Here is a 144,179-nt window from a genome sequence, read left to right on the forward strand (position 1 = left end):
AAACAGAAGGTAAGTTTGTTACTTCACAGGACTGTGAAGATACCACGGATACATGTAAAGAAATTGGCAGGTGATAGGCACTCAACAATGGGCAAATATTATTGCTCTGAAAATTCCTATAATGCAGAAGCAGCTAGTGGTAAAAGGCTTGCAGAATAGCATTTGATGGTGTGAATACCATCATGGTGTGGGATACACACATTTAGGAGCAGGCACGTGCAAAAATGTCAGAATGGCCTGACTTCTAATAGGAAAAAATCTCGTGACATCACGATGGTAAACCATGTATGCATACATGGCCTATGTTTACCTGTATGTATAACATAATATGGGTATATAATTGATTTCTTTGAAGTCTAGAAAATTCCTGACTAAACAGCTATGTCTGTTACTTCATTTTAAGATTCCTTCCAGCTCTAAAATTCTGTGAATTTTACTTAGCATCCTTTTTCTACCTTGAATGTTGATTACCTTAGGAAAAAAATGCAATCACAGCCAGCCATCAGCTCATGCCAATAACTATATACAATTTGCAATTTGTATGCTATTCCTGAACAAGAGTTCAGGTATTCAGAGAAAAGGCCTTTCTCTCTACTGCCTGCTTCTACCAATTTTTAAACAGGGACCTTCCTGAGTAAAGCAGGTCCTATCAAGTTGCTGTCATCTTCTCCCTTAGAATTTGGGGGAAAAGGTGTGAGGGAATGGTGGAGCAGGTGAAAGGAGGGCTGCTGTAAACTGCTGTGACCGTTGCTGGGTCTGTTGTAGGTGGCTCAATAAACACTTAGAGAATTCAATTAACTTGTTCTTCCTTTATCCCATTTAGCCTGTCTTACCCACTTATTTCCAGATTAACAGTGGATGACAGTGGTAAGCAGTAGTAAAAATTAAAACCTCAACAGCTTATCGAAAGACCCCTTCATCCTGTGCTTTTATATTCTTAGTGCTAGTGTATGACATGAGCCAATAACAGGGCTTCTGGCCCATAGATCCCTTCTGATACAGCTCCTTTTGTTTCCATTCTCTTCCCTACTAATATTGGTGCTCTGACTGACAAGACAAAGGACTGTATTCTGTTGAGAAGATCTAAAATCTGAGTAATTCCTACTAAAATCTGTATCCTGTAAAGAAATAACACACTTTTTAAAAGCGCTCTTGGGACATTTAAAAATTGAAAGACAATAACCGCCCCCCCAACACATATACTCTTAACATTCTGTTTTTGATGCCATAAAATGAAAAGAATCAGAAAACAAAACAACTCACACCAAAAAATTCTCATTATCTAGAAAAAAAAAGCAAAGAAAAAAATCCTTTTATACAACTTTTGGATTAAAGAAGGTATCAAAACTGAAACTTAAGAACATTTAGAAAATAACAGTAATGACGACATTAATGCAGCCAAATGATTCACCTTAAGCAGTGCTCACACTTAAGTCCATGTCTTAATCTCTTCTTAATAATTAAGAAGTAAAAATACATAAGTTACATGCTAACTCAACGAGTTAGAAAAAAAACAACAAAATAAACCAAGGAAAGCAAAATGTGGAAAACTTATTAAAGTGGAAATCAACTAATTAGAAAGAAGAAAATTACAGAATAAAGACATCCAAGCAGTTTGGGGAAAATAAAAAAATACACAATTAAGAAAGTAGGTAAACAGCTACCTTTATCAAGAAAATAAGGGAGAAACTTTGGGAGGCCGAGGCGGGCGGATCATGAGGTTAGGAGATCGAAACCATCCTGGCTAATACGGTGAAACCCCATCTCTACTAAAAATACAAAAAAATTAGCTGGGCCTGGTGGCGGGCGCCTGTAGGCCCAGCTACTCGGGACGCTGAGGCAGGAGAATGGCGTGAACCCGGGAGACGGAGCTTGCAGTGAGAGAGATCGTGCCACTGTACTCCAGCCTGGGCGACACAGCAAGACTCAGTCTCAAAAAAAAAAAAAAAATGAAAATAAGAGAGAAAGCATAATACAAACTAAGGGGCAACATCCACATGCACAGAAGACGAAGAGTTAAACTTTCTTCAACTAGGCAAATAAATTTGAAAACTTGGATTAAATGGATGGTTCCTGATCCAGATAGGATATAAAAACTACATGGATTAATTACCTAGATGATACCAACAAAGTTGTCAAAAAGCTGCTTGCCAAACATCCACTAAACCCAGATAATTTCACTGAAATTTTAAGAAACAGAAAATTCCAATGCTATTTAAACTGTTCTAGGGCATTGTAAAAGGAGAGAAGTTTCCAAATCCACAAGCATAAAATACTAAACTTCTCAAAGTGAACACGTGTATGCACGCACACACAAACTATAGACTACTGATTAATACAAGTGCAAATATCCTAATAAAATATGAAGTGCAGTCTAGCAATATATTAAAAAAATACATGGCCAAAAAGAATTTATTTAAAGAATGTAATGATAGTGCAAAATTACAAAATATATTAGTAAAATTCATCTTAAAGGATCAAAGGAAAAAAAATCGTATGATCATCTCCAGATGTTGAAAAGGCATGTGATAAAATTAAACATGCAGTCTTTAAAAAGTTTTAAAAATAGGGATTAGTTGATACTCCTTAATATGATTATATCTATCTCAACTCAATTCATTATAGCCAGTTATTGAACATTATTTTAGAAGTACTAGAGAATGCAATTAAGATACAAAGAGGAATGCAAACTGTAACAATGGTTACATTATCAGTGTTTGCTGATGACAGGACTGTGTAGTTGGAAAACACAAAATAATTAAGTGAAATACTATTACAAACAACAAAAAAATGGAATCAGGTAGCCGGGTAGAAAATTAACATAAATAATTAGCCTTTACATGCACTAAAATTAGGCAAAATTATAAACAGGATTTAATTAATAAAGGCAAAATGTAAAAATTTTAAAAAATAAACTCTTAAAAAATGTATGAGATCTCTGTAAAGTGTAAAATTCATCTGAAGGAAACAAAAAAAGACGAATGGGCATGATTTTTAGATAGTGCACCATGGTTTAGATAAAAAGCTTTAACATGATAATGATGTCAAATTCCCCTAAATTAATCTATAAAATTAAAACTGTCCAAAAAAAAAAAAGTACCCATGGATGTTTTGTGGAACTCAACAAATTGATTCTGTCATTCAAATGGAAATATAAATAAGAATATTTGAAACATTTAAAAATCAGTTATTAAAAAAATAAAGGATTGGTACAAAAAGAGAAAGGCAGATCAACAGAAGAAAATAGAGTCTAGAAACATACCCAAATAATATGGAAATGTACTATATAAGTTCCATTTCAAATTAGTAAGGAAAGGATCTATTATTTAATAAATAGCTTTGTGAAAACTAGGTAGTTATCTGGAAAAAAGATAGTGAAGCCCTAAATTCAGGAGAGATCAATGATTTAAATGTAAAAAAAAACAAATAACAGAAATGCTTGATCTTACTTTTAATATTCAAACTCTAATGATGTATTACTTCCCTTTGAGAAAAGGTACAGAAAATGTATGCATAGTATGTTACAATTTGCATTACTATATATGGTATTGATATGCCTATGTACATATATGGTTATTTCTAGAGAGATATACAAGAATCTGGTACTGATATGTGTCTCTTTCAAGTGAACTAAAAGATGGGTGTTGGGATAGAAGAGGAATTTACATTTCACTGTTTGAACCAGGAAGATGTATTAGTTAATTAAAATAATAAATTAAAAAACATATGCTAGAAAACCAAAACCCTTATACTTGATAGTATATTAGTACTAGGGCATAAAAGATTATTTGGTAACACAAATTCTGCCAGTAGAATATACTATAGGGGTCTAAAATGTATGTGAAAACAATTTAAAAAGAGAACTGATTGTGTTACTGCATCTTGTGAGATAAGTCAATTAAAAGGCAGTTTAATCAATTAAACTCTCTCATCTTGTGAGATACATCAATTGAAGGGCAGTCTCAAGCAAAATAATATTCAAGTCCTTAGAAAATTTTACCCTCGAGTACTGGTAAAAGCTACTACTTTACTATAAAGTAGTTAAGGAATGATCTCCTTCTAATCATTTTTATTCTAGATATATTGCATATTTTATGGCCTGAATTTGTATATGCACCAAAATTCAACAAATAAAGAACAACTTCGATTTAAAAAGTACCTCAAGGCAATAAAAAAAATCATTTTAATTTTTGATACATATTAAAACATCTTAGTTCCTCCTGACAGCATAACACAGACAAATACACAAGACTTCAAACATGCTTTAAAATGACATTCAGCAAAGTACTTAAAATTTAATAAATAGCAAATCACACACAAATACATTTTTCATAATCATTAAACTACTAAAACAGACAGCTAAAGAATAAATAAACGGCAATTGACAGTAAAAAAAATATGTTGGGTTTTGCGATTCACACTACTTAAAAAGGGGGGGATGATCTGAATGATTTCTTAATTTTCTTTTGAGAGTGTAGCATGATCCCCCCAGGAATAAAATATATAGAAAAAATCACTCTTACAACAATGTATTTTTTAAATACAACAAATAAATATGAAACCAGCAAAGCAATTTCAAGTTGTAATAAAAATGTCCCCTGCCCCCAGCCAAAAGCTATGGAAATATATAGTCGCTGTGGTAGCAAATAATAGCATTTAAAGTGATAGTGCTTGTGCACTAAGCTCATCTGAGACCTTGATATAATTTTAGTGCAAATCCCTAGGGTCCAATGCAAGCGCAACCCTGTATTAGGGGAACTTATCTTGTACAATTTTTGTACATGTTTTATAAAGTTCAAGATTTAATGCATAGTAGAATATCTTCATCCACTTAATTCTGTTGCTAAATAGAGATGAAAAAAGAAATGACTTGGGATTTTACCATTTGGTTTGTACCATGTTAGAGTATTAAAGTCAACATTAGAAAATCTTTATAAAAGAGTTTTGTTTTTGCCAGTAATTTATCTAACTCTGCCTAAATTTCACATCATTGTATGTTAAACGTAAGAGAAAAATTTTTAGACAGTTTGTTTCCCTTTGACAAGTTCATATGATAATGAAATCCAATAATAGACAAATGTCAAACAAATGAAAACGCAGGTGAGTATAAGGGTGTTTTTTTTGTACATTAACAACCTTAACATCTAGTATATTAAGTTACAAGATGTGTTGGCAAAAGCATAAACGTTTCAATTAAAATAAGGTATTATTTTGTACAAACAAACCATTTAACAAAGGATAGATAAAAATGACAATCAAATGAGTTTCAGCAGCCACATTTCTACAGTGAACCACAGTATCAGGATGAAAACAATCGGAAACAAATGAAAGGACATTATTGAACAATATGAATATGTAATGCATTTTTAGCTGCTAAAATAGTAAACTCTAAGTTCATAGAGTTACAAGTTGTTGAATTTAACCATGCAGGCTAACATATAATAATAAGAAATCACCCTGCATTTTTCCTTTTTAAACTAAAACTAGTTTAACTGTAAAGTTACAAAATAATAAATGGATATTGCTCCAACTTGTATACAATCTCCCTTACGTGATTCGTACCTAACAAAGTAACAAAGCCTCATCATCACTCGTTTCGTTTTTCAGTGTTACTTCTAAGCAAGTGTCTGGTATCTGGGCAGTGTGGACAATACCACAACGCTCACAGGGGCCATCTCGATTACTTGGCCTTACTCCAGGATTTGTTGCACTATATGGTTGTCTAAGCCCTTGTCCTTGATCTGAGGCAAGATCAAGAAGAGGTCTGGAGCAGTCATTCACATCAAAGTCTGAAGATCCATCAGAAATTGGAATCAGCATTTCAACATCATCATCATCTTCTCTTCTACTTACCCCATTATCAAGTTGTCTCAAAGGACTCTGGTTCTGACTTATGGAACTTGATCGTCCTAATGTAAAACGTACCCAACGTAGCCCCTGAGTCATACGACTGAGTGCACTTGTAAGCTGGTGACGTGCTGGACTCACACTTGGGGGTTCCACACTTGTCACATCCCTTCCATTATCTGCATGACCACCTCGGGTACTCTGAGTTGAGGAACTTGCACATGCTCCTACTGTCGCTTCTACTGCCGTTGTGGGAGGGACTTTTTGAGGCAAAGGAGCTGCAACCCCACCAGATGCTCCTGCCATATCTCTTCTCTCATTTTCTGTGTCTGTATCATCAGACTCCACGGAAAACAAACTTCTGTGAGTATGATTTCTCTCAGGTTCTCTACTGGTACTCTGACTAGGGACAACCTCATCTCCATCTGCTGAGACCAAAGCCAATGACCCAGAATGACGTGATCTTGCAAAATTAAAAATACGGTTCCAAATGTTGCTTGATCTGCCTGCCATAGGAAGCCTGACTGAAGTAAATCCAAGCTGAGATCGTACTGCTAGCCTCAGATTTTCCAAAACAGAAGCCTACAAAAATAAGAAAAGATCTTAAGGTAGTTAATAACAAGGTACCAAGATAAAAAAAAAACCACCCTTCTATTAAGAATGTGTTGTGGTTAAAAATTCTGTTACTCATTGTTGCTTTTGGGTCTAAGGAGGAAAAATTAAATTCTCTTACCTATGTGGGTTCATCCTACTACAGAATCTAATCTACTAATCTAACTTGAATCATTGTTTGTTTAAACTCTTCTTGATATTCTATTTTATATATGCAACTTAAAAATGATATTTAATGTCAATTGTAACAGTTGTTTCAAAATCTCACATCGTAATCCAACGTGAAAAGTGTACCAAAGCTAGAAAATAAAATTGATACTTCTGTAAACTAGGAACATAGGAGAATCTCTACATAATTGACGAAGTGACCAAAATGAGTTTGTGAAAACCAGGCCTTTTATCTTTTTTTTTTTTTAAAGAACAAATTAGACTTAATTTACAAGGCTGAACTTTTCCAAAACATGTGAAAATTGTATTTCACAGAGTTGGTTCTCAAGCATTTGCTGAATGGATACTGAGGATTTAATTATATTGTCACAAATAAAGGAATTATATTTGTAATACAGCACAGAAGACAACAAGAAACAACAAAAGAACCTGTTTATATCATTACTCAATGGTATCTAGACATTTAGATTTCTTCTCAATCTTTAAAGTTTTATTTTCTATAGTTTAGTATTAAGTATAAATTATATCATTCTTTGAAAACTAGTTAGCTGTAATTAGTGTATATGAAAGGCTGCCCAACTGAATAAAAAATCTATTTTTTCTAGATGAACGAGTTTAGAGTTTATTTTTAAAAGCATATAGCATTAGACAAGATAGTCTTTAAGCTCCATCTAGTGGTTATAAAAAGAAGTATTCAAACTTGAAACAGCTTTCAGCAACCTGGCATTTAGTATTTAAAAATTATACTTCCAGGAAACAATCTCAAGTTGATATACTCTCCTTCAGATGATGATACTGTCTCCTGCCAAAACTCACACCTCTTCCCTTTCCCCTCACAGAAGAAAGAAGGTATAAAATAAGGAAAATGTCCTCTTATGTTCTGTATCTCTTTGTGACTGGTATTGCATTTATTTATGCTTTCCATATAGGTCTTTCCATAGTGCCATGAACATAATTTATGATAAGTTAAGAAGCTACTATCATAGGAACATTTCATAGTCTAACATTAGTAAGGCACAGATTGTCAATAAGAAATTTGAATATCAGCACACATGGATTTGCTATACAGATGAGTAAGAGTTTTCACCAATTAAGAAGTACCTAACTATAAATTAAAAAAAAAAAAGAAAAAGTGGTTCACATTTCTAATGAACTTCTCCACAGATCTGCTCCTCAACAGTGAGCACGCAAGTTTTAAGCCTTCATGTTGAGCACTATGCTATTATGTCCAGCAATGAACAAAAGGCTCTTCTGTTATCCTTCTCTGTTGTGCTGCTATTAGCCATCAAGATCAACAATGCCTTCAACATACTTTATTGCTGACTTTAACATTTGGTTTGTCATACTGAGGTGAAACTCTCTACTTTGTTAAAAGTCAGTTTAATTAGGATTGGCAATCTAACATTATATTTTACGAGGGGATCTCATGAATGTTCTAGGAATAATTTCATATGCTTCTACAGTTTATGAAGGAGAAAGCATTCCTCAAAAAGCATTTCTACTTTGAGTGAGATGGTGAATTACATCATTACTTATTTTTTCCAAAAACTGCTATAAAAATTTGATAATTTGTTACCAAAAGCTTCAAACTTGAGAGTTTAATCTCATTAAATGAATAAAACCTAACTTACCACCCATAAAACATATTTTATTCTAAAATGTTGAAGTAGAATTCTCCCACGAGGGTAAATATAACCTGAGAAACTGGGGTAGTGTGAGGTAATAAAGAATTTAACCTCACCCAAAGCCTTTGTCCTTGGCTTTTGGTACATGATCTCCAAGCCCTTCCACTGTCATGTCTGAAAGCAGTGTCTTTGCCTGGCGGCCTTGGACCAGCCAGATGGTAAAACTGACTTAGAGTGGAAGCTCTGAACCACACCAACAGTGTGATGTAGGGTGAGCGCTTTGGGTCAATCAATCTCTGGATAAGGCTAGAAACTGGGATTGGCCACATGTGCAATTAATCCTGCCTATGTGCTAGTGCACCAGTACAAACTCTGGACACCGAGGCCTGGGTGAGCTTTCCTGGTTGGTAACACTCCATGCATATTGTCACATATCTGTGTTCACACAGTAATGCCCTCTTGCATCTATGAGGAAAGGACAACTGGAAGATCCATGTTTGGTACCCTTCTGAACTTTGTCCTATGCATCTTTTCCCTTGGTTAATCTGTGTCTGTATCCTCTCCCTGTAATAAACTGTAATCGCAAGTGAGCTGCTTTAAGTGAGTTTTCTGAGTGTTCCTAGTAAATTACCAAACCTGAAGGCGATTTGGGGAACTCCCTGAATTTGCAATTGGTGTCAGGAGTGAAGACAATCTTGTGTGAACTGTGTTCCCTCTAACTTTATGGGGCTTAGGGGTGGTGGGTGGTAGAGAATGAAGTAGGTGTGTAAAATTAACCGTGGTCTGATTCTTACCTAAAAAAAAAAAAAACTTTCCCCATAGCAGGGCTGATATAAAGAAGCCACAACTTAGGTTTTTCCTACTTTGCACACAGAATTCCAACCACTGGAACTTCTGAATGATTAACTTAGGAAATTACATATGGAGAAATGTTTTGAAACTACAAATTCTCACCAAAGATTTCCTAAAAGACTCCAATAAGGTGATAGACTGTAATCAGAAATCACATTTACCAAAAAGGAAATGGTATTCTATTTTGAAAATAATTATATTACTGGGAAAACAATGTTTACCAGTTTTAATTATAATACTGGAAACAACAATTTTTATAAATGTTTCTGAATCAATTTACAATTTAAATGAATAAATCCTTATGCCTAAAATGAACGCTGGCACATTTTTAAGCACTACGAGAAAAATTTTTTTAATTGCTGAGAAATTTAAAGAATTCAGAAACATATAATGAATTACTATATAAACAAAATGCTATAAATTGTTAAACACTGTAAAATCCAGCTTGAAGATGTTTTTCCTGAGGTAGAAATGTTAACTTCATTTTAATTACTTTTACTTATAAGTGGTTAATCTAGCATGTTATATTGCTAGCATATTAATTTTAGTGTTCATTCTTAAATCTTGTAGATGTTCAGGTCAAGTAAAAAATAACTTGCCAAGCTTAATACTTTTGAATTACAATGCACTAAATTATCCTAAACAGTAAAATGCTTAAGAATTGCACAACCAAATCAGTGGAATGAAAAATATACTTTTGTAGTTTGAAGTATTAAAATATAATGAAAACTATGACTTCAAATCTTCCATACATTTAAATCCTTGATTGCAAAAATTCTGACAGTCAAGGGTCTTTGCTTTATCATATATACAGGCACAGATTTCATTTTAAGAGGAAATGTAATAGAAATAACACATTGCAATATACCTGATTAGGTGAACAAACAGGAAAATCTTCAACTGGTGGAATTAAACCCTGAGCAATCAATTGTCCATAAGAGGGAGGAGCTTCTCTTCTTAACAATTCTGCTTCCACTCTTGACAACTGTGTTTCAAATGATCTTTGAGAGTAGATGAAAACAAAAAAGATTAAAAGGGGGAGTGAAGAAAAAGAACAATTTTCTATTATCAGTAATTAAAACAATCTGAATCTTGGCATATTTGATCATTTTAAAGCTTAGTCATTTGACAAACATTTACTGAATATATGTATTATCCCTATACTGGGAATACAAAGATGAAGCAGGCAGTCTGTCTTCATAGGGCTTTACGCTAGTAGAAGCCTGGATCACCGAGTTTTAATAAATGAAAATCCCTGTAAAAGGTAAAGGGAAAAATAATACAAGATTTTAAAACTCCTAAGAATATTGTATTTACTGAATACATGTTGAAGCCACCGCGCCCAGCTGGGATCTCTGACTCTTCATTGTGCTCTTTTGTTGCAATGTGGTAAAAAGTTTTCTGGCCATTTACACTTGGCCAAAGATGCAGTGGTCGGGTGCCGTGGCTCACACCTGTAATCAAAGCACTTTGGGAGGCCAAGGCGGGTGGATCACGAGGTCAGGAGTTTGGGACCAGCCTGGCCAACAGAGTGAAACCCCATCTCTACTAAAAATACAAAAAATTAGCCAGGCATGGTGGCGGGCGCCTGTAATCCCAGCTACTTGGGAGGCTGAGGCAGGAGAATCGCTTGAACCTGGGAGACAGAGTGCAGTGAGCCAAGATCGCACCACTGCACTCCAGCCCAGGTGACAGAGCAAGACTCCATCTCAAAACAAACAAACAACAAAAAAAAAAAAAAAAAAAAAAAAGGAAAAAAAGAAAAGATGCAGTAATGGTTATTACGATACTGTGCATCTGTGTGCCATCTATTAGCCATCTGTTATGTAAAAAGTTCTTTGTGAAATCTATTATTTGTAATTCTCCTGGGACTGAAGGTCATTGTCTCCACAGACATATCTGCCATTAACTTCTCCCAGGTCCCATTTATCCTGCATCATACTGAAAACTACTCACTTTGAAGGTCACCCTTTAACAGTTAACCATTTCTTACTAAACTGAGAACTCTGAAGTGCTGTTGTCACTTTACGACAGGACATTAGTCTTGTGTTCCAATCGTATCTCCTATTAGCCCTTCATAGGCATCCTAAGCTCCAGATAAACTGAACCATGTGCTTACTTTTTGAGCAATGCTGGACATTCCTACTTATATATTTTCCCAGGTTATTGCTTTAACAACACCTTTTCCCCTATCTATATTCTACTCATACATTTCAAGTGGCACCCCTCCAATTAAAGCCTTTCTGCCTCTCTCTCTCGTTAGATTAGGTATTTTTGACTTTATACCATTTTGTTTTATAGCTCTTTACAGTATTACACTTTTGTCATCTTATTCCATGCCCCAGTTCCTTCTTCCTAACTGTAAACTGCTTGTGATATTATGCCTTATTCATTTTCCTATTTACCTGTATGCTTTGAACATAGCATATAGCGTATCTGGAATTTTTGAATTAGTATTTAGAAAAATACAGGTTAAAACACTAAAACTGAGAGCTGCAGCTTACAATATTCCTATAAAACAGATTAATCTGAAAACAGGAGCTGGTAAATAGATGGGCTTTTTCTCACAACTCTAAATATTAGTTTGTAATGTGTCTGGCCTTTTGAGTCTTGCACTTTTCACACTAATTTTATACATCATCAACAATCTTTATCCATTTCTAAACTAATATAAAACAAAAATACGTTGCTAATCATCAAAGAACTTGTTTCAAACATTTGGGCCTGCTTTTATTGTGGAGAGCATAACCCTATAGTTCTGTCTGGATACTGACCTTCTTTCAAACATTCTCAGAGAATAAAGCTTACAAGTACATCCCAATGCTATGACGAGTAACAGGCCACAGATGAGGCTCCCTATGACGGCAGCAGTGATGACTCTTGTAGGCACGATTACTGGGCAATTTTCTTCATCGCTGCCATCACCACAGTCATCTTGAGAATCACACACCCAACTTTCAAACACGCAACGATTGTTTTTACAATGGAAATTTCCTGGTTGGCAAAAAAAGCAGTTTTTTTCATCTGAGCCATTTGGGCAATGATTCTGGTAGTTGCAGCGATCAGAACGAGGATAACAGACACCATTTCGGGAACATGGAAATTCTTCCTTCTGGCACATGGTACAGTTGATTTCATCCCGTCCATTTGGGCAATGCCAATACCCATCACAACGCTGCTGCTCAGTATAACACCCCCAGTTACCTCCACAGGGTATTTCCCATGGCAAACAGAACCCATCTACTTGGTAAGTAGCATTAAATCCCCTCGCAGCATTCACTTTATCAGCACAAAAATGTACCCTTATCTGTCCAGAAGAAGAAACAACAGTAAGAGGTGCATGAGAATCAAAAGCTGTCAACACACGCAAAAGCTTGTGTGGATTCTCCTCTAATCCATCATATATTTTGACATAATCACCATAACCAGTACCATCAAGTTTAAAGTCAGTGAAGCGTAAAATGACTTTACGGTGATCACCAGTGTCTATCAACCAGGTGCAATTGCTTCCAGGAGGATAAAAGTCTGGATAATTGGGAGAATTAAAAGTACCATAAAAATATTTTAGCCATTGCCCACATGTTGGCACATCACAGTCTATCTCATCTCCTAGGTCAAGGCAGTCAATGTTCCCATCACATTTTAAAGATTCGGGGAGGCAAGTGTAAACTTTGGTAAAACGGGATAAACACTGGAACTGGTTGTAAGCACAGGGTTGAAAAGCAGCAGCAGTTGGAGGATTAGCTTCTTTGGCACAGATCTCTTCATCGGAACTATCTCCACATTCATCCATGTTATTACATTTCCAGGCTTCTGGTATACACTTTCCATTACCACAACGAAACTGATCACAAGCACAATTTGGTTCCTCAGATTTCCCTGTGAAGATGTGAGTAGAAAGGAGATGGAAAGAGGAGAAAAATTATAATCTTTAAAAGACATAAAACAGCAAGCAATATTTTTACAATAAATGTTCATAAAGCCCAAGTGCTAGAAGTTTTAAAAAACAGGTTGGTTTTTTAATATTTTAATTTTATTTTTAAGTTCCAGGGTACATGTGCAGGATGTGCAGGTTTGTTACATGGGTAAACATGTGCCATGGTGGTTTGCTGCACCCATCAACCCATCACCTAGGTCTTAAGTCCAGGATGCATTAGGTCTTTTCCCTAATGCTCTCCCTCCCACCCCACCCTTCCTAGAAAGGCCACAATAAATGTGGGGCCTGTGTCCATGTGTTCTCATTGTTCAGGTCCCATTTATAAGTGAGAACATGCAGTGTTTGGTTTTCTGTTCCTGTGTTATTTTGCTGAGGATAATGGCTTCCAGCTTCATCCATCCATCCAGCTTCCAGCAAAGGACATGATCTCGTTCCTTTTTATGGCTGCATAGTATTCCATGGTGTATATGTACCAACATTTTCTTTACCCAGTCTATCATTGATGGGCATTTGGTTTGATTCCATGTCTTTGCTATTGTGAATAGTGCTGCAATCAACATATGTGTGTATGTATCTTTATAAATAGAATGATTTAACAGGTTGGGTTCTAATGACAAATTAGTACTGGCACACTTACTCAACAATTCAACTTGTTAAATGCTTATTATTATTCCATGAAGATCTTTGCATTTTGATCTAAAAGACAGGACTAATTCTGAATTATTCACATTTGTATGATCTGGTCATGCTTTTTAGACACAGTTTAAGAAAAGAAAAGATGTCTTTTTTTCTGAGACTATAAATTATGAAGGTGAAATTTGTTAGGTCTTTTCTTTGGAGGTATAAAAACAATGACAATTACCACAAAAATACATTCTGAAGTAACTTTCTGGATGAGTAAGCACTTGAGGGACAAAAGGCTATTCTTAGAATAAATGTATTTAAGATGTTTAAAAAGAAAATTAATCTTAGTATATGAAGTTAATCATTTTGTTAGAATTATACAAAACACCTTTTGGAGACCCAGCTTTAGGGCATCTGACTTTAGCTTCTAATCCTCAATCTCAGCTGCCTTGAGGGCCTACTCCGAATTAAATGAACATTATTTAGAAGATTAGCTCCGAAGTGACAGAACAGTTAATACCATAAAATTCAGTTCAATATCTTTCTTATTTAAAAACACACCTGAAAAATAGGCCAGTCTGAAACCCTTTCTAGAGATGTTGTCATCCGAATGAAACCTAATCCAGATGTGGTCTTGTGAAGAGATATATGGAGGTGGAATTGTGGAACCACAAGCTCTGTAACTTTCAATATTCTTGTATGTTTCTATTGTCAACCAGTCCAAATTGCACCTTCTGGATCCTTGAATATCAAAATCCTGAAAACTGAAAAAAAAAAAAAAAATCAGAAATGTCTATTAAAAAGTCAATTTTGGAAAAAAACATCGTATTACAATGTAACTGAGGATATTATTATAAGCCTCCATATACTGACCGATTCTCCTGGGTTTTCCAGGCATACAACCACATCATTAGCAAATAATAATACTAATTCTATGTTCCTCATATTTTTGTTTCTTCCCCAGATTGTAGAAAAATACTTCTTCACAAGTAATGCCAGTTTCCAAAATAATGTTAAAAAACAGGTGACAGTTGGCACCTTTTCTTTTTCTTCTCTGTGTGTATGGTTGGGAAAGACCACTTCTAACTCAGAACATCCTAAACTGTTCTGTGTTCCAACCAGAATCACCTCTCCCCAATCTGATGAATTGAAGTAAACACAGAGAAACTCAGCCTTCTCTTAGATTAATACTTGCTTAATGAAAAGTTTGCAGCTGACATTCTTAGGAGAGTAATTAGCACAAATCTGAGCAAGGTAAAAGACTGAAAAAGGAACACACGAAAAATGTTTTTGGTGAAAAGTCCCTGAGTTTGGGAATATCTTTTTACATAAATCACTTTATAGCCAAATACTATCTTGTAGTTAATAAAATGTGGGCATAAATATAGGCCAAAAACATCAAATAAATAAATGCACATAGAAAATTAGTCACTGCTTATGAAAAAAGAGAAACCAAAATATAGTTTTACAATATCTGAACATGCCTCACCAAAAAGTAAAGATCTGACTTTATATTCTTGCCTTTGCCTTAAACTAAGTGATAATAAAGTTAATTACCCAAGGATTATTATACCAGAATGTTTCTACTTCAAATATTCTGAATAACTAACAAAAGCTGATAGACAATTTGATTGTTTCCAGGTTTGCACTATTATGAACTATGCTTTAAAAACTCCTGGCCGGGCATGGTGGCTCACGCCTGTAATCCTAGCACTTTGGGACGCTGAGGTGGGCAGATCACGAAGTCAGGAGTTTGAGACCAGCCTGGCCATGGTGAAACTCCGTCTCTACTAAGAATACAAAAATTAGCCGGGCATGATGGTAAGTGCCTGTAATCCCAGCTACTCAGGAGGCTGAGGCAGGAGAATCTCTTGAACCTGGGAGACAGTGGTTGCAGTGAGCTGAGACTGTGCCACTGCACTCCAACCTGGGCGACAGAGCAAGACTCCATCTCGAACAAAACAAAACAAAACAAAACAAAACCCTTATACATGAACATATTTCTCTTACAAGAACAAGCATTTCTCTAGGACAAACTATTCTAGAACTAGTATTGCTAGGTCAGAAGAATAATTTCTCTTTAAATCTGACAGACACTGGCAAAACATTTTTACACGAATTTACAGTTCTACCAAGTATGTACCAAAGTACCATATACCCCACACGTTTAGCAAAATGACATATTCTATTTTTAAAAATGTTTTGCCAATTAGGTAGACAAAAGAGATTTATCACTTCTATTTAGCATGTCTTTATTTACTGAGATTGAAATGCTTTTCCAATTTATGGGTTATTTCAATTTTTTTTACTCCAAATTGCCTTGTTTTCCAAATTTCCTCCTTTATTCATTAATATTTCTTAAGAACTCTATACATTATAAATACGAGCTTATTCGGGGGCACGTATGTTACGTAAGACATGTCATATCCACCTATATCCACAGTCTTTCTCTCCAATGGTCAGTGTGGTCAGTCTTTTTCATTTTTAGTCACTGATGGGTGGCATCTCTTATTGTGGTTTTATGTACACTTCCCTGAAGACAAATTTGCTGAACATCTTTTCATGTGATTACTGGCCATTTTTATATCTTCTGTGAAGTATCTGTTCATGTCTTTTGCCCATTAAAAAAAAAAAGTTATAAAAATCCCTTTTATATTCTTGGCCAGGCATGGTGGCTCACGCCTGCAATCCTAGAACTTTGGGAGGCTGAGGTGGGCAGATCACTTGAGGTCAGGAGTTCGAGACCAGCCTGGCCAACCAAAATGGTGAAACCCCGTCTCTACTGAAAATACAAAAATTAGCTGGCTGTGGTGGCGCATGCTTGTAATCCCAGCTACTCGCGAGGCTGAGGCAGGAGAATTGCTTGAACCTGGGAGGCGGAGATTGTAGTGAGCTAAGATCGCACCACTGCACCCCAGCCTGGGCGAGAGAGCAAGACTCCACCTCAAAAAAAAAAAAAAAAAAAAGTGGATTCAAGTCCTTTGTTAGATATGTGTATTGCTAATATTTTCTTCCAGTCCATGGTATGTCTTTTCATTTTCTTAATGGAACCTTTTAATAAGCAGAAGTTTTAAATTTTAGTCTTGATGAAGTCTAATTTATTATTTTTGCTTTGTGTTTAGTGCATTTAGTGTCCTAAGATATCTTGGTGTTTCCAAAGATCTCAACGATGTTCAACTACTTTTTAAGTATTTCAGAGTTTTAGTTTTTACATTTATAACTGAGATTTACATAAATTTTTGTGTTTTCAAGTAGAAAATGAGATTCTTTTTTTTCTTACATTTATCTAGAACACAGAAGATACTAATTTTTGTTCTATCACACAGTTTAATTAGTCTGATGACCATGAACTTGAGGAGGTTTGGTTTTTCACTTTGTTTAAAGTGAGTTTGTTTCTGCTTTGCCCTTAGTCTTAGGGGAAATTCTTAGTTTAAGGACACTGTCTTTACTTGTAAAGTATGACACACAGAGTTTCATTAAAAATCTCTAGGTATTTATTTATGAAGCCCTATACTCGGTCTCCCCTGTGATGGACAGGATTCAAACTCCATGTGCTGCCTCTGCTGTGGGGTGCAGCAGCTGAAATCACTGTATAGTCTTTCCAGCCTTCCTGCTGTTACTTTCCAGCAGGTTCCTTGGAGTCTTCTTTAAGCACACACAATTCATGGGTCAGCTAAGGATTCAAGAATAATTTAAATGCAGTTACTTTCCAGTTTGTGGTTCTCTCCTTTCCAGGAGTTACCTTATTAATTAATTTCCAGTTACTGTCCCAGCCTCAACTGCATCCTGACACCTCAAGCTGACAAGAGTATGGTGATCTGCTTGAGTTCCAGTCACTCCACGTTGCACAGACTGGCAAGAATCTTCAGAGAACTGGTAGGAAACAAGCCTATCTCACGAAGTGTGGTTCCTTCTTTCAGGGGTGGAATACTCTCCTGTTTTTGCCAGTTTCTTATTACTCTCCAGAGCCTTCAAATAGTTGGTTTTAAAATATCTTATCCAAACTTAACAGCTCTTGTTTATGGGAGGTCTAGTCCCATTCAAACTATGGAATCCCTTAATAAACTTTTAGTCCACAAAACGTTTAAGATTCATGAGGGCAAAGGATGGGAGAGGTGGCTCACGCCGTAATCCCAGAACTTTGGGAGGCTGAGGTGGATCACCTGAAGTCAGAAGTTCGAGACCAACCTGGCCAACAGGGTGAAACCCTATCTCTACTAAAAATACAAAAATTAGTTGGGCGTGGTTTTTAATTTTAGTCTTGATGAAGTCTAATTTTTTATTTTTGCTTTATGTTTAGTGCATTTAGTGGTGTTTCCAAAGATCCCAAAGATGTTCCACTATTTTTTAAGTATTTCAGAGTTTTAGTTTTTATACACCTGTAATCCCAGCTACTCGGGAGGCTGAGGCAGGAGAACTGCTTAAACCCGGGAGGCAGAGGTTGCAGTGAGCCGAGATGGCGCCACTGCACTCCAGCCTGGGTGACAAAGTGAGACTCTGTCTCTCAAAAAAAAAAAAAAAAAAAAAAAAAAGATTCATGAAGGCAGAAACCTTGTTTAGAATAAGAAACAATAAATATCTGTTCATGTATACCCTATTTTAGTTTGCTAATTCATTTAGGATTTTTAAATAAGTAAAATTACTTTTTGGTTTTTTAAATGCTTCATAGTCTTCATAGTAATTTGTGTAATAAAAGCACTGTTGACACATTTGTCCTCTGTGCCTATTTAGAATACACTGAGTCAGGGAGAGTGTTTCAATTTTTGATGTTTTTTGGTTAATCAGTGGTTCTTAAACTTTTGATGATTTAAATTTTCTTAGAAATTGATTGTATGTTGATGGTAAAATTTATTACTACAAAGCTCTGTACACAGTACTTTCATACAGTTTAAAGACATTTTTTCCTATATGTGATCTTTAAGTTTGCTTTAAACTGCTTAAAACAAACATATAATTAGCAAATAAAAGTTTTCTCTTCCTTCCTATTTTCTTTATATCACTGATTTCTATCTGTTGCACTGTTGCACTGACTAAGAATTCTACTATAACCAGTAAAAGCACATATTTTCGTCTTGGTCCTTGGTGCTAAAATTAACTTTGCCATTAAATTTGCTTTTTAAAATTTTTAAAGACACCCTTTACCAGGTTAAGGAAATTCCTTTTCTATTCATTTAGTAACACTTGCTTATAAACTAGTTTTAGAGTCTTAATTTGAATGCTGATTCAATTTCTTCAATGGCTACTGATTTCATCGGTTTTCTAATTCTTCTTGAATCAATTTTAGTAATATAAATTTTCTAAAAAATAATCCAATTCATCTACTTGTATAAAAGTATTAACATATAACTGCTTATAATATTCTCTTATGACATTAAAAATTTTATGTTTATAATTATAGACACTTTTGCTCTTTTTATCTTCTCTTTTTCTTCAGTTTTGCTTTGAGTTTTATCTATTTTCCTGAGTTTTTCAGAAAGTCAGCTTTTTGTTTTATTGAATTTTATTGCTTATTTTCCTGCTCTTTACTTCTACTTTAAAATTTACCCTATAATTCTTTTCCTTAACTCTTGAGTTAAATGCTGAGCTTATTTATTTTCTAATTTTTAAATCAATGCATTAGAGTTGTAAACTTTTCTAAGTGTTCTTTCGATGTATTCTAACAGTTTTAATATGTATTACTTTCGCTACGGTTATTTAAAAAATATTTACTCCCACTGTGATTTCTTCTTTAATTCAGGAGTTATTTAGGAATATACTTCTAAACATACAGGTTTCATAATTTTTTTCCTTTATTTTAATTGCATTGTGGTAAGAAAACACAATCTGAATGATGTACAGTCTTTGAAATGTATTAAGAGTTCCTTTGTGATTTGAAACATAATCAATTTTTATAAATGTTCCACATCTCTTTGAAAAGAATGTGTATTCTTTGTTGAAATAAGTATTAAAGGTGTGTTAAAAATCTCCCACTGCAACTGTGGACTGGTCAAATTTGCTGGGCAATTCTCCACATTTTGCTTTGCATGTATTTTAGGCTATGTAATAAAGTACATGAAATTTACTGCTATTTTATTTTCCTGGTAGAATACCCCAACTGTTACTAGTATTTTGTGCCTTAAGCTCAATTACAATGGACCTTAATCTTCCTACACTAGCTTTCTCTTGATGAGTAGCTCCAAAACTAACCTTTTCTATCTCCTTGTTTTGTTTTTGTTTATTTTTGAGACAAGGTCTCATTCTTCCACCCAGGCTGGAGTGCAGTGGTGCATTCATGGCTCACTGCAGCCTCAACCTCCTGGGCTCAGGTGATCCTCCCACTTCAGCCTCCTGAGTAGCTGGGACCACAGGAAACATGCCATCACACCCAGCTAGTTTTTTGTATTTTTTGTAGAGACAGGGTTTCACCATGTTGCCCAGGCCAGTCTCGAATTCCTTAGCCTACCTTGGCCTTCCAAAATGCTAGGATTACAGGCACGAGCCACAGCGTCTGGCCCATCTTGTTTTTAGACATTCTGTATTAGTTTTGTTTTAGATGTGTTACAACCTTTCTACTTGGGAGAGAGTTCTCATTTTCCTCCTTTCCTTTTTTTTTTTTTTTTTTTTGAGAAAGGGTTTCACTCTGTTGCCTAGGCTGGAGCACAGTGGCACGATCTTGGCTCTGTAACCTCCACCTCCTGGGTTCAAGCAATTCTCATGCCTCAGCCTCCTGAGTAGCTAGGATTGTAGGCGCGTGCCACCATGCCCAGCTAATTTTTGTATTTTTAGTAGAGACGAGGTTTCGCTGTGTTGGCCAGGCTGGTCTCAAACTCCTGACCTCAAGTGATCTGCCTGCCTCAGCCTCCCAAAGTGCTGGGATTACAGGTGTGAGCCACCACATCTAGCCTCCTGTCTTTTTTTGAATATATTTTTAAAGTTCCTTTTCCTCTGTTAACTGCTCAATATTACTTCTATTTTTAATCAGTGGCTATCTTTTGATATTTTAATTGAAATGCTGAAACACACTTTTTTTTCTAACAAAGTCTAAGTAAGAGTATTCGGTGTTTCTCCTGTCCCCTCAAAAATCACAAATAGGGTAGAAACAATTTACAGCTTTATTTTCACTAACCTTTTACTAAAATTTAGCATTTCCTACACTTATAAACAACAAACCATGACAGTATTTATAGCACTGGCCACTCCACCACTATTCAAAATTAGAGATATTTTTATGTTACATTTTAGTTTTTACAGATATCTAAAAACACTATTTACACTTAAAATTTTTTCTTTGAAATTAACCACTTGATTTTGCTAATGTGTTAATAAATAAGCATATATTACATTACAAATATTAAAAAATATCTGATAGCTGTACTTTAACATAATTGGTTCCCTTTGTAACGCTATGTATTTTTTTTTAATGGATTTAAACACATTATTCTGGGAAAGAATACACAGGTTTTACCAAAATACTAGGTGTCCGTGGCATAAAGAAAGTTAAGAAATAATCCCTGACAGAATACATCATAAAATGCCTGGAGTAAATCTGAGTTCCAACTTAATTTTGTTTGGCTGTTTTTCTCGGCATTCAATTTTTTCACACATTCTGGAATTTTGGTTTACAGGTTTATTTTATGCAAGTTTTTTGGTTTTCTCTCTTTTTTTTAACCCTCTCTTATTCTATGTTCTCCTACTTGGGTCTACATTCCAGAACAAGTCTTAAATGATGGTTCAGAGTATTAAAGATCCTGTCACGGAGTCAGCAGGTGACATAGTTATTCATGTTTGTTAGGTTATGCCCTCTCAGCTCTCTAAGCTCTCAGCCCCATATAAATTCAGGCTGTGGTTGGTGGCAGATTTTTCAGCCTCCTGTCTGGAGCAAAATTGCCTGTCCTTAGTCCTTGGCTTCAAGCAGGTGCTGGTATTCAATCCTCCCTTCCCCACGGATAAGGTGGCCTTTGTTGATTATAGTGGGTTCCAAGGGAGAGGAATGAAGTAAAAATGCCTTTATTTCACCATCTTAAGCAAGTTTTATACGGATAGCTCTCAGTATTGTTTGTTTTTACTCCATAACTTTAGTTTCCCTCTTCTACCCAGATCTAAAAAAATCATGTTTCTAATTCTATTTTACTAAGAATTTAAAATTTTTATTTTAAATTCAGGAATGAATGCTGATTTTCTTTTTTACCAAGATGCTTTAAAGCATCTATGTACACTAGATAATCATATACTTTTTCTTTTGACTTGTTAACATGGTAAGTTAATATTTCCTAATACTGACTCATTTGTATGTCTAAGAGAGCTACATTTAATTATGCATATGATTCTTTTGAATCATTTAAGATTATGCAATGATAATCATATGTAAAACTTGTCTGTGTATATGCATGTGTGTCATCTTTTTAAAGTTATGATATTACCATGATAATGACTTCAGTAAAGAATCTGAACAATTACTAAAATCACCTTCTGATCTGTATACATCGAAATTCATTGCTCCCTTCTACAATTCAGGAAATTTTCCTTTAGCTGTAGGGCTCACTTCAATTTTATTCTGCATTTCAGTATTGTGCGTGGTTTTCAGTGTATCTTACTTCATGAAATCTCAAGGATGCAATACATTATCAAAACCAGATGGCAGTATTTCATGTAATCTCTTCTGTGCTGGTAAGATTTTCAAGTTTTACAAAACTGAGCTATAAGCTATAAGTTTAATTTTTAGGTTAAAAGGTGAAGGTCTCTATAAATTCTAGTTTTACGCTAAAAAACTCCCAATATGTGGTAAAAATGTTATTTTGTAAACATACTTAGTCATACTACAAGTAACAGAAAATAGGTCTATTATTTACATTTAAACACTGACACTGTTACAGAAAGATAACCTTAATGGTGCATTCTACCACTCAATCAGGCAAGAGAAAAACACTGCATGGAGGAGGAGAACAACAGCTTTTGTTATGTGCCAAGCTCCGGGGTTCCAGAAGAGGTAATGTAAGGTAGAGGAAAATAACAGGAAAACAAACTATGGCCCTTGTTTGTGGTTTCCACCAAAAAAAGGAGATAGATGACAGTTATGCTTCTCAAGAGAGATTGGTTTCCTCATTAGTTAATAAATACAAAAAAGGAAGATGAAAAAAGATGAGAAAGTAGGCTAAATGTATAAGTCTTATTTTAAAAACAGAAAATGAAGGAATTTGAGTTTATGATCTCCAAAGTCTCTTCTAAATCTAAAATTCTATGCCTCCTACCCATACAATGTTACACATGAAAACATGTTGAAGGTGCCTTTGTGCTACACTGTCTCTGTGATGGAAATGACGTTCTTATTTGTGTTTTGTTCCAACTGCAGTTCTTCATTCAGGCACACTATTTTTTTTTCCCCTGTAGGTAAATATTTTTTTCCTAATGGCCTTGATAGAATTTTCCTAAGCAAGCAATATCTAGTTCTACTAAATATATTCTTTACAATCTTATTCCCGTACTGTTTTTCTCTGCAAGTAATTTGCTAAATGTTTTAAAATTTAATCTTAACCTTCCTTATTTATATGTCACATTCATTCTTAGAATCTTAAACTTACAGCTATTTCCCCTAGGAATGCCTTTCATTTGTATTCTTAACAAATGTTCTTTTGTTTCAAAGTTATAAAAAAAGATTTTTCTAGATATAGTATTTCTCCATTATCAGTTTGTTTCAAGTTTTATACATACATACACATACACAGACATGCATGACAAATCGTGTTTTAACTCATTTAGGTAGAAGGCTCTACTAATGAGACAAAGGTTAAGAGCTAGATATCCAAGTGAATTAATGAGTTTTGTTTATTTGTTTGTTCCACTGCCAAAGGTTAGTCTTGACCCTAATAGGCTATTTTGCAAATGCCTATCTTTTGTTAAAAAGTAGCTTAGAAGAATATAGATGATTCAATGCAAATACATTACCACCCTTAGAAAATACTCAAAACACATACCAGATGGGCTGTTATTCTTACTCTTAAGATGACACCAATAGCTGTTCTTTATTACATCTCCTGAAAAGCCTTCTTTTTATATTACTGCATGTTAAGTAATAATAAATGAAAATGGAATTTATGTTTTGTAATAAATTATACAGCAATACAGAAAGGTAGAATTACCTTATAGTAATGATTTCACCTGGGTTTGCCCTTATGAACCAGCTACAGTTGATTTTTGCAGGATATTCAGAAGGCCAGCCTGGGCTTGTGATTATGCCACTTGGTGCTCGAATTTGCTGTGGAGTCTCTCCACAAGCTGGAAGATAGCCAAAGCAATCTTTGCTTATTATTATACATTTAAATGGTATTAGGTAAATCAGTGTTTATTTTTTAAAAACCAAAAAACTTTACACATCAAATAATATCCAATAAGATATGGTAGTATCAACTTTAAAAAGCTATTATTCTAATGAGATATTTCAGTTTTCTCCCTTTTAGATAAAGTCCCTTATTCCAATTAAATACAGTAGCCCCACTTATCGGACATTTTGCTTTCCACTGTTCAGTGACTTGGAGCCAACAGTGGTCTAAAAATATTAAATGGAAAATTCCGGAAACAAACAATTCTTAAGTTTTAAATTGTGTGCTGTTCTGAGTAGTGATGACATCTCTTGCTGTGCTGCTCTGTCCCTCCCGGGACATGAATCTTCCCTTTGTCCAGTGTATCCACGCTGTGTATGCTACCCACCCATTAGTTACTTAGTAGCCATCTCACTTATCAGATCAACTGTCACAGTATTGAAGTGCTTGTGTTCAAGTCACCCTTATTTTGCCATTATGAATAGCCTCAAAGCACAAAAGCAGTGATGCTGGTAATGCGGATATGTCAAAGAGAAGCTGTAAAGTACTTCCATTAAGTGAAAAGGTGAAAGTTCTCAACAATAGAAAAAAAAAATCGTATGCTGAGGTGTCTGAGCTCTAAGGTGAGAATGAATCTTATATCCATGAAATTATGAAGAAGGAAAAAGAAATTCGTGCTAGTTTTGCTGTAATACCTCAAACTGCAAAAGTTAATGGCCGCAGTGCCTAAGTGCTTAGTTAAAATGGAAAAGGCATTCAGTTGGACAGCAATCAGGTTTGGTACTCTGCAGTTTCAGGCATTCACTGGGGGTCTTGAAGGTATCCCTCATAGATAAGGAGGGACTACTGTACATGTTTTGGGCAGGCAAGGAAATTTCAAACTGGATCACTGAATAAGAGTTCAAGATTACTTACTGGCTTTGGCCATGGAGACTGATCTATCCATCCACCCATCTTTTTTCAAAACTCATCTTTCAAGTTTATTTTATCATAAACTACCTTTCCAATATTTGCTTAGCTACTTTGTTTAGATCCTTAGGAGCATAATGCTGCTTTTAGGGTACTCTAAGTAAGCCTAACAGTAAGATGCTGGATTGTAATTTTTGTTAAGAAGTTAGTGGATGATTGAATAAAGATAGTAAAACACTCGAAATTACTGCAAAGCAGTTCTTCAATTTATTCCATTAATACTTCCAAGCTATTTGTTACAGGGTTATGAATGATTCCTACATTATTTAAAAGTAAAATCTTGAAATAGTGCTTAAAATATCACCATGTGATTAGATATCTGCATATCACAGAGGAAAATCTTCATGCATATAGAATAAATTAAAACTAATACCAACACTTTCCTGGATTATTCTTGCATTATCTGGAACTCTCATTGCAATATAGTTAACATTATCCAGAATTCAGTTGATAATGTGACAATTTATTCTCTCTCAATTAAATACGTGATGTTTAAGCCTTTAGTAGAATTTTAAATCCTAGAACCTCTTATTTAATACAATTTCAACAAATTAGATTACTTGATTTTAAAGTAGCAGCAGATTAGAAGCAGAGAATTAGAAGTGGGGAGAGTAGCTGCCAGGGGTACATAAACAATTATCAGAAGTGATGAGTAAATTTTCAGAAAAACAAACACTACATACTAAACTCAAAAACCATGAGCTCATAATTTATATATTGCCTGTCTCTGAAAAGGTAAGACTGTTGTATTATATTATCATAATAAATTAATATTCATACTGATCTAAGAGTTGTTGAGTGAATAATGAATCAGTATAGGCAAAATGACTGGTATAAAACACAGCCTGCACTCCCATGCTTTTTAAGTTCTGCTGTAGTTTAAAAATCAGGTAACCCAAGAGATGGCCAAATATCACTATTACAATTGTAATTTGGAAAAATGAACTTTTTTTTTTTTTTTTTTTTTTGAGATAGAGTCTCACTCTGTCTCCAGGGTGGATGGAGTACAGTGGTGCAATCTCGGCTCACTACAACCTCTGCCTCCCAGGTTCAAGCAATTCTCTTGCCTCAGCCTCCCGAGAAAGTGGGACTACAGGCGCACACCACCAGCTAATTTTTGTATTTTTAGTAGAGAAGGGGTTTCACCAGGTTGGCCAGGATGGTCTCGATCTCTTGACCTTGTGATGTTACTGCCTCAGCCTCCCGAAGTGCTGGGATTACAGGCGTGAGCCACCGCGCTCAGCATTTTTTTTTTTTTAAGAGATGAGATCTCACTATGTTGCCCAGGCTGGAGTGCAGTGGCTATTCACAGGCACTAGCATAGAACACTACAGCCTTGAATTCTTGGGCTCAGGTGATCCTCTTGCCTCAGCTTCCTGAGTAGCTGGGACTACAAAGAGCATGCCACCATGCGTGGCAACTTTTTTTTTTTTTTCCCCATAACAGAGGTTATACTCTGTTCAATTTAGGTTAAGAATGCTAGGAAGTATACTATGTAATTTAAAGAATTTTATCTATAATGATTGAAATAAAGCAAGCTATATTACTTAAAGTCAATCCTTATTTCTATAGAATAACCTACTCCCTGAAGAAAACATGCAATAAAAGCTTTAAAAGTATATTCTACTGCAGAAAAGAAAGTTCATATCTAAAAATGGGTCTGCCCTGGAATTAGGGTGCACTGCCAAAGGGCATCTGTTTTGAATTGCTTTCAGAACAGATTCATGGCATACAGCATACAGATGTATCAAGGGCTTAGCATTCATCTCATTGCCAAGGCATAGTCAAAGCTTCTCTCTTTTTTTCTTTTTTTTTGCTGCTGTTTTGTTAGTAAACCTCCCTTACAAAAAAGTTTTAATTTTAATAAATGATGTTTTAGAAAAAGACTAAATGTATCCAAATGTAATTCTTTAAGAGTTTATTAATAATAAACTGCCAGTTTGCTTCCACTTTACTCTGAGTTGTCATTACAATAATTTAATAAAAAGATAGCTAAATTATTTGTAAGAACTTCTTTTTCTCCTGGCCAACATGGTGAAACCCCGTCTCTACTAAAAGTACAGAAATTAGCTGGGTGTAGTGGCACGCACCTGTAGTCCCAGCTACGCAGGAGGCTGAGGCAGGAGAATCGCTTGAATCTGAGAGGCGGAGGCTGCAGTAAGCTGAGATCGCGCCACTGCACTCCAGACTGGTGACAGAGCGAGACTTTTCATCATCTCCTAACACAGCATTCTGGAGTTGTAGTAAGCTAAAGGAAATCTTAAGTTCATGAAAATATAAACAAACATATAAATAAACAGCCAAAAACAATCATCACCGTTTCCCCAGAATATGGAAAATTGTTCATTTTTATTAAAAGATTCACCTACATTAAAGAGAATAATACAATTTTGAGTTAAATTACATTTAACTCAATTATAATGCTGTACTAGCATGTAAGTACTCAACTATTTATTAAATGGTTTAACAGTAGTGACATACAGCCAAAAAACAAGGTGGGATTAATCTAGGACAAAGAACTTTCCTAACCTTTGACTAAATCGATAGACTAATTATAGGGAAAACCTAGAAATAATTTTATTAGGTTTTGTTTTAGGAAAAAAATTTCAAGTACATGAGAAACCCATAGGTGGTGCTCTTATACCAATAACTGAAGATTCTAGTATGGTACTCAAAAATACATTTTGTGAATATTTTATTTTCATGCAACTGCCCAAGGATAAGACATACCACCCATAAATAAGAATGGCTATTATAAGATTCAATATTTATATTTCTAATTCAATATGTACTTTTATAACATTATTTTAAAATATTAATGATTCTTCCTAATCAAAAACAAAACCATAGTATCCTAAAGTTTCTTCCTGAATTGGTTATAAATATATATATTGATTTGGTTATGCACATTTCCAACATGACTGAATTTGGAATTTGGCTCCAGATCTAGCCAGTGGCTTTTTTTCAGCCTATTTTTGCATGTACAACACACTGAGTATGTAGACAAATATGCTGTAGCACAGCCATAATGTATTCCTTTCTATATCTAAGAAAGAATACATTTCAAAAGCCAAAAGAAACCATTAAAGCAATTTTTAACTCCCTTTTGGGTTAAGAGTTTGCCTATGTATACTGGCAGATTTGAAATCAGAAGACCTAGATGCTGTCTGTTCTATCTGCCACTTACTGGCTTTGCACAATATAAACTACTAAATTTTTGGGGGTGCTATTAATAATGTCCTCATGTGTTGAAATAAGGAGTTGCTATTTGATTACCTCTAAGGTCTATTTCAGCCCTCAATCATGCACCTCTTCCCACTATATTTCTGTTAGCTAATTGGGATACATTGATAAATTTTTCATTTTCTTCCTTTGCATTTTCTCTCTGACCCACTGAAATAGACTTTCAATTCTGACCTTATCTCCACAGAAACCATGATAGCAGGCAAAGGCCATCAGTGACCTCACCACTAAATCCAATGGACACTCATTCCCAAGGTATTTGATCTTTCTGGAGCACTTGACACCGACTACCCAGACTTGGAACTGTACTACCCAGACTTTGTGGACATCACCTCCTCTGATTCTCCTTCTAACTCTATTCTGTGTTAATTTTCTAGCACTAGATCCTCTGTCCTTGGCCAGCCAGCCAGCCAGTCCTTGATACTGGTTTCATGGTTAATTCCAAAGCCCTCTGCTCTTCTCATCTCAATGGAAGATTTCGTTGACTTTTACAATTTCAACTATGGTCATGAGTTTAAAATTTTTAACCCAGAGGCTTTGCATAGTCAAATGCCCACTGGACATTCTAACCTCAAATTCAATATGATCAGACCTGTGCATTTCCCAAATCCGTCTTCAGAATATCCTATATTCTGAATCTACATTGTCTTAGGCAGCATTTGGCTGATGGAATAGGTATTTAAGTAAAAAGAAATTGAAGAATACTACAGGTGTTTTCAAGAATTTTCAAGGACAGGAAATAAGTTAGGCCTCACAGAGATTAAAACTGGAAATTTCAGTCAGAAATTGAGCCTGCCTTCACCACTTCTTAGGGAACCAAGGCCTGTTTTATCTCTTACACATCTGCCCCAACCTTCCAAAGGACCTCCTCTGGGTCTTCCATTTTTTCATTATTTCAGTGCTTTATAAATGGCTTTCCCGTACCAACTTATCATTAATACTTCAGCTCCAGTACCTACTATAACCTGTAATTTCATTTTTCCTAGTTTATTATATTTATATTACTGTTACTCATTTTACATTATAGATTTGAGGTGGCTTATTATTATAATATAGATAAAATAGATAAAACTTAAGTCTCGGGCCAAGTGTGGTGACTCACACATGTAATCCCAGCACTTTGGGAGGCCAAAGCGGGTGGATAATGAGATCAGGAGTTCAAGACCAGCCTGGCCAATATGGTGAAACCCCATCTCTACTTAAAAAAAAAAAAAAAAAAAAAATTAGCCAGGCGTGGTGGTGTGCACCTGTAGTCCCAGCTACTCAGGAGGCTGAGGCAGGAGAATCGCTTGAACCCAGGAGGTGGAGGTTGCAGTGAGCTGAGATCGCGCCACTGACTCCAGCCTGGGCAACAGAGCGAGACTTTGACTAAAAAAAAATGACCAAAACAAAAACAACAACAAAAAAACTTAAGTCTCAATTTCCTCACTTGTAAATGGGGATTAAAATACTAGTACACAGGGTGTTCCAAGGATTACATACAATTATTTTGGTAAAAGACATAGCACATTGCTTGCATTACAGTAAACTGTCAGTAAACAATATTACATGATATGCCAAATCAGACTGGTTGGTAGTAATGCCTGGAATGATGTATTGAGATGGCTACTAAGGCTGTGTTCAGGCTAAGTGAGAAAGAGGACAGTGACTGAAAGAGGATGTGTAATTTTTAACTTAGTAAGTGCTGGGCACCATTATGCACTCGAAAGAATGAGAAATTATGTCATGATTAACTGGTTAACTACCACAGATAAAAGCCATGGGAAGGATAGGGTTGGGACACATACTCACAAAACTTTACTTTAGGAAATAAATCTTTGTTTGAAATCAAAATCTTTACATGGTTTGAACTTCATCTTTCTACATTTTGACTATCCTCCCAGTTTAAAATACATCAAACTTGACCTTCTTTTGCTTACATTCATTCTATTCATAACTTTTCTATTGCTTAAACATAGTTATTTCAGCTATGGTCTGTCTAATTCTTCCTTAAGAATTAGTTTATATGTAATTGGCAAATAAATAAATCTTGTCAGTACAACGCAAAATTGTGTAAGATCTTATTCCCAGCATGCTAATGATTTGAAATAACCAGAGGCAGAAGTTTTCAGAGTTTAAGAAAAAATATGAAAACCCTATAGAAGCTGCCTTTCTTTATTGCAAAATGTGGTTTTTTTTTTTTTTTTTTGGCTAAAATAACTGCTTGGTTTTTGTCTCTATTAAGCTATCTTGGGAAGCTGCAAAATGCAGATGGAAATGTGAAGACATCACACCACTATGAAAACAAAACAACTTAATTGATGAGGGATATCCCTAAAGTGTATTTTTAGTTTTGATTAAATTGGTCTCCATTAGAAGCAAATACCTTTAAGTGGGGGAGCATGAACCTATGCATATATGGCTGCAGAATATAGAGTGATTCTAATTGTAAATGTCCACAGGTATTTGACTGTGCTAGTATTTGGATTGATATTTTATTTGCTAGGGTTATACTTAAAAGGTATGTAGTTGTAAGTGATCTATGCCAACACTATTTTCTCAGAAGCCTTGTTAGTCTTTGTTCATTTTGCTTCCTTAATACATCTCTTAATAACTTGCATCAATGTTTTAAATTTACTATTTTAATTTTTTTATAAAGATGGGGTCTCCCTATGTTGCCCAGGCTGGTCTTGAACCCTTGAGCTCAAATAATCCACTGTCCTTGGCCTCCGAGTACTGGGATTACAGGTGTGTGCCACCAAGCCCAGCCAGTATCAACTTTTTGTTCTACAAAAATCATCTAATTTATGTTGGTCAGTTATCTTTAGATATAAACAAATATTCAAGTACTTTGGATAATGACGATCTACATCTCTACTTTTTATAAATTTTCTATAACCCAGAAATAGAAATCCCCAAAATAAAGAGGCTCAAAATGTTTATTCAAAAGATAGCAACTTTCAAACATGGATAGCATCTTCTTAGTAGGAACCTACAGGCTATCTGACTAGCCCCCACAAAAGCCTGTTTAATTTACAGTTGATGTAGTGTATAGGACATCTGAAATGAAAAAAAAAAAAGACAATGACATTATTATAATGCTAATGGTTAAGCTATATGAAAAGATTAACTGAATACATATTTTTAAAATTTATCATGTATGTTGTCAATTAAGAAAGGGAGAATTAACTTCAGAATGAATAGGCAGAGATTCTCTGATGGAGTTCGTAAGATTTTGGCATTAGTTTTCTCGTTTAAAATATAAAGATCTCACTGTATAGCTTAGAAAACAGGGCAAAGTTAACTGATGAAACACTGAAGACTTCTTCATGTTTATACTTATACTATTTTAATAATCCTACAGAAAAGCACAGGACTGTGGTTTTAAAACTAGATTAATGCATCATACTTATTATCTTTAAATCAATTATTTAAAAAATTGGCAGTGCTCAAACAGCCTCTATTAAGAAGACACACGAAAGAGGATCACTTCAAAATAATGTCAAGCTGTCTTACAATTTGAGATTTCATAGTTTCAAAACACCTAAAAAATTACAGAAAAAATACATAAGATATTTACAATTAGAGCTGAACTACTGTCAAAGTATAATTTCCTGCTCCACAGATGAAGAACTGGGTTTTTTAAAACTGACAAGAGTTGATACTTCATGACGAAAAGTAGTTGAGACTAAAAGTTATGTGAAATCTTTGTGACTTTGATTTTAATAAATCACAAAACTGAAATGCAAGTAAATGTCTGTTTATGTTTACTGACCACCTAACTTCATAAGACACATATGAAGGGCACAAAAGAAATAGAGAACTCATGCTTTCATGGAAATTATAGTTTTATAACAATGACATATACTTTTTAAGTGAATCCAAGAAGCATATAACAGTTAATATGACAGCATACCAGATAGTACAGTAGTACATGATATAATGCATAACAAGTAATTTTAGGCAAAGTATCACATGTTCAGTTAAACACATGGTGTTATTAAACAGAAACAAAGGCTGACCAAAAACCTATATTATACAAGTATAGAACAGAGAAGGTTATGCTTGACTATGAACAAAAGATTTCTTTCATCGAAGAGAAGTTGGTAGAGCCACAGAAAAGCATACTTTAAACTAGTTAAAAGAATTTAATGACCCAAATTCTATAGACAGCAGTCAAGCCAAGATAGACCTACTACAAAAGGAAGTGATGTGATCCAAGTATTTTGTAAAGGTTATTGAGGGAAGAGAAACCAGTGAGGCAAAGAGATCACCTAAAAGGCAATTATAAAAACTCATCTTTTTGTATAATTTTACCTTATGAAAGTTTCACGATAGAGCAAAATCATGCTCACTCTGTTCATAAGCAAAGGATAATAGCATATATAGGTAACAGTGGTTAGTGTCATTTGGCCATCTCATTTTTCAGAGTACTGTATAGAGTGTATTATAAAGAATATTAATTCCATTATGGCTGATGAGTACAAAAGCAATTCCAGGTGTTGAAAACTAGTAAGAAGGATTTGATTCCAATGGAAATAAATGTACTTAAAGAAACCCACCATCTCCAAAATAAAAATTTGGTAAGCAAATGGTGTCTGGATTGAATGGCCATATGGGATGAGAGTAAAAATTATTCTGAAAGTTAACAAGTGAATCATTCAATACATGGAAAATATTATGCTTATGCAAACAACTAAAGGCACCCAAACATGGAAAAACCAGAGTACGTAGTTAGACGATTAGCATGAAAATCAGGTACCTCCTGGCCTACTGTTAATTTAGGAAAATAATAGCAGTTTGAAAACTTAAAAGCCTAAGTATGACACATAGAGCTGAGGATGAGATTTCTGCTTCAAGTCAGAAATATATGGTTTCCACATCCAAGAACTGTAAGTATCATTAAAGTGAAGCATGTATGCAGGCCTTGGATCCACAGCTGATGATGTTATAAAATTACCTAACACTTATTGAACTCTTACTACCTGTCAGGTACTTTAATACTTATTATTATTATCCCTATTTAACAGAGAAGAAAAAAATGGAGGCACAGAGAAATTTGGTAATTTTTCTCAGGTCACAAAAAAACTGTAAGTCTCAGAGCTGGGATGGAACCCAGGCAAGAGGCTTCATAAAAGCTGTATTCTTAACCACTAAGGCAAACTGCTGCCCACTAACGAACTCCCTGTAACATATGGAAAAATTACCAGGGAGGTGGAAGGGAGCTGTTTCAATAGCATTTAAATAACAAAAGTGGTCTATTCTAGAAAAATGAACTATTGGTCCTACATTAACATGGATAGAAAGGGTAGATAATCTATAACACAGAGAAAATAAGTATAGTTAGTAGTTTTAAAGCTTCTAAAGATTGATTCCTTATTTGCTACACATTATCTAAGAACTACAGGCAGAACTGACCAGCTTCTTAGAATCTTTGGTATTAAAAATTGTATAAACAGCATTCTAGAACCTACTTTTAATGATAAGAGAACATATATACATATAGTTAATTATGGGTAAGATGCTTAGGGCAAGGAGTAGAATAGTAGCAATAAGGGGATGAAGTGGAGGCTGAGGGAGACATTTCAAAGGAAAGAGCAACAGACAGACACTTGAAGACACTTAATAATGGACAGTTTGGAAAGCATGCATGTTCAGCATAGAGTCTATGGGCCACTGAGAATATAAGCAAGTGACCAACTGTTGGAATCTGCAAGAAAAATAAGTTAGAGTACTACAGTTGCCCTTTGTTGGACTGCCATGTGTAACATAACTAAGCCCTGTAACCTGAACAGGAAACATACGCCCACAGCTAGGCAGAAATGACTTTGATTCAAAAGTCCTCTTCCTGTATCTTGACTGTGTTTGTTGCCTAAATAGTGTTCTGATTTCTCTGACCCTCCAGACTCTTTAAATGGGGTTTTCTGACTCCCTGGCACCTGAGCCAAGCTGCGTCATAATGTGAATGTCAGAACAGTCAACATTTTGAGGATGGACAGAGTTGGAAGGGGACAGAGATTGAACATGAGTAAGATTTCCTTAGAATTACTCCAAATTTCATTCTTTTTAAAAAAGAAGTTAGAAAACTGAACTTCTCCCTGTATGGGAATAATTACTAGCACTTGAACATAGGTTGAGTATCCCTAATCCAAAATGCTTGGGACAAAAAGTGTTTTGGATTTCAAAATTTGGAATATTTGCACATACAAACTGGTTGAACATCCCTAATCCAAAATCTGAAATGCTTCAATGAGTATTTCCTGTGAGCATCATGTCAGTGCTGTAAAAGATTCTGGAGCATTTCAAATTTCAGATTTTTAGATTAGGGATGCTCAATTTGTAGCAATATTTACTAGTCTAAGATGGGAAAGGTTTTAATTATGACTTGAAAGACAAGAATCAGGCAAGCAGAAAAAATGATATTAATCCATCACTCTCACTTAGGACTCTCATTACTCTGCGACTTAATATCAGAAACCACAAGTGCCATGGCAAGTAGGAAATCTTATATCCAGCTGTTTATAATTTAAATATTCTTCTGCATTAGTACTGATATTTAAGACTGAATACAGCAATATATTTATTCATATTATTCTAAGTGACATTCTTTAAGGACCAAAATATTTTACTTGGCTATCAGCTGTAATCAAGGCAGGTAATTTCTTGGTATCTCGAAGGTCACTAATGTTCAGAACAATCAAACTATAATCAAGGGTTATATGGCAGTAAAATAAAACAAAGTCAGAAGAGGCAAAAATATAAAGAGAGAAGGAGAAATTAAAAAAAAACAGGGTCATAGCACAGTATGAATGAAGATGAGGAGAGCAAAGAAACTGAATATACCCACCTAAAATGGAACTAGCCAGCTTCACCCTGAAATTTCTTAGTAAGAATAATTTAGCATTTTGCTAACAATGCATAATGTAAGACGAACAGAGAAGATTCATCCTTTTATGCCTTTTTTAAAGGGCTTATGGGGCAATTTTTTTTTCCTGCAAGGGTGTAAAAATTACTGACATGGTACCTACATTTTCCGATTTTAAGCACTACAGAAGACTAAAATGCTAAAGCAAGCTACTACTATTTCCCAAATGGGAAAAATTACTAATTTTTGAAGGTTACTGTGACTGGCTGGAAGCATCAAAAGGTAAGGCAGAAATCGTCACTTAGGCTAACAAACTGGCCTTGGAGCTCATGATTTTGTAAGTCTTCTCTATCAGCTTTGACACAGTTTTTAGTATACTCACATCTTTTATGAGTGTTCCAGTTACTGTATCTTTTGTCAAGGGTGGTACCCAGAAATAAACAATACCAGAGTACGTTTGCATGAAGAGTAAAGAAGAACTATCATCTGCTTGGTTCTGGATACTGTATTTCTATTACTGCAGTTTAATATCAAATCACCCCCTTACTTGTATCAGGCTATTAGTCAACTGATACCCAAGTACAGTTTGCTTATCCACCAAGTGACTGGCTTTTGTACAACAGTTTCACAGTACATCCAATTCAAATTCATGCCTTGGCAAAAATTACAGATAACCCACATGTTATCACACTTTGAAGAGTTATTCCCAAAGTTACAGACTGGAAAAGAAAATATCAAATGCTTGAACAGAGCTTGCCTTTTTACCTTCACTAGGTTTGGCTCGCTCAATGAAATGGATATATCCATCCAGATGAACTTCACTTCTACCATCTAAGCACTGCATACCCTGTCACAATACAAACTGTTCTGTCTATAGTTCTGGTACTCACACGTGCTGTTCTAATGCTGGGGTTATTGTTTATTATAACATACAATGAGTATTCCTTATCCAAAATCCTTGGGACCAGAAGTATTTTGATTTTTTTTTCAAATTCTGGAATATGTACAGACATATACTTACTAGTTGAGCATCCCAAAACCAAAAATCTGAAGTGTGAAATGGTCCAATGAGCATTTCCTTTGAGTATTATGCTGTTGTTCAAAATGTTTTGGATTTTGGAGCATTTCGATTTTTGGATTTTCAGATTTGGGATAGTCAACCTGTAATGTAACATAAAAATATAACATAATTATTTTGTTATAAATACATAATTGTTCAATAAATATTTGATATATAATAGAAAATAGGTTACAATGATATAATATAAACATGTTTCATATAAGACATTGGCCATAAGATTATAGAGTATATAATATAGAAATAATAATACCACCATTAGTTTCATTTCCAAAACTTAAAGGGAGTTCACTACTTTAAAACTTTAAGTGTCTCAGAAGTAAACTCTGAAGGTAGACAATGACTTTAAAAATTATTAGCATCCTATAGTAATGTTTTTTTTAATATATATCAAGAATGTACTCTGTCTCATATTCCCTACTCATTTTTTCTTTATATAAAGGATAGATTCTTTGGTTCACACTATGTTCTATTTTTATATTCTGAAATCCTAAAAACCCTAATGTATTAATAATCAACTAAAATGTAACAAGGCTTCTTTTTTTTCTTCATCTGAAACATGGATATACCACTGGTCAAAAGAACTAGTGAAATTCTTCTTAGTAACTTTAACAAGAGGTCCAGGTACCTAATTGAATAATTGCAAAATAATATTAAAATTACATAGGAAAGGTGCAAAGGACCACTTGACCTGCTGCTTTCTCATGTAACTTTTCTATATTTAAAAAATAATTGTAAACTTCTATCAGAGATAATTACAATTTAAGCTTTATTTTCTTTCAGATTCCTTATTTGGAAGATCTTAAACATTATAGGATAATAAAAACTTTATCAGACTAGATGTTCTTCCAGGAAAATTTCAAAATACCACGTTATAATATTTAAGCCCAAAGCTGTGGTTAAAAACAAAAGCCATTTTAATTTAGTACTCTCCATTATTACAAAATGTTAACTAATCTGAAAGCAAATTTATTGCAATTTAGAAAATATGTCCCTATTTTAAAGGCTACAACTAAATTATTAGTTGTAAAAGGCATACAGGATTAGCAATGTGCTAGGCCTTCGAATATTAGAATAGAAACTATAAAATGCAAATACATAAAAGCAAGAAAGGGTGATGATTTTGATAGAATAAAATTCTGACAGCATAAACAATACTTAAAAGCTGACTAAAGTCTATTTTATATACTCTGCTAATTCAGTTAATATGAATAAGGATTAAGAAAGAAACTTCCTAAGTAAATATTCTCTCTCTCAGCTCACAGAAATGTCAGATTTGCCTGACAAAAGATTCCAAGTCAAATGCAGAGTAAACTCAAAATCAAGCTAACCTCAGACAGAGACTTCAGCTATCATTAAAAGGTAGGAATATTTGGAAGTTGTATCATTGGTAATTGGAAATACCATGTTAATCTTCCTATGTAAAAAAAGCTTCTGCCTGAGAAGGCAGCAACCCTTAACATCTGTTCCTATTAGCAACGAGAAAATATTTTATAAACTTCAGGCTAGTTTTTGCCTAACTCTAAAGGAAAGCAAATTTCATTCTCTTATTCTTTGCGATGTTACAACTCCAGGCCATGAATCAAGAAGAAAAGAAAATGTCACTTTTAAAAAAAAAAAGTTTGACAGAAAATAAAAGGTTGAGACTTTAATGGAAACATAGTAAGAAAAAAAGTTAAGCAAGAAAAACATGATTGTACTGAAAGTAAATGCAGACAACTGTGTAAATTAGTACATCCTTTTTGGAAGGCAATCTGTCAAAAAGTTTCTAGAGTCATTAAATTATTTATGACCTGTGATACAGTAATTTCACTTTCAGAAATGTATGCTAAGGAAATATTCTTAGAAATAAAAAAGGCTAGATATATAGTTGACCCTTGAACAACATGGGTTTGAATTGTGTAAGTCCACTTATACATGGATTTTTTCAACAAATACATTGAAAAATTTTTTGGAGATTTGTGACAATTTGAAAAACCTTGCAGACAAATCACATAGACTGGAAATTTTGAAAAAAAATTAAGTATATCATGAATGCATATATATGTAAAATACTAGTCCATATTATCATTTACTACCATAAAAAATACACTAACCTATTATAAAGAGTTAGAATTTATCAAAACCTACCAAACACTTGCAGACCACACACAGCACCATTTACATTCAAGAGAAGTATAAAGATGAATAATAAATCATAACTGAATAAAATTAATTATAGGACATACAACTAATAATGCTGTAGCCACCTCCCATTGCTATTTTGGTGAGCTCAATTTGCAAGTATCTGCTTAAATTGCTGTGTGATGCTAATCATCTCCATGTGAGCAGTTGGTATCTCCAGTAAATTGTGTGTCACAGTATAATGTGATCTCTGGTGGTTCTCGCGTATTTTTCATTGTGTTTAGTTCAATACCATAAACCCCAAATAACACCATGGGATCCATACAAAGTGCCACTAGTGATGTTGCAAGTCCTCCCAAGAAGCAAAGAAAAGTCATGACATTACAAGAAAAAGCTGAATTGCTTGATATGTACTGTAGACTGAGGTCTGCAACTGCAGCTGCCCACCTTATCAGACAGATGACTCATCTGTAAATAGATAATGTAAACTTATGGTATCAATAAATACAGTAGCATACTGTAAATGGATTTTCTCTTATGATTTTCTTAATAACATTTTCTTTTCTCTAGCTAACTTTAAGAATACAGCATTTAAGCCTGGGCACGGTGGCTCACACCCGTAATACCAGCACTTTGGGAGGCCAAGGTGGGCAGATCACTTGCACTCACAAGTTCGAGACCAGCCTGGGCAACATGGCAAAACCCCGTCTCTACAAAAACAAAAATTGGCTGGGCATGTGGTGCGCACCTGTAGTCCTAGCTACTCGGGAGGCTGAGGTGGGACGATGGCTTGAGCCCAGGAGGTGGAGGCTGCAGTGGGCTGAGATCATGCTGCTGCACTCCAGCCTGGGTGACAAACTCAGACCCTGTCTCAAAAAAAAAAAAAAAAAAAAAAAAAAACAGTATTTAATACATATAACGTACATAAATTTAATTGAATGTTTATGTTGTTGTTAACATTTCCAGTCAACAGCATACTATTGAGTACTTAAACTTTTGGAGAATCAACAATTATATATGGCTTTTCTTCCACTATGCAGGGAATTGGTGCCCCTAACCACCATGTTGTTCAAGGGTCAACTTTATATGAATATGTCTCTTGAGCATGATCCAAATTAGGCAAAATCCATTGGAAACAACCCATTGTAATGAAGTCACGTGATGGAAATTTCATGCAGGCATTAAAATAATGAACATGAAGACTAAGGGAAAAATGTACATAGTGTTAGAAAGAGCAGGAGATAAAATTAGGGATAATTCAAATGCATATACAATTATTTTTAAGGTATGTACACAAAAGGACAAATAAAAAATTTAATATACTACTGTTAATTATTGTAGGAAGGTAGGGTTAATGGGCGATTTTCTTAATCTTTTTGCTTTTTTCTAAATGTTTAATGAAACTTGTGTAATAGAATTTGTGAAAACAAAAAACTTGATTTAGAAGTAATCAAGAATAAAGAGAGCATAAATTATTTCTAGAATATCCTGATTAAAGTCAATATCATAGATTACAGAGTAATTCAGTTTAAAGTAGATATATTTAAAAAAAATCAAATATATTTGTTTAATGTGTACAAGGGCCTTGTGGTAAATCAACGTGACGTAAGATACATTTCATTCTATGTAGCAGATGAGCAGTAATTTGGTAATTTTAAACATTTCAAAAAGAAACATAATTTAGACACTTTTTAAAAAAGCGATTAAAAGAGCCTTCCTACTCTCTCATGTATGCAATTAAATTACTTGGCAGTTTCTGTGGTATAATTCATAATGATTTTCATACATTATTAAATTTATAAAAATACCATTTGTCTTTTCTCCTTTCTCTAGTTTATATATGAAGAGAGATTTAAAATTCTGGACCAAGAAAAGTTCTAAATTAAAATAAGTACAAAAATTAGGATTTTATCCAATATTCTTTCCCATTATATAACAACTAGATACATACTTTTTGATAATTTAGCTACAATTTCTTATGCCAACCCTGTAGCATCAGAACGAGCAAAAAGGCAAAGATTTATCTTTCCTGGCAAGGATTTGAGGAGGAAGAAGATGGAAATAAACAGAATATTAAAAACAGAACAAATTATTCCAAGCACAAGAACCAAAAATATATTATTAATTAGAAATCAGTAATTCCCCCCAAAATTCATGAGTAAACAAAATGAAGCCCTTAATACTATGCCTAATAAGAAAAGTTAATATTAAGTCATTTACTACTCACCAGATATTATAACTAGGCTTTTTACAAATTCATATTCTAACTTAATATGTTCATTATTTGCCATAATGTGCCTTAGTACATTAAGACCATATTATAGGTACAGTTTGCAAATTTACTTCTGCTATTAAGTGATAAGTTCCTTGAGATAAGAATATTTTACTCACCACTTACTTCCACCCTCCTTGGCACAAGGTCCTATCAGGTGCTTGATACATGTTAAATGAATTGAATTCATTGCCAAAAGGGTGACTATACAGCCTGATTTGTCCAAAACAGTCCTGGTTTTGTCACTGGTGCAGCATAATTAAAAATAATGTATTATTTCGCTTTCAAAGTGTCCTGATTTGGAAAATAAATTACCTGATAACACTAGGTGCAGACAATTAAAATTCTTTCTAAAATCATCAATATACTTTCCAAAGTGCAAACGACAATCCAGCAGGGCACTGAGCACCGGCACATGGAGTAGCAGAGGTGAAAAGAGCAGGGGAAGAGCAGAAATAGATGGCAGCACAGAATACTGAAGCAAGTCACCATTTCTGTTGCTTGCTGATCTCAACAGAAAGCAAGTCCTGCATTTTGAGATTCTTCCAAAGGCTAGCTCTCCATTTAGACCAGCACTGAAGGGGCCCTACTTTCTACTGGGGATGCAAGGATGTCAGAGAGCTTATACTCTATTAAACATTACATCTGTAGCTCCGTACTGGCCACAGAAAAAATGCAATGGGGCCGGGCACAGTGGCTCATGCCTGTAATGCCAGCACTTTGGGAGGCCAAGGTGGGCGGATCACCTGAAGTCAGGAGTTTGAGACCAGCCTGGCCAACATAGTGAAACCACGTCTCTATTAAAAATACAAAAATTAGCTGGGCGTGGTGGCGCACACCTGTAGTCCCAGCTACTTGGGAGACTGGGGCAGGAGAATCGCTTGAACCCGGGAGGCAGAGGTCGTAGTGAACTGAGATCACACCACTGTACTCCAGCCTGGCCAACAGAGAGAGTGAGACTCCATCTCAAAAAAAAAAAAAAAAAAAACAGCAATGACTCTGTGTAGCCAGACATACCTTTGGAAACAGCATCCATTTATTTTTAATAATATAATTGGAATAGATTTCATGTATTATTCTTCTCATTCTATGTTAGAAAGATTTTGTAAGATGAGACTTTAGAAAAAAATAAGCCATGAATAAGGTTTTACTCACTTCTGAAACGGAGTATTTTATTGATGTATAAATATATTTAATTTAAACACACATTTTGTTATGGCCTGAAGTGTGTTCCCTCCGAAACTCATATTTTAAAGTCTAACCCTAGTACATCAGAACGTAACTGGATTTGGAGAGAGAGTCTTTACAGAGTTAAAGAGTTAAAGTTAAAATGAGGTCATATGTGTGGCCCTAATCCAATATGACTGGTGTCCTTATAAGAAGAGGAGATCAGGACAACACACACAGAGGGGAGACTATGTGAAGACAGTAAGAAGACACCCATTTATAAGCCAAAGAGAAAGAACTCAGAAGAAACTAACCCTGCTGACACCTGGATCTCAGAATTCTAGCCTTCAAAATAGTGAGAAAATAAATTTATGTTGTTTAAGTTACTTAGACTGGGACATTTTGTTATGGTAGTCCTAGAAAACTAATACATATTTCTAAATGTGTATCTGAAATTCAGAAGAAAAAAAAGATTAAAAAATGTAAAATATCTTTACTGCTGATTTCTTTTTTCAAATAGAAATTTATTTAAGGGTATTATCAATGTTCAAGAAGAGCCTAGTGGTCTAATCACAAGTAAACAGCTAAAAATAAGTATAACCTAACCCTTGATGAGTTGACATAAAATTCAGAATATAGTACTGTATCTGTCCAAATTTCCAAATTTTCATAACTTTTCATACTCTGTAATAATCTGCATAACTCAGCAAATCTGCATTTGCAAGTGATCAATGCACATTATAAAATCATACATGGTAAGAAAATTGATTCAGAGGGTAAGAAAGACCCAATTAGATTTTAATGTAACAGAGCACAAAATGCTCAATGATATGGTTTCAGACTCCACATTGCAACTAACCTTAAAGAAACTACCTCTTGTTGAGTTTTGGTGTAGTATCACAGAATATTCACAATTATCTGAAAAAGGCTATTAAAATATTCCTTTCTTTTCCAATTATACATCACTGTGAGGCTGCCCTGTCTCCTAGTATGTCAAACAAAGCATGCTGTTGCAAAAGACTGAATGCGGAAACAGATATGAGAATCTAGCTATCTTCTTTTAAGCCAATCATTACTTTATAAAATTATAAAACAATGCTGTTCTTATTGTTTTTTGTTTTGAAATATATATTTTTCATAAAACTATACTACATATTGATGTAAACATGCAATAGGTTACTGTTATTTTTAATTGAACTAATGAGTTTTAAAACAAATTCTCAGTTTTAATTTCTAATATAGTAAATATTGGTAGCTGTAGCCCATATAAATAAAAACTCTTTTAAGTCCTTGTTACAGACTGAATTGTGTCCCCCCTCAAGCCTGTATGTGGAAGCCCTAACTCCCAATGTGACTGTATTTGGAGACACAGCCTTTAAGGAGGTAACTGAGGTTAAATGAGGTCATAAGGATGGGGCCCTAATACCACAGGACTGATGTTCTTATTAGAAGAAGAGGCACAACAGACCTCTTGCTTTCTCTGAATATTCATAGAAAAAAGGCCATGTGATGACACAATGAGAAGGTGGCCATCTACAGGCCAGGAAAAGAGGTCTCACCAGGGACCAACCCTGCCAGCACTTTGATCTTGGACTTCCAGAACTGTGAGAAAAATTGATGTCTGTTATTTAAGCCATCCACAGTAGTATTTTGTTGCAGCAGCGCACGCAGACTAAAACAGGCCTCAGTAGTTTTTACAAGTTTATAATGGGTCCCGAGACCAAAACTTTTGAAAACTACTGAATTAAACAGTAACCATTTGGTTGTATAAATTGCTAGTAAACAAACATACTTTATAGTTACAACTTTGAAAAGTAATTATAATTCTCATTAACTATTCAAAATAGAAAAAGGTAGAAGGCCATCTTTAAAATAACTTTACTGTTATTTGATATATATAATTATATATCATTTGAGAATGTATTTTTAAAAAAGTGAAACCAACTATGAAAAAAAATTAATGCAGGCACTGAAGCACTTGCTTTGCGTTTTCAGGAAACTAGGCTTGTTGGGCTTGTTGATGTGTTTGACTAGGGCATACTAACCCTTAGAGTATTTGTTAAGTCTATTAACTTTCTGAATACAAAGTCAGACATAAAGCAAAAGAACAAGATTTGCTTCATGTGAGGAAAAAAGAACCAAACAAATTACAAGATGACACAAAGAAGTTAATCAGTGGATTGATAAATACACTAAGTACAGTTTTAACCACACAAAACATCGATATAGGGAAATAATAAATGAACAGTAAGAAAACCTATTTCAATATATGCAAAAATAAATATTTTATTTCTCCTAGTAACTGTGGTTGACGGCAAAAATGGTAACAGAGCTGTGGAAGTGGCCTAAGAATAAAAATTTTAGTAGTTATAAGTCTTTAAGTAATTATAAAGTTATAAAGTAATTATAAGTTATAAAAGCCTAGATGAGTATAAAAAATACATTAACCTCAATGATGAATTTCTGAATTTCATGGACACAAGTATATTGGGTTGCTTTTAACAGCAAATAAACTGTGCGCTCAAATACAATACTTTTATGTAGAGTAGTACTATAATCTAAAAATCAAGCAAAAAGCTTAATTTCTAAGGCTCTAATCCTAGGGATAACATTGAAAATCACATTTCAGTAAATTTCATTTCACATAACTTTGTATGGAAAGAAAATACTAATTCAACTCGAGCTAACTTTTCTCTAGGTTCAATGTTTGTATGAAAAAATAATTATGCAGTCCATTTGGAAAAGTATAATCAATCCATGGGCATGCAAGTATCAGTTTTATCTTATGAGAATTTCTCCATGTTCCAGTTACTTCATTCCTTATTACATGCTGCAAAAAGCAGTAATAATTTTTATAGCCAAATATCACTTCGTAAGATACCAGGTGGCTTTCAATATTTACCATATAAGTCATGCATGAAATTTAAACATTACAAAAAATGACTTACCAGTTGACACTCCTGAAATATGCACATTTTCAGAATGTTCTGCAAGAGCACCATTTCCTAAAATTAAACATAATGAATAAACTAATATCCAAGATAAAATTTATAAAATTTTTTCAGATCCTCCCTTTAAAAGAGAAACAACTACATAGAACTCCTTTTAATATTGAGAAGCAAAAGTTTCTTATAATAATCTTCAAGACAATACTAGGAAGCTCAAAATCATAATAGTAATGTGGAAAACAAACATTTTGGAAATCTCAACAATGTAGTGTTATATATAAAGGTCAAATAGATAGATCTGATCAACACCAGAAAGAATTTTCTATCAATTAATAATCAAAAGCGAAGTCAGTACTGCTACAAGAAAAAACAGAACACAGCTTGTTAAAAATAGCATTCCCCTAAAAGCGTGTCCAAATCAGCCACAAGTAGGCGTAATTTCTGTCAGGGCCACATATGTTGGTACTTTAAAAACAAAACAAAACAAAACAAAACAAAACAAAACAAAACAAAACTCTTGCATTATCTTGTAAATCTTCAAAAAAATCTTTCAAATTTTTCTCACCAACAATTCTAACAATCTTAAGTATCGGGAATATTTACTCCCTCAAATTAATGTAAGCAATGTCTCTTCAGATATTTGTCTCAAAATTTTGTATTTTATACATCATTAGTTCTAAAGGTTTCTCTCTTTACCCATTAGTTGGATCTGGCATCACAACAGCTCAGAAACCGAGCAGACAAAGAATTCTCCTTGGAGTCAGGTGGGGAAGGAAGCCAGTCAGAAAAAGCTTAGAAGGCAAAAGCAGAATTTTCTTTCATGGTTGAGAGTGGAGAAAATAGCAAATATTGTAATTAACAACTTTTTGTTTACAAGTATCACACTTCTATAATTGTCTGAATATTGTATTGCACCCCCCACCCCAATGCACTAAGCTGTAGGAGAACAGAATTTGTGTTTATTTGGCTCCCCACTGTAGGCACAGTTCCTGATACAGACGAGGTGCACAAATAGCTGAAACATGAATAAATGAGGGATGTACTGATGATTAAAATGAAATCATGCCCAATAAGCACTTGATATAGTGCCTGGCATATAGCATTGAACAGGTGTTGATTTTTGTAACTGTGTAAAGTATATTATTGTTACTAAAGAAAAAATAACAGTGATAAAACAATATTTTTGGTCCAACTACAGCTATACCCTTCAAAATGAAAACATACATTATATTTCCCTCAATTAAGAATGAAACAGTGGAAATGATGAGATAGGTGGGAAGGCCATATTAAGTATACAAATAAATGATTATATTCATTTTAAGTACCGTGCATTGATGCCAAAAAAGGCACAATTTCTTTTTCTCGTTTATTGTTAAATGTCACACATATAGAATTGAAATGACTAGAAAGACTACCCATTTCTTTACCACACACAACTTATAAAAACAGGCAGCAGAAACAAAACATGAAACTGATTCAATAAAACACCTAACAAGGTTTGCCAAAGGTCAGTATAAACTGCCTAAATCCTTGCTACTCACGAGTAGACTAGCAGTACTGGCCACCTTGGGAGTGTGCTAGAAATGCAGAGACTCAGGCTCATTCCAGATTATGGAATCTGAATTTATATGCACGCTTAGTGATCTATATGCACATTAAAGTTTGTGAAGCACTGGCAAGGTTTCGGCTTAAATCTACTTCTATGTTATACACTGCTACAAATCACAGCTACATAATTTGTGATACTAACATTTCCAGTATCCGTAAGATAGCAATATTATGCTCAGGAGAGTTTTAATATCAGATTTTACTTTTTTAAAAGAGACAGGGTCTCACTATGTTGCCCAGGCTGGACTAGAACTCCTGGGCTCAAGCAATCCTCCTACCTTAGCCTCCCGAGCAGCTGGGACTACAGGAGTGTACTATCACACCCAGTTTAGATATATTTTAAACATGAAATCTTTTTTCCAGTTTGGTAAACAGAGCAAAAACAGAAGGTAAAAAAGCAGCATAATGTAATATTGAAGATTGTGGATTCTGAGCTATATTGCCAGGATTCTAAAACCAGCTCCACTACTTACTTGCTGTGCAATTTAGGGCAAGTTACCCAATCTCTCTGTGCCTCAATTTCATGTTTTAAAATGGAGATAATACCTACCTTATAGGGCTTAGTGAAATTCTTTATAATAGTAAAAAAAAAATCTAAAACTATTATCAACATGCACAGGAATAAACTGATATAGCCTTAAAATAAAATATTCAATAAACAATTATATATGTACTAACTTGGATAGATACACATATTAAATTAAAAATGTTTCAGATGAGCAGTAAAGTATGATTTAATTTTAACTTTAAAATTATGTATGTATAGTTTATAATATGCAGATGTTAAACATGTCATATGTATGTCTATGCATTTATATAAACACTGATGAGCCTAAGGAGGAATACCTTTGGAACTGGAATTAGAGAGGAAGATTTGAATTGTATACTTTAGCATTGGCCAGATTTGTTACAAACAGGCATAGATTTCTTTAAAAATTTTATTTATATTACAAAAAGAAATAGGTGAACAGAATATATAGTTCATTCCCATCATTCTGGATAAACAGAAATCTGGTAAATATCATGCTAATTATAACATATTAAAATTTCATTAAAGTATTAATGATTTTAAAAACTGGTTAACACTTTAAAACAGAAAATATGCTACTGCTAATTAATTTCCCATACATTTACTCTAGCTTAAAAACAATCCTAGTTAGAAGTTAAAAGAAATCAATGATAATTTCTGTTAACATCAAAGTGATGTTTCTGCTTCTGAACATCACTTGAAGAAGTGGGCTACTTATGTGTACTCCCATTCTAAAAAATATTTTTACGAAGATGTCACTTTCAATTATTTCTAGGTTGCCAGTAGATAGCCCAAAGAAAATCGCTTTGTTAATACAAAGCAAATTATATCCTCCTTAATGCCCCTCTCCAAAACCCCAAGAAAATTTCATATATATGAATATGAACACCCACCACCAATCTTACTATGACTACAGTGTTCAAATGCAGCCATGTCAGATATTTTTCCAGACATCACCCTTTAGAGGTAGCAAATACTGAAAAAAAAAAGTCTGATAAAACATTACTTCTTTAACTACACATTAGCAGCTAATTATGTAATGAACCAGTTAAGTAGATAAACCCTAAAAAAGATTTTTCACGTACGAAAAAGTTTCATTATCACCTAAATCAGAAAATAGTTTGTTATGACAATTTTTTGGTCTCACTAAACACCAACAAGTAATCGACCATCCCCATTTATTGCTTTCTGTAGTTTTGACTACAATATGAGAGAGAATCAACTAAAATAGATGCTGCTTTAGGAAAGAAACTATACAACAGTGATATGGAGTTTGAGTTCTAGAGTCAGACTCCTGTAATAAAACCCCAGCTCTACTATTTATATAGTCATGAACTTCAAATGACTTCTAAGATTCAGTTTGCTCACTTATATAATGGGGATGTTATCATAAGAGAATATCTAAATTTATAGTCTCTGCATCCCTGTTGCTTTAACTTTCTGTCTTCTTTTATATATTTCTGTCCTTTTTATTTAAGAACTAAACTTCTTAAGAATAGCTAATAAATACACCTAAGATTTGATAGGTATGTACCAGCCAAATCCTAAGTGCCTTACAAGCGTTCACTCAGCTAATCCTTAAAACAACGGTTCATTTTACAAATGAGAAAACCAAAGCTTCTAGTAGTTTGGTAATTTTTTTTTCCCAAAGAGCTGGTAACTGCATGGATTGAACATTCAAATACACAGTCATTAAAAAGTCTGTATTCCGCACCTCTTAAAAAGATTTCAGGTACAATACTAATTCCCACAACATTAAAAAGTTTGTGTTCCTTACTTTTTTTAAAAAAGGATTCAGATATGAATATATTTCTTGCTTGTAAAAGAAATAATGCTTAGCTCTCAGAATTAAAATCTACCTGCCACAGCATTCCAATTTGTAAGAAAAACATTGGTTTAAAAGTTAAATGACTGGCAGCTACAAGAAATGAAAATGCTCAGCTTCCTACAATTTCTTTTCTACTGCTCAGTAAGAATAGTTATCAAACATAAACACATATATAAACATATAAACCAAAAAAGCAAAGATGGTTCTTATTTCATTGTACTTAAGGAAAAAGTTCATAATCCTAATAGGGCTTGCCAAGCTCTCCACAGTCCTATTCTTCCTAACTACTTCTAAATCTTTATCTCTTGTGACCCACTTTCCCATTCTATCTCTTCTTTCCAGTAATAATGGATGTCTTTTAGAAAAGCATCAACTGTCTCTCTTGCCTTTGGATTTTCATTAAACATTATTTCTTTAGGAAGGTATCTCTTGATTCTCCCATACTAGGTTAGGTCATCCTGTTATAGGCTCCTTTAGTATCTGACACTGTCACTTTTTGAAAATTTATCACATTTGTTTTATCTGTGTAATACCTATATTCCTTACTAGATCTTAATTTTGGGGTGGGGGGAGTATTCTGATAGGACACAGCAGGGTTTTGTTTTGCAACCCCAGTGACTAGCACAAAACATAACACATAGCAGGGAATACTTAGTCCATGTAAGTAAGAGGTATGCAGCGTCCCTGCTCCTGAAGAGTTGGTAATCTGTTGACAAAATAATTGAAAATATACAAAACAGAAGCAAACAAAATATAATTAGCAAGCTTCTTATTCAAGGGGAAAGCCTAGAGGCTTTTCTACTAAAAATAGGGATGAGGACAGGAGTGGCCACTATAGTTACTAATATTAGATAGTACAATTAGACAAGAATTGTTTAAAAAAAAAAGTAAAACTGTGTCCATGTGCAGATTATATCTACTTTGAAAACCCAAGATAGTCAATAGAAAAATAACTATAAAGAACAGGAAAATTTAGTAAAGTAGTAGGATACAAAATAAGCACACAGAAATCCAAAGCATTCGTAAATACAAATGATAGCCAGTTGGAAGACATGGCAGAAGACCCCATTTTCAGTTGCAACGAAAAATGATTAAAAGAAAAAATTCATGGAACTGCTGCTGGTTATAAAAGAGGAATTAGCAACAGATCAGCAATTCTGCTGTGAACAATTAAAAAAACAGAAAAATATGTAAAAAGAAAAAATTCAGACACTGGTCAACAGGCAATGTAAGACTGTGATCCCTGAGAAAAGGGAAACAAATTAAGGTGAGTCCAATTACTGCCCTTTCTGCCTGGAGACTTCCTGGACTCTGGCATATTGAGGGAGAACCCAAGCAAAGCAGGGAGATCTTGCTAAGCTGAGGAGACAGAGATGAGAGTTTAGAGGGGCTCAGGCAACAGAAACATTGAGAGTACCAGTATCAGTTTTTTAAGACAACAACACAAAAAACAAAAACCTCCAAAATTTGCATCATGGTCCTAGCCTTAGGCTGGATGTCAAGCTGCACATGTGTAAGGTGCATGTACCTATTCATGTAAGAATAGGCAAAGAACTACTGTTGAAAGCTTAAATAAACACTTCCATCCCACAAATCTGGAAGACGCTAAAGTTCTGACCAGCAGGAGAGAACTCCAAAGTGGAGAGACCTTGATAAACACATGGGTATTACCAGACCAGGAAGTCCACCCACACCTTAGGAGTAGGGCTAACTGCCAAGTAAAAGCTACTCTGTAATTATCCTAGCAAAGCTTTAAAACAAGCTTCAACTAGAACTCTCAAAAATTGCCAGTGGGAATATAAAATAGTACAACCACTTTGGAAAACAGTTCTTTCAAGATGAACATATAGATATATGACCTAACAATTCCACAACTAGGTAAGGGAAATGAAAACATATAAGAAAGACAAAAAAGAATTCCAAAAACATAGAGTAAAAGAAGTAACACAAAAGTATTCATTCTGTATGATTCTATTCTATTCTATAAAGTTCTAGAACAGGAAACAATAATCCATAGTGACAAAGAGATCAGTGGTTGCCTGATCTCTCTGGGTGTTATTTTGTCAGGCTGTGTACTGGCTTCCTCATCAGCCTGACAAAATAACTACAGCACTTCCAGGTACCACATCCAGGGGAAGAGACAGTATTAGTATCTCATCACTTGCAACCAAAAGCCTTGATATTCATTCTGTTTAGAACAGCTTAGGTCACATGCCCAACCCTGTCAAGGAAAACAAAATGGAATACGATGATAGGCATAAGCCTAGGAGTGAGGTGCTGAATTACATTTTGTGAAGCATTTAAGGGCATTGTTAAAAAGAGAAAAAGGATAACTGGATGGTAGGCAATCAACAAATAGCTACTATAGCATTTTCCCTTTCAAATAAAATCCAATGCCTTGTCTTTGCATTCAGGTTCTACATAGTATAGGCTCCAAATATACTGTTCAATTTTAATTTCCCATATTCCTTGTGCACCAAACACATTAGTCTTCTGCCCTGTTTAAAAAACAAAAACAAACACAACCACCACAACCCAAAACCACAAAAATCCTCTTCTCCCTGTATCTTCTAGAGAAATTTCAAGGCTCAATTAAATGTTAACTCAGCCATAAAGCTTCTGGAGATCACCTCAAGCAGAAGTAATTCTTTTAAACTCCTGTGGTCAACATTTTGCATCCTTTAATGAATGAATGGATTCAGCCATTGACTATCAATAACTGCTAACATTGGAAAAAAATGACAATGAGACATCACACATCATGGGCCTCCTAATGGAAGAACACAAAGAAAGAGAAACCTGAATTTGATCAAACCTCTATCTAAAGCAGCATTGACTAAGAGAACTTCCCACATGATGGAACTGTTCTATCAAGGCACTGCCCAATATGGTAGCCATTAGCCACATGTAGCTATTAAGCATTTAAAATGAGCCTAGTATACTTTAGCAACTAAGTTTTTTATTTTATTTAATTTTAATTAATTTAACCTTAAATTTAAAATAGCTCATGTGGCTGATGGCTACTGTATTAGGCTTCATAGCTCTAAATCCATTTACCAGTTTACTGAAAAAGCAAATGACAGAGGACCATTTTAAATCATATTACAGAAGAATATTCAACAAACTCCAGAATGAAAAACTCTAAATTGTTTCAACGAATATATATATTTTTAAAGTTGTGAAGAAAGTCCACAGATTGAAAAAGGCTTAAAGGAAGTACTGAACAATTACAAACTGTGGACCTCATTTAGATTCTGATTCATAAACAAACACTTAGGACATTAATGAGACGACTGTAAACACAAACCAGTTTGGTTTTATAAAACTGAGGAAAAATTAACAATCATTCCTAAGATAATGGCATGGCACTTATATTGATTTAAAAAGAAAGCATATTTGTTCTTTTAGAGATGCATTCTAAAATATTAGTGGACGAAATGATGTCTGGTATTTCTTCAAAATATGCAGAAGAATTTAACAGGCTAGCAAGGAGGCAGATTGGCTCTGGGTTAATAACTGCTGTTAGGGCCTAGGTTTTGGGTACATAGGGGGTCATTATCCTGTCCTATCTATTTTCACAAATATTTGAAATTATCCATAGGAAATTTTTTAAACAAAAAAATAAAACCCTCTGATAGCATATTATACAACACACAAAATATTCTGGATTCGAGATTTGTACAAATGACTTATGAATCTTAAGACATGTAGGTGAATTAAGATCAGGGTTAATATCATAAGCATTGTTTTATTCCCCTCAGTATCTTAATCTAGTATCACATATGCAAATTATGCAAAATAATATTTCCAATAATTATAGTTTTAAATTTCTTTCCTATTTAGTTTTATGGTAAGACAGCATTGTAAAGAATCTTATAGATAATTCATGTCAAATTATGTGAGAAGATAGAAAAAAATGAGGAAGGAGGGCTCAAAACCCAGGTCCTAGGATCCTCAAATCTGATATGCTGTAGCCTGATCATCACTTTTTATTTGTGAAGATATATATGCAAAAAACAAAGCCACGCAAATACATATTTCTTTTTTACTACCTGTAAGGCCAAACCCTAATATAGTTTGCCAAAAAGGCAGGCTTGATAGTGGAGGCCTCATTTTGCCTGTGTTACATGTCGGCAGGCCTAACATCTAGAATCAAAGTGTGCAGAGTGGTCACTTTCTCACTGAGTGAGAACATTTTCAGTGAATTTTGGCCCTCTGCTAAATAAGGTAAGGGTGGGGGCTCTATCCAAGAAGGCTGGTGTCCTCTTATAAGAAGAAGAGATACCAGAGATCTCTGTCCACACATGCTTTGTTTGGACACAGTAAGAGAAGAGGCCATGTGAGGACACAGTAAGGAGGACACTGCATGCTAGGAAAAGAGGCCATACCAGAAACCAACCCTGACAACACCTAAATCTCGGACTTCTAGCCTCCAGAACTGAGAGAAAATAAATTTCTGTTGTTTAAGCCACCCAGTCTGTGGTATTGTTATGGTAGTCCAAATAGACTCATATACCTACTTTCCCCATGTAGGTCTAGATGAAGATTTTTGGGAATCCCTCTCAAGTGTATGACAAATTCAGTACATTCTTCTAAGGAAAGGCTCCATAATGTCTAACAAATACTTATAATGAGATGTTTACTTTTGTAAAAAAGGTTATGAAATCCCTGAGAAATAAGATATTTTCCTGATTGATTTAATTACTGGTATCCTAAAAGTATTATTTCTGTAACTTTTTAATTGTGGCCATCCATTATGTATTTATATGAACTAGCCTTGAACCTATTTCCCACTTAAAATAATAGTAATAATTATTTATAACATTACTTTTAATGAAAAGATACATTATAATTTTTAAACCCCATTCTTTTGTTGTTGTTGAGGCAGAGTCTCGCTCTGTCGCTAGGCTGGAGTGCTGTGGCGCGACCTTAGCTCACTGCAACCTCCGACTCTCTGGTTAAAGCAATTCTCCTGCCTCGCCTCCCGAATAGCTGGGATTACAGGCACGTGCCATCACCCAGCTAATTTTTGTATTTTTAGTAGAGATGGGGTTTCACCATGTTGGCCAGGATGGTCTCGATCTCCTGACCTCATGATCTGCCCACCTCGGCCTCCCAAAGTCCTGGGATTACAGGCGTGAGCCACCGCGCCCGGCCAAACCATATTCTTAATGGACCTTTGGGAGTTCAGTGTTTTTATATGTTTAGACTTCCTGTAGTATTATGTTAGTAAGATTTTATGTTTGAAATGTCTTGGAAATAAGGATATAATGACAACGAACTACTATATTGTTTAAAGTACAAATACTAAACAAACACATGCTCCTAGTATTCAGAGAATGAATCAGATCCCTTAAAGAACATGCAGAGATCTTTATGCACCCTACTGCTGAGCATCTCAGTGAGTGTTCATACAGATGAAAATCATCTTCTCTATTCTAAAATTAGCTTGAGCTACTGATAAAAGAGCTCACAACATAAACTGGAAAAGGAATTTTAGGACTACTAAGTTCAAAGGTTCCTACCTATGACTGTGGTTCACAAGAATGAATATGAGTTTGAAAGAATTCAGAACTCCAGGAAAAAAAATTACACACCTATATTTCTTACAGTAACAGCTTTGAAAGATATTTTATATCACGAAGTTCATCTTTTTTCAAGTGCACAATGGGTGGTTTTTAGTATATTCAGGAAGTTGTACAACCATCTTTCAAATAAATGGAATCATACAGTATGAGGTCTTTTGTGTCTGGCTTTCACCTAGCCTTATGTTTTCATGATTCATCCTTGTACCACGACTCAGTACTTCATTTGTTTTTATGGCTGAATAATATTCCATTATCTGGATATATCACATTTTGTTTACATATTCACTAGGTGATAGACATTTAGGTAGTTTCTACTTTTTGTGAGCAGCATTGCTATGAATATTGGTATACAAGTTTTTATATAGACATATGTTTTCAATTCTCTTTAGTATATAGAGATAGTGGAACTGGTGGGTCATATGGTATCCCTATGTTTTCCTTTCTGAGGAACTGCCAAGCTGTATTACAAATGGCAATACCATTTTACATTCCCATCGGCAACATGTAAGGGTTCATTTCTCCACATCCTTGACATTTGTTATTGTGCATCTTTTTCATTTTAGCCATCCTATGGGTGTGAAGTGATATATCATTATGGTTTTGATCTGCACTTCCCTAATGAGTAACAATGTGGCTCTTTTCATGTGATTATCGGCCACGTATGCTATTCTTTGGAGAAATGTCCATTCAAATCCTTTGCCCATTTCTTAATTGGCTGGATTGTCTTTCTGTTATTGCTGAGTTAAGAGTTCTTTAGACATTGTAGATATTGATCCTTTGGTTAGATACATAATTTGCAAATATTTTCTCCCATTTTATAAGCTGACTTTTCACTTTGATAGTGTCCTTTGAAGCACAAGTGTTTTTAATTTTCAGGACAGTCTAATTTACCTATGTCTTCTTTTGATGCTTGTGCTTTGGTCACAACTTACACAGTTGATCCTTGAACAACAAAGGGGTTAGGGGTGCTAACCCTTCTGCACAGTCAAAAATCTGCATATAACTTTTGATTCCCCCAAAACATAACTTCTAGTAGCCTATTGCTGACTGGAGGCCTTACCAATAACATAAACAGTTGATTAACACATATTTTCTATGTTACATGTATTACAGACTGTATTCTTACAATAAAGTTAGCTAGAGAAAAGAACATGTCATTAAGAAAATCACAAGGAATAGAAAATGTATTTACTATTCATTAAGTGGAAGTGAATTACTGTTTTCATGGTGAGTAAGCAGAGAAGGAGGAGGAAGTGGTAGAGAAGGAGTTTGTCTTGCAGTCTCAAGAGTGGCAGAGGTAGAATGAAGTTAGGAAAAGTTTGTGAAAGACATATTTGCGTGTGTTTATAGAACACACACAAATATATATATATATATAAATACACACACACACACACACACACACACCCCGAAAGAAGCGTGCACAAAGACACTAAGTGCTGTTACTCAGGTATTTTATTCTCATTTAAGGAACTAAACTTTTATATACTTAAGTACAGGCTACCTCTTTTTATTGCACTTTGCTTTATGATACTTTGCAGATACAGTGTTGTTTTTCTGTTGCTGTTTTGTTTACCAAATTGGAGGTTTGTGGCATCCCTATATAGAGCAAGTCTATCAGTACCATTTTTCCAAGAGAATGAGGTCACTTTAGGTCTCTGTGTCACATTTTGGCAATTCTTGCAATATTTAAAACTTTTTCATTACTATTATATTTGTCATGGTGATCTGTGATCTGAGATCTTTGATGTTACGATTGTAATTGCTTTGAGGTGCCATAACATGAACTGTGCCAAACAGGGTAAACTTAACTGATGAATACTGTGTGTGTTCTGATTGTTCCATCAACAAGCTGTCTCTCCCTCTCCTCGGGCCTCCCTCTTCCCTGAGACACAACAATATTGAAATTAGGCCAATTAATAACCTTATAATGATCTCTAAGTGTTCAGGTAAAAGGAACACTCACACATTTCTCACTGTAAATCAAAAGCTATAAACGGGCTGGGCACAGTGGCTCACACCTGTAATCCCAGCACTTTGGGAGGCCAAGGTGGGTGGATCACCTGAGGTCAGGAGTTCAAGACCAGCCTTGACAACATGGTGAAACCCTGTTTCTACTAAAAACACAAAAATGAGCTGGGCGTGGTGGCGCATGCCTGTAATCCCAGCTACTCGGGAGGGAGAGGCAGTAGAATCACCTGAACCTGCGAGGCGGAGGTTGCAGTGAGCCAAGATCTCGCCACTGCACTCAAGCCTGGGCGACAGAGTGACACTCCATCTCAAAACAAAACTAAACAAAACAAAACAACAACAACAACAACAACAACAACAAAAATTAAGCTTAGCAAGGAAGGCCTTTATTAATTAAGGAAGGTCTAGCTGAAAGCTAAACAGTTAATCAAGTTGTGTATGCAAAAGAAAAAGTTTCTGAAAGAAATTAAAAGTGCAACTCCAGTGAAAACACAAATGATAAGAAAGCAAAACAACCTTATTGTTGATAGAGAGAAAGTTTTGATGGTCTGGAAAGAAGATCAAACCAACCACAACGTCACCTTAATCCAAAGCCTAACACAGAGCAAGGCACACAGAACACTTCAATTCTACGAAGGCTGACAGAGATGAGGAAGCTTCAAAAGAAAAGTTGGAATCTAGCAGAGGTTGGTTCATGATGTTTAAGGACAGAAGCACTCTACATAACATAAAAGTGCAAGGTGAGGCAGCAAGTACTGATGGAGACGCTGCTGCAAGTTATCTAGAAGATCTAGCTAAGATCACTAATGAAGGTGGCTACACGAGGCAACAGATTCTCAATGTAGATGAAACAGCCTTCTATTGGAAGAAGACGTCATCTAGGACTTTTCCTAGCAAAAGAGAAGATATCAATGCCTGGCTTCAAAGCTTCAAAGGACAAGCTGACTCTCCTGTTATAGGCTAATGCAGCTCATGACTTTAAGTTGAAACTAATGATTATTTACCATTCCAAAAATCCTAGGGCCCTTAGGAATTAAGCTAAATCTGCTCTGCTTGAACAAAGCCTGGGTGACAGCACATTGTAAACATCTGTTTACAGCATTGTTTACTGAATATTTTAAGCCCACTCTTGAGACCATCCGCTCAGAAAAAAAGATTCCTTCAAAATATTCCTGCTCATTGACAATTCACCAGGTCACCCAATAGCGCTGATGGAGATGTATAAGGAAATCCACATACTTCCATGCCTGCTAACACAACATCCACTCTGCTGCCCATGAATCAGGAGTAATTTCAGCTTTCAAGCCTATTATTTAGGAAACACATTTTGTAAGGCTATGGCTGCCACAGCAAGTCCTCTGATGGATCCAGGCAAAGTAAATTGAAACCTCTCAAAAGGATTCACCATTCTAGATGTCATTAAGAACATTCATGATTCCACTGGAGGTCAATGAACTGTGACCTAACAGGAGCTTGGATGAAGTTGATTCCAACCCTCATGTATGACCTTTGACGTGTTTCAAGGCTTCAGTGGAGGAAGAAACTGCAGATGTGGTGGAAATCACAACAGAACTAGAATTAGAAGTAGAGCCTGAATATGTGACTGAATTGCTGCAATCTCCAGAGAAAACTTTAATGGATGAGGAATTGTTTTTTAGGGATCAGCAAAGAAAGTGGTTTCTTCAGATGGAATCTATTCCTAGGGAAGATGCTGTGAACATTGTTGGAATGACAACAAAAGATTTAGAATATTACATAAACTTAGTTGATAAAGCAGCAGCAGGGTTTGAAAAGACTGACCCCTATTTTGAAAGTCATTCTACTGTGGGCAAAAGGCTATCAAACAGCATCACATGCTACAGAGAAAGCTTTTATGAAGGTAAGAGTTCACTGATGTGACAAACTTCATTGTTGTCTTATTTTAAGAAATTGCTACAGCTACTGCAACCTTCAACAACCACTACCCTGACAGTCAGCAGCCATGAACACTGAGGCAAGACCTTTAACCAGGAGAAGAATTATAACTTGCTAAAGGCTCAGATGATCATTAGAATTTTGAAGCAATAAAATATTTTTAACTTAAGGTATATATGTTTTTTTAGATATGTCATTGCATACTTAACAGACTACAGTATAGTATAAACATAACTTTTATATGCACTGGGAAACCCAAAAATACACGTGACTCACTTTACTGTGACATTCACTTTATTGTGGAGGTCTGGAACCAAACTATATCTCTGATGTATGCCTGTATATTACTTTTGCTTCTAATTTTTCTTCTTGATTTATTAAGCTTTATAGCTTATTACTAAACAGTGGGTAATTGGCTTGTAGATTACATTATAACATTTCTGCAAAATAACTAAGTGGCCTGCTTTACTCATATTATGTATCAAGCACAGTACCCAAATTGATAAATCCAGTGCGTGGTTCCCACAGTATAGGAGAAGAGTATATTGGACTAATAAAGGTAGTTTTTTCTTTCTTTCTTGTTTCCCAGTGGGCAAGATCTTTCACACTGTGGGGCTTGTGATTGGGGCTCAGAGGGGACAGTAAGAGACTAGTGATAAAAATGTTAGAAACCTTTGGTATCAACTCTATTTTATTAACAGTTGATGTAACTGGAGTACACAGAAAAGGGAAAGGCAGTTACCTTTATAAAATCAGCTTTGTTGAGGTATAATTTATATGCAAAAAATCCATCAACTTCAAGGGTTTGATAAGTGCTAACAAATATGTCCAGTCAGGCAACCAACACTACAATCCAGATACAGAACATTTCCATCACCCAAAAAAGCTCTCTGATGTTCTCTTGTAATCAATCCCATTCCCACACCTTTAAAGTTGGACAACCACTAATCACAGTCAACATTTAATAAGCATTACACATTGTACGAATTCACGATGTATTATTAAATCTTCCTTCTAAAGTTGTAAGAATAGATTCCATCGTCCCCACATTATGGATGCGAAAACGCACTCAGGTTTTCTCATACAATTAACTCAGACAATTCTATGTCTAGTAAGTGGCAGAGACAGACTCAAATCCAGATTTACCCAATTCCAACATTAAAATTTGAGTTTTCACCTAAAAATACTGAATTTCTGGGCTTCTTTTGAAAAAAAATTAATATCTGTGTACATCTATTTCTGCATACATACCTACTGAGCTGGATCTGTGGCTGACCTCTTTTAGAAGAAGCATGCCATTTTTAGGTGCCCAGTGCCCACTACCTTCCCCTGTCATTCTGAGACTGATCCCAGGCCCTCTTCATTCACTTGTGTTACCTTTCTAGTCTTTGTTGGCACTTGAACTTGTGACCCCTAGTGCTATTTTGTGAGACCAATTTTTAAAAATTAAAAACCAGAAAGTACACAAAACAGCCAAGTTACACATGTAGAAAAATATGTGGCAGATATATATGTTATATATAATCATAATTATATATTACATATTATATATTATATTATATATTATAACAATTATATTGATAATTCTTTATATATTATACATAAGTATTTATTATATATTAATATATTATATTTATAATTATTATATATTATATGATTATAATTTATAATATAAATATATCTACAATAATTAAATAATTATATTATTTAATTATATAATTATTCTATATTATATAATTAATTAAGTTAATAATATATAATAAATTAATATATAATATAACATAAATTATAATATAATATATAATGTATTATAGTATATTATTTATTATATTATATATAATATATAATTAATTAAATTAAATTAATTACATAATTATTATATAATTAATATGGGAACGGTGGCTCATGCCTGTAATCCCAGTACTTTGGGAGGCAGGCAGATCACCTGAGGTTAGGAGTTCGAGACCAGCCTGACCAACATGTAGAAACTCCGTCTCTATTAAAAATGAAAAATTAGCTGGGTGTGGTGGTGCATGCCTGTAATCCCAGCTACTCAGGAGGCTGAGGCAGGAGAATAATAATAATTATTATTATACATTATAATTATATATTATATAATAGATATAATTTATATATAATATAAATATATAAATACATCTATTATAATTACAAATATATTAATATATAATAATTATATATAATATATAAATATAATTGTTATAAGATATATATAGTATATTATAATATATAATAATATATATTATATAATTATTTGTATATATTTATGTATTATATATTAAATATATTATATAATCATATATTATATATTTATATATATATTTATATATGAATGACTGGTAGCACTGTTTACCCACTCCCAACTTAGGGAGAAGGGAGGGCAGAAATAATTAACTCTTGTTGCTGATACATTTCTATAATGTTTGAATTTTAAAAGTATATATTACTTCTGTAATTAACGTGTACTGAACATGTACTGGAATGCTAACTTCTGAAAAAAGACAACATAAAATTCTACAGCTATGCAGTTTCAAGCTTTTCCTTATAACATTATAATAAAAACATGATTACAGGTGATGTCTTTTTTCTTAATATTAATGTCAAAATAGTATAAGAACTATCATTTAATATAAATTTCCCTCTTCTATATCAACAGGTCACTTTAAAAAATGTTCTTACACATGAGACTCAATGATGAGAAGATAAGTATGTAGATACAATGTTGCTATTCTTGCTGACATCACTAATAGTACTATGTAGTCTATGCAGACTAACGCAAACAAATAGAAACGGTGTTGACTTTTGTAATAACGAAGATAAATAATTTTAATGTATTATACTGCAGCAAGAAAAGCCTTTAAAGGTAGAATTATAAAGAAAGCAAAATTTAAAAATCCGTGTTTTTAAAGTATATTTTTAATAACACTGAAAGAAATTACTGAATTGTTAAAATCAGTCAATAGTATTTGTAGATCTAAATTTTTCTTGACCTTAACGCTGTTTTCTTTTTTTGCGTCAAACACCCTAGTATTGTCTTTTTCCTATCTTTATTATGTATAAAAGATGAGAAAGCAAGTAGTTTGTTTCTACTTCTAGCACTACTTATGACCAGAGAACACAAAGTTACACATGGTATTTCACTGATAATAAAGGTGGTTCTCAGCTGGGTGCAGTGGCTCATGCCTGTAATCTCAGTACTTTGGGAGGCAGGTGGATCACCTGAGGTTAGGAGTTCGAGACCAGCCTGACCAACACGGAGAAACCCCGCCTCTACTAAAAATGCAAAATTAGCTGGGTGTGGTGGTGCATGCCTGTAATCCCAGCTACTCAGGAGGCTGAGGCAGGAGAATCGCTTGAATTCAGGAGGTGGAGGCTGTAGAGAGCTGAGACTGCGCCATTGCACTCCAGCCTGGACAACAAGAGCAAAACTCCGTCTCAAATAAATAAATAAATAAATAAATAAATAAATAAAGGTGAATCTCAAGTTTATCAGAGGCTTTATAATGAGTTTCAAGGACATACTAGGTCTAAGGTCACTCTGGATCCTAGAGTCATTCATTAGCCCACCTCTTTGCTTCAACTTCAGACCTTTCTTTCCTCTCTTTTGGTTCCCTTGTTTCCTCTTAAATATACATTCAAGTAATTCCTGTCCATTAAAAAACAAAAGCAAAACCACTACTTTCTTGCCAGTGCACCTCCTTCCTTACACTTTCCTATTTTGGTCTTTCTCAGCCAAAGTTTTTGAAAGAAGAATCTATACTGATTAACGGAGCTTCCTTACCTATCATTTGCTCCTGAACCCTCCTCAATCTAGCTTTTACCCCTAGCACATTTCTGAAGCTCAGGTGGAAATGGATACCAATGACCTACTTAGAAAACACTTTATCCTAAAAAACATCAACTCTGAATCCACTTTTTTTTTTTTTTGAGACGGAGTCTTGCTCTGTTGCCCAGGCTGGAGTGCAGTGGTGTGATCTCGGCTCACCGCAAGCTCAGCCTCCAAGGTTCATGCCATTCTCCTGCCTCAGCCTCCCCAGTAGCTGGGACTACAGGCGCCTGCCACCACACCCAGCTAATTTTTTGTATTTTTAGTAGAGACAGGGTTTCACTGTGTTACCCAGGATGGTCTCGATTCCCTGACCTCGTGATCCGCCCGCCTCGGCCTCGGAAAGTGTTGGGATTACAGGCGTGAGTCCCCGCGCCTGGCCTCCATTTCTTAAAGTTGGAGAAAACCATATAACTACAAAGAACAATATCACTGTAAATTCATGGTTTCAATTCATCTGGATATTCAATGCTGTTGAATAACCTTTAAATAATGGACTCAGCTCTATCTCCAATGCCCTTGAAAACTCTATCAGCCCTCCATTATTTGCTTCAAGCTTCCAACAAACTTCCTCAACCACTATTCTTAGTAAATCACCTCTCTTTCCAACGATTCAGGGACCTTTTGGCATATTATCCTCTTCCTTTCTAGAAAGTCTGTTCTCAGCATACATGTTTAAAGCTTCAAGTACTCTATGTTGATAGCTCCCAAATTTCAACCCCTAATCTGAACTTTCTCCTAAACTGCAAATTTTTATTTGACTCCCAGTAGTCACTGGGCACTTAAACTGTGCTAGTCACTGTAGTCAGTCCTTTTCATTACTAATTCTTATAGCACCCCTCTAAAATAGATACTATTCCAGTTTTACATGCAGAAAAAAAGACTCAAAGAAGTTAAGAGACTTGTTCAAGGTCACAAAACTGGCAAGTGATGCTGCCAGTATTTAGGCACATTTGTCTAGCTCAAAGCCCGTAATCGTGAAATAATAACAATAGCAGCTAACGTATGTACTATGTACCAAATGATGGTCTAAGGAATTTCCATGTTTCAGTACATTTCATAATCACCTTATGAGGGAGGTGTTAGTCCAATGTCTACAGTAAATACTGTCTTTTAACTTTCTACTGTACAGTTTTGCCTTAATGTCCTACGTATCTCAAACTAGGTAGGTGTGAGACTAAACTCTTATCTACCCTCAGTCTGCTCTTCCCCTTATATTCCTTACCTTGATGAATGACACCAGCATCTCCCAGTTGCCCAAGTAGGAACCTGGAAGTCATTTCAGTTTCTTCCTTATCGTTCCTTCCTTCCTTCCCTTCATGCACTATATATTAAGTTCTCAGTTCTTTCCAACCCTCCTGCTATTTCCTTATTCCATGTCTTTGATATTTCTTTCCTGTCTTACTGCATTAAATATAAGCTTCAAAGGGGCAGAACACAGAATAGTGCCTGGTTCATATTAGACAGTCAATGAATATTTGCTGAATGTATAAATAAATGAATTAGCTTGCAAACTGGTTTTCCTACTTTTGGTTTCACAACTCTTTGATCCTTTTTGCACTACTCTCTCATGAATCCTCTATCGTTCGTTGCAATGCTACCAGAGATCTTTTTTAAAGGTACATCTGACATTAATCTTCAGCTTATAAAACTGTAACTAGTTCAATTCCTTCTATGTGTTAAGAGTCTCTAAGGCTCACCATAATCTGGCTCTTCTCTCTCTCCATCCCTTAAATGTTGCTACTCCTTTTCTGCCTTTACCTTGTACTTACATATTCTGGATTTAGCACTACTAAAATACATACAGTTTCTGAAATTTTGCCATTGTTGAACATGATGTACCCTTTGCATGGAAAAGTTGAGTGCATTGCCACTGGTTACTCTCTAATTCCTTCAACCCAGTTCAGGAAATACATTTCTGTCTACCTTAGGATGAGTTAGGCGTCCTCCTTGATGCTCACATAGTACATTGTATTAGTATGTATTGAGTTATAAGCATATTACTACCACAATCCTCATCATATTTTGGGGTTAATATTTAAAAATAATTTCAACTTTTAGATACTGGGGGTATATGTGCAGGTTTGTTACATGGGTAGATTGTGTGATGCTGAGGTTTAGGGTATGGATCCTATCACCTAGATAGTGAGCATAGTATCCAGTAGGTAGTTTTTTAACCCACATCCCTCTCCCTCCTACCTCTAGTAGTCCCCAGTGTCTACTGTTCCCATCTTTATGTCCGTGAATGTTTAGCTCCCACTTAAACGTGAGAATATGTGATATTTGGTTTTCCGTTCCTGTGCTAATTCACTTACGATTATGGCCTCCAGCTGCATTCATGTTGCTGCAAAAGACATGATTTTGTTCTTTATGGCTGTGTAGTATTCCATATACATATGTACCACATTTTAACTGCTAGTCTTCCACACCAAATGTTGAGTACTTCAAGGCAAAGAAAGTCCTTCTCCCCTTCTTTCTTCTCTCCTTCCTTTTCTTTCTTATGCTCTTTCTCCCTGCCTTGCTATTCCCCAGCAACCATCTCCCAATTTATGACACAGTGAGATCTCAGTAAATGTTTGTTGTTTTAATGAATAAAAATTATCAGATTTTGGAATTAGGCATGAAACATCCTCTGCATAATTAACAATTTGGTTTCATATGATACTGTTAGGAGGGTAAGAGGAGAGAAGGAAAAGGATAAAGAATGTATAAAGAGAAAGCTAGGCATTCTTCTACGAGTGAACGAAGTCAGAAAGCCACCAAGTGGAAGATTTCAAACCCAACTATTCCCTTGAATTAGAGAGAAATTTATTATCACTGTCTTTCAAAATGTTTGGTAAATGACTATCAAATATTTTACATTTTGAGCAGCTTCAGTCTTTAGATTGTAAGGGACTTTGCTCTGCATTAGCTTTAGAACTTGTTAGGGAGGAGGATACCAAGAAAATGGCATGTTTTTTTATTTACCATTTTTGATCTTCAGTGACTCCTGGGTTCTTAACAGCTTATAGCCCATCAATCTAATAAATGTATAAATACGTGTTTTTGTTTTTTTTTTTTGGCCGGGTGTGGGGGCTCATGCCTGTAATCCCAGCACTTTGGGAGGCCGAGGCGGGCAGATCATCTGAGGTTGGGAGTTCGAGACCAGCCTGACCAACATGGGGAAACCCCTTCTCTACTAAAAATACAATTTTTTTCTCTCTCTCAGCAAATAGCTAACTTTTCACTTACTTCTACTGGTCATCTCAGAGCTTACCTACTCTTTCATGGAACCTTAAAGTACTATCTTCCAGTTAACCTGTCAGCTTGGCATTTTTCTACAGAAGTATCACATGTGAAGCAGAGAATTATCCTTTTTCACATAATTGATAAAAGTTATCCAATGTAAGAAAAAAAATGGCGCACAGGAGGCAGCACTAACTTGCAGCTCCCACTCAAGACAGACAGAGCAGTGTGTGGAGACCCACGTCATGAACTTTTCCTCCAAGAACTACCTCAGAAACATACCAAGAAAGCCTAGAGAATCCACAGATCCTTTGAATGAGGCTGCTTGCTGCTACAGGCTCTGTGAGACAGCCAAAAACTGTGAGTGCCCAAAGTGTGAGGGGGGAACGTTTGCCCCTAAATGCACATCCTCACTGGTCCAGATCATGGGAAAAGAACTTGACCTTAGCTGGAGATGAGATTAATTTAGAAAGCTGAGTGAAATACAGGGGTACAGGAGGCAGTGGGAAGAGCCCTGTGGGCACTCTAGGTCCACAGGGAAGCCATTTCTGACTTTGTCTCCCCAGGGGTCCTTGGGGAGGGCTGCCAGTGGAACTGGCAAAAGCCACAGGGAGAAGGAAACTTCCAATTGAACTTTGTAACAATTTCAACTGAATGTGAAGTTTACTGGACAGAATCCGGGGGAGGGGGCAAATGGGGAGTCTAGATATGCGCACGGAAGTCTTGGCACGGGCGGAGGCATGAAACCTGAAAGCCCTGCTTGCTTTCTCAGCAGGGAGGTTTGCAGACTGGGCCAAGTTCTCAGCCTTGCTCACTGGCTGCCTGGAAAACTTGGTGCTGTTGGAGAAGCATGGTGGGAGTGAAACCGGCCTTTCAGGCTGCATGGGAGCTGGGTAAGGCCTGTCATTGCCGGCTTTCCCCCACTTCCCTGGCGACCTGTATGATACAGCAGAGGCAGCCATAATCTTCCTGGGAACGTAACTCCATTGGCCTGAGAACTACACCCTCATTCTCCATAGCAGCTGCAGCAAGCCTTGCCCAAGGAGAGCTTGAGCTTGGCCACACCTAACCCTGCCCCCACCTGATGATCTTTTTCTACCTGCCTGGTAGCCAAAAACAAAGGAGGTAATCTCTTGGGAGCTCTATGGTCCCACCCACTGCCTGAGAAACCTTATCCAGGTGACCCTAGGGCAAGCTTGTATCCTCCCTACACTACCACAGCTGATGTTCTCTTGAAAGTGTCACCTCCTGGCTGGAGGCCAACAAACAAAAAACCAGTGCACTAAACAAAAATACAACCAAAGACCCTCACAGAGTCCACTTCACTCCCCTGTTAGGTTCACTGGAAAGATGCTGGTATCCATGGCTGAGAGACCTGAAGATGGATCACATCTCAAGACTTTTTGCAGACACTCCCCAGTACCAGGCCAGAGCCTGGTAGCTCTGCTGGGTGGCTAGACCCACAAGTGAAACAACAATCACTGCAGTTCAGCTCTCAGGAATACTACAGGAAAGGGAGAGAACACCACATCAAGGGAGCAATCTGTGGGAAAAACGACTCTGAGCAGCAGCCCTTGGGCCCCAGATCTTCCCTCTGACACAGTCTATCCAAATTAGAAAGAACCAGAAAAACAATTCTGGCACTACAACAAAACAAGGTTCTTTAACACCCCCAAAAGATCACACTAGCTCACTAGCAATGGATCCAAACCAAGAAGAACTCTCTGACTTGCCAGAAAAAGAATTCAGATGGTCGATTATTAAGCTACTCAAAGAGGCATCAGAGAAAGGTGAATACCAACTGTAAGGTATTTTTTAAATGTTGCAGGATATAGCCAGAAAAATCTCCAGAGAAATAGATAGCATAAATAAAAAACAATCACAACTTCTGGAGATGAAGGGCACACTTAGAGAAATGCAAAATACATTAGAAAATCTAAACAACAGAATAGAACAAGTAGAAGAAAAAACTTCAGAGCTTGAAGACAAGGCTTTCAAATTAATCTAATCTGATATAGACAAGGAAAAAAGAATTAAAAAAAAATGAACAAAGCCTCCAAGAAATTCGGGATTATGTTAAACAACTAAACCTAAGGATAATTGATGTTCCTGAGGAAGAATAGAAATCTGAAAGTTTGGAAAACATATCTGAGGGAATAATCAAGGAAAACTTCTCTGACTTTGCTAGAGATCTAGACGTTGAAATACAAAGCTCAAAGAACACTCAGGTGATTCGTCGTAAAAAGATCATCACCTAGGCACACAGTCATCAGGTTATCTAAAGTCAAGATGAAGGAAAATATCCTAACGGCTGTGAGGCAAAATCATCAGGTAACCTACAAAGTAAAACCTATCAGATTAACAGCAGATTTCTCAGCAGAAACCTTACAAGCTAGAAGGGACTGGGGTCCTATCTTTAGCCTCCTTAAACAAAACAACTATCAGCCAAGAATTCTGTATCCAGCAAAGCTAAGCTTCATAAATGAAAGAAAGATACAGCCTTTTTTGGATAAACAAATACTGAGAGAATTCGCCACACCAAGTGAACACTACAAGAACTGCTAAAAGGAGCTCTAAATCTTGAAACAAATCCTCGAAATATACCAAAATAAAACCTCCTTAAACCATAAATCTCAAAGGACCTATAAAACACAATGAAATAACACAATGAAACACAATGAAATAACACAATGAAAACAAACAAACAAGGTATTCAGGCAACACATAGCATGATGAAAAGAATAGTACCTCACATTTCAATACTAACATCGAAGGTAAATGGCCTAAATCCTCCACTTAGAAGACATAAAATGCCAGAATAGATAAGAATTTGCCAACCACTTATCTGCTGTCTGTAAGAGACTCATCTGACACATAAACACTCACAAAGATATTCCATGCAAATGGACACCAAAAGTGAGCATAAATGGCTATTCTTATATCAGACAAAACAAACTTGAAAGCAACAACAGTAAAAAAATAAATAAATAAATAAAAACACAAAGAGGGACATTATATAATGATAAAAGGACTAGTCCAAAGGAAAATATCACAATCCTAAATATATATGCACCTAATACTGGAGCTCTCAAATTTATAAAACAATTACTACTAGACCTAAGAAATGAGATAGACAGCAACACACTATTAGTGGCGGACTTCAATACTCTACTGACAGCACTAGATAGGTCATCAAGACAGAAAGTCAACAAAGAAACAATGGACTTCAACTATACCCTAAAAACAAATGGACTTAACAGATATTTACAGAATATTTCACCCAACAACTGTAGAATATACATTCTATTTATCAGCATATGAACAGTCTCCAAGATAGACCAAATGAAAGGCCATAAATGAGTCTCAATAAATTTAAGAAAATAAAAATTTTATCAAGTACTCTTTCAGACTACAGTGGAATAAAATTGGAAATCAACTCCAAAAGGAATCCTCAAAACCATGCAAACGGATGGAAATTAAATAACCTGCTCCTGAATGATAATTGGGTCAACAATGAAATCAAGATGGAAATTTCAAAATTATTTGAAGGGCACGAGAATAGTGACACAACCGATCAAAACCTCTGGGATACAGCAAAAGCAGTGCTATGAGGAAAATTCATAACATTAACCACCTACATCAAAAAGTCTGAAAGAGCACAAATAGACAATTTAAGGTCACATCTCGAGGAACTAAAGAAACAAGAACAAACCAAACCCAGCAGAAGAAAAGAAATAAAGATCAGAGCAGAACTAAATGAATTTGAAACAAATAAAAACAATACAAAATATATATAAAACAAAAAGCTGGTTCTTTGAAAAGATAAATAAAATTAACAGACCATTAGTGAGATTAAGCAAGAAGAGAGAAGATCCAAATAAGCTTAATTAGAAATGAAATGGGAGATATTACAACTGATATCACAGAAATACAAAAGATCATTCAAGGCTACTACAAACACCTTTATGCACACAAATGAGAAAACCTAGAGGAGATGAATAAATTCCTGAAAAATAGGAGGAAACAGAAACTCTGAACAGACCAATAACAAGCAGCAAGGCTGAAATAATTAAAAAATTGTTCACAAAAAAAGTCCAAGACCAGACGGATTCACAGCTGAATTCTATCACACATTCAAAGAAGAACTGGTACCAATCCCATTAACACTATTCCAAAGATAGAGAAAGAAGGAATCTTCCCTACATCATTCTATGAAGCCACCAGCATCACCCTAATAACAAAACCAGGGAAGGACATAACAAAGAAAACTACAGACCAATATCCCTGATGATCACAGATACAAAAACCCCCAACAAAATGCCAGCTAACCAAATCCCATAGCATATAAAAAGATAACCCACCATGATCAAGTGGGTTTCATAACAGAAATGCAGAAATAGTTTAACATACACAAGTCAATAAATGTAATACATCACATAAAAATTAAAAACAAAAATCACAATCATCTCAATAGACACAGAAAATGCATTTGACAAAATCCAGCATCCCTTTATAATTAAAACCCTCAGTGGAATCAACATAGAAGGTACATACATTAAGGCAATAAAAGCCATCTATGACAAACCCATAGCCAACATTATACTGAACGGGGAAAGTTGAAAGCATTTCCCCTGAGAACAGGAACAAGATTGCCCACTTTGACTACTTCTATTCAAGGATGCCCACTTTCACCACTTCCATTCAACATAGTACTGGAAGTCCTAGCCACAGCAGACAAGAGACAAAGGGCATCCAAATTAGTAAAAAGGAAGTCAAACTGTCAATGTTTGCCAATGATATAATCCTATACCCAGAAAACCCTAAAAATTCATCCCCAAAGCTCCTAGAACTGATAAATGAATTCAGGAAAGTTTCAGGATACAAATTTAATCTACACAAATCAGTAGCACCACTATACACCAACAGTAACCACGCTGATAATTAAATCAAGGACCCAACCCTTTTGCAACAGCTGAAAAAAAAAAAACACATAGGAATATACCTAATCAAGGAGGTGAAAGACCTCTACAAGGAAAACTACAAAACACTGCTGAAAGAAATCACAGACCACACAAACAAAAGGAAACACATCCCATGCTCATGGATAGGTAGAATCAATATTGTGAAAATGACCATACTGCCAAAAGCAGTCTACAAATTCAAAGCAATTCCCATCAAAATACCACCATCATTTTTCACAGAACTAGAAAAAATAATCCTAAAATTCATATGAAACCAAAAAAGAGCCCACATAGCCAAAGCTAGACTAAGCAAAAAGAACAAATCTAGAGGCATCACATGACCTGACTTCAAACTATACTGTGAGGCTACAGTCACCAAAACAGCATGGTACTGATATAAAAGTAGGCATGTAGGCCTAGCGCAGTGGTTCACTCCCGTAATCCCACCACTTTGGGAGGCCAAGGTGGGAGGATCACTTGAGGTCAGAAGTTCAAGACCAGCCTGGCCAACATGGTGAAACCCTGTCTCTACTAAATATACAAAAATTAGCCAGGCGTGGTGATGCACACCTGTGGTCCCAGCTACTCAGGAGGCTGAGGCAGGAGAATTGTTTGAACCCCAGAGGCGGAGGGTGCAGTGAATTGAGATCACACCACTACACTTCAGCTTGTGCGACAGAGGAAGACTTCATCAAAAACAAACAAACAAAAAAACAAAAACAAAGAAAAAGGCACATAGACCAATGGAACACAATAGAGAACCCAGAAATAAAGCCTAACACTTACAGTCAACTGATCTTTGACAAAGCAAACAAAAACACGCATGAAGTGGGGAAAGGACACCCTATTCAACAAATGGTGCTGGGATAATTGGGAGGTCACATGTAAAAGAATGAAACTGGATCCTCGTCTTTCACTTTACGCAAAAATCAACTCAACATGGATCAAGGACTTAAATCTAAGACCTGAAACCATAAAAATTCGAGAAGATAACATTTGAAAAACCCTTCTAGACACTGGCTTAGGCAAAGACTTCATGGCAAAGAACCCAAAAGCAAATGCCACAAAAACAAAAACAAATAGATGGGACTTAATTAAACTAAAAAGCTTCTGCAAAGCAAAAGAAATCATCAGCAGAGTAAACAGACAACCCACAGAGTGGGACAAAATCTTCCCTAACTATGCATCCAACAAAGGACTAATATCTAGAATCTACAAGGAACTCAGACCAGTAAGAAAAAAAAAACAAATAATCCTATTGAAAAGTCTGCTAAGGATATGAATAAACAATTCTTAAAAGAAGATATACAAATGGCTAATAAACATGAAAAAAATGCTCAACATCACTAATGATCAGGGAAATGCAAATCAAAACCACAATGCAGTACCACCTTACTCCTGCAAGAATGGCCATAATCAAGAAATCATAAAATAACAGATGTTGGCATGGAATGTGGTGAACAGGGAAAACTTTTACACTGCCAGTGGGAATGTAAACTAGTACAAGCACTATGGAAAACTGTGTGGAGATTTCTTAAAGAACTAAAAGTAGATCTACCATTTGATACAGCAATCCCACTACTAGGTATCTACCCAGAGGAAAAGAAGTCATGAAAAAGATACTTGCACATGCATATTTATAGCAGTACAATTCACAATTGCAAAAATGAGGAACCAGCGCAAAGTCCCATCAATCAACAAGTGGATAAAGAAAATGTGGTATACATACAACATGGAATACTACTCAGCCATAAAAAAGAATAAAATAATGGCATTTGCAGCAACCTGGATGGAACTGGAGACCATTATTCTATATGAAGTAACTCAGGAATGGAAAAATCAAACATTTAATGTTCTCATTCATAAATGGGAGCTAAGCTATGAGGGCTCAAAGGCATAAGAATGATACAATGGACTTTGGGGACTCGGGGAAAAGGGTGAGGGGGGTGAGCAATAAAAGACTACACATTGGGTAATTTGGCACAGTATACACTGCTTGGGACGGGTGCACCAAAATCCCAGAAATCACCACTAAACAACTTATTCATGTAACCAAACACCACCTGTTCCCCAAAAGCCTATTGAAATAAAAAATTTTTAATTAAAAAAAATAGTTTAGAGAGAAAAGGACCTCTTGGCCGGGCGCGGTGGCTCACGCTTGTAATCCCAGCACTTTGGGAGGCCGAGGCGGGCGGATCACGAGGTCAGGAGATCGAGACCACAGTGAAACCCCGTCTCTACTAAAAATACAAAAAATTAGCCGGGCGTGGTGGCGGACGCCTGTAGTCCCAGCTACTCGGAGAGGCTGAGGCAGGAGAATGGCGTGAACCCGGGAGGCGGAGCTTGCAGTGAGCCAAGATTGCGCCATTGCACTCCAGCCTGGGCGATAGAGCGAGACTCCGTCTCAAAAAACAAACAAACAAACAAACAAAAAAACAATATTGTACATGCCTATCCAAAAAAAAGGATATCTCTCCATTTAGTATCCTCCTTATGTTAGAGGAATTTTCTTCATGTAAGTTCTGCATAATTCTTATTAATCATACCATTTGATATTCAAAAAAAGTTTTTTAAGTTATCCAATGTAAATATATCTAGCTATACTATACAGGTATATTTCCCCAAATGAAAAAAAAGAAAAAATATTTAACTAGCATGTATCTGTTGCCTTACTATGTACTTTCCAAAATTTTAATTTACTTAGTTATTAGAACAAATATTTGAGGTAGATATTGTCTCCAGTTTACCAGTGAAGAAACTAAACTTCAGATATAGTAAATAACTTGCTCAAGGACACGACTAAGACATACAACTAATATCCAAACTTAGGTCTGTCTTATTATAAAGATCATGCATCAATTCCCTCACTATACCTTCCAAAATACATATGGGTCTCATTTGGGTTAATAATTTCATTATTTACAGAACAAACGTACCCTTTAATTTTGAAACAATTCCAGGAGTAACTGATATTCCCCCTTTTAAGGCCCAGGATGTTGAGACTAAAAAATTAACCTGTCAGGACTAAATTTCATAGTTACTGAAGAACAGAATCAAGTATCAAATATGAGGCTCTTCTACCACAAAGACCAGAAGATACAGATCCAGTCTTGATGGATGTCCCTCTGTCAATTGTGCTTAGATACAGCGGAAATAGGAGTAAGCACACAAGGGTGTGCTTACATTGACAAAGAAACCAAGGAATTAGGGCATTTAAAAGACAGGTTGGTAACAGTTGTGCAGAGCAACCTAGGAGGCAACACTAAAACCTACTATAGATAGTAATGATGGCATGATGATACAGCATAAAGTATATGAGGCTTGACATCAGAGAATCTTGAGATCAATTTGTCTTTGCTGTATTTTTCTTTTTGTGAAGTATGTTGAAGCAAATGCCACATATCATTTTACCTCCATATACATATCTCTCAAAATATGTTATCCACCTGTCTATAATGCTACTACTTAAAATTCATAATAAATCTTGATGACATTTAATATAGCCAGGCAATAATCAGATTTTCCTGATTGTCTCCTGTTTTTTCAGTTTGCTTATTTGAAGCAGGATCAAAACAGTCTCGAGATTTCATTTGGTTGTTGTGCTTAAGTTTCTCTTAGCCTAGAGTGATACTCCCTCATTTTCCATACCACTGACTAGTTAAAGAAGCCAGATCAGCTGTCCTGTAAAAGGCCCATATTTTGTGGTGTTGCTTCTTTCTGATGTCAGTTAACTTTGGTTCATCTAGCTCAAGGATCAAGAAGCCTTTTCTGTGAAAGGACAAGGTAGTAAATATTTTAGGCTCTATGGGCCATACGGTTTCTGTTGCAACTACTCAACTCTGTCACTGCAGCACAAAAGCAGCTACAGACAATATGTAAATGATTCAGAGTGGCTGTGTTTAAAAAACAAAACAAAACAACGTTATTTGAAAACAGTCATTAGGTAGAATTTGACTGAAAGGCCAGGTTTTGCCAAACCCTGCTACGGAAGCTTGATCTTAATTTGACACAGGCTCAACATTTTTGGCTGGAAAACTTCAGAGCTTATGCTGTATGTTTCATACGTATGACAGCAGAAGACATACACTATCTCCTTACCCTACTTTTCATAAGACTGAGATTAAGCAATAGGTCCAGGTAGGGCAGACTGATTCCTCCATTGCGAAGTTCTCACATGACCATATGTCTAATGCTTTCATCCACTGATGATCATAGCCTGAATAAATTATTTCATTGGGGATGGCAAAATGATATTCTAATCCTGTCATTACTTCCACATTCATTAACTAAAATTCTGCAAGGAAGTTTCCCTCAATAAATAAGGTTATGTGCTTAACCTATAACCAGAGTTCATACAGAGAAAAAGGATAAATGTTTAATTCTTTCTTCATAATTGCTTGTTATCAGAGTATGTATGGAGTTAGTGCCTATTTGTTTTTACTGTATCCAGTAATTCACTGGTGTTGTAGTGGTGTGTGTGTGTTTGTGTTCCTTATTACACATCTATTGTTACAAACCAAAGAGTTTTTATAAATTCAGTGCATTTCAACCAACTGCCTTCATTATATTCTTTTATCATGTTCAAGTTCTCTCATCTTTTGGTCACTGGGAGCCCCCTTTTTATTGGCTGTTGTGTCCTTGTGGCTGGAACTACTAGTCTTTGGTAGCTTCCTTGCTTTCTGATACAACAGAACATCCCTGGTTTCTCTTGTATTTTCTGCCCTAGAATGGAAATCAGTCATTCATCCAATGACCCTTGGATCATTTCAGTGAGGAATGGTATTTAGAGACCATAATTTAGAGGTTCTAGTTGTGCTCACTGCTATTGTGCAATTATCACAACATTTTACTGCAGAGGTCATAAGAGGGTATATAATCTCAAATTCTATGAGCAGAAGCGTAAAGTAGTATAATCTTTCTGGAAAACAAATCCTGGCTGTAACTGTGTGACTTTAAGAAAATTATTTTAATTCCACTGTGGCTCAATTTCCTATAAAACAGAGTTAAAATAGGGTCCATCTTATATTTTTGATGTAAAGATTAAATGAGTTCATATATATGTAAAGCATTTAGAGCAATGACTGCACATGGTAAGCATTCAATACAAATTAGGTATTATTTTTAATGAGAGCTTGGAAAACACTCCAACCTTTGACCTAGTAATTCTACTTTTATAAACTATAAATAATAAACATTCAAACAAAGATAAAGGCATGTTAATTACAGCATTATGTGAACAAAACTGCCAACAATTTAATGTTCAAAATTAGGAAACAGTTTATGAAAAAAAGTGATAAGGAAAAGAAGGCCATGATATGTCAAATAATACCAACAAACCCATCAGCAAAGATGAACATTTCTACTTATCAAGTATGAATGCTCATTTCATTAAACACTAATCACATTTTATTTTTATGTCTTTATTGAATATTTGATAAAATAGTTTCATTTTTATATATTTACTAAATTAATAGGTATTTATTTATATTTCTCTGACTGCTTTTGAAGATAATCTTTGTTCTAATTTTATTAACCATCCAAGTACTGTTTCTATAAATCGTCCTTTGTCCATCTACTGGAGATGGGAGAAAATTAACATTTAATGTAGAAAGTATTTGCATAAGTTATTTAATAACCTTATATCAAACCTTGAGGGTAGGTAGTATAAAATCCAATAATCTAGTTTCTTGCCATTTAGAAATCTCAATTAATAGCAAACCAAAAGTAATTCAGAAAGAATTAATGATCTGGTATATCTGGCTCATCTATCAGCACTACAAGCAGATGAGTTCTAGTAATAAATTTTAACAGGTAAATGTATAAGGAATTAATCAGCTTGCTTTTGAGCTGCATTTTGTTGATGGAGATCTCCAAGTACAACTATAAAAGAGCAATATAATGTAATGGTTAAGAGCACAAATTTTAGGTTATGCTATCTTGATTCAAATCCTAGATCTTCCATTTACTAATTATGTGACCTTGGCTAAGATACTTAACCTTTTTGTTCCTCAGCTTCCTTATCTGTAAAATGGAAATAGTATTGAAGCTGATGTATGTATATGTATTTATTTACACAGATTCATTTGCTTAACAAATGATAAGCAAATTAATGTACGTACTTTCCCAAATTTTAATTTACTTAGTTATTAGAACAAATATTTGAGGTAGATATTGTCTCCAGTTTACCAATGAAGAAACTAAACTTCAGATATAGTAAATAACTTGCTCAAGGACACAACTAGACATACAACTAATATCCAAACTTAGGTCTGTCTTACTATATTATATATTTGTTAATAATGATTTATATGTCATTATATATCATTATTAACAAATGATAAGCAAATGAATCTGTGTAAATAAATATATATACATACATACGTTCACAGAGTCTGAATATTTGTATCCCTCCCCAAATTCATATGGTTGAAATCCTAACTCCTAAGGTTATAGTATTAGGAGGTGGAGTCTTTGTACCTCATGAGGTGATTAGGTCATGAGGGCTCTGCCCTCAAGAATGGGATTAGTGTCCTTATAAAAGGGACCCCAGAGAACTAGCTAGCCTCTTTTGCCATGTGAGGGCACAGCAAAAAGACACTGTCTATGAATCAGAAAGTGAGCCCTTACCAGACACCAAATCTGCCAGTGCCTCGATGCTGGACTTCCCAGCCACCAGAACTGTGAGAAATTTCTATTCTTTATAAGCCACTCAGTCTACGGTATTTTGTTACAGTGCTCCAAATGGACTAAGACACATATATACAAACACATATACATAAACAAAAACACAATGATTAGAATGCTGCCTGGCTCATAGTAACTACTATGTAACTGTTTGCTATTGTTACAAGAATGAGTGTATACATCAGTCCCTGCTTGCCTCCTGCTACTTCATATAGCATAGCTTGCTATTCAAATACTATACTGTATTGTAACTACTTCAAAATATTTCTACTTTACAATTTTGGTGATCAAGTCATGATTTTTTTTTTTTTAAAAAGTGCTGTCGATGATACTCTAGATATGTAAAAGGTAACACAACAGGAAAAGAATATATATCACATACATCACAGAGGTTTCTAACCTCCTACAGCAATGCTTCTCAAACTTGAATATCAAATAAATCACAAGGGATCTTGTTAAAATGAAGATTCCAATTTGGTATCTGGCACAGGCCCTGAGATTCTGCATTTCTAACCAGCTACCAGACAGGACCAATGTAGCTGTTTCTACAGCAGCACTTTGAATAGCAAGGATCTAGAGGTCATAAATGAGCTTTTAGACATTCTAGAATCGCGCATTATGTACAAAATTTTCTGCGAATGTGCACAGGGGGATTACTTTCTGAGGAAAGGACCTACAATTCTTATATTCTCAGGTGTAGGGATGAGAGTAGGGGACAGGGCAGGGAGGGAGTATTCAGGGGAGATGAGAAAGACACAGATCAGCTCCACATAGCTAACTGAAAAAAACAAAACTATCGTTATGAAAAAAAATAAAATTAGGCTGGGTGCAGTGGCTCACACCTGAAATTCCAGCACTTTGGGAGGCCGAGGCGGGCAGATCACTTGAGGTCAGGAGTTTGAGGCCAGCCTTGCCAACATGGTGAAACCCTATCTCTATCAAAAAAATCCAAAAATTAGCTGGGCGTGGTGGCACACGCCTGTAGTCCCAGCTACTAGGGAGGTTGAAGCAGAAGAATCACTTGAACCTGGGAGGTCGAGGTTGCAGTGAGCCTAGATCCCACCACTGCACTCCAGCCTGGGTAACAGAGTGAGACTCTGTCAAAAAAAAAAAAAGTATTCATAAATAGACGTATTACAGACAAATTATAATTTAGAAGACTAAACTGAAGAATCTTTAAATTATAGAATAAAAAGATAAGGATATAAAAACCTAAGAGACAAAAAAAAAAAAGCTAGGTACTTCTATTAAGTGTAATATAATATTCACTTAATAGAAGGTCTAAAGAGATGAAACTTACAGGATAAAATGGATTTAAAAGACATATACAGATGTAGACATATATATGTGCACACATATCCATAATAAATATGTATGTGTGCATATATTCACACAACTAGACATATACACATATAAGTATTTTAGAATAGTATCGATATGCTCAGATAAAATGGTCCGCCAAATAGCAAATGGTAATAATGACTGTGAAAACTGTAAACTCACAGACACATACTTGTGAAAACTGTAAACTCCAAATAGAAAAAGGAAATTACAAGCTTCTAAGAGGACAACTCTTTGGTATGAGAACCAAAATGGTTAACTTAAAAGTTACAAAAGGATAAAATAACACACACAGAATTCCGAAAGAAAATATTGAAGCCTGGAATTCCATATCCAGCCAAACCATTACTCAAGTGTGAGGGCAAAATAAAAAAAACAGTTTTAGCTGTGTACCCATAAAAATATATACAACCCAGGCCGGGCACGGTGGCTCACACCTGTAATCCCAGCACTTTGGGAGGCCAAGGCTGGTGGATCAACGAGGTCAGGAGATCGAGACCATCCTGGCTAACATGGTGAAACCCCGTCTCTACTAAAAATACAAAAAAATTAGCCAGGTGTGGTGGTGGATGCCTGTAGTCCCAGCTACTTGGGAGGCTGAGGCAGGAGAATGGCATGAACTCGGGAGGCAGAGCTTGCAGTGAGCCAAGATTGCACCACTGCACTCCAGCCTGGGCGACAGAGTGAGACTCCATCTCAAAAAAAAAAAAAAAAAAAAAACACACACACACACACACACACACACACGCACACCCCATACATGTTTCTTGGTTGTGGGGGGAAGAACGGAAAGACAGAGGGGAAGAGAGGCTGGGGCGGGGAGAGAGAGGGAGAGGGGGAGAGGGGAGAGGGGGACAGGGGGAGATGGGAGGAGTGGGGGAGATGGGGGGAGAGGGAGAGGACACAGCAAAATAAAATTCAGCCTGATTAAAGACTTCAAGAAAAATGGCAGGTCATTGGCTTGTTGGCACTGTCATAGTGGGTGTGCTGAAGACCACTGGCCTTGTGGGATTGGCTATATGCAAGAGTCCATAAGAGAGGCTGAGAATATTGTACACAAAGATTGTTGATGTTCTTGAGCAAATCCCTGAAAATGCAGCACATAGAAAGTATACAGAAGAGATTACAAATGAGAAGCTGGCTATGGTTAAAGTAGAACCAGATGTTAATAAATTAGAAGACCAACCTCAAGGTGATCAAGTAAGAAGAGGTGATTCCTCAGGTTGAAAATTAACTAAGTCTGGTGAGGAAAATGATGCAGTGAAAAACCATGGGAGCCTTAGGGAAAGAGCCTCCTGCCAATCAGTGGAAATGGCCAATATAATTACTAAATGACTTTGGTGGGTTGATGGGAAACTGATTTAATATTGTGTTATATTAAGAGCGTGTCCATATTATTGACATTTTATAATCAAGAAAAGTGATATACAAAATATTTAGGAGACTTTTGAAAATTAGTGATTATGGTAATATGGTCTTGTGAATCAACTTGTGATTTGTAAAGTACTCACACAAATTATTTCAAAGATGTTATTTCTTTGAACAGAGAGGTTGTGGGAAGATCTGACAATTAGGAAAATTCCTACAACTCTTCAATGCAGAGGCCATAATCAAAAAGTAGAGTTTCCTTGGTAGTATCTTCAACACATCATTTAATTTTTTATTGTCCCAAAGAAGAAAAGGCCCTTAATTATTATTGTTTAAACAAAGTTATAGATCACTGTTTGAAGTAAATACTAAGAGTGAATATTTTCAAATATAGAATAGCACAAGCAGCTGGTGATAAAATGTGAAATTATGGGTAACCTCCTTGGCTGTAATCTTATGTATGTAAAGCAAAATTTAAATATATAATTATATACTGATTACAAAATCCATAATAAATGTCATTTTTTTTTGAAATTAAAAAAAAAGAAAAATGACAGGACAAAAAAAGCAGTAAGAGAGCAGGAAAATTAAAGGTGATTACAAATAAAAACAAAGATATCCACTCTTGCCACTTCCATTCAACACCATACTAGAGGTTTTGGCAAGGACAATTAGGTAAGGAAAAAAAGCCATTTAGATTGGAAGGTGTATTAGTCTGTTTTCATGCTGCTGATAAAAACACACCCGAGACTGGGAAGAAAAAGAGGTTTAATTGGATTTAGTACCACATGGCTGCGGAGACCTCAGAATCATGGCTGGAGGCAAAAGGCACTTCTTAGATGGCAGCAGCAAGAATAAATGAGGAAGAACCAAAAGTGGAAACCCCTGATAAACACATCAGATCTCAGGAGACTTCCTCACTATTACGAGAATAGCATGGGAAAGACTGGCCCCCATGATTTAATTACCTCCCCCGGGTCCCTCCCATAACACAGGGGAATTCTGGAAGATACAATTCAAGTTGAGATTTGGTGGGGATGCAGCCAAACCAAATCAGAAGGGAAGAAGTAAAACCATCTCTATTTGCATATGATAAAATTTTGTATATGAAAAATCCTAAGGTATTCACAGAAACAAAAATTTATTAGAGCTAATAAGTTCAACAAGCTCACAGGATACAAGAAAAAGTATATTCATATGCACCAACAATGATAATCTGAAAACTAAGAAAACAATTCCACTTACAATAGCATGAAAAGGAATAAAATAGTTTCAGAACAAAACATTATTGAAAGAGATTAAAATCTACATGAATGAAAAGACATATCCTATGTTTATCAATCAGAAGGACTAAGATTGGTAAGACAATTCTTGACAAATATGCTCTACAGATTCCATGCAATCCCTATCAAAATCCTAGCTACCTTCCCCTGTGCCTAGAAATTGATAAACTAATCCTAAAATTCAATGAAAATTCAAGAAATCCACAATAGCAAAAACAATCTTGAAAAATGAAAACAAATTGGAATACTCAAACTTTCTGATTTCAAAACTTACTACAAAGTGACACTAATGAAGACAGTGTGGTACTAGCATAGGGATAGACAATATAGGTCATAAAATACAGATCTGAGAGGTACACTCTCATGATTTCAGCCAGTTGATTTTCAACAAGGGTGCCAGGAAGATTAAATGGGAGAAAGACTCGTTTTTTCAACAAATAATGCTAGAACAAAGGAAGCCATGTGCAAAAGAATGAATTTGACCCCTACCTCACATCATATGCACAAAACAGGTCAAAAGGGATCAGAAGCCTATATATATAACAGCAAAATTATAAAACTCTTAGGGGAATTAAAAAACCACACCAGAGTAAACCCCTATGACCTTGGCTTAGCAAATGGATTCTCAGATATAATATCAAAGGCAGAAGTAACAAAAACTAGGTAAACTGGACTGTCTCAAAATTGAAAACACTTGTGCCTCAAAGAACACCATTAAGAAAGTAAAATAACATAACTACAGAACAGAATAAAATATTTGAAAATCATATATCAGATAACAGGGTTAATAACCACAATTTTTAAAGAACTCTTACAACTCAACAACAAAGACAGATATTCTAACCAATTAAGAAATGGGCAAAAGATTTGAATAGACATTTCTTCAGAGTATAAACACAAAAGGCCAATAAACATATGAGAAGAACCTCAACATCATTACCCATTAGGGAGATGAAAATCAAAACCACCATGACATACAACTTCACACCAATTAAAACAGCTGTAATGAAAAAGACAGACAATAAAGTGTTGGCAAGGATGTGGAGAGATTGGAACCCTCACATACTGCTAGTGGGAATGTAAAATAGTGCTGCCCTTTGGAAAAGAGTTTGGAGTTCCTCAAAAAGGTAAACATAGAATTACTATGTGAGTCAGTAATTCCACTCCTCTGTATATACCCAAGAGAACTGAAACTATGTGTCCACACAAAAACTTCCACACAAATATTCATAGCATTATTCATAACAGTCCCAAAGTGTAAATTACTCAAATGTCTGTCAACTGATGAACAGATACACAAAGTGGAATATCCATACAATGGAATTTTTGGTAATAAAGTACTGAGCCATGTTACAGTCATGCTATGACATGAATAAGCCATGAAAACATTATGCTAGATGAAAGAAGCCAGACACAAAAGACCAAATATTGTATGATTTAATTTATATGAATGCCCATAATAGGCAAATCTCCATAATGACAGAAAGTTGATTTGTAGTTTCCAGGGGCTAGAGAGTAGGAAGAATGGGTAGTGATTATTAATAGGTACAGAGTTTCCTTTTGGGTCAATGCAAATATTTTGGAATTAGATAGTGGTGACAGTTGTGTAACTTTGTGAATATGCTAAACACTGAATTGTACACTTTTAAAAGCTGAAGTTCATCATTTAAAATTGTTATTTTTAAAAAAGCATAATACACTACAACCACATGGTTTATCCTCAGAATGAAAGGCTAGTTATATATTTGAAAAAAGTCAATCAATGTAATCCACTATACTAACAGTCAAAAAAGAAAAATCACATAATGACATGAGTAGATACAGAAAAGGGATTTTTCAAAATACAACGTAATAATGTTCATAATAAAGATTCATAATAAAACTCTTAGCAAACTAGGAATACAAAAGAACATCCTTAACTTGGTAAAAAGGCATCTACAAAAACCTTACAGCTAACATACTTAATGGTGGAATCTGAAATACTTTCCACCCATGATGGAAAACAGGCAAGCACTCTCACCACTCCTACTCAGCATACTAAAAGTCTTAGCCAATGCAATAAGGCAAGAAAACAAATAAATTTTAAAAAGGTGTATAGTTGGGAAAGGCAAAAATAATACTGTCCATATTCACAGATGACATAATTATGCAGAAAATTTGACAGAAATCTACACAAATATTCCTAGAACTAATAAGTGCGTTTAGACACAAGGTCAACACAAGAATCAATCACATTTCATATACATGCAAAAAACAATTAAAAATCAAAATTTAAAAGCAATATTATTTCCTATAGCTCCCCCCAAAATGAAATATGTATAATCTAACAAAACATACAAAGGATCTGTGTGTTGAGAACTATGAAACACTAATGAAAGAAATCAAAGACCTAAATTAACAAAGCAACTCTGCATTCATGGATTAGAAAACTCAACATAGTAAAGATAACAATTCTTTCTGAAGTAATCTATAAATTTAACATAGTATCAATCAAAATCCCTGCAGGACATTTTGTAGATAAAAGCAAGCCAATTCTAAAATGTATATGGAAGAGAAAAGGAATTAGAATAGTTAACTTTTACAAAGAATAAAACTGAAAGGATTGCATATACTACCCAATTTTAAGACTTAGGATAAAGCTACAGTAATTGAGAAAGTGTAATAATGACAAAATGATACACACAGAACAATGAAACATAATATAATCCAGAAATAGACACATGCAAATATAGCCACTTGATCTTTGATAAACGTGCAAAGGCAGCTCAATGGGAAAGGATAATCTTTTCAACAAATAGTGTTGGAACAATTGGTGGTTATCCATATGCAAAAACTGAACCTCCTTTTTAAACCTCATATCTTTTAAAAAGATAAATTATAATGAAGTTTAGATCTAAATGTGTAACATAAAACTTTAAAACTTTTAGAAAAAAAGCAGAAGGAAACCTTTGTGATCTGGGATTAGGTAAAGAGCTTTTAGAAATGACACAAAAAACAACTCATAAAAAACTGATAAGTTGAACTTCATCAAATTTTAAAACTTTTCCTTTGCCAATGGCACTGTCCAGAGAATAAAAAGACAAGCTACAGATTCAGAGGGGGAAAAATATATAAGAACTCCCAAAACTCCACAACAAAAAAACCACCAACCCAATTAAAAATGAGTAATGAACTCAAGCATTTCACACAAGATGGCAAAGAAGTATATGAGAAGATGTTCAATATCATTAGCCATTAAAAAATACAAATGCGAACCAGACGAGCTACCACCATATCCCTTCTAGAATGACAAAAATAAAAATATTAACAATACCAAGTACTGACAAAGACGCAGAGCAACTGAAACACTCCCACACTGCTAGTCAGAATGCAAACTGATACAGTCGCTCTGGAAAACGGTTTCGTAGTTTCTGAAAAAGTTAAGCATGTATGTGTAACTTAGGACCCAGCAATTCTTCTCCTAAGTATTTATCCTAAAGCAGGGGTCTCTAACCCCCAGGCTGCAGACCAGTAATGGGCTGTGGCCTATTAGGAACTGGGCAGTACAGCAGGAAGTGAGTGGTGGGTGAGCAAGCACTACCACCTGATAAGGTCTGCCTATGTCCCCACCCAAAATCTCATCTTGAATTATAATCCCCATAATCTTTATAATCCCCACGTGTTAAGGGAGAGATCAGGTGGAGGTAACTGAATAATGGGGGTGGTTTCCCCCATGATGTTCTCGTAATTGTGAGTGAGTTCTCATGAGATCTGATGATTTATAATTGTTTGGTAGTTCCTCCTGTGTTCATTCTCCTTCCTGTCACTTTGTGAAGAAGGTGCCTTGCTTCCCTTTCGCCTTCCACCATAAGTTTCCTGAGGCCTCCCCAGCCATGCTGAACTGTGAGTCAACTAAAGCTCTTTCCTTTAATGACCCGGTCTCAGGCAGTTCTTTACAGCAGTGTGAAAACAGACTAATGCACCACCTGAGGTCCACCTCCTGGTGGCAGACCATGAACCCTATTGTGAACTGCACATGCAAGGGATCTAGGTTGGGAGTTCCTTATGAGAATCTAATGCCTGATGATCTGAGGTGGAACAGTTTCATTCCAAAACCATCCTCCCTCCCCACCAGGTCTGCAGAAAAATTTTCTTCCACAAAACCCGTCCCTGGTGTCAAAAAGGTTGGGGACCACTGCCCTAGAGAAACAAAAACTTATGTCCACACAGAAACCTGTACTAGATATTTGTAGAAGCTTTATTTATAATAGCCAAAAACTGAAAACAATGGAAATGTCCTTAAATAGGTGAACTGATAAACTGTGGTATATCCACACAATGGCAAGGAATAAAACTACTGATTGATGCAACAATGTGCGTGAATCTCCAAGATATTATGCTGAGTAAAAGCAGTCAGTCTCAAATGGTTATGTGTTGGACAATTCCATTTATATGACATTCTTAAAAAGACAAAACTATGGTTAGGAACATCTCAGTGGCTATCACAGACTATGGGTGAGGACATGGTTGCGACTATAAAGGAAGAGCAGGCAAGAGTTTTCCAGGGTGATGAACTGTTCCACATCCTGATTTTAGTGGTAGCTACATAAATGTGTACATGTGTTAACAGTCACATAACTTTGCACTAGAAAAAAAGAGGGTCAGTTTTACTGTATAATGTCTAAAACAAAATTTAAAAATAAACAACCAGCTAAAAAAATCAACAAAATAAAGAAATAGTGAAAGAAAATTACTAAAATGGAAAACAAGGAAAGCAGTACAGCCTGAAACCAAGAGCTGGTTCTTTGAGAAGAACGTCTAAAATAAAGAAATCTTTGATGAGTCAGTTCAAGAAAAGAATGACAGACAAGAGAGACAGATAGGTATTAGGAATGACTATGGTTATATAATCACAGATGTAGACAATATTTTAAAAATAATATTATTTATAACTTTAAAGCAAATATGGAAATACAGGTAAAATAATGTTCTAGAACATATAATTTAATATAAATTAGCAAAACTGACTCAGGGATGAAGGAATTGAAAATTAGAGTTATTTCCCCAAAGGCATCATGGACATATGCTTTTAGAGTAGAGTTTAAATAAACCTTTAAAAAACATAATTTCTATTTATCGTAGCTAGCCCCCTACTTAGATCAGGGAATAAAAGAATAAATAAAATAATAAAATAAATAAAGACCAGAGATAAATCACGTATTCTAATTCTCTCTAACCCACCCACATACAGCAATCAAATCAAACATTCAGATTCTTATTCTTACGTGGTAGAAAAAATAATGTGAAGTTGAATCGTATACAAATGTAATTTATGCAGTTTCTTAATACTCGTTTGTATTTTCCATATGGCTCCTAGCCCCTGTGTAGTAATCCACTCCAGCAGCACCGATAGTAATAGGTTCTCCTTAATCTCCCAACCTTTGTACCTGGGCAAATACTTTTATATACAAGTAATCATGTTAGTACACTACTAGGTCATAGTTTAGATAACACTGGAGCCATATTTTGGTTAACTTTATGTCTGCTACTTTTTGAGCAAATTAGTTTGGTCTTAAAGTGTCATCCACACAAACTGGATGTACCCTACCGACAGAATACAGGAATCCTACCCCCTGACTTGAGCTCAATCCTCATTTAGCATCTCCATTTTACCTCCCACACAGCTCCTGCCTTCAGATGTGAGTTCCACTTCTAATGGAATTGATCTATCTCCACTGAGGTCTCTTACTGGCTTACTTAGTCCTAAAGCCGACGCGTAAGAAGGGATCTACTTCTTACAGGCTCATCTGTATTATCTTGGTTAGTGAAATGAAGTTTAAACATACTAGGAATGAAAACATTTCTCCCCTCAGAATTTATTAGTACAAAATTGTTAATTTTTGCTTTCCTATTACAGTACCTAAATAGCTCATAAACAATCACTTCTCCTTTTCTAATCTTAAAAGGCAAAATAATAATAACTGGAACACTAGAATCTTTTATACTACTTCTAAACACTGAAATCAACAAAAAGAAGATCGTAAGTGCATCTAAAAGAACGGATTAACAGATATGAAAATCAAGCAGAAGAAGAGGGAGGTTAGGTTACAGGAAGGAAAAAAAGAGGTAGAGGGCAGAAGAAAGCTAAGACTGACTATAGACTGATGTCATAAATATAAATGCAAAGTATAAAAAATATCAGTAAATGTATTCTAGCAGATTAAAATACATCATTAGCAAGTTGTTATGCCCTATGAATGAATGCAAACATGATTCAACATTAGGAATCACATAAATGTAATTTACTCCATTTATAGATAAATGAATTCATTTATTCAACAAGTATTGTCTGGCATTATACTAAATATGTTTTACATATAACTCTGACCCTATGGTAACTGCAAAAATGTAAGACAATGCCACTATTCTCAAAAAATTTTTGTGTTGGAAAATATAGTTGTCATTTTACATATTTTTATTTAACATGTTATTTATGGTAATATGTAATAGGTTTCTTACTGTCATTTTAAATGAATTAATGTTTTAATAATTACTCAATTTTAATTCCTAATATTCTTAAAAACATATATAGCTCCTATATAAAAACCATTCTTTGGATTCCTCAATAACTGTGGAGTCCTGCGACCCGAAAGTTTGGAAACTGCGCTAAACAGAATTATTTTATGCTAATATACCATAATTTGTTCATCTATTCTATTGCTGATGGACATAGGGTTCTTTCCAGTCTGGGACTATAACCAATAAGGATGTTATGAATATTCTTGTATATGTCTTTTGGCACACATTATATACCTGTTGAGTTCATATCTAGGGACAGAATTGCTGGGCCACAGGACATGTTTACATACAGCTTTAATAGACACTGTTTTCCAAGTGGCTTTCAGCATTTAAAATGTGGTTAGTTGAACTGAGATGGGCTGTAAGTATAAAATTTACACTGGATTTTGAAGACTGAGCATGAAAACATAATGCACAGCTTCTCATTAATAATTACTTTCTAATGATTACATGTTGAAATGATAGTATTTTAGATATATTAGTTTTAAAATATTAACATTAATTTAACCTGTTTCTTTTTTTAATGTGGTTAATAGAAAATTCAAAACTACATATATGATTTACATTTGAGGCTCACATTATATAACTGAGATGCTTCTAAGAAGGGCACTTAGTTTTGAGGAACCAGGAAGACTCCCCAAAGGAGGCAGCAATGGGAAGAAAGCTGAAAGACAGCAGGAGTTAGCCTAGAGAAGAAAGTGGTGGCGGAAGAAATAAGGCAGGCAGAGGGAACAGCGTGTATAAAGGCTGGAAGTCACAAGTATGGCAGGAACATGGTGTGGGAGAGGGGGAAGGGCAGGGGTGAAGGGGAATGACCAAGATGAGGCAGAAAGATAAAAACTAGTCAGATTCCCTGCCCCTGAGTGATCATTCCTGCTTGCAGGGCACAGAGAAGGAATCCAGATCCACCAGTGCCCTGCTCCAAAGCCAACATCAGCTTCAGTGTGACTACAGCCCCAAGCCAACATCACCTCCAGTTACCAGCAGGAGGTCCTTGACACTCTGCCCAGCTGCGTTGTCTCCACCACTGTGGTGAACACCCACAGGAAGGCAGGCACCCTGGCACTGCTAACGCTCTGCCACAGGTGCTGCAAGTTGGTCCCCCCAATCCAGCGCAGTGGATTTCAAAGCCTTGAAGAAATAGAGAACAAAGTCGGGGCCCAATACAAGTCCCCCAGAGTTAAAAGCATGCAGTCCAGGAATCGGGAGCTGAGCACTGGCCCCCTAAAATCTTCCAGAAATGAAGCCAGTCACCTGAATCCACCTTACACCACACTCAAAGTTATCAAATAGGATAAAAGGGAAAAAAAAATCCAAAGATCAGAAACCTCAAAGATTGAGGGTAGCAGGCCCACAAGATGAGTAAGAACCAGCGCAAGAACCCTGAAAACTCAAAAAGCCAGAGTGCCTTTTTCCCTCCAAATGACATCACCTCTCCAGCAAGGTTCTGAACTGGATTAAGATGACTGAATGACAGAAATAGAAATCAGAATATGAATAGTAACAAAGATCATTGGGCTACAGGAGTACGTTGAAACCCCATCCAAAGAAGCTAAAAATCATGATAAAACAATGCAAGAGCTGACAGACAAAACAGCCACTACAGAAAAGAATGTAACAGACCTGACAGAGCTGAAAAACACACTTTAAGAATTTCATAATGTAATCACAAGTATTAATAGCAGAACAGACCAAGCAGAGGAAAGAATCTCAGAGCTTGAAGACTGGCATTCTGAAACAAGATAGTCAGACAAGAACAGAGAAAAAAGAATGAATAGGAACAAACAAAACCTCTGAGAAATAAGGGATTATGTAAAGAGATCAAATCCACAACTCATTGGTGTCTCTGAAAGAGATGGGGAAAATGGAACCAACTTGGAAAACATATTTCAGGATATCATCCATGAGAACTTCCCCAACCTAGCTAGAGAAGCCAACATTCAAATTCAGAAAATGCACAGAACTCAAGTAAGACATTTCAAAAGAAGATCATCCCCAAGACACATAATCATCAGATTCTCCAAGGTCAAAACGAAAGAAAAAATATTAAAGGTAGCTCGAGAGAAAAAGCAGGTCACCTACAAAGGGAAGTCCATCAGACTAACAGCACACCTCTCAGCAGGAACTCTGCAAGCCAGAAGAGACTGGGGGCCAATATTCAAAATTCTTAAAATTCCAACCCAGAATTTCATATCTTGCCTAAGCGTCATAAGCAAAGGAGAAGTAAGATCCTTTTCAGACATGCAAATGCTGAAGGAATTCGTTACCACCAGACCTGCTGTGCAAGAGGCTCCTGAATGAAGCACTAAACATGAGAAGGAAGGACCATTACCAGCCACTACAAAAACACACTGAAGTATACAGACCAATGACACTATAAAGCAACTGCATAAACAAGTCTGCAAAATAACCAGGAAACATCATGACGACAGGATCAAATCTACACATATCAATACTAAACTTGAATGTAAATGGGATAAATGCCCCAAGTAAAAGACACAGAATGGCAAGCTGGACAAAGAACCAAGATGCACGGGTATGGTATCTTCCAGAGACTCATCTCGCATCCAATGACACACATAGGTTTAAAATAAAGAGAGAAAAATCTACCAAGCAAATGGAAAAAAGAAAAAAGCAATCCTAGTTTCAGACAAAATGGACTTTAAAACACAGATCAAAAAAGACAAAGAAGAACATTACATAATGGTAATGGGTTCAATTCAACAGGAAGATCTATTTTAAATATATATGCACTCAACACAGGAGCACCCAGATTCATAAAGCAAGTTCTTAGAGACCTTCAAAGAGACTTAGACTCCCACATAATAATAGTGGGAGACTTTAACACCTCACTGACAGTATTAGATCATCAAAACAGAAAATTAACAAAGATATTCAGGACCTGAATTCAGCACTAGATCAAACAGACCTGACAGATATCTACAGAATTATTCGCCCTAAAACAACAGAATATACATGCTTCTCATTGCCAGATGGCACGTACTCTAAAATTGATTACATAATTGGAAGCAAAACACTCCTCAGCAAATACAAAAAAAATGAAATCATAAAAAACAATCTCTTGAACCATAGTGCAATCAAATTAGGAATCAAGACTAAGAGACCCACTAAAAACCATACAATTACATGAAAATTGAATAATCTGCTCCTGAATGACTTTTGGGTAAATAATAAAATTCAGGCAGAAATCAAGAAGTTCTTGGAAACAGGCCGGGCACGGTGGCTCACGCCTGTAATCCTAACACTTTGGGAGGCCAAGGCAGGCAGATCACGAGGTCAGGAGATCGAGACCAACCTAGCTAACAAGGTGAAACCCGTCTCTACTGAAAATACAAAAAAAGCTGGGCATGGTGGTGGGCGCCTGTAGTCCCAGCTACGTGGGAGGGGGAGGCAGGGGAATGGCATGAACCAGGGAGGCGGAGCTTGCAGTGAACCAAGATTGTGCAACTGTGCTCCAGCCTGGGCAACAGAGCGAGATTCTGTCTCAAAAAAAAAAAAAAAAAGAAGTTCTTGGAAACCAATGGAACAAAGACACAACATTCCAGAATCTCTGGGACACAGCTAAGGCAGTATTAAAAGGGAAATTTATAGCACTAAATGCCCACATCAAAAAGTTGGAAAGATTGCAAATTAACAACTTAACATCACAACTAAAAGAACTAGAGAACCAAGAGCAAACAAATCTCAAAGCTAGTAAAGACAAGAAATAACCAAAATCAGAGATGAACTGAAGGAGACTGAGATGCAAAAAACCATTCAAAAGATTAACAAATCCAGGAGCTGTTTTTTTTTTTTTGAAAAAATTAATAAAACAGACCACTAGCTAGAGTAATAAAGAAGAGACAAAATTCAAATGAGCACAATCAGAAACAACAAAGGGGATACTACCACAGACCCCACAGAAATACAAACAATCATCAGAGAATGTTGCAAACACCTGTATGCACATAAACTAGAAAAATCCAGAAGACATGGATAAATTACTGGACACATACACCTTCCTAAGACTAAACCAGGAAAAAAAACTGAATCCCTGAACAGGCTAATAACAAACTCTGAAATTAAGTCAGTAATAAATAGCCTACCAACCAAAAAAAGCCCAGATGGATTCACAGCTGAATTCTACCCGATGTACAAAGAAGAGCTGGTACTGTTCCTGCTGTAACTATTCAAAAAAATTGAAGAGGAAGGGCTCCCTAACTCATTCTATGAGGTCAGCATCATCCTGATACCAAAACCTGATGGAAGTTTTGGTATTAAAAAAACAAACAAAAAACAACAAAAACAAAAAACTTATTGGCAACAAAAGAAAACATCAGGCCAATATTCTTCATGAACACTGATGCAAAAATCCTCAAAAAATACTGGCAAACTGAATCCGGTAGCACAGCAAAAAGCTTATCCACAGTGATCAAGTAGGCTTTATCCCTGGGATGCAAGGTTGATTTAACATATGCAAATCAATAAATGTGATTCATCGCATAAAGAGAGCTAAAGACAAAAACCACATGATTATCTTGACAGATGCAGAAAGGGCTTTTGATGAAAGTCTACACCCCTTCATATTAAAAACTCTCAGTAAACTAGGTATTAAGAAATATACCTCACGTATGTTTATTGCGGCACTATTCACAATAGCAAAGACTTGGAACCAACCCAAATGTCCAACAACGATAGACTGGATTAAGAAAATGTGGCACATATACACCATGGAATACTATGCAGCCACAAAAAATGATGAGTTCATGTCCTTTATAGGGACATGGATGAAACTGGAAATCGTCATTCTCAGTAAACTATCGCAAGGACAAAAAACCAAACACTGCATGTTCTCACTCACAGGTGGGAACTGAACAATGAGAACACATGGACACAGGAAGGGGAACATCACACTCCGGGGACTGTTGTTGGGTGGGGGGAGGGAGGAGGGATAGCATTAGGAGATATACCTAATGCTAAATGACGAGTTAATGGGTGCAGCACACCAACATGGCACATGTATACATATGTAACAAACCTGCACATTGTGCACATGTACCCTAAAACTTAAAGTAAAAGAATAATAAAAAAAAGAAATATACCTCAAAATAATAAGAGCCGTCTACAACAAACAAACCCACAACCAACATCATAATGAATGGGCAAAAGCTGGAAGCATGACCCTTGAAAACTGACACGAGACAAGGATGCCCTCTCTCACCACTGCTATTCAACATAGTACTGGAAGTCTCAGTTAGGGTAATCAAGCAAAAGAAATAAATAAAGGGCATCCAAATAGGAAGAGAGGATGTCAAATTATCCCTGTTTGCAAATGACATGATCCTATATCTAGAAAACCCCACAGTCTAGGCCTAAAAGCTTCTTAAGCTGATAACTACTTCAGCAAATTCGCAGGATATAAAATCAATATGCAAATATCACTAACATTCCTATACACCAACAACAGTCAAGCTGAAGCCAAATCAGGAATGTATTCCATTCACAACTGCCATAAAAAGAATAAAATACCCAGGAACACAGCTAACCAGGCAGGTGAAAGATCTTTAGAAGGAGAACTATAAAACTATGCTTACAGAAATCAGAGATGACACAAACAAATGGAAAAACATTCTATGTTCATGGGGAAGAAGAATCAATATTGTTAAAATGGCCATACTGCCCAAACCAATTTATAGATTCAATGCTATTCCTATTAAACGACCATTGACATTCTTCACAGAACTAGAAGAAACTATTTTAAAATTCATATAGAACCAAAAAAGAGCCCAAATAGCAAAGGTAACCCTAAGCAAACAGAAGAAAGCTGGAGACATCATGCTACCCAACTTCAAACTACACTACAGGTCTACAGTAACCAAAACTGCATGGTACTCGTACAAAAACAGACACATAGACCAACGGAACACAATAGAGAACCCAGAAATAAGGCGGCACATCTACAACTAACTGATCTTCAACAAACTTAACAAAAATGAGCCATGGGAAAAGGATTCCTTTTTCAATAAATGGTGCTGGGGTAACTGGCTAGTCATATGCAGAGGACTGAAACTGGACCCCTTCCTTACACCATTTACAAAAATTAACTCAAGATGGATTGAAGACTTAAATGTAAAACCCAAAACTATAAACACCCTGGAAGACAAGCTAGGCAATACCATTCTAGACACAGAAATAGACAAAGATCTCAGGACAAAGACGCCAAAAGCCATTGCAACAAATGCAAAAATTAAAAAAATTTAAAAAATAACTACTGGGTACTATGTGTGATATGATGTACAGATATCACTGGATATGATGTAACATATCACTAGGTGATAAAATAATCTATACAACAAACAGATTAATAATCGTGTACAACAAACCCCCATGTAATAATTGTGTACAACAAACCCCCATGACACAAGTTTACTTACATAACAGACCTGCACATGTACTCCTGAACTTAAAAGTGAAAAAAAGAAACTAGCCAGATCATGAAAGCTCCAGTGAGTTAAATTTATATTTTAAGAACAGGGAACTACTGTTGGGTTTTAAGCAAGGAAGTTACATTATCAGATCTGTACTTCAGATAAGTCACTCTGGCTACCGCTAGGTGTGATATGATTCAATCAGGACAAGACTAGAGCCAAGACTAGTTGGGGGCTGTTACAATAATGTAGACAAAAAAAAAAATAATGGGCCTCTACACGAAGAGCACAGCAGTAGACAGACATGAACCTTAGGCAAAACTACTATTCTCAAACTTCAGTTTCTTCTAATAATACCTACCTCACACAATGATTTTGAGAATTAATCATGGCGTTTTTTATGTATTCTCTTAGCAAAACTTTTACAGGCAATAATAATTTCAAGAAACAATTCTACTTCAAAATATATCAGATACAAAGATTATTCTTATGTTTTCTCCAATATATGTAAAAAGATGCCTTAACTATTAATGAAATTAAGTCAGATTATGAAAGGTTTACTCACTTATATTTGAAAAAGTAAATTCCAACTACTAAACATCCTATTGTGCTCCATTTAATCCTAATATTAAAAGATTAGCATCATTTTTAATTTATCTAAAAACTGAAACGTAAGTGAATTAAAGGTAGGTATCAAGTTAGTCTCATTCAATGACAAAACATGAGCATAAAACAATTTCACATCTTCACCAAACTGATACCAGTAAGTAAATGAGTTATTAACTATTTAAGAGGAAAACTAGAAAACCGTTCTGTCAGTTTTATTTACTTTGAAGTTTTGGGACCTACTAAAGTTATATCTTCTGTAAAGCTACACAATCAAAAAAAAAAAAAGATAAAAGCTCAATTTTTCCAAATCTGCTCTGAAATTCACCAATCTTTTCCTACATTCTTGCCTCTACCAAAGACATTCTGCCCTGTGTCTGTTTCTGTGAGAGCACTTACTACAACTTATTCATTAGACTATAAGCTCCATGAGGGCAGAAACTATGTGCATCAGGTTTTATCTAACACAGTGCTAGACATAAGCAAGGGCTCAATAAATATTTGCTAAATGAACTGAGTGAAGAGACAGCCAGGATTAGGCTACAATCCTGACTCTACTACTTCATAGTGGTTTGACTTCAGTTAAGTCACTATATCTCTGTGTTTCAATGTTTCTTCCATAAAACAAAGAGTATGTATCTGATAGGATTGCCAAATAAGACCTACTAAAGATTAATTGGCAATAAATAAAGACTAATCACGAATCTGTCAATATAAGTATTAAGTACTTGTAAGTAAATAAGTGCTATTAAACTTAATTTAATAAATGTTAGTTTCCTTCCTTCCCTTCTATAACTTAGTGAGAATTCCCTATGCTAATACAGTATTGAAATAATATATTTATATATACTTAAAGAGACTCTGATGACATGTATTTGAATAGATACATTGGTAATTTGTATTTGCAGGATCTAATCCTAAATTTTAGAAAATGGGAATAAATAATGTACATCTATTACTTAACTCTCTCAAAAAGGGGGGAGTGATAAGGAGAAAAGAAAACAGAAAAGAAAGGTAAACCTTAGAAATTAGAGATCATCAACTTCCAATTCCTAAATTTAGAACAACCTTCCTCTTCTTATAAAGACTTGCAGCAAGAACAGGATTAATACTAAAATAAAAATATTCTATATTTACTTAAATCTATATAATTCTCACTTATATTTCATGTATATTTTTACCGAACTTTCACTCCTTGAATTGTGGTATCACTGGAAAGCAGAAAAAAAAAAAAGAACAACATCTCATATCAGAAACACAAAAAGGCCCTCTTGTTCCCTTAATATTTTAATAAGCTTTAAATTTTCTAACTACAAAAGTAAATCTTAACATTTTCTTTAACTGCTGCTCACTTTTCAGGCTAAAATCCCTTTTATGTTCTTCAAACGAAATTTTACTTTCTAGGAACCTTATAAATCATTTACCATACATCATTCAAATCTCCATACTCTATCTCGAATACAGTTAACAGTACTCGTTTAATACTTTCTGCCTGATAACCACCTAGAATTTTGTGGAATGTGCTGCCTACCTTCATATTCTCCCAAGGATATGGATATAATTTAGATTCTGAACTCAAGGAAGGGTTTATGTTAAGCAATTAATTCAATCTTATTAAACATATTTTATGTAATCAAACTTGACTTTTTAAGAAGTAATTGGTATCTGGTTTAGATTTTCCCCTCATGTTCCAGTTACTTCTATAACCTTTCTAAAATTGGAATTTCTTGTCTACCCTTAAACTAGTTATTAAGTGCTACTGAACATTCCATAAAATTCATGGGAAAAGATTCATCCATTACATATATGCAAGAGTAAAAAGATTATTTTAGGCTACCACAACATCTAGAATACTACTGTGAACAGTAAAGACTCTTGACTGTAATAAGCTGAAAACTAGTTTAAAAATGAATTTTATCACAAGTCAATCAGTATCTGCTGGGAACAGTTCTTTTTTTTTTTTTTTTTTTTTGAGACGGAGTCTCGCTCTGTCGCCCAGGTTGGAGTGCAGTGGCGCAATCTTGGCTCACTGCTAGCTCCGCCTCCCGGGTTCACGCCATTCTCCTGCCTCAGCCTCTCCGAGTTGCTGGGACTACAGGCGCCCGCCACTGCGCCCGGCTAATTTTTTGTATTTTTAGTAGAGACGGGGTTTCACCGTGGTCTCGATCTCCTGACCTCGTGATCCACCCGCCTCGGCCTCCCAAAGTGCTGGGATTACAGGCCTGAGCCACCACGCCTGGCCTCTAAACTATATTTTAAGGCTTCATCTTGGGTAGTATTTTTCAAGCTAAGGACTGCAGTTTATTAGCGGATCCAAAATTAATTTAATGAGTCCAGACCAGCAAATGAAGAAGGGAAGGGTGAGAAAGAGGAGGAATAAATAGAAAACATCTGAGTGCACAGGTAGTAAGAGTACGATTTCATTAACTTTTTCTCTATGTACATAGTACCCGAAGCAATGTGTATTTTAAGGGTGGGTTTGAGTAAAAGTTAGGAAACACTAATCTGGGAGACAAACAGAAGTGGAAAGGATAAAGCAATGGAACTGTCAGAATTACCAAATTGTCGTTTAGGAGGTGAGCAAGACTAACAGCTTCTATTGACTAGGAGACAGAGGTTTTGGAAACTCCCATAGATTTGTAAAAGCCAGACATTCCTACATGAAAAATGACAAAGCACTTTTTCCTCTTACAGTAAGCCTAGGACAATGCGTAGCAAAGCTTGTGGTTGTCACCACTGATGTTTTTATCCCTTCAAACTTCCAAAGGTGGCAGAGGTCAACCTTTACTCTCTCCTCCTAACTCTCAGGCACACTGAATGCAGTTAAGATACAGTAGCCCCTGAAAGATAATTACAGGTCCTTGAACAACTACTTCTAGAAAACATTATATTCTAGATTACAATTTAGAGTTTCAGGTAAGACTCTGGTATTCAGAAAAGTTAATTTGGAAGTACAACAGTCACATATCAGAGCCCATAAAATCGTCATCTGGAAAGTAGTAACAAAATAAACAACAAAAAAATTTTTTTATGTATGTGAAATGTTTCAAAAATCTGAAGGACACCTTAGAGTCATTTCATTTTCAAGAGTCACTCTGTGAAGAATTAATATTGGAATTCCCTAAATATTGGCCAATCAACCTGCTTTTCTTTGTTAACAGTGATTGTGAATATTCAGTTTCATTAATAGAGCTAATTATGTTTGAAGCCATTTAAAACACACACACACACACACACACTTTTTACTGTATAGGGGACAGTTTCATAAATTACAGCTAGTATCTGTTCTAAGAGGCTCAAGGCGACAGCTATTTCTCAGAATGCATCCACTACCCATTACAACTACTATATATTCTGTTACCCAATTCCCACTATTGTTACAGAACCACACCCCCCCATACTATTGTTACAGCCCTTTTTCACTATTATAAACCCACATATGGTTAGAGACAGAAGAGGACAAAAAACATGCAGCCATAAAGAGGATTTCTCAGTTCCAGGGTGAAGGGTTCCCTTTAATCTCTGCTGATACAGTTTAATGTTCTGCCTGGTTCACTACCTCCTTTTTTTTTTACACTTTGAAACTTGCTGTGGCTTGAGACATCAACCTTTGGCATAATCACCTGCTGGTTTTATAATCTGAGGCCCACACTGTTGGAAAAAGGAGTTTCAGTCTTTGCTTACTAACAATTCCTCACTGAACACAAATTCCAAAAAGATAAAGCTTGGATAAACACCTACCAGAAAGTCACTTTGTGTACAAGTACTAAAGAATGCACCAAAGCAAACTAAGGGGTTCACAGCCTCTTATCCCTCGAGGCAAAAGACTTCTAGTTCAAACACTGATGACACAGGTTTTAATGAAAGAAGAGCCCATTTATTTATCTATTCTGATCAGACATCACAGAAATTCAATTCTTATCATAGTAGAGGACAAAGCTGGACAATCCTAATCACCCTGAATTAAAGATACCTCTCAATTTCTTCTGTCTCCTGGGCCGTTACACCAAACCTAGAGCAGAACTATACCCACCTTCAGGGCAGAAGAAACAATATAATAGCTTATTGATCTCTGGTGTAGACCCAAACCCACAAGTCATCAGGCAAGCAGGGATCACAGCCACTTGATGCAGCTAACAATCAAAAGTCGTGTACTGGTTTTTTGGTCCCACACAGGCACACCTTTGGCAATTACCCCTACATAAAAAATGGACCAAACTACTCTCCTCACCAAACAAAAATACTACTAATCAGGGATGGGAGCAACACATCCTGAATTGAACCAAAAAGAATTTCTTGGCTGTCGGTAAATGCCCAATTACGTTCATTAATTCTTCATTTAGTGTCACATGCCAGGTTTTAAAAGCCACCATCACATTCAATTCCGTAGATAAATGCGTTCAAAAGAGATAACACTTGCTGACAAATTGGCTGTTGACTAAACCTCACCACCACCAGCACTATACTAGTCAAATCAGTGTTTGTGGCAAATGAATTAGACTTTTTATAAGTAAAATTTACCAAAGTAATAATAACTTCTAATTATTTTTCTGGAGAAATCAAAGCAACACTCCAAAAACGAAAGGTTAAAACTGAGCTCTCTGAAATACCTACTCAGTCTGTTTGATGAACTAAGAACGGTGAAGTCAGAAGTATAACTCAATTATCTTAAGAGATAAATGTTCTTTGCAATTAATTCCATTCAGCTCTTGCTCAGACCCCAACGCAATATAAAGCTGTCCTCACAGTCTTCAGCCTTCTCTTAACCCGAAAGGAGTTATCTCTAACCCGATCCATCGACTGGAATAAACTAACAGTGACCACAGCAGCGGACGATGATGGATGAAATTACAATTGAACTAGGAGTCAGGACAGATGTGTACACCCTAAGAGCGAGAGACTGAGGTGGGGCTGGAAACTATTTTCTGGCCTTCTCCCGCGTGCTGCTCCCGGGGAACCAACAGGATCCTGCACGCCCGGATTCGGCAGAGCCCTTGCCCCCGAGGTGGAGGAGTGGGGAGAAGTCAGCGGGGAGCCTTTTCAGGGAATCGAGTAGGGCAAGGGCTCGTGCGGTGGGAATCTCACCGGTGAGAGAACTTCCTAACCCCGGGTTGGGGGGAGCGGGTGGACGGACCGTCCCGGCAGCGGCGGGGGCGACCTCCTCTGCTTTCTCACAGTCAAGCATCTTTGTGTGCGGATTGTGCCGGGCTACGGGTCCTCGAGCAGCTGCCCGCGGGGGCCCTCGAACCCAGGGCGGGAAGTCCGCCCGCCACCCCCTCGCTCCGCCGGGGCCCTCCCGGCAGGGGCCCCCAGCCCCTCTCCACCACCCGAGGGTCTGGAGGTGGGCGAGTGGAGAAAAGCATCTCCGTGTGGGGACACCCGTTCCGCCACATCCATCCCCCTTGCCGGTCTTTGTCCCGCCGGTAGCCAGGGTCTCCGCGGCAGTCTCCAGGGGAACCCCCGTCCTGGAGGCCTCGGGGCCCGGGTCGCCTCAGCTTTGTTCGGTCAGCGGGGCGCGGGGACGCGGACACTTACCGTACACTCCAGCGAGGAAAAGCAAGAGCAACGCAGACCTCCACCGCGGAGACTCTTTTGTGCTCCAGCGACGGGCCATAACCACAGCAGATGGAGGGAGAGAGGAGGAGACGGAGGAGGAGGGAGGAGGAGCTGGGGGTAGACGCCGCCGCCGCCGCCGCCGCCGAGCCACCGGCTGCTCCCTGCGCTCTCCGCGGCTGCCGGAGGGGGAGGGGAGGGGCTGCCGCCGCCCGCGCGCGCTCTCTCCTCCCTCCTCCCTCCGACTCGCCTGCTCCCACCCCGGGCGGTGCGAGAGCCCCACGCGGGGCGGCCCTCCTGGGGGCAAGGGCAAGGAGCTCGCGCGCCGGCGCGAGGAGAGGGGGTGGCGGACGCGGGACTCCGGCCTCGCGCCGGTCCGGCTTGCCGGCGCGGCCACTAGCCAGACGGAGCGCGCGCCCATCCGTGCGATCGGCAATCCCCTGGCCCGCCTGCCTCGGTTCCCTCCCCGCGCTCCGCTGGACTTTCCAAGTCTCGGGCCAATTTCCACGCGACGGGAGCCCAAGGAGCAAGGCAGCGCCAATCGATGAGAGAGCGTGCGAACGCCGGCTTCTGGATGCCCAGGGGCTGGAGCGCGGGGTGTGTGGAGAAGCACGGTCGCTGTCCGAGGCCTGGTCTCTGGCCCAGCGGGTGGGGTGGGTACGAGCTGGGAGGCTGAAGGTGGTTCCGTGTTGGGGGAGGCGTGGATGGTCTGAAGCTGAGAACTTAGGAGTTCCTTCCCCTATCCGGTACCCCCACGTCTCCACTTGCGGTCGGCGCGGAGCTTCGAGTGGGGGTGGGCGCCAAGTTCGTGCGGCCAACCCGGCAGCTGGTCGGTCAAGGGGCAGTGTGGACTCCCATGCTCAAGGTGCCCAGAATGAGTCGGGCAAGGCTTGTGCAGAGCCCCTCCAGTCTGGCGTGGAAGCTCCAAGAGGTCATTTGACATCTCACGCTGGGTCGGGTGCAGCTGGGCCAGGATGCTCTGCAGGGCTGGAGCCGACTTTCAGGGTAGATATATTGAGAGGAGGGTTCGCCCATCACGCTGTAGTTTCCCTAAAGCTCTTACCCCACTCCCAACAAATGGGAGTCCTCCTTTACTTAGATCCCCAGAACACTTTTCTAAGTACGTCTGTAGTGACGCTGGCACATCACACCTTACGCCCTGTGTTTTTAAAGTGTTTGTCTACAACGTGTTATTGCTATTAGATTTTATCATTGCGCTTTGCAAGCACTTTCCATGTTATTCATTGAAGACCTACACTGCATCATGCTGTCCTATTGACATAGGTTATCACTTTTTAATCTCAAACATCCTTGTGAGATAAATATTAACCATGTTTTATAGAAAAAAGAGAGATTAAATTACTCATGGCAAGTAAGTTGTTTGAAACAGTTTTTCTCATTCCAAAGTAAAGATTGTTCCCCCTATACCACAGGAAACTCTCTAGCACAATGCTTAGTGCCCAGTAATGTGTCGGAGTTGGTGCCTGCCAGGGGGTTCGTGGTCTCCCTGACTTCAAGAATGAAGCTGCAATCCTTCCCGGTGAGTGTTACAGCTCTTAAAGATGGCACCGACCCAAAGAGTGAACCCTAGCAAGGTTTATTGTGAAGAGCAAAACCACAGCTCCCACTGCATGGAAGAGGACCCCAGGTGCTAGCTGGTGGTGGCCAGCTTTTATTCCCTTGTTGTCCCCTCCCATGTTCCGTTTCTGTCCTATCAGAGTGCCCTTCTTTCAATCCTCCCAGCAGTTGGCTACTTTTGGAATCCTGCTGATTGGTGCGTTTTACAGAGTGCTGATTGGTGCATTTTACAATCCTCTTGTAAGACAGGAAAGTTCCTCAAGTCCCCATTTGACCCAGGAAGTTCAGCTGGCCTCACCTCTCAGTAAGTAAATGTTAAAATTTAAAACATACTTTCTGGGGAATACATTTAGGCTTTCCCTCTGTCTTCTGCCGATTTGCCCCCTTTTAAGTTTTTTTTTTTTTCCAAACCAGGAAATGGTATTCCAAAAGATAAAAGTGTATTAATAAGTATTACAAAAATCTGATAATTAACAAATCTTATATCATCTGGCAAAAAAAGCAACCAGCACTCCAAAAATGTTTTCCATTCTTGTTGGAAAGAAGCAACTTCAGTGTTTTTCACTAAACAAATTGCAGTTGTCTTTCCTAATTTTAGGATTCTAAACTCCACTTTCTTGTTTCTTAAGATTGCTTTCTCTAAATTGCGCTTCCATAAGAGTTGTGTTAAGAACGGGCCACAAGCAAAGTGAAGAAGTAGACTGGACTGCATCCTCCCCGTCCACTTTTAGTACCATTCAAGGAACCCTGTCCCGGACACGAGACACACAGTGCCCTCATCAGTTCCTGTCACACCCCTCCCACCCCTACACTTGCTCATCCACCCAGATGTGTCTTCTCAGACTTGCCAGGTTATCAAACTTTTGGGTATCTGGACCCCCATAACACTTACAATTTGGTGAGGACACTGAAGAACTTTTATTTATGTGGGTCATATCTATTTATATTTAGCATTTAGAAATTAAAATAGAAAAAAAGAATTTATTTTAAATTCATTTAAAATAAAACATGCATCACAAGTTTACATAACTCTGCTTTCCAAAACAAACACAAAAAATTAAGAAGAGTGGCTTTGTTTTTGCACTTTTATAAATCTCCCTAATGGCTGATTTAATAGAAGACAGCTGGATTCTCATATCTGCTTCTGCATCCAATCTGTTGCAATATGTTGTTTTAGTTGAAGTATATGAAGAAAATCTAGACTCATGCAATATATAAATTGGCAAAGGGAGAACCTCATGTACTTTCCCGAAATAGTCTTAGTGATACCCCACTAACCCCCCACCACCACCAGAAAAACTTTGAGAAATGTAGATCTAGGTGTCTGCCTTAATGCCTTCAAAATCTCAGTATATTGTTTTTTATTAGAAGGGTTCTAATAAGTACTCAATGTTCACCAGTGAAGGGTATTTATATTTTATGAGGGAACATTTTTATTTATTGAAAACAATTATAGTAGGATATCAGATGTTAATAAGCATCACATCACAGAATAGGTACTCAATGTTACTCCCTTTTTCTCACCTAATCTACCTAGCTGGCCATCTGGGCTGATACATCAAATTGTTCATCTGTGAGAAAGCACTTTGAAATCCAGAAAACTATAGCTATGCAGTGGTTAATATTGGTAACAATTCCATTGCAGTTGTACTACTAGTTGATTTTGCTTGGCCAGTGTTCTGGACTGCATGATTTAAAGCATAAATCATGCCCTTGAGACCCATATCATTCTTAATCTGAGTCCTCTGGATCCACCGATGGGCTTCAGAGAATCTTAAACCTTCTGAAATTGTATGAAGATTTTGTGTTCATGTACTTTTATAGAGAGAAGACATTATTTTCAGCAGATTCTTAAAATATTGTGTCAACCATTTTCTTAAAAGTTTGAGAAAAACTGAATGAAGCAACCATTTGAGTTGCTGCTTAATCCTTTTCCAAGTGGTTCTGGAGCTCCTCAAGTACATGCAGTTGGGAGTGGAGCAGTACAGGGAGTGCTTCTTTTTCCCTTGACATATTTTGAAAAGGGCTACAATCTTCCACTTTATGGAAACATGCCCTTAAATAATCCTTTTGTTTGATTTTAAACTTCTCTTTTTTCCTTGTTTGGTTATCATCACATATAATGGTCCAATTTTTATTTGTCACCAATTAAAATTTGCTCCATCCCAATGTAGACTCTGCTTCATTTAGTAGCATTTGAAAATCTCGTCAACACTGAGGTTAGACTGGGGAGCATTATCACTCCCACTCTGAGAATCATCTTTTATTGGAAAGAAAATTGATGATAGTGGGTTTTCTATTCAGCATGCTGCCAGAGAAAGTTGTATCTTTTAACTCCCCCTCAAAGGAATATTGTGTTTAAAAAAGAAAAGCAAACTTGAGAAAAAACATATAAGTAACTTAAAAAGACAGTTTTTTAAGATTGAAGTTAAGTAAATGAGATCCCTTTACAAATGAATTCTAATTTCCATTGGAGTTGAATAATATAGGCTAGCAAATGAGATCCATCAATCTAGGTAACTTCTATACCAGTTCACTAGCACATTTATTGTGGTTAAATATTCTAGGCTGTGACAGCATACCCAGCATTGTACCAAGTAGTCAAATATATAATCCTGGCTCTAAATTAAATAATCCAAATCCAAATAGATTTAGTTTTGCCCTCATAAGCTCAACTTAATTGTAAAACCAGACCATAGAGCATGCAATAACTTATAGTGGTAATAACATCTATCTCTTGTAAACATATAAAACAATTTCCCTCACCAAGAAAAAAGAAGTAAAGGGAGCATTAACTACAGACGTTGGTATATATAAAGAGATACTCTGAGCTTTTTTGTTGTCGTTTAACTGCTAAGTTTCAAAATGCACATAACTTTGTGTTTAAGTTCTGATGATTGACTGAGGATATGAGCTAGAAATGTATGTAGGATGAAATATCATTCCATATCTCTCCATAAGCTCATCAGAAATGAATTTGGCAGCTGTGATGGCCATCTGATGGCTCTTTATAGGGAAATACTGCTAATTTCAGGCATATATAACTTATTTGTTTTTATTCTGCCTAAATCCAAAAAAGATTTGAGGTTCCCCAGTATATTTGGCAAATATAGTTACCCCTTGGTATATGCAGGGGATTGGTTCTAGGACACCTCCCCCTCCCATATAGCAAAATCCATGTATACTTAAGTCCAGTGGACTCTACGGGACCAGAACCCACCTATATAACAGCAGCCTTCCTATATGCAGGTTTCGTACCATCAATATTTCATCTATGTTTGGTTGAAAAAAAAATCCACATAATAAGTGGATCCAAGCACTTCAAACCTGTGTTGTTCAAGGGTCAACTCTATAGTATACTATAATGGATAAAGGCTGACATGGTTTGGATTCATGACCCGCCCAAACCTCATGTCCAGTTGTAATCCCCAATGTTGGAGGAGAGGCCTGGAGGGAGGTGATTGGATCATTGGGGTGGAGTCCCCCTTGCTGTCCTTGCAATAGTGAGTTCTCATGAGATCCGGTTGTTTAAAAGCGTGTAGTGTCTCCCCCTTTACTCTCTTCTTCCTGCTCCAGCCATTTAGGATGTGTCTGCTTCCCCTTCGCCTTCTGCCATGATTGTTAGTTTCCTGAGGCCTCCCCTGCCATGCTTCCTCTACAGCCTGTGGAACTGTGAGTCGATTAAACCTCTTTTCTTTATAAATTACCCAGTCTCAAGTAGTTCTTTATAGCAATGCAAGAACAGACTATTACGAGGTATAAGCCTAAGAGTTTAACCATGCTGGGTTTGATCTAGGTGTTCAACCTTAGTAAAGAACCTAATTTCTTGTACCTCGTATTTCCTCCTATAAAACAGGAAAAAAGCGGGGGCTTCTTTGATCATCTACATACATTTGAGATAATAATTGCTATAATATATTGAATGCCTATGCTATGCTATGCATTTAGTCCTCAAACAATCCTATGATTTTGATACTATGATTATCCCCATTTTTCAAAAGAACAAACAGGCACAGAGATATTCAGTTATTATCTCAAGATCACAGTAAATGGACAGCATTTAGACTCAGGCAGTTTGACTCTAGAGCATGCTCTCTTAAATCATTTTACCAAGTTGTATGTAAAGCACTTAATACACCACCAGGCACCTACGAGGTACTCAATAAATAGCAGCTACTGTTATTAAACATATAAATGACATAAGCAAAATGATCCTATTTTCTCATATCATACAATTTAAAATAAAATCTATGTAGTTATTTTTCTGTCTCCTTCTGTTTCCCAGAAATGACCCATACTAACTCAAATTCTGTTTAAGCTAAATAGACATAAGCCTTGTTTAGATTTATTTTTTTAAGTTTTATTTCCTTGAATTTTTGAAAATAGCAAGTGAATATAAATTAGATGAGCCATAAGTCTGGCTTTTTGCTGCTTGTAGTAATTTTTTTCGTTGACCTTGGAGTCCATATTTATAGTTTCCTTTGAAGATCAGAGAACCGTAGGTTGCTTATTGCCCTAATGTTCAGAAAAGATCTATGACAGATTTTTTCTGATCTCAAAGAATACATCAAATCATATGAAACTGCTCAGTTATCAGGCCATGAAAACACAGGTCATTTCTACCAAAGAATAGATTACTCCAGCTTCATCATGAAAAGAATATTCTCTTTGGAAATACCCAGGCTGGTTTGCATTTTGAATACGTACCAGCTGTGATGGAAAAGAACAGTCTAAGCCTTTCGATTCCCAGAGTCCACTGCCTCACTTGCACAGCACAGGACATGAAAGAAATTGTGTCAAAAGCATTTCAATCTAAAAATTTTATTCTTGTACCCAATAAAGCAAATTAAGTGAAAAAAGTTAAGCACTTTAGAACATTATGTTGGCTGGCTCTAGTCACCAGTGCACTTTACTCCAGTCATGACAACGTTTTTTCCTATGTAATTAGTAGCTCTGTTTAAGTACAGACACTCCTCAGATGGTAACTCCAATTTATAAATACCCATATATACACAATTTCACAAAATACTTTCAGCTTTCAAATGCATGACTTAAAGGCAATTAATAGCAATGAACAGGTAGAGACCTGTTATTTGGAGGTTGCCTCAACTGGCCTGTGAGTGCGGAAGAAAGGGCAAGTCCCAGAGCAGCTGTGCTGACTGTGTTCCTTCTGGATTAGATTCTCAGCAGTTCTAATCTTCAGCAGTCCAGAGATTGGGATATATAGGCACCAGGCTCCTCTGGACATTTTGTGCTTTTTCATTGCCTGAGACAGGCAGAAGCAGTCACCCAGGCTGCCTACCATGCACACTTACTCTTCTCCACTCACATCCCATCTTCCTGTTCAGTGGATGATGTCTTTCAAGAAGTCCGTTCTCACAGCATTGGCCACGCTCATCAGAATAGTTAACCAATTTCCCCACAAGCCTTCTCCTGGTACAGGCTCCTCCTGCTGCCAAGGCACTTCATGGACATTCCTTCTAACTCTGAACAAATAGTGTTAAGAATTGAGACATGGACCTCTCTCTGAAGATGAGAGAAGTACTCTGAATTCACTAATCCCATCTATAGCTTATTGATTGGTGCATTTGCAGATATGGGGAGTAGAATCAGAATATTCGGATTCTCCTGTCTTCATTGAGGAAGAGAAATAAGGAAAGTGAGGAGGAAAGAAAGCTCCAAATCGACAGGGACTTTTGTGTTTTGTTCACTGGAAGCACCTGAAAGAGGGCCTGTCACCAAATAGATGCTCAGTAAACATTTATTCAGTGAATGAATAAAGAAGCTCAAGAATTAAATAGATTCTTGGGGAAAATGAGAAGCCAAGCTATTAGGCAGGGGTAATGCAGTGGAGAGAGAGATATGACAGATACTTGTCTGGACATTAGTGCCCGAGTGGCCTTCCAGTGAAAACTGCTGGGTTTGGAGCCCAGGCACAAAGGGAATGAATCTTTGATGCCTGGTCTTAGGAACAGCCAATAAATATCACTGCAGGATAAGACTCACATATTCTTATGTACTGGTATTCAAGATATTGCCTAATGAGATTTTTTCAAATACAAATCTGGTATTGAAGCCATAGTTTTCTATTATTTTATTGTCATTGTTTAATATTTCCTCTATACTAGTTGTGGGCTTTTTATAGCCTCAGTTGGCCTTATATGACCTATAAGTTGGATACTACTTATTTTATTGACTATTAAAATAAACAGGATTTTTGTTCTGTAACTCAGCAGAAGCCCTTAGAAAAGAAGTCTTTTCAAAACATTCTTCAGAAAGCTGTGAGCTAACACTTTGCTTCAGATGTGCAGACAGATTCCAATTCTGTTGTCTATCAAGTTAAACTGTTCCTTAGAATTAATCGAAGAGGTGATGAAATTAATGCCCAGTGTGAAGTCAGGATCAGGAAACAGAGAAGGGAACCCAGATAGCCAGACCTTTGCAGTGTGAATTCAAGATGTGTTCAATGCATTGTGAATTTCTGGGCCATCAGTCACCAACATATAAGAATGATAAGTTTAAAGAGCACTTTCCAACTTTGAAACTCAAAAATAAATTATCTTTATTATTCATCATTTGCTATTACCAATATTGTCTTCTATCTGTCAATGTGTATTTGCTAAAGTTGATGGTTCAGCAAAATAAAATCAACTCTCTAAAAATTAACTAGAATGTTATTGAGATTTTACTCATAATCCACTCTATATTTTTGAATACTTGAAATATGCTAAAGATTGTAGACAGTGTAGATGTTCACATTACCTGACTCAATCACCAAACCATGGAGGTTCTACTCTGTCAGGCTAGTCCTTGTAGATACAACAGAGCTTATAATCTAGTGGGGGAAACAGATATATTAATAAATATAAACAACACTCATTCATTCAATAAGTATTTATTGAGCACCTAGTATGTGCCAGTGATTGTTTCAGGTGCTGGGACTGTTCAGTGAACAAACATGGTAACAGTAGAGATACATATGTGTGAGATACACCAGAACCACAGGGGAGAATTAGAGAAGTTTTCACAGAGGAAAAACACTTGATTGGAGAAATGAAGAATGAGTAGGAGACGGCCAGTAAAGAAGGAGATTTGCGAAGGGTAATACAAAAGCACTGAAGGCAGAGGAATGTCAAGTAGAGATAGGAGAAGAGAACAGGGTGTGTTCTGGGAATATAAAGTAGTTTGGTATTGCTGATTCAATAGGGGTAGAGGAAGGTGAGGAAATCAAACTATAATCAGGAATTACATCACCAAGGATTATAAGTGACCTGCAAATAAGTGTAGTTTTGTTTTGTATGATGCAGGATTTGGGGAGCCTTGAAAGAATTTTGAGCAGAGGAGTCAGGCTCCATTTTGATGGAGCCCAGCGTGGGAGGAAATGGAAAGGTGGAGAGCAGTCAGGAGGAGGTTACAGAGCAGCGAGGAGATGAGATGGACTGAGGAGTGCCCAGGAGCAGTAGGAATGGGGAGTAGAGAACACAGTCAGTGGTTGTGTAGCAGATAGAATTTAAGACTCTCAGATTTCTAGTTTAAGCAACTAGATCGAGTGAAGTGGGGAGAAGAGGACAGAGAAAATAATGAGTGTAACTTAGGACCAGCACATTCAGGTAGATAAATTCAACAGGCAGTTGGGTATAGTGTGTATTTCAGAGGAGAAAAATGGGCCTAAGGTAGAAGATGATTGGCATTGATAAGATTGCTTCTGGAGAGATTGAAGTTTCCCTTAGAGAATATGGAAAACATCAGTATTGCAGGGGTCAGAGATGGTAGAGGAAGAGGAACCTACAATAAGAGGAGAGAAAGAGAAGGTATGGCCAGTGGGTGGCAAGAGATGAAGAAAAGTCTGTTATTGTAGACACCAAATAAAGAAAATTTTACAAAAAAAGGAAAGATAAAGTGCGTCTGTGCCAGAGAGAGCTCAAGTAATAAAAGGTCAAGAGGTGAAGAGGAACTAACAGAATTGCCTACAAGAAAGTCTAATGTTCTTATCCAGAGGCCTCTACAGAACTTCTTTGGCCTTTGATTTAGATCAGAGCTGAATTCTTGGTGATCTTTATTTATTTATTTTTTATGATTTCATCAAGAATTTTGTCCTTTTCTCTTTTTTCCCCTCAGCCTGTTAGGTTACAGCATTATCCATTTCGAAGTTAAACTTAGGGATTTCTAAATTCGGTGTGGACCCTGGATACGACATTGAAGTATGTAAAGTTTGTCTTCACCACCCAATGGTTTGTTTTTTATTTCCCCTCTGGTCTCCCCAGCCTTGCTTACATTCTGTTCCTTCGACTTCAGGCTCCCAATGTGTTGATGCTTTCTTACCCTCTCCCTTCCTCCATCAGAAATGATTCCTGGCAAAAAACAAAAAAACAAAAAAACCTTTATAAACAAATCCACCTTGAAGCCAAATATGATTACTCTTCTAGAGTATTTATAATTTAATGGGTCATTAGTGGAAGTGTCAGGGTGGAGAGATTTGAGGTCAGGGATGTTTCCCCAATTGCCTTCTAAGGTGACCCCTTACTGCACAGCAATCCTTCCCTGAGATAGAAGACAACTTGGTGCAAGAATGCCTAATTATTTCTCCTAGAGCCATACTACACCTTTAGAAAACTTAAAGGTTACAAACATGTATTATATCAGTAATATTCTTTTTGGAAATTATATTTTTGGCTGATAGTATTTCAATGTACTCAGTTGCTAACATAATAGCCAAAGAACTTGTATCCTTTATCTTGTTTAATGCCAATTACTCAGTCACTATTTTGCTTGGCACTATTGGAATAACTTCAAATGTGGTATGGGACAGACAAGTTCAGCTCTACAGAGGCCAAATATAGCTATGTCTACTGAATCAGCTGTTCCCTATTACATTTTTTAAGCAGTATTAATAACTGATTTCTGTACAGCCAAGTAGTTTGGTCATGCTTTTAATTTAATTCAGTTGTTTAGAAAGGGAAAACAATCTCATTAATTGTTTTTAAGATTCATTTTATGTGTGCAGTAAGTATAGATACCATGTTTCCTAAAACAGTCTCTGCCAAAGTTCTCTGATTAGAAAAAAATAATAGCTCAGTGAGTGAAAAATTTTGTTATGAACTTCATTTTTAAAAGTAAAGGTAAATGACAAGAGGATTTGCCTATTCTCATATGCAATGGAAAACTATATTAACTTTTGTTCAGTGTATCATTTAAAATGTGTTATGCTCTCATGGATATGTTTGTGTCTCATGTACGTTATTTAGGCTCTTAATCCTTTGTTAACATTTAAGCCTCAGGGAGCAAGGCTCCTAATGAACGCACTGTGTAAAAATATTCTTTTACCAAAAGAGAGGAGAAAGTGTACAAGCCGAAAGATATCCTAACCATCAAAGGCCCATTATCAGAGGCGTGTGTGGACCAGCGAGCTCATCCTGCACAGAATGCTCAGTCTTAACGCTCCTCATGGGCAGGAAGCAGTGGATTAGCAATGCTTTCCGTTTAAGTTTAATTTGTGTTGTGTAAGAAATGCAAAGGAAAATCTTTAGTACGTCCCTTAATAGTCTCACTAGAATAGATTGGGTGAACTGATAATGACTACAATATTTAAAGAAAAGTACTCTCTAAGAAATGGAAGCATTACTCCAAACGAATGATGAGAACTTTATTATCAGAAAAGAGAGCTAGGCACAGAAATGTAGGAATAGAAATAATCTACTCAAGACCTGGTGTGATTGTATTTTCTCTGAGGTGTTGTCAAGGACCATTAAGCAGAAGAGGCATTTATAGAATCATAAGACTGTCAGAACTGAAAGGGTCATCTTTAGTCCAATCTTCTAATTTTACAGTTGAGAAAACCCAGGCCCATTTTTATAAGGGTAATAATACCCTGTGAATTCTGTTGAGGGACAGGCATTCTTGGGGAAATGGGGACCTAGAAGTAGACCTTGGGCAGAGGTGGGGGAGGAAAGACAGGCTGGTTTTCAGAAAGGAAGCCCAAACTCCCAGAAAGAGCATGGCACAAAGCCGGGCGCAGTGGCTCATGCCTGCAATCCTAGTACTTTGAGAGGCTGAGGCAGACAGATTGCCTGAGCTCGGGAGTTTGAGACCAGCCTGAGAAACATGGCAAAACGCCGTCTCTACTAAAAATACAACAAATTAGCCGGGCATGGTGGCAGGTGCCTGTAGTCCCAGCTACTCGGGAGGCTGATTCAGGAAAATCGCTTGAACCCAGGAGGCAGAGGTTGCAGTGAGCTGAGATCGCATCACTGCACTCCAGCCTGGGCGATAGAGTGAGACTCTGTCTCCAAAAAAAGAAGAGCATGGCACATGAAGGGCTGAGATGGCAGGAGTATTCCAACAGATGGATAGCACATAGCTGTTACTGGGAGGCCAATCTGTTGGCACATGTACATCTAGGTAGGTAGTGAACCCTGAGCAGGTAGCTGGGGCCTTAGTTATTCATCTTCAATCCAGAGGCAGATGTCTTGCCCCTAGAAAGAAGGAAAGTCTTAACAAGAGCAAGACAAGGCTTCAATCCCAGAAAAACTGGGATGCCAGTTAGGTTAAAAATAGATAATCAGCATCATTAGACTGGATGTTCAAGGTGAGTATTGCAGCTTTGGGGAAAGAGAGATTCCTAGTACTGGGGCACAGGGTCAGAGCTCACAGAAACAAAGTAGAAAAATGGTGTGTTCCAACGTGCTAAGGTAGAAGCCCCTACATTCTTCTTAAGAGAAGGATTTTTCTAAGAAACCCTAGTATGTGGAAATTCAGTGGTTCCAGCTGTGAGAATAGGGCTTCAAATCCCGTGAAACTACATGTAGACACTACTAATATCCCGGACTCAACTTGATTTAAAGCAATTTTTGTGCATTATCAGGTTGCTTTCACATTTAATAGATGTCTTAGTCCATTCAATTTGCTATAAAAATACTGTAGACTAAGTGGCTAATAAACAATTTATTTCTCACAGTTCTGAAGGCTGCAAAGCCCAAGATTAAGATGTTGGCAGATTCAGTATCTGGTGAGGGATTGCTTCCTGGTTCACAGACAGCAGTCTTTTTGCTGCAACTTCACATGGTAGGAGGAAGTGAAGGAGGTCTCTGGGTTCTCTTTTATAAGGACAGTAATCTCATTTATGAGGGCTCTTCTCTCAAGACCTAATTACCTCCCACAGGCCCCACCTCCAAATACCATCACATGGTCATTAGGATTTAACATATTAATCGTGGGTGTTGGGAAGGAGACACAAACATTCTGTCTAAGACAACAGATGAACCTAATCTAGGGATTTTACTCTAGCAGTTCTCAAATATAACTTGTATTAGCAACATAGGAATAAAGAAGTAGAAGAAAGCTTGTTCTTTCATTCCTCATTAATAATATTATTTGTTCTCATGCATGAATTTAATAACAGAACTTTGAATAGTGCCTCTTGCTTTTATTTCCAGCAAAAAGAGAAAAGTGAAGAAAATGAAAATGTAATTAGAATACGATACCAGATTTCAGATGAGTAGAATAATCTGTGTTCTTTGAAAATTAATGTTATTCAGTTCAGCATTTGCTTAGACCCTACCCTGTGAAGGAGCTTTGGACTGAAGGTTAACATGGTGTGATGGTTAATGTTATATGTCAACCTGACTAGGCTATGTGGTACCCAGTTGTTTTGTCTGACACTAGTATAAATGTTACTGTAAGGATTTTTTTTAAAAATATAATTAACATTTAAATCAGTAGACTTTGGGTAAAGCAGATTACCCTCCATGATGTGAATGGGCCTCTTCCAATCAGGTAAAGGCCTTAAGGACAAAGACCGAGGTTTCCTGAAAAAGGAATTCTCCTCGATACTGCAACATAGAAACTGCTTCAGTCTCCATCCTACTGCCCTGTGGAATTTGGACTCAAGACTGCAACATCATCTCTTGCCTGAAATTCCAGCTGCTGATTTGTCCTACAAATTTCAGACTTGACAATCTTTACAATCACATGAGACAATTTCTTAAAATCAATCTCTATCTATATATTTATCATCTATTTATCTATCCTTTTGGTTCTGTTTCTCTGGAAAACTTGGCTCATGCACATGGCCTGTTTTCATACTGAAAATCAGTCAAATGCAGAAAAATCTTCAACATCACAAGTATAAGAGCTTTGTCTGGTTAGGACAGAAGCATTTGGATTTCTTTTTTAAGTGTTACCAGGAAAACAACACATCTCAATACATTGTACTTCAATTTCCCATGCCAAGACTTGATTGGTTTCATCTAAATTTGAGTCACAATAAATCTTGCATCTACTGAATCTCTGCCATTTTTCCTTTCAGGAGTTCTTTAAGCCAAGTTTTAGTGGGAACATGTGAAAATAACTGTGAGGCCATGGCAAATAGGAAAATCTGATAATTTGAAGGGCACTTTGATGAGTAGCTTAGATAATGAATTATGCCAAGCATTTATTTTAAAAATGGTATCAAGCTGAGCAACTGTTTGTTGTTTGCCATCAATTACAAAACATTTAATTAAACCAGGGATTTAAAAAATACCCTTTCCATTCATATTTTTATGATGTCTTAAAAGTTGAATGTAACCTAAAAGGATCTCCAGTTCTCACTTCCTGGTTTTGCAAATTGGGTACAGAAAAATTAAATGATTGTGAGTAGTGATTTTTTCTCAGCCAACAGCCAGATTGAAGTTTTGTAAACATATCAAATCATGTCAACGTACTCAGCAATGTCCAAGGACTTCCTAACTCACTCCGAGAGAAACTAAAGGCTTTCAAGTTGTACAAGCCATCCCTTGAGCTGCAACTTCCTTCTATGACCCCGGTTGCCACTTTGACTTCATCTCCTAGCATTGTCTTCCTAGTAAGAAAGAGACAGAGAGAACCAAAGAGAGAGAGAGAGAGAAATTTTTAATGAATTGGCTTATGCAATTGTGGGGGCCAGCAAGTCTGAAATCTGCAGGCCAAGCTGGCAGGCTGGAGACTTAGGAAAGAGTTGGTATTGAAGCTCAAATTCAAAGTAGTCTGGAGGCAAAATTCTTTCTACCTGGGGGAACTTCAGTGTTTGCTCTGAAGGCCTTCCACTGATTGAATTAGGCTCACCTACATTATGGAGGCTTATTTGCTTTACTCAAAGTCTACTGATTTAAATGTTAATCTCATCTAAGAAATACCTTCAAAAAATCTAGGTACATCTAGATTAATGTTTGACAAAATATCTAGGTTCCATGGCCCAGCCAAGTTGACACATAAAATTAACCATCACAGTGGTATTATGTGAAGAAATGAGAATCAAACAAGTGGAGATGGAAAGGAGAAGAAAGGAAGAATGGTGTGGAAGCAGTAATGGGAAACAAGGGGACATGTACTCCATATCGTCTGACTTAATGCTGGGTCAGTTTGCTACATAACTAGAGAGTTTTACTGTCCTGTTACATAGGAATGAGATTGGCTCCTGAATCAGGAACCAAAGTAACCAGATAGGTGTAACATGGTCTTCAGTTGTTAGAGCAAGTTAGGGCATGATAGCTCAGATCATTGACATTCTAGCCATATATGTTGAATATACTTGCTTAACTGTTATAACACTTTGCCTCATTTTTCCTAATACCACATATAAAACACTACAAGAGGTATTTATCACATGTGTTAGAACATAGGTATTCTCTATGCTTGTGTTTACTCAACATATATTTTTATATTTTCCCTACTTCCTGTTTTTAAACTATAAAAATGGTTCTAGAATATCATATGATAATGAGTACTGGGCATTTGGCTTTGATAATAGCAACATTGGTTATGATTATGAACTGTCTTCTCATGCCACCATGAATGTCATTCATGGACTGATTCATGTGCCATTTCTAGGCATGTGATCCTAGAAATGTTAATATTCTACCAACTTCACTACAGCAAATAGGACTAAATATGTCATTATATAATCTATGATACACTAGCCTAGCATATCAAACTAGTCCAACAAGAAGTTACCATCCCAATTTTTAGTGTTAAATTATGCTACATATACATTACCCATTTTTAGCTCCAGATATGTGAATATTTTTGTTATGATTATGGTGAAGACCACCCATTGACTAAGTATGGTTTTCTTAGAAGGAAATATGTGTATTTCCTATTACACAGTTGCTATTTGACAGACTTACCAAGCAGAAGTTGCTATTTGACAAACCTTCCGAGCAGAAGTGTACAGCTGTGAATCCAAAGGCCTTTCTCTTCATTTTGTGAAATTTCTGACAAATTCATCAGTAAAGGATTTTGTTATGTCATATATTTGTTCTGTTTCACTGTTGTTTTTATTGTTTTCCTGTTTCTTTAGAATATGCTTTCTTCTTGCTTCTCCTGGTCAGGCTTAAGATAGGAGCTTCTTTGATTACTACTCCCTTATAAATATTATTTGAGCAGTGATTTTTTACAAAAGTTACTTTTGCATATGCTCATAATAACCACCATTTCTTGAATACCCACACTTCTCTTTATGCATATGAATATTGTTAATATCCATAATTTTGACAATTGAGGTAACCGAAGCTTAGAGAGGTGGAGTAACTTATGTAAGATGTCAAAACTAATAAATGGCAGGGAATGATTTGAACCCATCTGTTAGACTCTGAAGCCCTTGTTCTTTCTACTATGTCATGCTGCATACACTAGCTCATTTTATCTTTTTAGCAATAATAAGTGCTGACATTTTTTGAACACTTAATATGTACCTGTTTTACACATTTGACATATATTATCTCTTTAATCCTTAAATAGCCTTACAAGGTAGGGACTATTATCTTTCCTTTGTAAAAGAAGAAATGGAGGCACTGGAAGGATAAGTAATGTGCCAAAATCAGATAACTAGTTACTGGTGGAGGTTGGGTAAGTAAAGGAGATGTCATTATGATTCCCATTTTACAGAAGAAGAGACAGATTCAGAGAGATCAATAATTGGTTCATGTTTACAAAGCTGGTAAGTGGCAAAATTGAGTCTTGGTCTTCTGGTTCCAAATTTCATGGCTTTAACAAGGGTAGTATAAAATTATTATTATTATTATTTTTTTTTTGAGACGGAGTCTCGCTCTGTCACCCAGGCTGGAGTGCAGTGGCGCAATGGTGGCTCACTGCAAGCTCCGCCCCCCGGGTTCATGCCATTCTCCTGCCTCAGCCTCTCTGAGTAGCTAGGACTACAGGCGCCCGCCACCACGCCTGGCTAATTTTTTGTATTTTTTAGTAGAGACGGGGTTTCACCGTGGTCTCGATCTCCTGACCTCGTGATCTGCCCGCCTCGGCCTCCCAAAGTGCTGGGATTACAAGCGTGAGCCACCGTGCCCAGCCTAAAATTATTTTTTTAAAAATAGAGTTTTTAATGGATATTGAAAGATATAAGAGCTGTATAATGAGAACTCTAAGCATTTCCTGTACATAAAACTTAAATGAGGTGAATGCAAGTAAGGGATGCAGAGGAAACACATTAAAAGCACTAAATAACCCTTTCATACCATGAAGGATAACTGTGGGCCATTGAGAAAAAGCAATAAAAGACAGCCCAACCAAGCATACAGAAATCAGAAATTAGATTACTCTTTAGAAACAGATGTAACTAGCAATTGTAAAGATATTTTTAAATCTATGCATTAAGGATAACCATTTAACTCTACATCTTTCTTTTCCCTTTTCACCTTGTTTAATAGTCAAATCACTTTGGTCACTTCTTTCAACATTTGAAATGCAAGCAATCATGGCTTCATCAGTATAATGCTGTGAAGTTTGTAAAACAAAACTCGAGATCCTGAAGGAATCAATTTCTAAACTCCAAATTCCTCCTCTCTCCTTTCTTTTAAGGAGTGAGTATAACTATTTACTACCAACAGTAAGTATCAGCAATAAATGAGTTTTCATTTAGGCAGAAATTGTTCTCAGTTCTGATTATCTGAGTAATGTGCTACAGTCTCTAGTAGTCATGGCAAACTTGCCAAACTTTCCAGCTTGGCAAACTCTGCACTCATTCAATCACATGTCCTATGGGACAACAACAACAAAATTTGAGACAAAGGAAAAATAATAACACAGAAATTTATACTCGTGTAGGAAGTCAGATTTTAATTTTAAAACACTTTAAATATTATAAGCAATAAAATGGGGGGATTATGAGTCTGGTGGAGGTTAGTTGAAACAATGCGATTACGCATCTGAAGGAATCTGTGTTACTAAATTTATATCATTACTGAATCACTCTATGTGGCATGGAGTGTATTTTTTAAATTTTTATTTGAGGTTCAGAAGCATATGTGCAGGTTTTGTCATATAGGTTGATATGATTTGGCTGTGTCCCCACCCAAATCTCATCTTGAATTGTAGCTCCCATAATCCCCACATGTCCTGGGAGGGACCTGGTCAGAGGTAATTGAATCATGGTGGCAGGTTTTTCCCATGCTGTTCTCATGATAGTGAGTAAGTATCGTGAGATCTGATGGCTTTATAAAGGACAGTTTCCCTGCACACGGTCTCTTGCCTGCTGCCATGTAAGATGTGCCTTTGCTCCTCCTTCACCTTCTGCCATGATTGTAAGGCCTCCCCAGCCATGTGGAACTGTGAGTCCATTAAGCCTCCTTTTCTTTATAAATTACCCAGTCTCAGGTGTTTCTTCATAGCAGTATGAAAATGGACTAATTCAGCAAATTGGTACTGCAGAGAGTGGGGCGCTGCTGTAAAGATACCTGAAAATGTGGAAGTGACTTTGAACCTGGGTAACAGGCAGAGGTTGGAACAGTTTGGAGGGCTCAGAAGATGATGGGAAGATGTGGGAATGTTTGGGACTTCCTAGAGACTTGTTGAATGACTTTGACCAAAATGCTGATAGTGACATGGACAATAAAGTCCAGGCTGAGATGGTCTCAGATGGAGATGAGGAACTTGTTGGGAATTGGACTAAAGGTCACTGTTGCTATGCAAAGAGACTGGCAGCATTTTGCCCCTATCCTAGAGATCTGTGGAATCTTGAACTTGAGAGAGATGATTTGGGGTATCTGGCAGAAGGAATCTCTAAGCAGCAAAGTGTTCAAGAGGAAGCAGAGCATAAAAGTTTGGAAAATTTGCAGCCTGATGATGTGGTAGAAAAGAGAAACCCATCTTCTGGGAAGAAATTCAAGCCAGCTGCAGAAATTTGTATAAATAATGAGGAGCAGAACATTAATCACCAAGACAATGGGGAAAATGTCTCCAGGGCATGTTAGAGACCACGGCAGCCCCTCCCATCACAGGCCCAGATGCCTAGGAGGGAAAAATGGTTTCCTGGGCTGGCTACAGGCCCCCCTGCCAATGTGTGCAGTCTTAGGACTTGGTGCCCTGTGTCCCAGCTGCTCCAGCTGTGGCAGAGGGGCCCAAGGGACAGCTCAGGCCATGGCTTCAGAGGGTACAAGCCCCAAGCCTTGGCAACTTCCACATGGTGTTGGTCCTGCAGGTGCACAGAAGACAAGAATTGAGGTGTGGGAACCTCTCCCTAGATTTCAGAGGATGTATGGAAACACCTGGATTTCCAGGCAGAAGTTTGCTGCAGGGGTGGAGCCCTCATGGAGAACCTATGCTAGGGCAGAAGGGAAATATGGGGTCAGAGCCCCCACACAGAGTCCCCATTGGGGCACCACATAGTGGAGCTGTGAGAGGAAGGCCACTGTCCTCCAGAACTCAGAATGGTAGACGCACTGACAGCTTGCACCATGTGCCTAGAAAAGCTGCAGATACTCAGTGCTAGTCTGTGAAAGCAGCCTGAAGGGGGGCTATACCTTGCAAAGCCACAGGGGCAGAGCTGCCCAAGACCATGGGAACCCACCTCTTGCATCAGCGTGACCTGGATATGAGACATGGAGTCAAAGGAGACCATTTTGGAGCTTTAAGATTTGACTGCCCCACTGGATTTTGAACTTGCATGGGGCCTGTAGCCCCTTCATTTTGGCCAATTTCTCCCGTTTGGAATGGGTGTATTTACCCAATGCCTGTACCCCCATTATATCTAGGAAGTAACTAACTTGCTTTTGATTTTACAGGCTTATAGGTAGAAGCGACCTGCCTTGTCTCAGATGAAACTTTGGACTGTGGACTTTTGAGTTAATGCTGAAATGAGTTAAGACTTTGGGGGACTGTTGGGAAGGGATGGTTTTGAAATGTGAGGGCATGAGATTTGGGAGGGGCCAGGGACAGAATGATGTGGTTTGGCTGTGTCCCCACCTAAATTTCATCTTGAATTGTAGCTCCCATAATTCCCACGTGTGGGGGAGGGTCCTGGTGGGAGGTAATTGAATCATGGGGGTGCGTTTTTCCCCATGCTGTCCTCATGAGGGTGAATAAGTCTCATGAGATTTGATGGTTTTATAAAGGGCAGTTCCCCTGCACACAGTCTCTTGCTTGCTGCCATGTAAGATGTGCCTTTGCTCCTCCTTTGCCTTCTGCCATGATTGTAAGGCTTCCCCAGCCATGTGGAACTGTGAGCCCATTAAACTTCTTTCCATAAACTACCTAGTCTTGGGTATGTCCTTATAGCTGTGTGAGAACGGACTAATACGTAGGTAAACTGCATGTCATGGAGGTCTGGTGTACAGATAATTTTGTCAAATGAGCAATAAGCATAGTACTCGATAGGTATTTTTTCTGATCCTCCCCCTCCTAGCATCCATATGTTCTCACCTATCTATAAGAACATGTGATATTTGGTTTTCTGTTCCTGTGTTAGTTTGCTTAGGATAATGGCCTTCAGCTCCATCCATGTTGCTGCAAAGGACATGATCTTGTTCTTTATGGCTACATAGCATTTGTGGTATATATGTACCACATTTTCTTTATCCAGTCTACTGTTGATGGGATTTAGATTGGTTTTATGTCTTTGCTATTGTGAATAGTGCTGCAATGAACATACACATGTATGTGTCTTTATGGTAGAATAATTTATATTCCTTTGGGTATATACCCAACAATGGGATTGCTGGGTTTAATGGTATTTCTGTTTTAAGTTCTTTGAAGAATTGCCACATTGCTTTCCACAATAGCTGAGCTAATTTACAGTCCCACCAGCAGTGTATAAGCATTCCCTTTTCTTTGCAACCTCACCAGCATCTATTATTTTTTGACCTTTTAGTAATAGTCATCTGACTAGTATGAGATGATATCTCATTGTGGTTTTTATTTGCATTTCTCTAATGATTAATGATATTGAATATTTTAAAATATGCTTGTTTCTGCTTGTATGTCTTTCTTGAAATGTGTCTGTTCATACTCTGCCCATTTTTTTTTTTTTTGAGACAGGGTCTGGCTCTGTCATACAGGCTGGAGTGTAGTGGCACAATCATGGCTTACTGCAACCTCTGCCTCCCTGGCTCAAGAGATTTTCATGCCTCAGCCTCCCAAGTAGCTGGAACTACAGGCTCATGCCACTGTGCCCAGCTAATTTTTGTATTTTTTGTCAAGACAGGGTTTCACCATGTTGCCCAGGCTGGCCTTGAACTCCTGAGCTCAGGTGATCTGCCTGCCTCAGCCTCCAGCCTCCCAAAGTGCTGGGATTACAGGCATTAGCCACTGCACTCAGCCCTTTGCCCACTTTTTAATGAGGTTTTTTGGTTTTTGCTTGTAAATTTGTTTAAGTTCCTTATGTAGTCTTTGTCAGATGTGTAGATTGCAAATATTTTCTCTCACTCTGTATATGTCTGTTTACTCTGTTGATAGTTTCCTTCCTGAAATTAAAGAGCTATGCAGAAGCTCTTTAGTTTAATTAGATCCCATTTGTCAGTTCTTGCTTTTGTTGCAATTGGTTTTGGTGTCTTCATTATGAAATTTTTGCCAATTCCTGTGTTTGGAATGGTATTTCCTAGGTTATCTTCCAGGGTTCTTATAGTTTTAGGTTTTACATTTAGGTCTTTCGTCCATCTTGAGTTGATTTTTGAATATGGTGTAAGGTACGAGTCCAGTTTCAATCTTCTGCATATGGCTACCCAGTTATTCCAGCACCATTTATTGAATGGGGAATCTTTTCTCCATTGCTTGCTTTTATTAATTTTTTGTCAAAGATCAGATGGTCATGGGTGTGCAGCCTTATTTCTGGGCTCTCTATAATGTTCAGTTGTCTATGTATCTGTTTTTGTACCTGTACCATGCTGTTTTAATTACTGTAGCCCTACAGTATAGTTTGAAGTTGGGTAATGTGATGTCTCCAGCTTTGTTCTTTTTGCTTAGGATTGCCTTGGCTATTTGGGCTCTTTTTTGATTCCATATAAATTTTTAGATACTTTTATTTTTCTAATTATGTGAAGAATGTCATCCGTAGTTTGATAGGAAAAGCACTGAATTTGTAAATTGCTTTGGGCAGGCAATATGGCCATTTTAACAATATTGATTCTTCCTATCCATGAAAATGAAATGTTTTACCATTTGTTACAAGTGTCATTTCTGATTTCTTTTAATAGTGTTTTGTAATTCTTGCTGTAGAGCTCTTTCACCTCCCTGGTTAGCTGTATTCCTGGGTATTTTATTCTTTTTGTGGCAATTGTGAATGGGATTCTTTTCATTTTGTTTCCTCTTGCCTGATTCCTCTGGCCAGGATGTCCAATACCATGTTGAATAGGAGTAGTGAGAAAGGGCATCCTTGTCTTGTTTTAAGTTTTAAAGGGGAATACTTCCAGCTTTTGCCCATTGATTATTATGTTGGCTCTGGGTTTGTCATGGATGGGTCTTATTATTTTGAAGTATGTTTCTTCAGTGTCTAGTTTACTGAGGATTTTTTTACATGAAGGAATGTTGAATTTTATTGAAAGCCTTTTCACATCTATTGAGATTATCATGTGGTTTTTGTTTTTAGTTTTGTTTATGTGATGAATTACATTTATTGATTTGTGTATGTTGAACCAATTTTGCATCCCAGGGATAAAGCCTACTTGATTATGGTGGATTAGCTTTTAGATGTGCTGCTGGATTTGATTTTCTAGTATTTTGTTGAGGATTTTTGCATCTATGTTCATCAAGGATATTGCCCTGAAATTGTGCTTTTTTGTTGTGTCTCTGCCAGGTTTTGGTATCAAGGTAATACTGGCCTCAGAGTGAGTTGGGCAGGAGTCCTTCCTCCTCAGTTTTTTCGAATAGTTTCAGTAGAAATGACATCAGCTTTTCCTTATACATCTGGTAGAATTAGGTTTTGAATTCATCTGGTCCTGAGCTGTTTTTTGGTTAGTAGGCTTTTTAATACAGACTGAATTTTGGAACTCATTATGTTCCAAATGTTCCATTATGGTCTGTTCAGGGATTCAGTTTCTTCCTAGTTCAGTCTTGGGAGGGTGTATGCATCCAGGAATTTATCCATTTCTTCTAAATTTTCTGGTTTGTGTTCATAGAGGTGTTCATAAATAGTCTCTGATGGTTTTTTTTTAATTTTTGTGAGGTCAGTGGTAATGTCCCCTTTTTAATTTCTAATTGTGTTTATTTTCATCTTCTTTTTTTTCTTTATTAGTCTAGTTAGCAGTCTATCTATCTTGTTAATGTTTTCAAAGAACCAAGTCCTGGATTCATTGATTTTTTTTTTATTGTTTTTTATGCCTCAATTTCATTCAGTTTGGCTCTGATTTTGGTTATCTCTTGCCTTCTGCTAGTTTGGGATTGGTTTTCTCTTGATTCTCTAGTTCTTTTAGTTGTGATATTAGGTTGTTAATTTGAGATCTTTCTAACTTTTGGATTTGGACATTTAGTGCTATAGACTTCCCTCTTACTGCCTTAGCTGTATCCCAGAGATCCTGGTATGTCGTATCTTTGTTCAAATAATTTCTTGATTTCTGCCTCAATTTTATTGTTACCCAAAAGTCATTCAGGAGCAGGTCATTTATTTTTCATGCAATTGTGTGGTTTTGAGTGATTCTCCTAGTCTTGATTTCTATTTTTGTTGTGCTGTGGTCCAAGAGTGTGGTTGGTATGATTTTGGGTTTTTTGGAATTTTCTGAGTATTTTTTATATTTTGAATTATGTGGTCAATTTTGGAGTACTGCAATGTGGTGATGAGAAGAATATATATTCTGTTGTCTTGGGATGGAGAGTTCTGTAGATGTCTATTAAGTCCATTTGGTCAAGTGCTGAGTTCAGGTCCTGAATATATTTGTTAATTTTCTGCCTCAATAATCTGTCTAATACTGTCAGTGGGATGTTGAAGTCTCCCACTATTATTGTGTGGCAATCTAAGTGTCTTTGTAGGTCTCTAAGAACTTGCTTTATGAATCTGGGTGCTCCTGTGTTGGGTGCATATATGGTTAGGGCAGTTAGATCTTCTTGTTGAATTGAACCCTTTACCATGCCCTTTTTTGTCGTTTATGATCTTTGTTGGTTTAAAGTTCATTTTATCTGGAATTAGGATTGCAACCCCTGCTTTTTTCTGTTTTCCATTTGTTTGGTAGATTTTTCTCCATCCCTTTATTTTGAGCCTGTGGATGCCACTGCATGTGGGATGAGTCTCTTGAAGATAGCATACCAATGGGTCTTGGTTCTTTATCCAGCTTGCCACTCTGTGTCTTTTAATTGGGGTATTTAGCCTGTTTGCATTCAAGGTTAGTATTGATATGTGCGGATTTTATCTTTTCATCGTGTTGCTAGCTGGTTATTATGCAGACTTGTTTGTGTGGTTCCTTATAGTGTCACTTGTCTGTGGGCTTAAGTGTGCTTTTATAGTGGCTGATAATGGTCTTTCCATATTTATCACTCCTTTCAGGACTTCTTGTAAGACAGGTCTGGTGGTAATAAATTCCCTCAGTATTTGTTTGTCTGAAAAGGATCTTATTTCTGCTTCACTTCTGAATCTTAGTTTGGCTGGGTATGAAATTCTTGTTTGGAAACTTTTTCATTTAAGAATGCTGAATATAGACTCCAAATCTATTCTAGCTTTTAGGGTTTCTGTTGAAAAACTGCTATTAGCCTGATGGGGTTCTCTTTGTAGGTGACCTGCCCCTTCTCTCTAGCTGGCTCTAAGATTTTTCTCTTTCATTTCAACATTGGATAGTCTGATGATTATGTATCTTTGGGATGGTCTTTTTGTGTAATATCTCACAGGGATTCTCTGCATTTCCTGGATTTGAATGTTGGCCTCTCTAGTGAGGTTGGGGAAGTTCTCATGGACAACATCCTAATGTATGTTTTCCAAGTTGCTTGCTTTCTCCTTGTCTCTTTTGTGGACACCAACAGGTCATAGATTTGGTCTCTTTACATAATCCCATATTTCTTGGAAGCTTTGTTCATTCTTTCTTCTTTATTTTTGTCTGATTTATTTCAGAGAGCTGGTCTTTGAGCTCTGATATTCTTTCCTCAGTTTGGTCTATTCTACTGTTAATACTTGCAATTGCATTATGCAGTTTTTGTAGTGTGTATTTCAGCTCTATCAGATCAGTTTTGTTCTTTTTTATAATGGCTGTTTATCAGCTCTTATATTGTTTTATTTTGATTCTTGGGTTCCTTGGATTGGGTTTCAACATTCTCCTGAATCTCAATATCTTTGTTCTTGTCCATATTCTGAATTCTAGTTCTGTCATTTCAGCCATTTCAGCCTGGTTAAGAACCTTTGCTGAATAACTAGTACAGTCATTTGGAGGAGAGAAGGCATTCTGACCTTTTGAGTTGCCAGATTTCTTGCTCTGGTTCTGTCTCATTTGTGTGGGGTTCCTTCAGTCTTTGAAGTTGCTCTTCTTTGGATGATTTTTTTTTCTTTTTTCTTCTCTGATGCCTTTTGGCTTGATTATTTTATAAGATGGGTTCAGTTGACTGACTTCAATTCTAGTCGGCTCTTAGGTCTTGGAGGAGTCTGTATACTATCTCCATGCCCGCATTTCTTTTGTTGGGTGTTCTGGTCCATGGGGCTCCCTCAGGCAGGAGCTGTAGTTGGCAGACAAGCTGTACCCTGGCCAGGTCGGCCCTAGTCTGCTGTCCTTATGCTTCCTGGGGAAACTTGGGGTTGCACCTGCCTGCAGAATTCAGGTGGAAGCAGGACCACTGGGGTGGAAGCTCTCTGGGTGTGGCCCATCTGGTTATGAGAGGCAGGGAGGTGCAGTTGCCCCCCTGCCCCCTGGGTGTTTCTAGGGCAACAGAAGGATATGCCCCTCAGCAAATTCAGGCAGAAGTAGGACCACTGATCTGGAAGCTCTAGCACAGCAGTCCCCAACCTTTTTGGCACCAGGGACCAGTTTCATGGAAGATAAGTTTTCCACGGATTGGAGTGGGGAGGGCAGGTGGTGGTTACAGGGTGCCTAAAGCACATTACATTTATTGTGCACTCTATTTCTATTATTATTACATTGTAATATATAATGAAATAATTATAAAACTCACCATAATTTAGAATTGGGGGAACCCTGAGCTTGTTTTCCTGCAACTAGATGGTTCCTTCTGGGGATGATGGGAGACAGTGACAGATCATCAGCCATTTGATTCTTATAAGGAGTGCACAGCCTACATCCCCCACATGTGCAGTTCACAATAGGGTTGCACTCCTATGAGAATCTAATGCTGCCTTTTTATCCAGGAGACAGGAGGCAGAGCTCAGGCAGTAATGCGAGTGACGGGGAGCGGCTGTAAATACAGATTAAACTTTGCTTGCTCGCCTACTGCTTACCTCCTGCTGTACGGCCTGGTTCCTAACAGGCCATGAACCAGTACTGGTCAGTGGCCCAGGGGTGGGCACCGCTGCTCTAGCAGGCATGGCTTTCCTGGCTACCAGTGGTGGGGGTCAGTGGGGACACCTGCCCTGTCATCCAGATGCTTCTTGGGATAACAGGAGGTTGTGCCCACTGGCTGAATTGCCACGGAAGCAATACCTCTGGGCCAGAAGCTCTAGCAGGCGTTGTTTGTACCAGTGGTGGGGGTGGGTGAAGGGACCAGCTGAATTTGGGACAAGGTGGGACTCCTGGGCCAGAACTGGCACCAAGCCCCATCCAGCAAGGGGGTGTGGAGCAAACTTACTGTTCCCAGGCACTGTAACTAAAGCCTCTATTGGGGCTATGGTGGCAGTGGTGATCTGCTAAGGGACCCAAGGCTTGTACAGGTCCCCTTGAACTTGAGAGGTGCCCTTGTAAAATGTCCAGGTGGCTCTCTGCCTCAGTCTAGAAGGTAGGATGGTGCATGAGGGACCAGGGGAATTCTATTTCCAGTCTTGCACAGTTCCTGTGGAGAGAATTAATCTCTCTGGGGGCTGTCACTCACTCACTCTTTCCTATGTTGGAGAGGTTCTCCTGGCTCCACACTGAGCCCAGACAGGCTGGTGCCCAGTTTCATTCCTCTCTGCTGTCTGTGTCCCCCGGCTTCCTTGATGGACCCATGTGGTTTCTTAGATGATTGGCCCGCAGTGTCAGTGATCACTAGCCTGTTTGTTTCCTCTCCATGACAGTGGTGCACATTAGCTTCTTCAAGTCTGCCATCTTGCCCTGCCTGGAGTATATTTAAAAATCTCTGATCCTTCAATTTTTACATGGAGTCAATTATTTAGAACTCAAAATACAAACATGACAAAAATAAACAAAATTCCTCCTGTTGATCTTTTCCAGACTTGGTATCTTTTAAAATATCTTTTAAGTGGTGTGTTTAAAAATATCTTTTAAAGTTCTGTCAGCCAGGCATGGTGGCTCACACTTGTAATCCCAACAGCTTGGGAGGCTCAGGTAGGAGGATCACTTGAGGCAAGGAGTTTGAAACCATCCTGGGCACCATAGAGAGACACTGTCTCTACAAAAAATTAAAACATTAGCTGGGCAGGATGGCACGTCTGTAGTTGTAGCTACTTGGGAGACTGAGGCAGGAGGATTGCCTGAGCCCAGGAGATTGAGGCTACAGTGCACTGTGATAGCATCACTGTATTCCAGCCTGAGCGACAGAGTGAGACCCTGTCTCAAAAACAAAACAAAATAATGTTGTTATACTTACACAAAAGATGTTTTGTTTCCTTATGTGCTTCATATCTCAGGACATTAATTTTTAGTAAGATTGTTCCTCCTATAAATGCACTTCTTTTTCGCATACACTAATATACATTTTGTCAGTGATTTTTGTTGTAGATTTACAGGAAACAAAGTTTAGCTACTACTGCATCAGCATGTTAGTAGGAAAGGTGTTGGAATCAGTCCATTCTGGATATTTAGTGATTGGAGAAATAATAACATTTAAGACCTCTGATGAAATATTATTATACCCCAAATCTTCAGAGTGTATTGACATTCTAAGAGTTAAAGGTCAAGTGGAGGAAAAGAAGCCTCGCAAGGAAACTGAGAATGTGTACCTAAAGAGAGTGCAGGAGCTTATCATCGAAACAAAACAAAATTGCATCACAGTAGAAAGGGGAACATAGTTTGAAATCACAGTCCTATTATTTAAGTATATTGGAGAAAGGGTAAGTACACCAAGTAATTATCTGCACAGAGAAATATTCACAGTGGAAGAAATTCCCTAGGAAAAAATCATAACAGTAATCCATCAATATCTTTAAAAAAATTATTGAGGAGCATAATGGAGTTGTTGAGTTTGAAGAGTACACAAAGCTTCTTCAAATGGTGAAATGTTGAACCAGTGAAAATATATCAGGAAAGAAAAAAGTGGCTGATGGCTTTGTAGGGTCAAGTGTAAGATAATAATAGTAGCGTGAATAGTAACCACATCCTATGTGCCAGGCACTGAGCCAGGTGTTTAATGCACCTTAACTCTAATCTTTACTGACACTCTTGAAGGTTCAGGGTGCTCGGCCCATAAGCACAGAGTTTTGGAGTCTGACAGCTGGGTTATTGTGACTCCAGCACTGCCTGTTCTTGGGGGCTAGGCCAAATCTCTTGATATGTCTTACCTTTGATTCTGACAGGTCTACTCTCCCATCTCTACTTCTGAAGCTCTACCCAGCATATACCTCCTTGGATCAGGTAATCTTTTATTTCAAGGAACCAGATCTGATACTGGACTGCATCAACAAATAGCTCCTTGTAAATCTTGATCTATGACCTCTGGTACTGGGGACCCCAGTTCTGGCTCTGTTCTTATTATTCTCACCAAATTTTTGTGAATTTCCTCTTACCTAGGTACTGTCTCCCATTGCTTCTAGGATGTGTTCCATGTCCTCCAGGAACTAATGATGAGAAGGAACTAAAGCTTAGATTTTAAAAATGGGTCAGATCCAGGTAGTCAAATAATTCAGGAAGGAAGAGAAAGTTAAGTAAGGCAAGGTCAGGAGTGTTGGATAACATCTTCACTAGGAGCCCAGCATGGGCTTGGCCCCAGACCAAGGATATCATTTAAAGTACAGAGTGTTGATGTAAAATAATTCAGCTCCTGTTCTTTGACCTCTGCACTCTTATGCATCAGTAGCACATAGAGGGCTCAGGATCCACAGGTGTGTAACTGTAGCCGGAAGAAACATTCAGAAGTCTGCAGAGGCACACTGCTTCTACGTGGGGCAGGAGCAGAGGGGCTGAGGTTAATGGAAAGGTCTTACTAGATTGTACAGCAAATCTCCAGGCAATCATGAAAACCCATGCTTTCTATGTGCCTTGGAAAATATTATTCAATGAACATTTAATATTTTATTATTGTTATAGTTAGGATTTCAGTTTGAAGGCAGAACCAGTTTTTGAGGTAGAGATGAGTGTTGATGTAGTGAATTTTTAATGTGCTCTATTGTCAATTTTAGACAAGAGGACTGTCTTTCATGATAGTATTTTTATTTTTTGACAGTGTAAGGGCTATTCACTCATTCAGCAAACGACATTATTGTCAATTATGTGCTGCACACTGTGTTTGTGCTGGGAGGAGATAGATGAGTAAGTTTCAGTTCCTGACATCAAGAAATCCTAAAATAGAGCAAACGGAACTTAGAATATAGTAGAATTATCTTTAGATGCAATACACTGTTAGGATGGCATGACACATGTCAGTACTGAATGCCATGGGATTAAAGGATGACTCATTGATTTTATGGAGTTGGGAGGATTAAGAAATCTCCACAGAGAAGGTTATTCTTGAAATGTGCCTGGAAAGTGAGTAAATGCTCTGTGAGTAAACAAGGACTAACACACTCCAGGCCAAAGAATGCAGATGAACAGACACAAAAGTATAAGAAATGGGGCATAGAGAAAAAACTGTAATTTGAGAAAAAAAATTCTGAAAACATGGTGGATGGATAAAAAGAATGTTAGACTGGAGGCAGAGAGAGCCTGAGAGTATGATTTTTATGAGACTGAGTGAGGCAGTAGCCACAAGTTGAAAACAAGGAGATCAATTGGAAAAATGATTTTGAAAAGGCAGAGTTAATAGGACTTGGTTGTGAGTTGGAATGAAGAGGAGGGAGGAGTCTAAGATGATACCCAGATTCTCAGCTGGGATAACCGGGTAGATAGTGGGCCATTCACTCAGATGAGGAAAGTTCAGAAGAGGAGCAAACATAGAGTAGAGATTGGAGATGGGTTTGAGACGTCTGTGTTTAATCCAGTCAATATAGGCACTTTGAGATTACAGGAGAAATCTGACCTAGGGGCACGAATTTGAGTGATACTGATATGTAGGTGTTAACTGAAGATATAGGAATGGATAAGATAACATAAGAGAATGTTAATATTGGAAATAAATAAAGACAGTATCCCTGGCAATTACCAACATTAAAGGACCAGGGAGGAGGGGGATCTGGCAGGTAGAAGGAGTGCCAATATTAGTAGCATGGGACTGAAGAGAGTCATTCTCTGTTAACCAAAGGAAGAATTATTCCAAGCAGAGAGATAACAGTATGGCCAGTTGATGCAGAGAAGCCAAGATTTTGAATAAAAAGAGACTGGCAAATTAGGATGCCAAAGATGGCTTTTATCAGAGCAGTATCACAGGAGTCGTAAGAGCAGAATCTTGACGGCAGTTCACTGAAGAGGCAATAATGGAAGAAAGACTAGTCTTTGGACGAGCTTGCTGAGAAGAGATGGAGATAGCTAGTGGAGAATTAAAAGCCAGTGAGTGTGTATTTTGAAATAGGAAGCTAAGCTTGTTTAGGCTTTTGAGAAGGAGCCTATGGAGAGGGCAAGATGTTGAAATACAGGAGAAAGAAGAAATAACATTTAAAGCAAAGTACTTGAGGATATGGGAGGAAATGGATTCAGGAACCCACGTGGAGAGGCTAGCTTGGTACAAGAAAGATACTTCTTCCTTTGAAACTTGGTGGAAGGAGGTGACATTTGGCATAACCACAGTTCTGCCAAGCACGCTCCAAAACATCCTTCAAACATTCTCTTCCTTATGTTTTATTAGGATAGATGAAATCATTTGAATGTTTTCTTCAGGTTTTCATTCTTCCTCTGATATTTAATCAAACATGGGTGCTTGTTTATTAGTTGTGTTTTCATGTTTTTGATTTTTTTGAAGATGTAGTCTTTCTGGTACAACATTTGCAAATTAAGAGTTATTAAATCCGTAAGAGCTGAAAAACCCTGATTGCCAGCCTTAATTACCAGCTTTAATTCTCTTGGTTGTGTGAATGTTGATGTCACAAGGCAAATTCCAAATGTTTGCTTACAGAAGTTCTTCTGACACAGTGTTTAAGAACTGCAAAAACTGAAGCTACTCTCCTTATGTAATGTCCTCTAAAGTTTCCCTGAAAATAAAACCTTTAGTTTCTGGTTACCTACAGCCTGTCTCTCCTTTCTTTCCTGCCTCTCTCCCTTCCTACCTGCATCTTGTTCTTGTCTTCCTTCCTCCCAGCATTTTATTCAGTGCCACCACGCGCCAGGCCTGGGAAACGTAGGAGAATGTTAATATTGGAATAAATAAAGACAGTATCCCTGGCAATTACCAACATTAAAGGACCAGGGAGGAGGGGGATCTGGCTGTAGAAGGAGTGGCAATATTAGTAGCATGAGACTGAAGAGAGTCATTCTGTTAACCAAAGGAATAATTATTCCAAGCAGAGAGATAACAGTATAGCAACGGACCACCAGACATGGCTGTGTCCTTTTGGAGGTTGTATTCCAGTGGAGGAGATGGAGAATAAATATATATAAATGCAATGATTATAGTTTGTGTTGTAAAGTGCTATAAAATAAAGATAATTCTGTGGTAGAGAATGAGGTAGGTGTAAGCGGTCAGGCTTCTTTAGATAAGGTGGCCAGGGGATATTTCTCTAAGGAACATTTACTATCCAAGCAGAAGATGAAGAAGCAACTATGCAAAGAATAAGGAAAGAGTCTTCTTAGAAAAGGGAACAGGTCTGGCAGGGTCTAGGAATTATAGAGAGGCCAGTGTGGCTGCATCCCAGGGAGCAAGGGGTTGAATAGGCTAAGAGAAAAGGTTTTGTGAGGCCTTGCAGAGTTTGGGTTATATTCCAAATGCTCTGGGAAGTAAATGATTTTTTTTTCTTACATAGGAACTTATATAAATCTACATATACTTTTAAAAGAGTACTTGACTGCTGGATGAAGAGTAGATTGGAGAGGGACACATAAGAAGCAGAGAGATCAGTCAGATATTGAATGGATTAGTCCAGGTGAGACATGATGGTGGCTCAAACTAGGGTAGTGGCAGAGGAGATAGAAACAGTGGAGAGTATTCTAAGTATATTTTTGAGGTAGAACTGACTGATGGACTGAAGGCAGAAGGACTGTGAATGTGGGTAAGGAAAGGATCAGGGTTGACTTGTATGTTTCTGGCTTGTGAAACTGCCCCTTACCATGATTGGGAACACCAGGAAAAGAACAATTTTGGGAGGTGCGGATGGAGAAGAAGCAAAAGATCTGTCCTGGATTTGTTAAATCTGAGATACCTATGAAACATCCAAATGGAGATATCAAATAAGCAGTTGGATATATATGTCTGTTTCCTAGATCTTTTAAATATAAATTTGGATGTCACAAAAAATAGAAAGTATTTGAAGGTACAGGAATGGCTTGGGGAGAAGTGTACAAAAAAAGAAAAGAGAAGCTCTGAGACATTTAGAGGTCAAGTATTGGAGAAGGAGATAGTGATAGTGACCGAAAAGAAATAGTCAGTGAGACAGGAGGAAACTAAGCCAAAGCCACGCAAGAAGAGTATGTCAAGAAAAAGAAGTACCTTTCTATGTGGAAAGGTGAGAGAAGTTGCTTAAGATGAGGGCAGAAAAGTGCCCACTGAATTTTCAACACAAAGATAGTTGGTGAACTTGACAAAAATAGTTTCCATGGAATATGTAAGCCATATTGGAGTAGGTTGATAAACACTATAACACTTCTTATTTTAGAATTCAAATTCAAATTATTTTGAAAAGACAAGTGAATTCTAAAATAAGAATTCTAAGATAAGAATTCAAATGAATGAGAGCTAACTCACAAATATGTAAACACATGATGTTACCATTTTAGGAATATTCCTAGGAGCTAATAACGTCCTTGTGGTTTTCACATAGATCTCTGACTACAGCCAGCTCTCAACTTTTTCACTAAATTCAGATTCAGTACTAGTTATGTTTTATGAATGACTTAAGTAAATTGACTAATAATATTGGCTGGCAATAACAAATCAAGTAGAATGATCTTTCATTTGAACATACAGATTAAAATATAAGTTTCCATGAGAACAGAAGTAGAATGTAAGATTAATATGGGCGAATTCAGAAGATATTGAAATCCATATCTCTAGCCCTTACTCCTACATGTGAGTATCAGACACATACTTCTACCTTGAACTCCCTGCCTGAATGACCCAGAATCAACTCAAATTCAACACAGTCTACCATGGAAATTATTACGTGATTCCTTAAATTGCTCATCTTTCTCATGCAACTGACCAAACTAGGAACTAGAAAATGATCCTAGATTTCTCACTGTGCTCCGCTTATTACAAATCACAGATTTCTCCCTTTCTATGTTGTAAATAATTCAATAAAGCAATATAACATCGCCAATTTCTTATTTTATACCCTCATCATTTCTTGCTTTAATTGTGGCAGCAGCAATCTCCCAACTCGTACTGCTACCACAAGTCTTAACCCTCTTCAATCAGCTTTCTATATAGTCATCAACGTAATGTTTTAAAAACACTAATGTGCAACATGGAGACTATGTTTGACCTTGACAAGTATAGTTTTAGTGAAGTGGTAGCAACAAGAGCCACAAAGGACTGGGTTGATGAATTGTCTTACTCTGTTTCTTTAGAGTCTGGTATGACTCTCATTGGCAATAACATACAGACCAAATGCATTTAAGTTTTATACTCTATCTCCAATTTATTTTTCAAGACTTGATTCCCTGCTCTGTATCTTATCTTTTCTACATTTGTGTGTAGCTGAAATTCTACACTTTTGCTATGCTAGAGTAGTTTTTTTTCCCAGAACATTTTATGTTTTCTCACACCCTCATGTTACCTTTTCCTGAAATGCCCTCAATCCTTTTTCCATCTTATTCTTTAGGGTGCAGTTTAAATACCATCTCTGTCGACATCTGCCATAGTATATTGTTGCAATTTTCATGTCTTTGCATTGTCATTACAGGAGATACCAGTTGCTATTTTAAAGTAAGAAAAACAGGGTTGGGGGAGGGATTCCTGTGGTTTCTACTCTGCCTTACTCTTAAGATAAAAACTTTGCTAACCCCATTTGAAGGAAGCGAGTCATTATCTCAGGGTCCCATTGCAGTTGTTTATTTGTCTACTTCCCTTGCAATATCTGAGCTTCTTAAAGGCAGGGTCAGGGTCTTATTAATTTTTGTATTCCCAGCACTTAGCTCATAGAAGACACACATAGATGTAGAATAAATAACATTTAAATGAATAAATAGGTGATCCCTAAGGATTAGCTTTGTTCATGCATGGCAAGGGATAAAAAGGAGGCAAGTAGGTCAATGAATTCTAACAAGCATTGTTGTGCAGTTGTATTTTGAAAGATACAGCAAGGTGTCTAATAATATGAAGAAGTGATGGTTTCTCACACTAGTCAAATTTCACTATTGACCTAGTTTTTGCTGAAGTGCACGTGTGGTTTTAGGGCTCACGAGTCAAGTATAGCTCAGAAGTTTTAAAGACTTGAAGAAGAGGCTTATAAAAGACTGTGTCTATCCAGCTTACTATGGGAATAATCATTCTCTTAATCATATATTTTAAGGTCTTTTAAAACAGACACCACTTAGAAATGTGTGTGTGTGTTGGTGGGGGTGGAGTTTTAGCAAAGCTTTTATTCACCAAAAGAAGACTGGCTGTGTAGTATTCCTGGTGTATATGCACCATATTTTCTTTATCCATTTCAGAACTGATGGGCACGTGGGTTGATTCCATGTCTCTGCTACTGTGAATAGCGCTGTAATGAACAAATGGCTCATGTGTCTTTTGGTAGAATGACTTATTTTCCTTTGGGTATATATCCAGTAATGGGATTGCTGGATTGAATGGTAGTTCAACTCTTAACTCTTTGGGAAATCTCCAAACTGCTCTCAACAGTGGCTGGACTAATTTAAATTCTCGCAAGCACTGTATAAGTATTTCTCTTTACAGCCTCACCAGCATCTGCTCTTTTTAGATGTTTTGGACTTTTTTAAACAAAGGTCATCATGACCATTATGAGCTGGTATCTCATTGTGGTTTTGATTTACATTTCTCTGATGATTAATGATGATGAGCATTTTCTCATATAAACATGCAAAAAATGTTGACTGAACCAGGAACTATATAAACTGACTAATAATATTGGTTATGATAAAAGCAAGAAGTGATGAGGGTATGAAAGAAGAAATTGGCAATGCTATATTGCTGTATATAATTATTTACAACATATGAAGGAGATAAATCTGATTTTTTTTTAAAAAAGGAGGATAGTAAGAAACCTAGAATCATTCTATATTTGGCTGCTTATATGTCTTCTTTTGAGAAGTGTCTGTTCATGTCTGTTGCCCATCTTTTAATGGGGTTATATTATGCAGTCATAAAAACTAATAAAATCTTGTCCTTTGCAGCAACATGGATGCTGGAGGCTGTTATCCTAAGCAAACTAACACAGAAACAGAAAACCAAATATTGCATGTTCTCACTTATAAATGAAAGCTAGCTGGGCATGGGGGCTCATGCCTGTAACCCCAGCATTTTGGGAGGGCGAGTGGGGCAGATCACCTGAGTTCAGGAGTTCGAGAGCAGCCTGGCCAACATAGGGAAACCCTATCTCTACTAAAAATACAAAAATTAGCCAGGTGTGGTGGCACGTGCTTGTAGTTCCAGTTACTTGGGAGGCTGAGGCAGGAAAATCGCTTGAACCCGGGAGGCGGAGGTTGTAGTGAGCCAAGATTGTGCCACTACTCTCCAGCCTGGGTGACAGAGAGAGACTCCATCTCAATAAATAAATAAATAAATAAATAATGGGAGCTAAACCTCGAGTACACAGGGACATAAAGATAATAATAATAGATGCAGGGGAATACAAGAGAGGGAAAGGAAGGAGTGGGAGAAGGGCTCAAAAACGAACTATTGTTTACTATCCTCACTACCTGGGAGACAGATTCATTCTTACTCCAAACCTCGGTATTATGCAGTATGCCTTTGTAACAAACCTGCACATGTACCCTCTGAACCTATAATAAAATTTGAAAAACAACAACAAAAAAGATGATTGGCTAAAATTCCTGGACTTGGTTGTTTCATAATTGGTAAAATGAAAAATTACATAGCTCAGAAATCAAGTAGACAAAAATATGTTTTTAAAAGTTATTATTTAGCAATAATCACTACAATTTATAAGTGCTTATCATAGATCTGTCACTATACCTTCTGTTATGGAGGAAACTAGATAAATTTGTTATAAAAGCATACAAAATTTTAAACAACTTTTGCAAACTTATGGAAATATTAAAAACACAAAGAGACACTTCAAAAAAGTAATATAAATGGTGATGAGGCAAGCCTACCATATTTGGAAACAAATTTTAAAATGCAATATTGAAAACTATATAATACCTTATCATAGGTAATTGGGTTAGAGAAACACAATATATAGAAACAGATACCACTGTATATGAGAATTTAATACATAATGAAAGAAGTGTTATAAAGCAGCAGAGAAAAAATTGATTATTCAATACATGATGCAACAATTGGTATTGTTGCATTGTGAAAACAATCAATTTGTTCTTCAACTTGCACTATACACAACAAAAGTACATTTCAGATAGAAAAGGGGTTAAATATAAAGTCAAGCCATAAATAAAAGAAACTAGAATTTACTCTTTATAGTGTTCTTCTAGAAGAGGATAGGGGGCTTTCTAAGTTTAGAAACAAAAGGAGCACCACGGAAAAGATCAGTACTTTGTCTTATTTGTATAGATGAAAGTTTTGCACAGCCCTTTTAAAAAGACAGAAACCTAAATCCAACCTAAAAAAACTGGCAAACAATAGAGTAAGATAAAGCGTTTTAAGCAAATTTAAGAAACAAAAGTGTGATATCTTTGCTCTAGGAGAAATACATACAAATCTCTCTAAAAAAAAAACAACTTTGCGCATGTACAAAAGAAATAAGGCTGATAAGTAAACATGGGAAAATATTTATTTTCATTGGCAAGCAAAGAAATATAGATTAAAACAATATTGAAAAACTATTTTTGCATATCAAAATAGCATACATTCAAATTAATGAAAGTATTTAGTGATGAAGATGGTGTGGTGAATAGATATACTCTTTTTTTTTTTTTTTGAGACGGAGTCTCGCTCTGTCGCCCAGGCTGGAGTGCAGTGGCACGATCTCGGCTCACTGCAAGCTCCGCCTCCCGGGTTCACGCCATTCTCCTGCCTCAGCCTCTCCAAGTAGCTGGGACTACAGGCGGCCGCCACCACGCCCGGCTAATTTTTTGTATTTTTAGTAGAGACGGGGTTTCACCATGGTCTCGATCTCCTGACCTCGTGATCCACCCGCCTCGGCCTCCCAAAGTGCTGGGATTACAAGCGTGAGCCACTGCGCCCGGCCGATATACTCTTATGTTATTGGTGTTTATAGAAATTGTTTTATGAAACTTATTCAGTAATCTTCATTATACCTAAAATAAGGGTCATACATTTTGATTCACAACTCCACTTTTAGGAATCTATCCAAAGGAATTAACGCTAAAACACCAAAACAATTCTTATGGGAAAAGATGTATTACCTGTGTTTTTGGTATATCCGTGTATTTCTGTAACACAAAATTACTTATTTTAAACGATTTTTCTCCTCCTGACGTGTACGGTCCTGTGATAGACAGACCAGGGGACTCCTCAGCTCAGAGTCCATGAGGCCAGAAGCTGACGTCCTAAATTTCTATTTAGAATGAATTTAAGCACAGCAGCCAAACACTCTGCCGTGAAACTGTCGGCGGGAAGACAAGCGAGGGGGGCGGGTGGGGCTGGGGGAGGTGGGGAAGCTGGGCGCCGTAGGTTCGCGCCTGTTATCCCCGCACTTTTGGGAGGCCAAGGGCAGGTGGATCCCTCGATCCAAGCCTTGGCAACATGGTGAAACCTCGTCTCTAAAAAAAACACAAAAACTAACTGGTTTCATAACCTGCACTCCAAGTTAATAAATAGATAAATAGGCCGGGGGCGGTGGCTCACGCCTGTCATCCCAGCACTTTGGGAGGCCGAGACGGACGGATCACGGGGTCAGGAGATCGAGACCAAAACAATTCTTATGGGAAAAGGTGTTTGTATTGGTTTTCTGTGGCTGCTGTAATAAATTATCATAAACTTGGTGGCTTAAAACAACAGAAACTTATTCTCTCACAATTTTGGAGTCCAAAAATCCAAAATCAGTATCACTGGGGCCAGGCATGGTGGCTCATGCTTGTAATCTCAGCACTTTGGGAGGCCAAGGTGGGCAGATCACTTGAGGTCAGGAGTTCGAGACCAGCCTGACCAACATGGCAAAACCCTATCTGTACTAAAAGTACAAAAATTAGCAGGTCGTGGTGGCATGCGCCTGTAATCCCAGCTACTTGGGAGGCTGGGGCACAAGAATATCTTGAACCTGGGACACGGAGTTTGCAGTGAACTGAGATTGCACCACTGTACTTCAGCCTGGATGACAGAGAGAGACTCCAATTCAAAAGAAAAGAAAAGAAAAGAAAAATCAGTATCACTGGGCTGAAATCAAGGTTTGGCAGGGCTTGTCCCTCTGGAGTCTGCAGAGGGGGAGAATCTAGAATCTTCCACCTTCTGGTGGCTCCTGGTATTCTCTGGCTTGTGGCTGCATCATTCCAATCTCTACCTGTGTGGTCTTGTGGCTTTCTTCTCTTCTGCCTGTAGTCAAGTCTCCCCCTGCTTCTCTCTTAGAAGGACGCCTGTAATTGCATTTAGGGCCCATCTGGATAATCCAGGATAACCTTCCCATCTCAAGATCCTTAACTGAATCACATCTACAAGGAACCCTTTTCCCCCCACAAGGTAACATTCACAGGTTCAACAGATTAGGATCAAGAACATCATACCTGCCTCAAAGAGCTTACAGTTTGGTGGGGAAGCCATATGATAAATCAGTAATTGCAGTTCATAGCAAAGACATTAAGGGAATCTGATTTTTAGAGTGTTAGGAAAGGGAGGCTATTACATTCCATTTGCAATTTAAATGATAAGTAGGAGCTGGCTAAGACATAGCATAGGGAGGAAGACCACCACTCACACTGAAATTTGAATTCTTACGCATAATACATTCTCTTACTTTTGGATCTTTGTTCCTTCGTGCCTTTACACGTGCTGTTATCCCTTCATGGAACACCTTGCTAACTCCTTCTTACTCCTCACGTTTTAGCCTACAGGGTGATGCTTCCGTATGCAGTAAAGCTTCTCCCAAGCCTGCCCCCATGGCACTCTGTACTTACCGTCACAACCCTTACACTCATCTCTAACTGCCAGCTTATTTATTCATATCCTCTACTAATTTGTTAGTTCCGTGAGATCATGATTTATGTCTGCTTTGGTTATTTTTGCGTCTTAGTTTCCTATCTCTTAATAGAGTACCTGGCACCTAGTTGATGCCAATAAGTACTTGTTGAGTGATTGAATGAATGAATGTAAAAATGAACTTCCAATTGAGCAGGATTTACTTACCAAGCCTCCTTTTTACATTGAAATTCCATTAAATATGCAATTTATCAAATCAGGCTAAGCACCAGGTTTGACATAGGTCAGAGAGATGCAGGTTCAAGATTTGTTTTTTCATTTCCAGTTTTAACTATGTGTGACCTAACATCCCTCAGTCTTATTTTTGGTTTTCTTTGGCCTATAACATTCACGGATTGGACAAAAGTACCTCTAAGATCGCTTTTTGCCAAAACCATTTCTTTGTTCATGCATATCTCTGTGTTTGCCTTTTCTCTTCTTGTCTCCCTTGGAGAACTCCTGATGCCCCCTTAAGGCACAGCTCAACATCTGCTTCTCTTACTCCTTCCTCAAAGCTGTTAGGACTTCCCACTCCTCACCAGAACACTTTGCAAATATCATTATTGTAGTATGCACCACATTGTTTCATGATTGTTTGTGTTTCCTATCGCACTCCCCTTTCCACCACTTTACTCACAACTAGAAAGGCAGTTTCATGAAACAGGTATCATGTTTTCAGGCTTTAAATCCCTTTGTATCCCTACTACTGAGTGCAATTTCTGCAACAATTAACAGTGAATACAGCCGGGTGCGGTGGCTCACACCTGCATGTAATCCCAGCACTTTGGGAGGCTGAGGCGAGTGGATCACCTCAGGTCGGGAGTCCGAGACCAGCCTGGCCAACATGGTGAAACCCCGTCTCTAGTAAAAATACAAAAATTAGCCAGGCATGATGGTACGCGCCTGTAATCCCAACTACTTGGGAGGCTGAGGCGGGAGAATCGCTTGAACCCGGGAGGTGGAGGTTTCAGTGAGCCAAGATTGTGCCACTGCACTCTAGCCTGGGTGACAGAGCAAGACCCCGTCTCCGAAACAAACAAATAAAACAATGAATGCAACTGAATTCTTCTTCCATTGTTTTTTCTTTTCTTTTTTTTTCATGTTACATATGACCATTTTAGAATATGGGGTAGGAAGAAAAGAAGAGTGATGTCAATATTCGGTCAAGTCAGTAGCATCTGGGTACCAGCAGTGCAGTGTAATCTTACAGTTTATGGAACTGCTTTCTTCAGCTATGTAAGTTCAGTCCAAAAGGTTACTCTTTAAATATAATTCTCAGTACATTATAAGCAATAGATAGTTTTTGCTGGCATTGCTCAGAGCAGGCAAAGGAGGCATAGCTTACCTCTTAGTAAGAAGTAGCAAGTATTAACCTTTCTGAGCTACCTGGATCCATTTGATAATTTACTCATAGTAAATTGCTTAAATAGAACCTTAGTGGCCTAGAAAGTTAGCATATCTGCCTGAAAGTAAGCAATTTACTCTCTTCTAAGTTATTGGATTAGTCCTTAATGGCCTCTTTAAATCTTAATGACTTCCTCTGAATGTGGAATGGGTAGTCTTTTATGGTATTCTAACTAAGCATTTCAAATCAAATCACATATATTTGTTGAGCTCTGTGAAAAGCTTGGTGCTTAGCTGGGGGGCATACAAAGATGAGTAACAGTTGCTATCATCAAGGAGGGTACTATCTTTCTGTGTACACAAGACGGATGTATGATAAGTTAAATAATAATACATGATTTAAATAACAATTTGAGGGACTTACAGAAAAGATTTTATGAAGAAGCAAATGATTAATTGGTAGATTCATTATTCAGCTTACATATAGTGGGCACTCCAGAGAGCTGGGAGAACCATTCAGGTTATGTAAAGTTTATGAAAAAGAAAGTATTTGAGTCAGGTCTTCAAGAATATCTGGTAAGGACGAAGAAATTTGTAACATAATGGAAATGACCTGTTACCTGATGAGATGGGTAACACTATCAGAAGTGGCAGGCAGTAGTATCAAACAGACTAATTTTCAGGAAGGAATTCTGTCTGAAACATAGTACCTAGGAGGAAACCAACAGCCAACAACATGTGTCATGACCTAGGCAGGAAGTCAGTATCAAGCGATTCAGCATACGATGTGCTGCATGGTGGCTCATTCCTATAATCCAGCACTTTGGGAGGCTGAGGTGGGAGGACTGCTTGAGCCCACGTTTGAGACCAGCCCAGGCAACATAGTGAGACCCCATCTCTACAAACAAATTAGCTGAGCATGGTGGCATATGCCTGTGGTCCCAGCTACTCAGGAGGCTGAGGTGTGAGGATTGCTTGAGCCTGGGAGGTCAGGACTACGGTGAGCCATGATCATGCCACTGCACTCCAGCCTGGGTGATAGAATAAGACCATGTCTCAAAAAAAAAAAAAATCCAGCATAAAGGAGAAAGGTGTCAAAATAATTGGTTGTTCATAAGAAATTGTTAATTATAGTAACACTGGCAAACAGCAGCAACAATGGTGGCAGCAGCAATCAACAAGTTTTTTTTAAATTTAACATCTTTACCATTTTTAAGTGTAGTTTGGTGGCAATAAATACATTTATATCATTTTGTTCACCTTCATCCCCAATCAACAATTTTTTAGTGTTTTCTAAGTGCCAGGCACTTATATAGTATTGTATTTCACATATTAATTCTTCTAACCATTACTAATTTATAGGTTAGGTACTATTATAATTCCCATTTTATAGATAAGGATATTGAGACATCAGTCCAGAAATAGATGGTACTGACCAGTCAAACAGCATAAGAAAGTTCTGCCCACAAATGGTACCAGCATCTGGGCAAAGGCCGTCTTGGCAAACTTTCTGTCCTGAGAATTGAACGAGAGTTGTTAGAAGACAGATTGATTCACAAGGGCTTTAAGCTGGAGTACATCTCCTTGTACTCATCAGCTCATGAATCTCAGCTGCAACCATTCAGTGTTATTGGTACCACTTAGCCTAGAGTGACCACGTACTTTATGTTGGCTCTATTTGTGCCTGCTCTATCCTTCTAGCTCTGAGACTGTGTCCGGAATTGGTGCGTTCTTGATCTCTCTGACTTCAATAATGAAGCCACACACCCCCATGGTGAGTGTTACAGTTCTTAAAGATGGTGTGTCCACAGTTTCTTCTTACTGGTGGGTTCGTCGTTCCACTGACTTCAGGAGTGAAGCTGCACACCTTTGCGGTGAGTGTTACAGTTCTTAAAGGTGGCACGTCTGGAGTTGTGCATTCTTTCCGTCCAGAGTTGTTCATTCCTCCGTGTGGGTTCATGGTCTTGCTGGTCTCAGGAGTGAAGCTGCAGACCTTCACGGTGAGTGTTACAGCTCATAAAGGCAGTGAGGACCCAAAGAATGAGCAGCAGCAAGACTTATTGCAAATAGCAAAAGAACAAAGCTCCCACAGTGTGGAAAAGGACGTAAAAGGGTTACCGCGGCTGGCTTGGGCAGCCTGCTTTTATTCCCTTATCTGGCCCCACCCACATCCTGCTGATTGGCCGATTTTATACAGAGCTGATTGGTCCATTTTACAGAGAGCTGATTGGTCCATTTTGACAGGGTGCTGATTGGTGCATTTACAATCCCTGAGCTAGACACAGAGTGCTGATTGGTGCCTTTACAATCCTCTAGCTAGACATAAAAGTTCTCCAAGTCCCCACTAGATTAGCTAGACACAGAGCACTGATTGGTGTGTTCACAAACCTTGAGCTAGACACAGGGTGCTGACTGGTGCCTTTACAAACCTTGAGCTAGACACAGAGTGCTGACTGGTGCATTTACAATTCTCCAGCTGGACATAAAAGTTTTCCAAGTCTCCACCAGATTAGCTAGATGCAGAGTGCTGATTGGTGCATCCATGAACCCTGAGCTAGACACAGAGTGCTGATTGGTGCATGTACAATCCTCCAGCTAGACTTAAAAGTTCTCCAAGTCCCCTACCTGACTCAGGAGCCCAGCTGGCTTCCCCTGGTGGATCCCGCACTGGGGCCGTGAGCGGAGCTGCCTGCCAGTCCCCTGCAGTGCCTGCACACCTCAGCCCTTGGGTGGTCATCGACTGGGTGCCACAGAGCAGGGGTGGCACCCATTGGGGAGGCTCGGGCTGCATGGGAGCCCATGGGGTGGGGGGACTCAGGCATGGCAGGCTGCAGGTCCTGAGCCCTGCCCCATGGGGAGGCAGCTGAGGCCTGGCAAGAATTCAAGAGCAGCACGGACGGGCAGGCAGTGCTAGGGGACCCAGTGCACCCTCCGCAGCTGCTGGCCCGGGTGCTAAGCCCCTCACTGCCTGGGGCCAGTGGTGCCTGCCGGCTGCTCCGAGTGCGGGGCCCTCTGAGCCCACACCCACCCGGAACTCGCGCTGGTCTGCCAGTGCCACGCACAGCCCCGGTTCCCACCTGAGCCTCTCCCTCCCACCTTCCTGCAAGCAAGGGAGCTGGCTCCCGCCTCTGCCAGCCCAGAGAGGGGCTTCCACAGTGCAGTGGCAGGCTGAAGGGCTCCTCAAGCATGGCCAGAGTGGACACCAAGGCCAAGGAGGCACAGAGAGTGAGCAAGGGCTGTTAGCACGTTGTCACCTCTCAAGACTTCTGCCTTGATTCCTGCCTCCAGCTTTTGCATTGGTCTTTGGACGTACTGTCTTCGGTCTTAAAACTTGGTATTCACCAGTGGACTTTGACTTGACTATTGTCTTGATTCACAGCTGGATTATCTTTAGGGGGAAGTTCTAGTTTCCATTCCAACACCCAGACCCTGTCTTGTGGGACCCAACAGTGTCCTCACCCAATATTCCACACCAGTCAACCTTAGTTGAGCTTCTGAGCTCCTTCCTTGCTATT

The 144,179-nt window shown here is 37.2% G+C and overlaps 1 protein-coding gene and 1 pseudogene across 2 annotated transcripts; one reads left to right on the forward strand and one right to left on the reverse strand.

Moving 5' to 3' along the window:
• Positions 1–4,147: 4,147 nt before the first annotated feature.
• Positions 4,148–100,370, reverse strand: LRP12 (LDL receptor related protein 12). Of its 2 annotated transcripts, XM_003256093.4 has the most exons (7): positions 99,877–100,370; positions 44,606–44,662; positions 23,781–23,916; positions 14,227–14,429; positions 11,879–12,983; positions 9,973–10,105; positions 4,148–6,429 (listed from the first exon to the last, which is right to left on the reverse strand). In XM_003256093.4, the coding sequence occupies exons 1-7, from the start codon at positions 100,313–100,315 to the stop codon at positions 5,563–5,565; spliced, it is 2,940 nt and encodes a 979-aa protein (XP_003256141.2). In that variant the 5' UTR covers positions 100,316–100,370; the 3' UTR covers positions 4,148–5,562. The 2 variants fall into 2 exon arrangements, with proteins under 2 accessions (XP_003256141.2, XP_003256142.2); XM_003256094.4 differs by lacking the exon at positions 44,606–44,662.
• LOC105739683 lies at positions 78,965–79,735 on the forward strand (annotated as a pseudogene).
• Positions 100,371–144,179: the final 43,809 nt, after the last annotated feature.

Source organism: Nomascus leucogenys, chromosome 16, assembly GCF_006542625.1.
Source record: "Nomascus leucogenys isolate Asia chromosome 16, Asia_NLE_v1, whole genome shotgun sequence".
NCBI lineage: Eukaryota > Metazoa > Chordata > Mammalia > Primates > Hylobatidae > Nomascus > Nomascus leucogenys.

Coding starts and splice junctions, on each gene's coding strand:
- LRP12 (XM_003256093.4), bottom strand. CDS start 100,315: ATGGGCGCGCGCTCCGTCTGGCTAGTGGCCGCGCCGGCAAGCCGGACC. Junction 44,663..99,876: donor TTTCCTCGCTGGAGTGTACG/GTAAGTGTCCGC, acceptor GTTTAATTTTAG/GAAATGGTGCTCTTGCAGAA. Junction 10,106..11,878: donor CTGAGAATGTTTGAAAGAAG/GTCAGTATCCAG, acceptor CTACTCTCAAAG/ATCATTTGAAACACAGTTGT.